General features: G+C 34.5%; 6 protein-coding genes across 15 annotated transcripts; 3 read left to right on the top strand and 3 right to left on the bottom strand.

The window, feature by feature from the left end:
- Positions 1-5,497: 5,497 nt before the first annotated feature.
- On the bottom strand, positions 5,498-15,027 carry LOC123551085 (baculoviral IAP repeat-containing protein 2-like). Of its 2 annotated transcripts, none has more exons than XM_045339771.2 (6): positions 14,867-15,027; positions 9,332-9,554; positions 8,345-8,538; positions 6,548-6,665; positions 6,232-6,354; positions 5,498-6,052 (listed from the first exon to the last, which is right to left on the bottom strand). In XM_045339771.2, the coding sequence occupies exons 2-6, from the start codon at positions 9,528-9,530 to the stop codon at positions 5,826-5,828; spliced, it is 861 nt and encodes a 286-aa protein (XP_045195706.2). In that variant the 5' UTR covers positions 9,531-9,554; positions 14,867-15,027; the 3' UTR covers positions 5,498-5,825. The 2 variants fall into 2 exon arrangements, with proteins under 2 accessions (XP_045195706.2, XP_045195708.2); XM_045339773.2 differs by having other exon boundaries at positions 6,548-6,662.
- Positions 15,028-24,452: 9,425 nt separating this feature from the next.
- On the bottom strand, positions 24,453-37,175 carry LOC128556230 (baculoviral IAP repeat-containing protein 2-like). 4 transcript variants are annotated; one of them, XM_053540574.1, is made up of 6 exons: positions 37,138-37,175; positions 29,414-29,636; positions 28,812-29,005; positions 26,938-27,055; positions 26,629-26,751; positions 24,453-26,447 (listed from the first exon to the last, which is right to left on the bottom strand). In XM_053540574.1, exons 2-6 carry the CDS (start codon positions 29,610-29,612, stop codon positions 26,221-26,223), a joined length of 861 nt encoding a protein of 286 aa, XP_053396549.1. In that variant the 5' UTR covers positions 29,613-29,636; positions 37,138-37,175; the 3' UTR covers positions 24,453-26,220. The 4 variants fall into 4 exon arrangements, with proteins under 4 accessions (XP_053396549.1, XP_053396548.1, XP_053396546.1 ...); XM_053540573.1 differs by lacking the exon at positions 37,138-37,175 and adding an exon at positions 35,175-35,303; XM_053540571.1 differs by lacking the exon at positions 37,138-37,175 and adding an exon at positions 32,536-32,665.
- Positions 37,176-45,160: 7,985 nt separating this feature from the next.
- LOC123551083 (baculoviral IAP repeat-containing protein 3-like) lies at positions 45,161-63,066 on the bottom strand. 4 transcript variants are annotated; one of them, XM_045339765.2, is made up of 6 exons: positions 62,996-63,066; positions 52,320-52,542; positions 51,538-51,731; positions 50,535-50,652; positions 50,195-50,317; positions 45,161-47,982 (listed from the first exon to the last, which is right to left on the bottom strand). In XM_045339765.2, exons 2-6 carry the CDS (start codon positions 52,516-52,518, stop codon positions 47,756-47,758), a joined length of 861 nt encoding a protein of 286 aa, XP_045195700.2. In that variant the 5' UTR covers positions 52,519-52,542; positions 62,996-63,066; the 3' UTR covers positions 45,161-47,755. The 4 variants fall into 4 exon arrangements, with proteins under 4 accessions (XP_045195700.2, XP_045195701.2, XP_045195699.2 ...); XM_045339766.2 differs by lacking the exon at positions 62,996-63,066 and adding an exon at positions 58,935-59,026; XM_045339764.2 differs by lacking the exon at positions 62,996-63,066 and adding an exon at positions 58,807-58,946.
- Positions 63,067-69,019: 5,953 nt separating this feature from the next.
- LOC123551082 (uncharacterized) lies at positions 69,020-82,392 on the top strand. 3 transcript variants are annotated; one of them, XM_045339760.2, is made up of 4 exons: positions 69,020-69,444; positions 77,567-77,945; positions 80,358-80,495; positions 80,883-82,392. In XM_045339760.2, the coding sequence occupies exons 1-4, from the start codon at positions 69,328-69,330 to the stop codon at positions 81,866-81,868; spliced, it is 1,620 nt and encodes a 539-aa protein (XP_045195695.2). In that variant the 5' UTR covers positions 69,020-69,327; the 3' UTR covers positions 81,869-82,392. The 3 variants fall into 3 exon arrangements, with proteins under 3 accessions (XP_045195695.2, XP_045195697.2, XP_045195696.2); XM_045339762.2 differs by lacking the exon at positions 69,020-69,444 and adding an exon at positions 71,927-72,462; XM_045339761.2 differs by lacking the exon at positions 69,020-69,444 and adding an exon at positions 74,220-74,860.
- A 3,677-nt stretch (positions 82,393-86,069) lies between these two features.
- Positions 86,070-91,495, top strand: LOC128556729 (uncharacterized). The gene is made up of 6 exons (XM_053542388.1): positions 86,070-87,062; positions 88,120-88,331; positions 89,650-89,757; positions 90,588-90,681; positions 91,073-91,122; positions 91,322-91,495. The coding sequence occupies exons 1-6, from the start codon at positions 86,210-86,212 to the stop codon at positions 91,424-91,426; spliced, it is 1,422 nt and encodes a 473-aa protein (XP_053398363.1). The 5' UTR covers positions 86,070-86,209; the 3' UTR covers positions 91,427-91,495.
- A 739-nt stretch (positions 91,496-92,234) lies between these two features.
- LOC123552695 (leucine-rich repeat-containing protein 74A-like) lies at positions 92,235-98,824 on the top strand. Its single transcript, XM_045342434.2, has 8 exons — positions 92,235-92,352; positions 92,655-92,849; positions 93,454-93,546; positions 94,313-94,430; positions 95,337-95,473; positions 95,852-95,943; positions 96,789-96,949; positions 97,285-98,824. The coding sequence occupies exons 1-8, from the start codon at positions 92,296-92,298 to the stop codon at positions 97,497-97,499; spliced, it is 1,068 nt and encodes a 355-aa protein (XP_045198369.2). The 5' UTR covers positions 92,235-92,295; the 3' UTR covers positions 97,500-98,824.
- The last annotated feature ends 45,355 nt before the right edge of the window (positions 98,825-144,179 follow it).

The following is a 144,179-nucleotide window of genomic DNA, read 5'->3' as shown; positions in this document are numbered from 1 at the left end:
GAAAGGCTAGAGAACTAGTCTTAATACTTTCCAAGGAAACATCTACCAGGAATGTCACACAGGTGAACCTTATTTGCAGTATGCACATTAAACAGAATGAGGTCAAGCACATATACCAGAAAAAAATATCATGTAAAACAGAGCCTTTAGTACGCCCCTGGCCAGGTAGCAATGTTTCCCATAAGCTTTTTATTTAACTACTGAATACAAAAACTCAAATAAACACAGATGAACACTTTTTAAATCGTTTTCTTTTCTGCACTGGCTTATTTTACACAGCCAAATACAAGGAAGGCAGAACAAATATTCGAAGAGAGCTGCAATGGAACACCGTAAATGAAGTTGAAAAAAGTTGGTATATTTCAACAAGAGATTTGTGGATATATCAAGTAGTTTAAGTTACATTGTATGACACGGTATGATATATGCCAGCGCACGTGGACTGTGGCACAGGTGCGTAGCCAAAAATAAGGCGCATGTGTAGAATTTTAAATGATAAGAGACAATTTGGGAATTTTTAAACGTGAGATTTTTGGTCATTTCTGGAGTCTAGAGGTCCGGCACTTTTATGTACTGAAATATCATTGTATAAGGTATTTGCTTTTATAAGTTATGATTAGTTGTCATAATGTGCCGTTATTACGTTGTTTTTGTTGTGTGAGTAAATAAATATTATCTTATTTGAAAATCAGAAAGAACAAGAATCTGATAAAAGTATTCGATTACGGCGTACAAACTGCTATTTATTATTTATCGAATTTTGGATTGTATTAAAACAACGGGAAAAATACAATAGCAAACTTTAAAACATAGTCTCCGCTTTGTAAATACTGTTCTCAGTGTTTCATATTGATAACTGGACCTCTAGGTTGTCTAGTGGTCAAGTTACCTGACCCTTTGCCTATAAAAAAAATCACATATCCGTTTTAAGCGGTTTAAACAGTTATTAAACTAGCTATCGTGTTTCATATTTGAACTCAGAATTTGCTTCCAGGTAAATATATTTCTGTCTTCTAAATTCGTTACATTATTCATACACAAATTGATTACCAGTTGCCTTGAAAACAGCACCCTAGAGGATAGACTAGGCATCCAGTAGCTAGGCGGCTAGGACGCAGGCTAGGCGTCCAGTTAACGAACGGCTAGATACTTGCTTTACATATATAGGAAAGTCTCTCTTAGATGCTGGAATACCCGGACGAGTAAAGATACTGGCGGACAGGCTAAACGCATAAATGCATACTTTCTTTGGTGAACATATGCTTTTTGCTTATTGTTCATACGTTGTATAGCTTACCTTCATCTTCTTTTGAAAGAAACGTCACCAGTTTTTGCAATGCTTTTGGCCGAATCGAAGTTTATCCAATGAAAGCTTTGGATTTTTTCTGGCTCAGTACTAAGATCGTTGGCGGATGTATCTACAGTTGCTGAGCGGAAGCGAAAACCGACAAGGGCAATTTCGGTTTCTACACGCAACACGCATAAACCCGTAATTAATTAAGTATCTCCTCGTTTGAGGGTAGACAAAGATAAAGTCAAGCCTCTCGTAAAATATCAATAGCGGTATTTTCAGTCTTTCACCTTGTGTTTCTGCCATTCTCTAAAAGATGTTCCTAATCACCGTAGCGTGCCCGTACCGTACAGAACACTGATATTCAAAGAAAACTTGTCCTTTTCGCATTAGTTCACGAAACGGACTTCTATACGCTGGAAAAGAGTGATAAGTTCCAAATTCCTGAATACAAAGCATTTGTTTACAAAACAGAATCACATTTCTAAAGGTAAAAGAGTAAATGTCGATGTAAAAGGAACAAAATCTGTGCCACTTAATGTGACCTGAACAACTCGTTTTCGCATATATTGAAATTATTTAGAAAAGGGCGTGTATTTGCAAAATTATATCAAGTAAAACATTTTCCCACTATGGTAACATTATGATATACATGTTATCACATATCTTACATTCAAAAGTAATGATGTTAAAGCAAATAATTTTTGCCAGCTTTATATATCATGGTATGAAAATTTTCATTTTGCATGAGGACTTTCTTCACAAAAATTACTTACATTGTCCACATTTTATAACATAAAACATTCATTACGCTACTTTAGAATAGTTTGATGAAATCACACGCAAATATAAGTAAACAATAAATTTTGTTGTGTAAGGATTTATTCCCCAGTGTCTCTGAAAAACTTTATTTTGCACAGAAATTCTTCACGAAAAGAACTTACATTATACTGGGTAACATTGTTTCCATTCAGTATTAATTAATGAAAACTATTTTAGATTACATACCGAAATGAAAAGCATGTTGTTATGGGAGAAAATATTCTTGCCATTTGTTTTATTAGGAGATATGAACATCCTCTTTTCGCATATGAAATTTCTTCTTTAAGATTCATATCTTCCAAAAATTGAATCATATGAAACAATGTATAAATAACCGTATGAATATTTTGATTAAATCACGTTGATAAAAGAAATACCACATATCAAATTGATTCATTAAGAAAATATTTGCCTATATCTTAAACTGCTTTCCTACGGAAAAGGAGAAGTTCTGCACTGAAATGAACATAATTTTTTCCCATTTATATTTAATTAACACTTCTTTTAACTTTGATTTTATTTACATTTAATATTTCAAATACATTTTTACTTTTTTATCTCTGTAAGAAAATTATAACAAAAACTAAAGAATTAATGAAGACACCAGTCATATATATATATATATATATATATATATATATATATATATATATATATATATATATATATATATATATGTATATATATATATATATATATATATGACTTTAGTAATAAAAGTTTTTCATTGTACTTGCATTACACAGAATGGTAACTTATTATGCTTCCTTCGCAACATAAATGAACTTCCGATGATACAAACACAAATGCAGAAGATATGTTGCCTGATATTTAAATTTTCGACGTGATGATATGCGAGTTTTATTCAATGTTTCAGAACCAATGCAAATAAAGACCTAATGTAAGGGAGGCAACCCAAACAGGGATACTATTATTGTAACAAAGCGAGAATACTCGACATTTTTTATTAAATACATTTTATTACTGACTGAAGACGTATCTTTGATTTAATTTGTAACTGAAGTAGGAACAAACCGCAATCTACGAAACCTAGCTTGTGTTTGGTTGTTGGTTGGGTATTACCTATAGAGTGCAAAAACAATTGGAGTTTAGATGCAAGTTTGTATATACTATAGGATACGAAACACAATTTGTGCTTAATTGTGTGTTGGGTAGTAACTATAAAGTATAGAACGCAGTTTGTGTTTAGTTTGTTTTAGGTATTAACTACAGAGTTCTTAGTTTGTATTAAGATGTAAAATTGGTATTTACTATAGAGTATAGAACTTACTTTGTGTTCAGTTTTGTTTTGGGTATTAACTACAGTGTTCCTAGTTTGTGTTAAGTTGTATCTTTGGTATTAACTCTATAGATCGTATTTTGTGTTCAGTTTTGTTGTGTATAAAAGCCCTATAGACATTTAATTTCTGCACTTCCTACTTTTAATTTCTGATATCTGCACTTCAAACTTGCAAGCTTTCGACTTCTTACTTCCAACTTCTAACTTTCGCACTTCTGACTTCCTTACTTCCCACTTCCACCTTTACAACTTCTTACTTCCAACTTCCCCATTTCTAACTTCTAACTACCTCGCTTTCGACTACAGACTTCACAACAGCGGGTGTTAAGTACTGTGTGGCGGCCGTAAAACGTCGCCCTGATTTCATCTCAGTGTTGTTGTATTTTCTGGTCCTTCAGGATCATTGATTTCGTTTTCATTCATATTTGAAGATTGAATACTGGTTAAGCCGGTGCTAGGGAGCGTTGGCGGTGTTGCGTTTTCTATTGCTGCTCATGAACAGACTCAGTCAAACCAAGTTTGCAATTCTCACTGTTTGCCTTGTTCTCGGAGCTTCCGAGGGCTCTTTTTCCCAGATTTTATTTACTTCACAACAGCGGGTGTTAAGTGTTGTGTGACGGCCGTAAAAAGTTGCCCCGACTTCATCTCAGTGTTGTATTTTCTAGTCCTTCGGGATCATTAATTTCAATTCATTTAGATTTGAAGATTAAAAACTGCTTAAGCCGGTGCCCGGGGGTGGGTGGGGGTTGGGGGGGGGGGCGGTGTTGCGTTTTCCATTGCTGTTCATGAACAGAATCAAACCGAGTCTGCAATTTTCACTGTTTGCCTTGTTCTCGGTGCTTCCGAGGGCTAATTTTTCCAGATTTTATTTCCATTTCTTTAACTTGTACCAGTCCTTATAATTTGCGAATTTCTCATTATTTACTTACAGTTTCCACACTTCTTACTTCCAACTACCCCACTTCTAACTGCCACTCTTTTGGAATCCAACTTCATACTTAAAAGTTCTGACCATCTGACTACAGCCCGCCCGCTTAGCTCAATAGGTAGAACGTTGGTCTACAGATCGCGGGGTCGTGAGATCGATCCTCGGGCAGGGTGAATGTTCTTCGCGGCTATTTGATAAACGACATTGTGTCTGAAATCATTAGTCCTCCACCTCTGATTCATGTGGGGAAGTTGGCAGTTACTTGCAGAGACCAGGTTTGTACTGGTACAGAATCCAGGAACACTGGTTAGGTTTACTGTCCGCCGTCACCTGACTGAAATACTGTTGAAAAACGGCGTTAAATCCAAAACAAACAAACAAAGACTTCTGACTTCTGATTTCCAAGTTCCGCACTTCCGACTTCCAACTTCTTCGCTTCTGACTTGTAACTTCCTGACTTCCGACTTCCAACTTCAAAACTTCTGACTTCCAACATTCCCTTGTAAGAAGTGTAGAAATTGGAAATCAGGAGTCAAAAGTCAGGAAGTAAGAAGTCAAGAAGTCGGAAGTAAGAAGTGTAGAAGTTGGAAATCAGAAGTCGAAAGTATGTCAGGAAGTTGGAAGTCAGAAGTGTGGAAGTAGGAAGTAAGGTAGCTGGAAGTGAGAAGTACACAAGTGGGAAGTACGGAATTCAATTGTCCCTCCAGGGCTTCCATAGTTTTGGGTATAAGTTTGTATCAAGTTGTGTCATTGGTATTAGCTATAGAGTATAGAACGTAGTCTGTGTTCAGTTTTGTTTTGGGTATTAACTACCGAGTTCCTAGTTTGTATTAAATTAACGATAGAGTACAAAACCTAGTCTGTGTTTATTTACTATAGAGTATAGTATGGGCATGCTTTATCTGAAAATATTTTCAGCAAATCCTCTTTTAATCTTTTAGTGCGAGTACCTCTTGTGTACTTCCTTTAGTTAAACCCATTAAGTCGTAGGCTTAAATTATATCCACCAGCTATATGGACGTTGATTCAAAATCTAAATATGCACCAGGTCTGCGTAACATCACGGCGAAAAAAGGCATGCAGTAACGATGATATCTTAAAATATATTTTTACTATTACACTTAAAATGAAACTGAATCAATTACAAACACAATCGTTGCGATACACACATATGTATTTTATTCCTGACAACAACCCATGAAACGAAAGAATAATATTCATAGAATGAAAGAAATCACATTTTTGAACTTCACAAAGTTTAGGTCTGTTCTAATCAACTTTCTTGTAAGTTTTGAGAATGCGTGATATTTAGAAAATCTGTAACATCAGACACGCATATAGAACACACATTTACACAAAGAATTTGTATTTGTAATAATCAAAGCATCTTCAAATGAGTCTTGGAAAGCAATTTCTACGAGTCAGTAGGACCGAAATGCTGATCGTTCTCTTTACTACTATCAGAAAATAACTGAACATATGCCTCAGTCCTCCTGACTACTGCTACATGTGGTTGCAAAGAACGCTTTGATGTGTCCGTTTACAGTTTGCCTGCAAACTGGACATTTTGTGAGAGCCGGAGCACACTGTGGACAACAAACCATATGACCACACGGAAGGAAAATCACATCTGCGCGACTTTCCAGACATATCTTACACAATTGGTTCTCTTTAAGTCTGTGGTTTTCTTCAAGAAGCGTCTCAAGGGGCTCTGTAATGATAAAACTACAACGTTATGTCTATAAGACATATAAAAGACACGAAGCGCAAGCGAACTGAAACGAATCATGTTGAATTCATTCAATATGAAAATGTGTTTATGGGAGATGTAAGATAAAAAAAAATTGATAAAATTGATCAAGAAATATTTCAGTTGCAATTTCTCCTTACCTAGTTTGTCACTGTCATCTATGAAGCTTTCATCTAATTTATCAGTGAGAACTGTCACATCTTGATTTTCTTCGAGGTCAAACAGAATTTCACAAATGTCTGCTCCTTTGAAATCAGTATTGCCTGTAAGAAGAGGAGGAAGAAGATGTCGATACTGATGTAAACGGGAACCATTTACGAGTTTTTGCTGATTAAATAATATGCACAAACCCGATTTTCCCAACTTTCGTTATATTTAAATTTCTGTAAAATATGTTGTTTGTTTACTCTTCAAATGTAAACATGTATTATTAACAAAAAATCTTCTATCTCTTACCATGTTTTTCAATATAGATGTGGATCGCCTTTCTAACCATATCTTCCGCGAAACCCATTTCAATACAACTCCTTGCAGCAACACTTCCCAGATGGTTAGTCTCAATGGATGAAGGCTGCTGTAAAGAATATGTTTTACATTCTACTTTTTTCATGCAATTGAATATTTCATCAAAGAAAGGAGGTTTCATATATTGACGAGCTTAAAGTATATCGACAAGTTTTTGAAATGATAAATTTATAAAAATGGCGGTTATTTCTTTGGTTCGAAGAAATGTAGATAAAACCTTTATCAAGTGAAAACCGTCTGCATTATTTTTGTATTGCAGCCTCGAGTGAAATTATGGTGGTATTGTCCAAGAGAAAAAGATGTTGATAGGTAACAAAAAGAATTTATTTATTTTGTTTGGTATTTTGGTTGTTTCAGTAAATAAAGTTAACCACATAGGGAACCGTAAATATTTTACATTTTATCACACGCAGCACAATATCACGTGCATAACAGAAGACAAATTTATAGTCACTGTTAAATCAAAATTAAGCATAAAATTCATTTCAGGGGACAAATACAAACAGCACACACAGAAATGTAAAGAAAAATTTGCCGCCCAATGGCAGTTATATTAAAATTTTGATGATCATTTTTTACAGATCTAGAACACCAGTTAAACACATACCTACCCATACCACTTCATTTTAATGGAAAGGTTAATTGATATGCATTATCTGGTCATAGCACAGAGGCATGTGCTTAACGATACATGAACAAAACAGTTTAAACTATACCGTGTTTGTGATGCAAGTAATATAATTGAAAATAACCAACATTATAGAAGAAGTTATATGCAACAAGGACTAGCCAACACAATTTAAACAACAGCTGTCTGTAAAACACATATGCCAATTTTGTAACTAGGTATGTCGTATGTTTCGGTATTTGGTATGCTGTCACCTTGGCCTTGACCTTATTATTATATACTGACTACAGGCAATCACTGTGTGAAGTCTGAAGACTATAGAATCCAGTTATTGACGAGAAACAATTTTTCAGTATCATGGTCACCGGACTTTTATCTTGACTTTGACATAATCATTACAATACAATATATTAAGAGGTAATCCTATTGACCATAGACAATCATACTATTAAGTTAAACCTTGAATGCTGTCGGTCTAATCGTGCTCCAGTAAGTGACCAGAAACAGTTTTCATTCCCAAGGAAACCGTGACTTCAACTGTCTATATACAAGTCTCACCAATAAAAGGGTTCATCAACTGCCAACAAGGATTGAATGGCGAAATAATGCTCAAGATATTGATCGGAAATAGGGTAAATGTGATATTGACCTTTGATATATGTTCCTTACTGATCATAAAAATATGGAAGTTCTAGGAACAAGAATTCTCAAGATAATAATCGGAGACCATTTGTAGTCTAAAAGTTAATGTGACCTCTATCTTTGACCTACTGACCCAAAAAGCAGTATAGGGTATAGCTGCTGACATCAGGTGATAACAGACAGTAAATCTATGAGTCTGAAGGCAGTAGACGAATGTGTTATTTAGTTATTCACCTGCTATACCTTTCACTTTTCACTTTCAAGGTCACTGTGCCCATCACCTTTGACCAACTGACCTCTATAGCAATATGAGTCAGCTAGTTACCTAAACAATCATCCTATAAAGTTTGACAGCTGTAGGTCCAAGACAGTATAGGTCATCGCCTGATCATAGTCAGACAGACAGGCAAGACAACATCAATATATTCCATCACCCCTATATTGAGAGACGTAATTACCTTGGTATTATCAACTTCTTCTACGTCCGGCTTTTCACCACGACTTAGTTTATCAACATATGCTTGTCCCTTAACAAGTAATATATGGGGACACTTTGGATACCACTTGGCGTGCTCTTCCAGCGGAATATCGCCACGTTCCCAGTTTCTTAAACCTCCACCACAGAAATAACATCTCACACTGTCTCCAACACCTGGAGCGAGAGTAACAATAGAAACTGATTTGAAATCAATTTAACGAATTTCAAGCAAATAGAAGCCTTACTAAAAATTTTGCACATTTTTGCAGATTTCTGAAATCAAATCGCATAGTTTATAGTTGAGATTTGTTAAAAAGTTAAAGAGACAAAATACAATACTATAAAACATAAAATGCATCACTAAAGATCAAACAAAAGCCTGAGAATTCGTCTTTTTCAAGACCAAATGTACCTACACAAACCGTTTGTTCGATCCTCCTGTTTAATGCGAACTCATAATTCAACGTTTTCAAACGACGTTTAAAAATGTGTTGAAACTCTGCTTGAAGCAATTTCATGACCTAATCAAATTTAGAAAATAAGACAGAAATAAATATACATCCATTCTAACAAGTTAGGAGTACCAATCTTTGCCAAAAAAAACAACAGAATAGTACTTAGCGTTAACATTGTGAATGCAGCTGATTAGGAATACACATCCTCATGATTTCCGTGTCACAGGAGGCATTTAAGCGATAAAGCGTTTGAGCCGCGCCATGAGAAAACCAACACAGTGGCTTTGTGACCAGCATGGATCCAGACCAGCCTGCGCATCAGCGCAGTCTGGTCAGGATCCATGCTGTTCACTAACGGTTTCTCTAATTGCAGTAGGCTTTAAAAGCGAACAGCATGGATCCTTACCAGACTGCGCGGAAGCGCAGGCTGGTCTGGATCCATGCTGGTCGCAAACCCACTATGTTGGTTTTCTCATGGCACGGCTCATTTATTAACAATGTATGTATTTTACCTGTGTACACTAATCCGGCTTCTACCAGGTCCTCTTTGCCTACTGGTATGTACTCTGGCCATTCTTTGTAAGATTCAAAACGTTTAGAAACCAAGGCATATTGAGGGAACTTGGGTTTTTCCACGTTTATTCCAAGCGCTATTGGTGGTGGACGTGCGGCATTTTGTGGCGTGACTTTAACATCACTGCATTCAGACATTATAGATAAAGTCTATGACATGAACTGTAAACATAAACAAAAACATATAAGTTCAAACATTTTTTCTCTAAATTCCTCGATACTCAGAGAGTAAAGCGTCTGGTAAGTTTCGCCGACTTACACTGAATTCTACACAATCTTTTCTTTTCAATTGCATCATCTACTATCAAAAGTTGACAAAGGACGAGATTTTATAAGATATACGAAATGGCCCCTAAATAATTAGAATATGAAAACTCCATAATTGAAAGTTTAATTGTCTAAAACAAAAACGACGATCATAACCGATAAACCTATGACTTTAAAAACTTCATAACCAAGTTATTTATACGACTCAGACCTTTAAAATTCTCGAGGTCCGTGCCATTTACCGATTGTACCGCGATTTACACACAACATTTTACAAGAACAAATAACAAATTCCTTATCATTGTCTTCATACCATCAGTTGAAAGGAAAATGTTAAATATTGTTGACATATAAATTTAAAATCGCTTGTCCGGCTGCTATATGGTACACATCACCTTTTGTACGTGACAGTTGTATAATGTCAGTGTTTTGCTGACTATGTCAAATCCTACTTCTTGAGTTTGATAGGATTCCATGTAAATGCCACCGAGTACGTTACTAAGTGCTGTGCTTTTGACACTAATTTCGTGCATATGTTTTAGACGTAGATTGATACAAAATCATGAAGAGAGGTTCTAAAGTTGCGGAGTTGAACAGAAGACATATTTTAAAAACACAAATCTTAAAGATAGGTGACAGGAGCAGCAACAAAAACCTAATAACTTCAGACCTAGACTTCCTCCAAACCCTCTCCTCCCCCCACCCCCTGAAAGAATAGTAATCTACTAACCACGGTTTTTCATCTTCTGGTCCTATGTTTGAGGGTCATAGCTCAAGGCGTTCTTAAAATATTAATCAGAAATCGTTTGGAAGCTCACGACCACTGTAACATTGATATACTGAACTCCAAAACAACAGCGGCGAATTACTGACCATAGGCAATCGTCTTATGTTTGTTTAGCGACATTAGTCCCCATTTATTAATGAGAAGAAGCTTACTGTGTCAGGGTTCGATGTCTTGGAGAGTTAGTTTAGCAAAACAAAGTCAAGCATGCCACATGACCGTGCCCAGGACGACAAAGCATCCATCTATTTTAACCTTTCTGAGTTAATTTAAAAGTATTTTATACTTCGGCGCCTGTGTTAACGCGTAGACATATCACTTTATACATAAATTAGTCACTGGTTTAAATCAAATATGACTTTGATACAAGTATGTTACTGTTATCATCATTCATATGACCAAACAGTCATATCAAAAACCCTCACACTTTTTTATCTTTAATGTTTAAAATATCACCTCTTGATATATTTAGACTTAAATCACTTCCTTATTGTACAATACAAATGTATACCATTACATCACATGCCGATCAATCAATTTCGTGACCAAAAATAATTTCAATAGATTTTTACTGAAATGAATAATGAAGCAATGTGATTTATTCTGAAAATATATAGTTGAAGATCTTTCATGATCAAGACTTGAGATATTGTTAAAATGGTGAAAACGTGGGTGTCTAATGTCATAGCACGCCTGAGAGTATATTCTCATAGACTCATAGATAACATATTAAAACTGGTAGAGAGATTAAACCAAAACAAACTGTTAGTACATATATAAATGAAAGAAATTGTTAGGCAGGTGGTATTATAGATGATGAATTCGATTTTATATTAGAGTGCAATGTCATGCGCAGATTGAGAGATGGGGTCCGGGTATATGGACCCTCCCCGCATCTCCTGAAAAATCCTTAAAAAAGGAGAGAAGAAACGAATGAAAGAAAATAGTCTTTCCAAAAGACAACATTAGGATCGCATTCGAAGTGTATGTGGAAGCTTGTACATACGACCCCGATGTAATTCATATTTGTGTTAATTTAATTTGTCAAAGAAACAAAGAAGTTTACCTTTAAATAAACATTATTTTATCAATTCCCCAATTTTAACAGGTGAGTTAAAAAAAAAGTGAAAATAAGAGGTATATTGTGTATAAAATTTCAGTGGAAAAGATGTTTTAAATGCTCCTAAAATACCCCAGAATGCAGGAAATGCAGCGTTGAATTTCAAAAATTTTCGGAGCGGCATGCCTCCGGAACCCCCTAGCTGGTCGGATACTTTTCTATTTTAGGTAGCAGGATACACTTCGAATTTTGGCCCCCGTCAATATTTTTTTTGTAATTAAAACTTCGTGATTTTGGATGTCTGTAAATTAAGATGAGAGATGATGATTGTTAATTCTTTAGAAAATTTAGACAGCCGATACATGTAAAATTCTGATGTAAGTTGTAAAACTACAAATGTAACTGCTGCTAGCTTTGTATGAATCGGTGAGTCACGTTGGCCCGGGAAATTCAAATCGCGGAAGGGATCCGTGATTATTGATTGATACTCAGGAACTTTTTCGCTATTTTGTGAAAAAACGAGCTTGATGGGCCCCCATTCCGTTTATATCCTGTAGTTCAGTAGGGACTATTTAATCGAGAAATGTAATAAAATTGGGCATTGTTCCTGCAGCGGGATCATTGCAGGCTGTTCAAAAAGTGCAAAATTGATGACTTTGGCATGCTATTTCTAATGGAATATGTAAAACTTTCGTTTTGATAGATAACTTTCTGTTTCCTTGTATGAGAGTCCTGATCTTGCCATTGATTAAAAACACAAAACATGCACGCAATTTATAAAATGGCCACCCTGAATCTGCTCATTAGGGAAGTGCAATATAGCAACTCGCTACATGTAAGCCTGGCCATGCCCAAAATTTTCGAATCTAAGTGTACCCTGCTACCTTTAGCCTGTTCAACAAAGGAGAGATCGCCTTGACGTCACGCATTAACATCTGTTTACCTTGTGGTGGGTAAAACAAATGTTTTTACATTGTTTGTGTATGGGATCGGAATTTTAAATTTTTGATAACTTTTTCGCTCATTTATTTATGGATTTTCAAAATTCGAAAAGTTTTGAAATACTTCAAACATTGAAATTTTATGCACACATTTTTATTTTCTATCGTTTTAGTACTATGTTATTGTGTTATATATTTGTATGGTATTTCTGACGCTAAATAAAACTAACTGTCTATTTATCTACTTACAATTTTCATATTTTTGTATTCAAGTATCTTTTTTATAAGAATAACCGTTTTAAATGACATATAATTTTAATAGCGGCGTAATGATATTCAAAACTTTTAGAAAAACACAGTAAATTAAGCGTTCATAATTAATCCATTTTATTTCGTAATAACAATTAAAAGTTTAGATTGCTTGTTTTATAGTCTTTCCATTGATAAAAAGATATTGATATAATTTGTGTTTTTACAAAAAAAGACAAGAAAAAACATGGACGTTCGGCTTCTGACCACCCGATCACTGTCTTATCTGGTCTGAAAATAGAAAATACAACGGATTTGTATACAAATTTGATCACTCCTATTGGCAACCCTGTTTATTTAGTGTTTCAAGACACGTGTTTCTCATAGTAAGTGTCTGGACCCCCCCCCCCCCCTCCCCAGCCATCTCCACACACACACACACACACACACAACGGCACACACACACATCCTGAAAAAAATCGCAGGATCCGCGCATGTTTGTGTATGCTGATTCAAGAAAACTTTTCACTCCATCTTGACGATCAAACATGCCACAGTCAGTACAGAAACAAAATTCTTGCACACTTTTAATAGTGTGCTTTTCAACTTAGAAGACACAGCGTGTATGTAGTTTGTACTTGGATTCAAGTAGAAATAGTATAAAGGAATTATTTGTGTATGTATATCATGTTACACTGTGGTATATATGTAAATGCAGGTCGATTTAACAGAAAAACATTAGATTAAGTTATAAAAGTATTAATGCTTTCACGAACATTTTTTCAAGGATCCATCTGTTGGCCTTGCTTCGACAAGGTTAAATCAGCATAGGCAATAGATAAGACATAAGATAATCATAATGTTCAGCGTTGTTGTATGTTTTTTAATAATTACGCTAAGTGCTTCGCATTCTTCTTCTTGTTTTTGGATTTCAAGATGTACCAATACGCCTTAAACAGAAATTGCACCTGCATAGATGTAAAGAATATTCAATATTTTGTTATATGTTTATAATATAATAGTAATTATTATTATTATTATTGTTGTTATTATATGTATGGCTATCTCTTGTTGTATTCATGTGTAAAAATTGTTTGTTAACAGCATTCCCCGTTCACCATTTCCATGCATGTTAACCTCATGGACCATTTATATAAACCATGATCAGCCAACATGCGAAGTTGATTTAAACTAACTAATATCATAGTGTATAAGACAAATGTGATAAGATAAAAGACTTCAAAACAATTTTTGCTTACCTTTTATTTTTTAAGGAAAACAACTGTTATTACTTAATTTCACTGTATTAATTTTTTTTCGTTTTGATTTATGTCCGAACACATGCACCTTTTATTATTGTTTTCTTGTGAATTTTCGATTATATAGGAAGTGCATAATTGACTACATAATATCAAACAGACTATTATTTGCCACATGCACTAGGATATCATTTATGGTAGAATAATTTCGTAACAAGGAAGTTTACAAGTAAATTTCTTTACAGTATGAATCAACAATAATCAAACGTTTATGCTGAAAATATATAAAGCAAGTCCTGTACCTAAAGAGCACAGCAATAGTACTAAACTTAAGTTCGAGGACGCGGACAACTGATATGTCCTAGATATATTTTTGATATCAGACGCAGCCATTCATATTAATATGAATGAGAGTGCATTTGCTAAAACAGTTGAATAGGGTTTAGACTACCTTTAACGATTCTCTTATTATTTTTGTGCAATAATTCTAAAAGGTAAGAGCATTTGTAAGCTTTAGAGCTCAAAGTTCCCATTATCGATTTTAATACCTCACACAATTACATTTGTTAAAGTTTCTATAAGTAATTATTGTTTAACAAGTTTTACCTTGAATATTTGAACTAGTTTTAAGAAAGGTAGTTATGACAATAATAATAATGATATAATAGTAGTTATGATGATGACGATGATGATGATGATGATGATAGTAATAATAATAATAATGATAATAATAATAATAATTATAATAAGTACAATCGGAAAAGTTAATACGGAAACATAAAACGGTACACTATATTATATAATGTTTCGTGTTTATGCCTAAAGTAAATTATTTATACGTGATTACGCTGACTAAACTCGTGTTTAAATATAATTACAGATTAATCAGGACATACTAAAATCACTTTGCTTACCTTATGGTGAAATTATCAATCCCAATTGTCTAATTTTTTCGTAAACAAACATATATTTATAGGTTTTACTTATGTTTCCCTAGATAACAAACTTTAAGTCAAAATTAGATAAACTTAACCACATATGCCTCTATCTAATGTCTTATTTCAACTTGGTGGTGTAATCTATAATGCAATGTGTATAATTATATAATTTACCTTTGTGTGCATATCAGATCAATTTGTAGTGATCAAAAATATCATATTACGCATTAATAAGTAAACTTTGCATGCAAATAAAACTCAATTCAAGGGAGGCAACCAGATTATTCATTCACCTACAGATTTTTTTTCTTTGAAATTTAGAGACAGTCATGATATGATACTTAAACTGCTTGAAAGGCAAAGTTATGTAACAGTATTATATTGTCCATGGACATCATATCCCAAAAATTGAGCGGAGCAAGTTTTATATTAATTAAAATAGAAATACTATCATGTATTATGAAAAATCCTGAATTCTTACATCTTTACGTGTTTTTGTTGTTGTTGTTGTTGTTGTTTTACACGAAGTATCATTGTAATAATTTCTTTTAAACTAGATGTACGACAACCCATGACTAAACTGACTTTCAAGTCGATAATATGTTGGATGATGTCACCTATTGATGATTCTGACCTAGTTTGGTGAGCATTCTTTAAGCAGTTCATTAAAAAAAAGTTATTATCTAAAGGTACTTTTTTCTATATTTTGCTGAAACGACCGAAAAATGCGTGATTTTTTGAACAAATTCGTGATAAGAAGTTGTCATATTTTACTCAACTGGCTCCTATAAGGGATCATTCCAATCAAGTAAAAGAACAAGTTTGATGAAGATCTATCAAGCGGTTGATAAGATGAAGGAATATGAAGGTTTTTCGAATTTTTTAACTCTAACAGCTTCTAAAAGGGGCAAAGCATTGCCGTTTGAACAAAATTAGGAGGGGACCTTACAAATAACCTACAGACGTAAGTGTGATCCATCCAATGATAATTGAGAAGACATTGCTTAAATTTATATCTATTTTGTAGCTATATGGCCTCTAACGGGGGCCAAGTGTCCCCATTTTTAACAAATTTGGGTGAGAACCTCATACTATTGCTCAAACCGTGTTAATTAATAAAGACCTATATAGTCATTTAAAGGTATTTCTATTTTCAGCTCAAGCAGCCGTTAAAAGGGTGCAAGTGTCCCTGACCTCATTAGCAGAATAGCTTATAATGATGCTACACTGCAAGTTTGAAGTTCCATCAAGCGGTTAATGGGAAGAAGTCGTTTAAATGTTATTTTTTTATACGAAAATAGGATATAAAAGTCCGTGACTCGCATGTAAAGGACTTAACTTTAAAAAAGCATGTGTAAAATACATGTAATTGAAAAGCGGCTAGAAAGTACACTTTAACGTTACAGGAGTAATGTCTCAAATATTTCTTGGAGAATCAAAAAATTGTTCATCATCTTTATTTTTTTACATTTATTTTTTTTTTTAAATGACTGTTCTTCGATTTATTTCTATACACTCATAATAGTATATTATCAACACACGAACAATGTACAGAAAAATAAAATGAAAATGGTTAAAGGAAATCAAATGCTTTTAGGAAACTGATGAGTGTTCCCCGAATATATCCTAGCATGATCGACCATCGAACTACCCTGTTTCATCATCTTGCCATCGCGCAATCGCGTTTTCATCATCGTACCATTGTGCATCGCGGTTTAGAATATAATAAAAAGTCTCGATTGTCCAGACGAAACACCGTACTTAAAAGTAATGCACTTCATGTTTATTCACTTTAGTTAGTTTGGCCAACGATTTGAAATCCGTTTTGGGGGAGGGTGCGATTTAACTTGGAGACAAGAAACTTTTTCAGACAAAAACAGAAGTTTTTTTTCAGGAACCAAAGTTGTTTGGTGTTTTTTTTCCAAATATTTTTAAGCACGTTAAAGCAATACATTCTGTATCGGATAATTTGCTTTAAAAAGTAGGCATAACATAGCTTCTTAAATAAGAAACAGTCTGTTTTAAATTAAAGTGTCTAATTTCAAGCACAATCATACTACTTCTATATATCTACAGGCACAATGTTTAAAATGAGGGAAATGAGGGCTAAATCAGGAGAGTAACGAGGGAATGCTCCACCGGAAAAAGAAAAAAAAATATGAATTGTACATGTAAGAAGAAAATATATATACACACAAAATATTGATGCTCCCCGGTCCATTGCCTATGTATACAGTAGAGGTCACTATTCAGGCACTGAAATAATGCAGCCAACACTACATCTTACAACTTTAATACTTTCAATTAATCTTTATCTCAGCAGTGTTTGATATCTAAACGTTGACCGAAATGCTGTTCAGGCAAAAGTGTTATATTATGATCTACACATAAAATATTAAAACTAAATGCAGTTCAAAGCAAAGAACATGGCTTTCAGAGTAATGGAAATATTCTTTTAAATCTGACCTGGAGCCAGATTATTTTCAGTGATTTGGGAGTCAGATTTGTTTTTTATTATCTTGAAGCCAGAATATCTTTTTCAGGCAAATCCGATGGCCAGGTCCCTAATGCAATAACGAGTATTTCCACCCACACTTGTATGCAAAAATTGCTTTTTGTGGTTATAAATAAATGCCGGATAACGATTACAAACAGTCATATTATACGATACTCAGTACTGATTAAGGACATTCTAAGCAGTGACAGGGTGCTTTCCTGTGCTCACCTCAATTATCTACGACTGAAACAATGATACGCATCTGACGTGCATTTATTTAATGATTAAGTACAAATACAATTTCATCAAAAAGCTGAAACATAAATAACTGCTTAATAATGGGGAAAATTTTAATTGATGGCCGTTCGTGCATTTTACTTTTATTTCAAAAATATTTATAAAACATGCCTAGAGATATTAACATTCTGGTATTAAAGATGCCATTTTTTGACAATTTTACTTGCAGTATAAATAAATTATCGGTGGTCCAAAATTAGATGAGACGGAGTTTAGTTACTTTTCTTTAAAATAAGTTGTTCTTTAAAAATCATAATGTGAGCTTATGTTACGAGGTTTTAAGTCATATGGACACAATTATAGGTCAAAAGAGGACTTTCAGCTTTTGATCTCAGGTGACCCTCCCTGGGTTGTTTCACGCACTGAAGGGCACCAGGTAGATCAGCCGACCTTCCGCAAACAAACTGAATTTCTTCTTCAAGCGATCACGAAGCGGAAATGTGGCAAGTGATCCAAAGTCTGCGCCCTCAACCACTCGGCCACAGGGAAATTAGAACAAATTCAGAAATTACGACAATCATTAGATGGTGCATGGCATAACATGTTCTAGCAATATTTGCTTCTCTGATCACAATTGAATAGCTGACAAAACAAGTAAGATTACGAGGTTAAGTCTGCTAGTCGGGAAACCTTAATACTAGTTCTAAATTTAGCAGCTCGTCATTAAGAAAAGCATTATTTTAAAAGATGCGAAAAGTGAACTAAATTATTTATACATGTAAGCTTTTGTAATTCATGTTATGTCACTACTACATATTTAGTAACATGATACTAGTAAAACATGAAAACAAAATTAGAAACATGCAAATTATTAGATTCTAAACATGATCGTAAACTATTTATTGAATTTTAAACAATTCCATTCAGCTAACATTTGGTGGTAAAAAGAGTACTTAAAAAAACTTTCCAAACTAAACCTATTTCTATGGTGGCATATTTCTGTTACATGTATATTAAAGAAAAACGAAAATAATTTTACCTACGCATGAACGTCCTCTGTTTCACGGTTTCATCAAATCTAAAAATATCTTTTTTCAGGGAGACCAAGACATAATCAGGGTCAAAAAAGAATGCCGTTAGGGTCAAAACCATGTCTAAAACATAGGGAGACACATGTGTTCAAAATGGATATGTAGAATTATGGGTCAGACAGAAGATATGGCTTTGTGATGTTACAGGATGTGATGAAAAAGATTTTAGATGTGCTTGATTGCGTTCAGACAACATTCTTAAAGGCGCCGTTTGCGGTGTTTTTTTTTTTTTGTTTTTTTTTTTTTTTTCTTTTTGGGACGGGCCGATATTTACCCAAACACCGTGCCAATTTGGATGTTCCTAACCCCGTACATTTCAAATCATTGACGTTTAAACACTGACAAGAGTTTCCGCAGCATTTGTTGGGATGCCTTTAACCTTCACCCTTCAAACTTGGTGGGGTGATTTGCCAAATGGAGTAGATAACCCCTATTGATTTTAAGATAAATACGTCAAAGGTTAAGGAGACAGCAGCCGGTATGATTCCTCGCTGTTTCTTCCTTTAATAATACAGAAAAAACAGTTTCTTCAGAGTTTATTCTAGATGTTCCTCAGGTGAGCGACTTAGGGCCATTTGATACTCTTGTTAACTATCTTTGCCTTAAGCTGTGGACAAAACAGAATACTGTCAAAAATTTTGGCTGAATATATGCCATTGTTTGAAATAAAAATTGATTACGTATTTCGTACTAACTTGCGTGCTATAAATGCACGCCACACCCCACCTCGTTGTAATTTAACTTAAGACAAAGGGGGGGGGGGGTCCCAGTTAGGTGTCTGCGCAAAATGTTTTTTGATTTTATTTATATTTTGTGGTAATATACCTACATGTATTAAGTTTCATTAACAAGTGTTACTGTTACCAGTTTTGACTTACTTTTATAGATATTCACATTTAAAGTGGGTGGGGTAATCTGACATGTGACCAGCCAGGAACACAATTTCTGTTATTTTTTTAAAAATGGTTCAAACTTTTTACCTGAAACTTTCACGATAAAATAACTAAGCAATGGACATTCACACAACATGTTGCATTTTAAATTGTACTGAATACTTTTTTCATCACAGAGCCACAAAGTGGTCTAATCAAATTTACTGATTTTCAATGGACGAACTTTACCAAAAAGCTAAAACATTTTTCATTAGTTCAGATATTAAGGTGTTATTTTCAGCAGATATTGTAAACTAAATAAACATTAAAATGACAGTATATCAGTACACTCTGATTAATATTGGAAGAGTGATACACTCTCAAACTGGGAAAAAGTGGGTGGGGTAAATAAATATTCGAAGCAACACTACAAAAATTGTGCAGTTGTTAAGCAATGGCCTCAGATTGTCTATTACTATCTTAATTTTATTAAATACCACATTGATTGATAAATTTTAACAAAAAATTTCTCACTTTATACATGTGTGTCATGGAAAAAGCATGGACCTTGAACATGACATGTAGACAAACCAAATTAACCCTGAAAGCTCAAAGTATTTAACAAAAGGTTTTGCCTGAGGCAGTATATTTTGAGGAAAGCTATTGTTCAAATTAACATTAAATTTTCTGCATTGATTTTTCCATGGCACACATATATAAAGTCTTATTAAAGAGAAAAAATTTTTGTTAAAATTTATCAACCAAGTCTGTATTTAATAAAACTAGAATGTGTCTGTAGGACACAGGGTGTGCATTTTTTTACTATTTCAGGGGCCATAACTCTGGAAATAGGGGGCAGACCCAGATAAAAAACAGTAGGTGCGCAAGTTCATATCATGATAAACACTCATCAATTTATATCAAATACTTTTGGAGCTAGGCGTGTCACAAGGTGAAAATGTGCATTTTTGACTATTTCTGGGGCCATAACTCTAGAAATAGGACGCGGACCCAGATTAAAAACAGGAGATGCGCAAATTCATATCATGATTAAGACTAAGGCAAGGTTTCATGAATCTATATCAAGTACTTTTTGAGCTAGGCGTGTCACAAGGTGAAAATGTGCAATTTTTACTATTTCAGGGGCCATAACTCTAGAAAAAGCCAGACGAAATAGAAGTGTGCAAGTTCATATCATTATAAAGACTCATGCAAGATTTCATCAATTTATATCAAATACTTTTTGAGCTAGGAGTATCACAAGGTGAAAATGTGCATTTTTACTATTTCAGGGGCAGTAACTCTAAAATTAGGGGGCGGAGCCAGACGAAAAATAGAAGGTGCGCAAGTTCATATCATGATAAAGACTCTTGCAAGGTTTCATCAATTTATATCAAATACTTTTTGAGCTAGGCGCGTCACAAACTTCGGACGGACGCACGGACGGATGGACGGACGGACGCACGGACAAGAGCAAGTCTATATACCCCCACCACTCATGGGGGCACAATTACGTTAGTAATAGACAATCTGAGGCCATTTCGTAACAACTGCACAATTTTTGTAGTGTTGCTTCGAATATTTATTTACCCCACCCACTTTTACCCATTTTGAGAGTGTACCACTCTTCCAATATTAATCAGAGTATACTGATATACTGTCATTTTTATGTTTATGTAGTTTACAATATCTGCTGAAAATAACATCTTAATATCTCAACTAATAAAAAATGTTTTAGCTTTTGGGTGAAGTTCGTCCATTGAAAATCAGTAAATTTGATTAGACCACTTTGTGGCTCTGTGCTGAAAAAAGTATTCAGTACAATTTAAAATGCAACATGTTGTGTGAATGCCCATTGCATAGTTATTTTATCGTGAAAGTTTCAGGTAAAAAGTTTGAACCATTTTCAAAAAAATAACAGAAATTGTGTTCCTGGCTAGTCACATGTCGGATTACCCCACCCACTTTAAATGTGAATATCTATAAAAGTAAGTCAAAACTGGTAACAGTAACACTTGTTAATGAAACTTAATACATGTAGGTATATTACCACAAAATATAAATAAAATTAAAAAACATTTTGCGCAGACAGCTAACTGGGCCCCCCCCCCCCCCCCCCCTTTAATATGGTGACCTGCAAATTTTCTTTTTGTTTTAGATTAGGTAGACATAAGCAAATACATGTGCAGAGTTTGATTTAGTTCTATTATGTGAAACTCGATAAAATAGCAGTAATACCAACTTAAGATTGACAAAAATATAAACAAAAATAACCATCTGTCTGCTGAACAACTTTTGTTTTGTTTTTTTTACAAAATCAATTTTTTTTATTTCCCTGTGCATGTCTCCACTCGAAATATTGTTTTCTGTTATAAAAATGCTTAGATTTCAAATTTATACTAGTTATTGTACTTAACGGAAACACATGGTAGGAGTATGGGAATTTTGAAAAAGGTTCAAAATAGCAACATATCTGAGGACAAATAAAACTGAAACAGTACTGGTGACCTAGTATTTTTATTTCATTTTTCAATACATCATAACATCAGAACATTTCATCAAAATCTATTATTGCGAAAAAAATGACGGAACTGCCGCAAGCGTCTTTAAAATTCTGTTGTTAGAAATTGACTATTGCAACATAGATGTATTTCTAACAAAAATATATTGTTTTCTTCTATATTTTTTATGTTTAAAGATATCCATATGGGCATCTTTCACGAAAGTGTCTTTTCTTTAGACATTTAATTCAAATGCATAAAAACCTCATCTGTTGTATTTAGCTATACTAAATACGTAAATTTAGTGTGCATATATACGGTGTTCCGTTAGGGCCAGCGCTTGCTCCCTGCGAACGCAAAGCGCGAAGGTACGACAGTACGATGGCGAAGCGCGACAGTACGATGGTGACAGCACGATAGTGCGATGGCGAACCGCGACAGTACGATGGCGAAGCGCGACAATACGATGGTGACAGTCCGTCGTACTGTCGCACTTCGACATCGTACTGTAGCGCTTCACCATCGTACATTGTAGTGTCGCCATCGTACTGTAGCACTTCACCATCGTATTATCACCATCGTACTGTCGCGCTTCTTTTCTATGTTTACTTACAGGCGGACTTTAATTAAACTCTGTATTGTATAGTAATAGGAACGCTTTTCGGCACGGGTAATATTGAGATGAATGTCACCAGACCTGATGTTATTCAAAAGAAAAAATCCCGGCAGGGTGTCACTCAAATGAATACCATCTGGCATGATGTTATTAAAAAATATCATCCCTTAATATTGTTTGAAAAGTGTTATTCTAAAATAGACTCCGTTGGTCTATGGCTATTTCACTTTGTTTACTTGAGGGATAATTAAAACAAATACCACCCGCAGAAAAAATAAATGATGATGTATTTACATGTAATTAATTGTTTTGTGACAAAATATTGTTTAATCAACTCATATATTTCTCCAAGCCATGAAACGTTAAAAGTATATACTGTGAGCTAAAAATAATAAAGAACACTGTTGTATAAATTTTGCGTATAAAGCTTTTGAGTATATTTAATGCAAAAGTGTTAATTAGATCTGGAATACAGTTGTTGTTTCCGCTTACCCGACCAACCCTGCCTTTTTACCACTGACCCTAAAGTTTTAATTGAAGAAAGGTATTGGATACAAGTACTGGATTTATGTTAAACAAGATTATAAGTAAGTAAATCCAAAGCACGTTCCTCTGCATGACCGTACAATTCTATGTATATTAATGTCGGCCCTTATGTAAACAAAGAAAAGTTGGCGAAGCGCGTCAGTACGATGGCGAAGCGTGACAGTACAATGGTGACACTACGATGTTGAAGTGCGACAGTGCGATGGTGAAGCGCGACAGTACGATGGCGAAGCGCGACATTACGATGGTGACACTACGATGGTGAAGCGCGACACTACGATAGTGAAGTGCGATAGTACGATGGCGAAGCTCGACAGTACGACGGACTGTCCTCAACATACTGTCGCGCTTCGCCACCGTACTGTCGCGCTTCGTGAGCGCACTGTCGTGTTTTCACCATCGTACTGTCGCGCCACGCCATATCGAACTGTCGCGCTTCGCCATCGTACCGTCGTACCTTCGCGCCTCGCGTTCACAGGGTGCAGGCGGTGGCCCTAATGGAACACCGTACATATAGCACTACAGTCATAGTTAAATGTCATGCAGTAACAGTTGTTTTAAAATTTAGCCAGTTTTTTTAGTGATAGTACACATTTACTCTGTGTGTATCCAGTCAGTACTAGTCTGTTTAAAACATAATGCCTAGATCTGTAAATACATATAAACTTGTTAATTTTATGTTTACATAAACTATATGAAGTCATTGTTTATGGTTTGAAATATGAAATTTGTATGTAATATACCTTTAATTTTATCGCCCCTCCTTTTCAACAAACGTAAACAATAAATGTTGATGTTTAAGGATTTTTCCACAGTGTCTCTTATTTTTTTTTTGCATAGAAATTCTTCACGAAGAGAACTTATATTTTCCAAATTATACAGGGTAATATTTTTTTCAATCGGTATCAATTAATCAACATTATTTTAGATCACATACCGAAAAGAAAAACATGTTGTTATAGGAGAACATATTTTTGCCATTTTTATTATGAGATATGAAAATCCTCTTTTTTCATACGAAATTTCTTCATGAAGTATCATATCTTCCAAATTGAATAATATAAATTATTACATACTCGTTTCTATTCCCCGTTAAGTTACACTGGTACCGGAAACGTCAATATTTTTCTATACACTGACGCCTGAATTTCATATTGGGTGCGTGACGTGTTATTGCACTATTTTTTTTTTATCTAGTTCAGTATTGTCAATCCTATTCAGGCTATTGAACTAATTCATAATATTTACATTATATTCATGCGTGTAGATGAGTATGTAATAAAAAGGTTATTATCTTTGCATCGGAAAATATGCACTCGCTCTTCAGCGGAACAATATTGCGCTCCTGAAGTCGCGCAATATTCCCGCTGAAGAACTCGTGCATATTTCCCGATACAAAGCTAATAACCTATAGTATAAACATTCACTGTGTATAAATAACCGTATGAATATTTAGATAAAACAAAGACCACATATCAAATTGATACTTTACGAAAATATTTGCCTTAATGAAGAAATGTCATGAACTGCTTTTCTACGGAAAAGGAGATGTTCTGCACTGAAAATAACTTACATTTTCTAATATTAGTTATATAACACTTCAATATTTAAGGAATAAACGACGACTTGAGTCATTTTGTATGTATTGTTCATAACTGTTATTTATGGTAAGCAGGTGGGTCGGAGCAAACTACGAGGTGTACCATCATGCCAGCTGCATACTTCGTTTTGCCTGCAAACCTCTTTTACCAAAGTTTGATAATTTGTTACATTAATTGACTGTTATGAAAAATTCATATTAAGGCCCGTCGCCGGCGAGGTTGAAAAAATAACTTAAATATGTTTTATTTGCATGAAACAGATTGATTACTAAATATAAACATAAATAAACCTCCTCTGCTACAAACTGAAATGTTTGGCCTGATATTCAGATTATCGACGGGGTGATATGCGAGTTCCGTTTTTTCATGTACTCCTATTTTAAACAATATCAAGAAATTATATTGCAAATTCAGAGCTACATGTAATGTAAGGGAGACAATCTAAACAGGAATTATATTAATGTAACTAGACATTTATTTCACTGTACATTATTTACTTTTACAAACATGCCTTTGATTATCAAGGACAAACTGCATTCTACGAAACGTAGCTTGTGTTTGGTTATGTGTTGGGTATCAACTATAGAGTACAAAACACATCTGGTTTTCAAATGTACGTTTCGTATTAACTATAGGGTATAAAACGTAGTTTGTGTTCAGTTTGATTAGGGTATAATAGCAATAATTAGTTTGTGTTGAGTTGTATCACTGGTATTAACTATAGAATACAGACCTAGTTTGTGTTTATTAACTATAGAGTACAGTATTTAGGTTGTGAGTATTGAAGAAAAAGAAACAATCGTCTGAAATAGACATATTTGAAGGAATAAGCGATTAAAAAAGATGTGGAATGACTGTAAAATGATATTTTTTGTCGAGTAGTAAGAGTACAAATTATATGCAGCAGCTATACGCACGTTAATCAAAAATCTAAATATGCCCCAGATCTGCGTTATATCACGACGAAAAGGCAATGCAGTAACGATAATATCTAAAAAGATATTTTCACTGTTACAGTTAAAATGAAAGTGAACCAATTTCAAACACTATCGTCTAGACACACACACATATTCTAGACAACAATTCATGACATGAAATGATAATGTTCATAGGATGAATGTAAATCGAATTACTGAACTTCTCAAAGTTTAGGTCTGTTCTAATCAACGTTCTTGAATATTTTTAAAATGTGTGGTATCTGTTGCATCAAACGTGCATAAGAAACACATTTACACAAAGAATGTGTATTTGTACGTAGTAATCAAAGTTTCTTCAAATCCGTCTTAGCTAACAATTGTTACGAGTCAGCATAGAAGCGAAATGCTAACCGTCCACTTTACTACTACCAGAAAGTAACTGACCATATGCCTCAACCCTCTTGACAACTGCTACATGTGGTTGCAAAGAACGCTTTGATGTGTCCGTTTACAGTTTTTCTGCAAACTGGACATTTTGTGAGAGCTGGAGCACACTGTGGACAACAAACCATATGACCACACGGAAGGAAAATCACATCTGCGCGACTTTCCAGACATATCTTACACAACTGGTTCTCTTTAAGTCTGTGGTTTTCTTCAAGAAGCGTCTCAAGGGGCTCTGTAATGATAAAACAACAACGTTATGTCTATAAGACATAAAAAGACACGAAGCGCAAGCGAAATGAAAAGAATCATGTTGACTTCATTAAATATGAAAATATGATTATGGCAGATGTAAGATAAAAAGATAATTTTGATAAAATTGATCAGGAAATATTTCAGTTGCAATTTCTTCTTACCTAGTTTGTCATTGTCATCTATGAAGCTGTCATCTAATTTATTAGTAAGAACTGTCACATCTTGATTTTCTTCGAGGTCAAACAGAATTTTGCAAAGTTCTGCTCCTTTGAAATCAGTACTGCCTGTAATAAGAGGAAGATGTCAGTATTAATGTATAAGGGAATCATTAACAAAGTTTTGCCGATTAAATGATATGCACATACCAGATTTTCTCATCTTTAGTTATATTTAAATTTCTGTAAAATATGTTGTGTGTTTACTCTTCCAACGTAAACATGTATTAATAACAAAATAACTCTATCTCTTACCATGTTTTTCAATATAAATGTGGATCGCCTTTTTAACCATATCTTCTGCGAAACCCATTTCAATACAGCTCCTTGCAGCAGCACTTCCCAGATGGTTAGTCTCAATGGCTGAAGGCTGCTGTAATGAAAATGTTTTACATTCTCTATTTTTCATGAAATTGAAATTTCATCAAAGAAAGGGGGTTTCATACTTTGACGAGCTTAAAGTATACCGACACATGTTTGAAATGATAAACTTATAAAAATGGCGGTTATTTCTTTGTTTCAAACAAATGTAGATAAAACATTGTTTTTGCAGAGCAGCCTCGAGTTAAATTATGGTGGCATTGTCCAAGAGAAAAAGATGTTGATATGTAACAAAAAAGATTTTTTATCTGTTTGGTAATTTGGTTCTTTCAGTAAATAAAGTTAACCACATAGGGAACCGTAAATATTTGACATTTTATCACACGTAGCGCAATATCACGTGCTGAACAGAAGATAAATTTATAGTCACTGGTAAATCAAAATTAAGAATAAAATTCATTTCAGGGGACAAATACAAACAGTACATGCAGCTATGTTTATAAGAATTTTGCCACCCAATGGCAGTTATATCAAAATTTTGATGATCACTTTTTACAGATCTAGAAAACCAGTTAAACACTTATCTCCCCATACCACTTCATGAATTTATATACATTATCTGGCCATAGCACAGAGGCATGTGCTTAACGATACATTAACAGAACAGCATTATATAAGAAGTAGTATGCAACAATGACTAACCAACACAATTTAAACAACAGCTGTATCGGTTTGTAAAACACATATGCCCATTTCGTAACTAGGTATGTCGTATTTTTCGGCATTTGGTATGCTGCCACCTTGGCCATGACCTTATTATTATATACTGACTACAGCCAATCACTATGTGAAGCCTGAAGACTATAGAATCCAGTTATTGACGTGAAAAAAAATCAGTATCATGGTCACCGGACTTTCATCTTGACTTTGACATAATCATTACAATACAATACATTAAGAGGTAATCTTATTGACCACAGACAATCATGCTATTAACCTTGAATGCTGTCCGTCTTATCGTGCTCCTCTTAGTGACCAGAAACAGTTTTCAATCCCAAGGTCACCGTGACTTCAACCTTTGATGTACAAGCCTCAACAATAAAAGGGTTCATCAACTGCCAACAAAGATTGAATGGCGAAACAATGCTCAAGGTATTGATCGGAAATAGGATACATGTGACATTGACCTTTGATATATGTTCCTTACTGATCACAAAAATATGGCAGTTGTAGGAACAAGAATTCTCAAGTTAATAATCCGAGACTATCTACTGACCCTAAACGCAGTATAGGGTTAAACTACTGACATCAGTGATAACAGACAGTTAATTTATGCGTCTGAAGGCAGTAGACGAATGTGTTATTTATTAATTCACCATCTTTACCTTTCATTTTGCCAGTCATATTTGACAAACTGACCTCTATAGCAATATGAGTCAACTAGTAAACCAAACAAGCATCCTATAAAGTTTGTCAGTTGTTGGTCCAAAACAGTATAGGCCATCGCCTAACCACAGTCAATCATTTTAAGTTTAACGGCTTAGAAGACTCCTTACAGGTTATTTTTGGATAAGTTTCTTCAGGAAGTAAGGGACCCACATGCTAGTAGTATAGTGTATAGTATACATGCTTTCTATAATTATGATATCTAAGGAAACATGTCTCTATTTAAATACATTCAACGAGGAATTACTGACTGATAAAGTTAAGTTAAAATCCAACAGGTAGTTTTAAAAATATACGTTGCAGACAGACAGGCAAGACAAAATAAATAAATTCCCCCATCCTATATTGTGAGACGTAATTACCTTGGTATTATCAACTTCTTCCACGTCCGGCTTTTCACCACGGCTTAGTTTATCAACATATGCTTGTCCCTTAACAAGTAATATATGGGGACACTTCGGATACCACTTGGCGTGCTCTTCCATGGGAATATCGCCACGTTCCCAGTTTCTTAACCCTCCACCACAGAAGTAACACCTCACACTGTCTCCAACACCTGGAGCGAAAGTAACGAAAAAACTGATTTGAAATCAATTTAATGCGTTTCAAGCAAATAGAGGCTTTACTAAAATGCCACATTTTTTCAGATTTCTGAAATAAAATCGAATAGTTTATAGCTGAGACTTGTTAAAAAGTTATAGAGACAAAACACAATAATATAAAACATAAAATGCATCATTTAAGGTCAAACAAAAGCCTGAGATGTCGCCAATTGTTCGATCCTCTTGTTTAAAACAGAAAAATACGAAGCGCAAATATAACTATACATCCGTTCTACCAATCTTCTTCAAATAAACAGAATGGTAGAATTCAGGTGATTAAAAATACACATGCACATGTTTGCAGTGTAACGTGAGACATTTAAGTCCGTAAAGCATTTATCAATAGTGTGTGTATACTTTACCTGTGTATACTAATCCAGCTTCTACCAAGGCCATTTTGTCTATTGGTATGTACTCTGGCCATTCTTTATAAGATTCAAGACGTTTGGGAACAAATGCATACTGAGGGAACTTTGGTTTTTCCACGTTTATTCCAAGGGCTATTGGTGGTGGGCGTGCGGCATTCTGTGGCGTGGCTTTAACATCACTGCATTCAGACATTATAGATATACTTCATAGCATGAGCTGTAAAGATAAACAAAAACATGTAAATAGATGCACACATTGTGGATATCCTCGAAAAGCATCTGTTACTTTTGTTTGTTGTTATTGTCTATAGAAATTGTTTATAAATAAGTCGTTTTATTAATATATAACATGGGAGAAGAATATTTCCGCTGCTTGAGGTTAAAACCAGTCAATGTCTGTTGCATTTCATCTGCGTTACGTAATCTAATCACTGGATTATACATACTGTATTACTTTCACCTTGATCGTCCTTAAAACTGCCGATATGAAGACATTGATTGATATTTGCCTTCTTGTAAAACAATTGTGTCAGCTTTTAAATTAAAACAAATTGCGTAGAATTCCGTGTAAGTCAGTGAAACTAACTAAAAGACTTTGTCTCTGAGCGTTTAAAGAGGAGAAAATATTTGAAATTGCATTATGTCCATTTATGAATATGCGTTTAGTATGACTTGAACAGATTTTTGTTAGTTATACTGTTCCTATAATATATCAATTAGAACCGTTTGTTCGCCTGTAAATGTCATTCAGTATGTTACTAAGTGCAGCGTTTCTGGCACTTTTTCCGAACGCATTTCAGAATGGTCAATGAGCAAGAATCAAGACAATTCCTTAAAAATGTTTTTGTTATTTTCAGTGCTGATGCAGTGTTATGGAAAATTAAATGCTTCATGAAGAACTGAAGTAGCGAAGAGATGTAAATTGCTGGTTTTAATATGTGCCTTAATGACCTGTGACGTTAGAATCTCTAACCCAAAAAGATTGTCTACTGATCACGGCCATTTACCTATGGCTATATGTTTGACGGTCATAGGCAAAACTGTTCGTCACTTACTTTCAGAAACCGTTTGGGGCTAACGACCTCTGTAACTTTGACATCATATGTACTGGACGTCCACACAATAATTGACATTTACTGACCACCGACAATCATCCAATGCTATGTTTGGCAAAAGCGGTCTCCATTTATTAATAGAAGACTGTTTCTTTGACAGTGATACTTCTTTTAAGCGAAACACGAGTTTTAGTCAAACAACATCCTTAATATCAAAAACAAGCCATGTCAGTAAAACGTTTCGTATAAAAAGTTGTTTACGTCTGTAACTATGGTCACTGGCACTAGACCAGAAAGACAATACCTCTGTACATGTTATATCCTATCCCTAGGTATTCTACTAGAACCATGGTCATGAACGGGAAAATATACTAAGTAACCCATTTCAATCGCGCATTTCATACCTAAAACGCACAGTTCGGTAAATACATACTATGGATATTGAACAAGTGGTAATTTATCTTCCATTGTGTACCGCTCACATTTCTTTAATATTTCTTATTTGAGAGAAACAACGCGTAGTTTATAGTTTTTTCAACGTTACCCACAAAACTTCGTTGAACTTCCCTAGTGAAGTTCCGGTCAAGATTACAAAATAATTCTGATTGGCTGATGTGAAAATGTATGCCAGTCGTCATTTAACTACACACGTGTACGCTAATATCTGTATATGCAGAAAAATGTGCAATATGAATTAAATAAACAGTAAAGATGACTTTTTAAATTTAAAATGATATAAAATGTTAATTTCATTCATCATTTCGAGTTTAACTGCAAAACTGTTAATATTTTGCATTCTGTTTTTTGTTTGTTTGTTTGTTTGTTTACATTTCGCCTGACATGTGCACACTACTGTGACCTCTAGACCGGATGTTCATTAGGGAAGTTTAAGCAAGTTTTTTTTCTGTAATGTTAAAGAAAGCTTAAAATATGTGGAGTATCTCTGCAATATGAAATATTGAGATAATATGACAGGTGCACGATGGAAGATAAATTACCGCTTATTCAACATGCTGGGAACCCATTCACCTGTCTGCACGTTTTAGGCGAGAAATGCACGACTGAAGTGGGTAAGTGCACTTTCCCGTTCATGACCATGGTTCTTATATAATACCTAGGGATAGGGTATAAAATGTACAAACTTTTTTTAAGGCATTTTCTTTCTGGTCTAGTGCCAGTGACTATGGTGACTGTTTTATGCCATGGATAGTAACAGTCTGAACAGACTTGACAGATATTAAGTTACAAACCAAGTTTAGCAAAATTCAGGAAAGCATTCACCTGAAAAAGTCAATGAAACCGCTCGTCAGACTATGAAGATTCCCCTGGGTCAATAAATGTGTGCTATACTCCACTGTTACTGACCGAAATAGATCTAGATTCCGTATTTGCAATATAAATAGAATACAATTATATTTATCTAAAAAGTTCAAAATGTTATTCAGTGACTTTCTGTGATAGGCAGGCGTCATAACCTTAAGAACTCCTCTTTAAGTTTGTTTAGTTCTGCCCATTGTCTTCTCGTTTAAGACAAATCCATTATTTTAACTGGTTTTCATATAAATAAACAATAATCACGTCTGCGGTGATCTTTTCATTAGTATAGTTTCTACCTGTAACAAGTGCAATCTTTTTTCTTTTTTTTTTTTTTTTTTTTTTTTTTTTTTTTTTCTTTTAATAATGTGAAAAGTTTATTTTACTATATATCAAAACATTGTTTTGCTAATAGTAATCCGGCAGTGGATTTTGGACAGAACCATGCATTGCAGCTGATTTCAATAATTTTGTAATAATCCGACCAAATAGAAGGATTAAAACTTATCTAATTCTAGCCCGTTTCCTGAAAAAAAACATAATGTTCTACAGCTACACTGCTGCAGCCTTGCCTTCATTGTTACAAACTCAACCTGAAACAAATAATTTCAGGATCCCTGAAATCGCAGTTTGGCCTACAGGATGAAAAAAATGTAAGCTGATTTAAATGGCATAATAACAAGTATATACGTCGTTTCTTCGATGAAAAATGTGATCAGATAAAAGTTTTCAAATCATTTTGCTTACCTGTTATTTTGTAGGTTTCACTTAAAAAAAATACTTATTTAACTTTTCATTATTTATTCTTAAACACACGCAACCACTTTTATTGTCGATTGTTTTCTCTGTCGTCCTTCATTAGCTCATATAACTGCCGCATTTATTTTTAGAAGTAAACAAATAAACAGATCAATACTTGGGTTGATGAATGAACTTGTGGTAATCATTGTGAAGATTAGCTTCACAGATCCCGTACCTCTGTTAATGTATGCATTGACTTACTAGTTTAAAAAATAACAGCTACATTTAAGTTTTTCTGTTTAATAAATAACGTTAGCAATTCCTTGCACTATATATGTTAATTCTTTATCATGTTGAATAGACAATGATTTGATTTGATGTGCAGTACAGTACTGTTCAAAGAAAAGTTTAACTTATAAGATAGTGGAAACCCACAGGTCGCCTAACACGAAAACAGTCTCGGTGTGATTCAACCTATTCTTTGGCATGCTACCATCCACGCCCTCTAGACTCGGGTTGAGCAGAATACAAAATTTACACATGTCACAAGCACACAAATATAAATTGAGATATGTCTGCAAATATGTTCATTCGGCGTTGTACATGGAACTTGCAATATCACACTGGAGTGCAATTCCATAAAAAGCGTTGTACAGTACTCAGTTATGTCTAGGCTAGAAAACATTGTTGAACTGAGTGTCATATAAGGAGGAAACATGTGTGCTACTTACAGAGCAGTATAGATTGATTCCATTTAATCAAACGTAAATAAGAGAAGACTGTAACAGTATTTATATCAAGGATATTTCTGAGTTCATTTGATACATTTAAAATCATAGTCAACTTTACTTTGTTTGTGAAACAATGGTTTTGTATCATTTACATGCATATAAAAATCAGACTTAAGGTATTGGACCCCTAATAGTTATGTTTAAAAAATGGCATTTGCTTGGTATATTCTTAAAGTTGACCATGTTTCACACTGTGTTGCAAATTTTAAACAACTTTTACCGTGCCGTTTTTTGTAAATTTTGTGTAATTTATGGTATTTCCTCACGCTCAAGAAGAGACAAAATTCAATGTGATGGCCACTATCTAAAACGTTTGCAGAGAATTCATTACAGTATTAATTTTGATAAAAGAAACATCAAACTATTGTTAAACAATTATAAAACACAAAATAAAACTGTAAAAATCATTTTTATCTAGGGTGCCTCAAGTAAACAGATTTAATGAGACAGAATTCTAACTCCAACATTGAAAAATTAAGGTCGAATCCTGTGGGTCTGTTTTGATTTTTGCTCACTTCATTCATAAATAACCTTGGGGCAATAGTAAAACCTACCTGCATTTCTTCCACAATATGTAATCTAAAGAATGAAGTCAAAATAGAGAACTTTTACCGCACGTAACTCAGTATTTTTAAAGATGTCTAACTCTACCCCTCCTGATTCAGAGGTAAATTCACATTGAACAGCAAAAAATCGTTTATAAAATGAAAATTTTCCACTTTTGTACAATTCATCCATTATTAGTCTTGAAAGAAGTAAAAACTTACTAGAAAAAAAGGAAAACATGAAAAAAAAAATTTGGTCCCAGTGGGGTTTGAACCTATGCCCCGCTGAAAATTGCAGTCAAAGTAGGTTTATGGTAGGAATTGAATACTCTTCAGAAAGGAGATACTCTATTACGGGTCCAATACCTTAAGGTAATAGATCCGTAGTGAACATAATAACTAAAACAATACTAATACTTCTATTAATATACACAATCGGCAAATCTACATTATACATATGCGATTCTTTAACAGAAAGCTATTCATTTACGTCTTCGAGGAATGCCGAAATGCCTAAGGAAAATACGTAAACACATGGGAAATACTGAGTGTAATAACCTGTCTGCTACCTTAAGGGAAAAAACGACCGATTTTGTCACTTTAACCTTTAATTGAATTATAGAAGTAAATTTGCAAACAATTCAAAAGGTAGCAGAACTGCAGAGACGGACTGCCTTTAGTGTGTGTGTGTGTGTGTGTGTGTGCGTGTGTGTGTGTGTTCGGGTTTAACGTCTTTTTCAACAATTTTTCAGTCATATAAACGACGGACCCTAGTGGTTGCCGTATAAAATCTTAGTCTTTAGAAAGATATACTTGTTGAAGTTTCTACAAAGAACAAACATTATTTAGTTATTATACTGCCGAACACGGTTTTAATAAAATAAAACGAACTGTATACTAAGTTAACTTATAGCTTGTGAAAAATCAGATGCATAATAACAATCATACTTATATGTTAATTTAAGTGGGTATAAATTATTATTGATTCAAAGTAGAAAAAAACAACATTTAAATCTAATTTAGGCAAATTCAGTTTTTCTCAAGAAGTATGTTCCTTATGAACATGAGTCTAACAACTGTGCGGTAGTGGGTATGTACCCTTGAAACACTGGACAACAAAAGAAACACAAACCTATTGTTTGATATTCTAATTTCATAGCACTATGATTAACTGTAACAGTGAGAACTAATATTTAGATACACGTATATAATGTATGTGTCAAAAGTGAAGAATTCATACAAATAAAAGTCATGGTTATGCCAAATAGGTACAAATTGATATAGAACAGATCGAATTCACTTTGCTTACCTTATATATATGTGAAATTATCACAATAAAGTTTCCGAATTGTGAAATATTTTATTTAACAAAAATGTTTGTACACTTTAGATTCTTTGTTAGATATTTGTATGCTTACTAGGTCAAAGTTAGTTAACCTTATCGACATAATTAAGCGTTGATCAAAGTTACTATATGTACTGTCATATTTTATTATTTGAGCCGCGCCATGAGAAAATCAACATAGTGCGTTAGCGACCAGCATGGATCCAGACCAGCCTGCGCATCCGAGCAGTCTAGGAATCCATGCTGGTCGCAGAGCCACTATGTTGATTTTCTCATGGCGCGGCTCATTTGGTGTTGTTATCTAGTATATTATATTGCAATATGTAAATATACTATTGTATACACATAATGATGATAAATTTGTGATGATAAAGAATAATAAGATATACGCAATTTATTGAAACAAAATATTTATTACGTTATCTTTGCTTACAGTTCGGCATTCTCCGTTAATACGTAAACACGCGTTGAGTAGATTTCTATCCGAAGCTGCTTTGCACCCGTTTGCAATTTGAAAAAAAAAACTTATGACAGCGGAACAGACATTTTTGTGATGGTCTGCCAAAGAAAAATGCACTTTTGTACAAAGATTTCAAACGCTGTGAAATGTGTGTGAAGTACCTAGCTATAAAAAGGCATGTTAGGACCTGTAACTGAAAAGGTGGCAAGAAATGCACTTCAACGTTGCAGAAGTAATATTTCAAAAATACAGCTGTGAAAATTTTTTCATGCATAAAATTATCTAAACTCAAAGATTGTGAAAGTTTTAAAATGTGTAGAACTAGAAAATCAATGAATAATTACGTAAAATATATAGAACTGTGTAACAATATGTCTCTTCGTCTCATTGCGGATATTTTCTTTATGCAAATAGGAGGGTTCGTGTTTATTTGGGGAACGTTTAAACAGTGCGTTTACACTAGGATATACAGAACAACTTCTATTCAAAGACGCTTCTTCTTATTCTGAACAGTTTTGCACACATTTTATGAAACACTATGGACTATGAGACGTTAAAACATAAAACAAAAATTCACCCGTGGGGCAGTTTCAGAAAACTTTACATGGACTTTAAGCCCACTAGTTGGGAAACCTTAATACTGCTTCTAAATTTAGCAACTTGTCATTAAAACAAGCATATTGTAAAATATACAAAAGGTATACTAAATAATTTATGTCTAAAGCTTTTGTAATTTATGTTATGTCACTTTTCAGCGACACAGTGACATGTTTCATCAATGCAATGTAAAAGTAGGCAGTCTATGTAACCTGCTATACAGGATAACACATGTATCTAACAGTCCCGAAACTGTTTTCTTTGATTTTCTTATATTTCTAAATATATTCCCATACTTTAACGCATATAGAGATTTTCGTTTTTCCAGTAATAGTTATCACTTGTGAGATCCTGTGCGTTTCAGCTTTAGAAACAGCTTTAGAAACAAACACATCGTCTGCTTGTAGACACACGTCACCGCATGGAATGTCACACTTTGACCATGCAAACTGTTGACCTAATAGTAATTACGCATGTTTTTGCCATGCCTAGAGATAAAAAAAAATGCACGGTTTGCATGAATTACTAGGCAATTAAGTTATAACCGAGTTGTCTGTCTAATAACTGTCTTTTCAAAAAATGATAGTTTATCATTCTTTTGACTGTGTACTTTGATATAGTAAACTACACACATATATAACAGGTAGTGCAGACTTGACGTTTGTAATAATGGTTCCACGGCCCACACTAACATGACAAAACGAAATTAGAAATATTGCAATTTGCATTGCAAATTATCATATTCCATACTTGACTTGAATTTTGAGTAATGACATTCAGCTTACAACTTGAAGCATGACAATATTTGAAAACGTGCTAATCTAACCCTATTTGTGTTATTAAAAACACAGAACTATATAAAAATTATACCTGGATATGAACGTCCTCTGTGTATATGTCCAGTTTCATCAAAGCTAAAAATATCTTTTTCGGGAGACCAAGATATACTATAGTAATCTGGATCGAGAAAAAAGGGTCTGTAGTAATTAGGCACCAGAAGGTATCCGAATACGACCGGTACAATGGATAAAACATATTTTAAAGAGACACATAGTTTGATGAGCTGAAACTGTGTGTCAGATTGAACAAATGACTTTGTCATGTTACAAAAAGTGATGATGCGTTGAGACAGCATTCTTAGAATTCTATTCTTGTATCAAAATGGCCATTCCAACAAAGCTGTATTTCTAATAAAAAGTTGTTGTTTTTTTTTATATGTTTTGCATAGTTTTATGATCAACCCCTCCCCAAACCCTTTTGCAAAAAAAAATAATATGTAGGCTAATATTTCCATGATCTGCATTTGTTCGAAATACCGTTAACTGCTTTTAAAAATCACATTTTTCCACGAGACTACACATTAATGGCTCATATGACTAGATCAGACGGACTGCAAGTCAAAAACAGGAAATCAATCGCCGGTTGGATATGGAATACCGTGAAATCTTTTAAAGGACGGGATATGATTATAAGATATGCGAAATGGCCCCCTAAATAATTTGAATATAAAAACTCCATAATTGTAATTTTTACTGTCTAAAACAAAAACAAAAAAGATCATAATCGTTAAAACTATGACTTTTAAAAACTTCAAAACCAAGTTATTTGTACGACTCAAACCATTAAAAATACTCGAGGTCCGTGACTTTTTCCGTTTATATAGGCGATTTACACACTACATGCTCAATTTACATTGTGAGCCGGATCTGGTGTTGACTCAAGCTGAAGTTTTGCTGAGAAAATAAGATTATTAAAATATACATTTTCAGAAAAAATCAGTTGACACCCGGTCCGGCTCATATTGAATTTCCATTTTTTTCGCAATTTTTAGCCTCACTTTTCTTTAAGGGAAACAGGATAACGTGCTCATCTCTAAGCTCATCTCTAAGCAACCGAGTATCAAATCAAATAGATACGCGGGAGTTTGTTCTAATCATGAAACTGATAACCAAAAGTTGTTTTTATTTGAAAAAAAAAAGTGTTTAGAGCAGAGTTTAATACAAAGGTGAAACTGAAAGTAGACTCTAGACATTTTAATGATCAGTTACGTGTTTCAGATCTATGTGAATCCATCATCAGGATAGGAGCAGAGAAACCAGTTTCCCTTTTAATGACAAGCATCCAAGCAACTACTGGTAATATTTCTCACGTCTTTGGTATGACGGGGCTGGAGATCAAACCCAATACCACCCGCCCCCGGAGTCGAAGCGGGGTTGGACTAGCTAGGCTCTCTGCACTCTTAACGAATACGCTTTTGAAATGAAGGCACGTATACAGGTGTTATATTTTATCTCTCTCTTCTAGAATAACTGTAATGATTTTTAAAAAACAGAGGAATGTATATACATGTAGTTAAGGTATTACAGAGGGGGATGGATGTTTTTGTCATACTAAAACGTGCGCACGTATTAGTTACTTCGTGCTCACGTAATATCTATTACTTCCGCACGTAAAAAGAATTACGTTACGTGTTACGTGCGCACGCAATAGTATTAAACATCTGCGCACGTATTAGTATAAACAAGAGGGCCATGATGGCCCTATATCGCTCACCTGTTATCATTGCACTTGAGGACAAAGGACAAGAGGGTCCTCAGAAAAAATATCTTAGTCCAAAGAACAGGAACAACAAAGGGAAGAAATTTAACCAAAAAGAAAAAAAATTCTTACAAGGTACAGATATGTCAAAATACATCTAAAAATTGGAGGTACCATCCATGTTGTACCACAGAAAAGTGGTCTCGGGTTTTCCCTACGGCCAATAATAAAAAAGTTACTAAAAATAAGCTATTTTTAATAACGTAAAAGGGAAGTAATTAAAAAAAAATATTGTAAGTGAACAAAAGAAGGATCTGCCAAATAAATCTGTTGATATAAATGAAATTTCAGATCAGTATCTTCATTAGTTATGGAGATATACCCATTTTAATTTGAAATAAAGGGAGGTAATTTGACATAAAATCAGTCCATAGTTATTTACCCTGATTGTCTCAGTCCAACTAATAACAATAATGAAATTTCAAAAAAGTCCTATAAGTACTTACTGATATAAATCCATTTTGATTACAATCAGGGGAGGTAATCAGATATAAAATAACTCTGGAACCTACGACTGGATCTGATTTGTCATGGAATCCAAGATTTATTGTTGTTGAAGATATTTTGGAAGTTTGTATCAAATAAAACCATAAATCAAGTCTCTATATGGCTGCCAAAGCCAAAATAGCCAATTTTAGACCTTTAAGGGGCCATAACTCTGGAACCCATGATGGAATCTGGCCAGTTGAAGAAAGGGAGCAAGATCTTGTGGTGATACAAGTTGTGTGCAAGTTTGGTTAAAATCAGATCATAAATGAAGCTGCTATTGTGCAGACAAGGTCAAAACAGCTAATTTTGGCCCTTTCAGGGGCCATAACTCTGGAACCCATTATGGGATCTGGCCGGTTCAGAAAAGGAACCGAGATCTGATGGTGACACAAGTTTTGTGCAAGTTTGATTAAATTCAAATCATAAAAGAAGCTGCTATTGTGCAGACAAGGTCAAAATAGCTAATTCTGGCCCTTTCAGGGGCCATAACTCTGGAGCCCATGAAGGAATCTCGCCAGTTCAAGAAAGGAACCAAGATCTTATGGTGATACAAGTTGTGTGCAAGTTTGGTTAAAATAAAATCATAAATGAAGCTGCTATTGTGCAGACAAGGTCAAAACAGCTAATTTTGGCCCTTGCAGGGGCCATAACTCTGGAACCCATTAAGGGATCTGGCCGGTTCAGAAAAGGAACTGAGATCTTATGGTGACACAAGTTTTGTGCAAGTTTGATTAAATTCAAATCATAAAAGAAGCTGCTATTGTGCAGAAAAGGTCAAAATAGCTAATTCTGGCCCTTTCAGGGGCCATAACTCTGGAGCCCATGAAGGAATCTCGCCAGTTCAAGAAAGGAACCAAGATCTTATGGTGATACAAGTTGTGTGCAAGTTTGGTTAAAATAAAATCATAAATGAAGCTGCTATTGTGCAGACAAGGTCAAAATAGCTAATTCTGGCCCTTTCAGGGGCCATAACTCTATAACCCATAAAGGAATCTGGCCAGTTCAAGAAAGGAACCAATATCTTATGGTGATACAAGTTGTGTGCCAGTTTGTTAAAAATCAAATCATAAATAAAGCTGCTATTGTGCAGACAAGGTCAAAATAGCTAATTTTGGCCCTTTCAGGGGCCATAACTCTGGAACCCATAATGGGATCTGGCCAGTTCAAGAAAGGAACCGTGATCTTATGGTGATACAAGTTGTGATCAAGTTTGGTTAAAATAAAAGCATAAATGAAACCACTATCGTGCAGACACGAAATTGTTGACGCACGCACGCACGGACGGACTGACGACGGACGACGGGTGATCACAAAAGCTCACCTTGTCACTATGTGACAGGTGAGCTAAAAATACCTCTGCGCGCATATCACTCGGCATGATGGAAAACTTACTATAGAGATCACTTATTAGCTATTACGTGGGCACGTAAGCCCGCCCGCTTAGCTCAGTAGGTAAGAGCGTTGGTCTACGGATCGCGGGGTCGCGAGTTCGATCCTCGGGCGGGGCGTATGTTCTCCGTGACTATTTGATAAACGACATTGTGTCTGAAATCATTAGTCCTCCACCTCTGATAATTCATGTGGGGAAGTTGGCAGTTACTTGCGGAGAACAGGTTTGTACCGGTACAGAACCCAGGAACACTGGTTAGGTTAACTGACTGAAATACTGTTGAAAAACGGCGTTAAACCCAAAACAAACAAACAAAACGTGAGCACGTGCATAGATGTTTCTTAGACTAACACGTGCGTACTGAGCAACTATACATGTTCTTTATCGCTGCAGCCCTGTCTGTCTTTCTATCTGAGGAAAGGAAAAGCGGTAATCCAGAGGAAAGTCGGGTCATCTGCTTCTCACTGTGCAACCATGACCTATTGTTATTTTGTAAACGATTACTACCTACCGCTCTAATGAACTCAGTGTTTAATACCATTAGAATAAAATCAAATGTCTTCATGCGCGCATACAATGTTACTACTTGGGTATATCCCAGATCGTCTTGTAAACTGATTTTGCTATAAACGCAATATATAATTTAAATGCAATAATTGTAATTGGAATATAACATAATGGAGTAATTTTCTTTCATCTGTAACCCAAAATCTTTTGCAGGAAATCGGAAGCATTTTACGTTACATAGGTAAGGGCATTTTGGCGGGAAACTGCACGTACTTTTCATGTCACTCCTTCCGTAATGATCTTACATACGCTAATGTATATTTCGTGCTTCTCATATCGATACTATAGTTTCGTGACAAAGGAAACGTTTTTGATTTAATCACAGAAATTAAGTTGAATAAACTACATAAATATGCTTCCATAGTTGTAATACCGATCTAACTCGGTTCCGGCGATGTTTCTGCGGGTACGTGCTTTAATTATGTGGTAAGGATTTAACAATATTCAACTCGTATATTATTTATTTAAGTAAAATGGACACTGTCGTTTTTTTTTCAACTTTCATTACACATTTAAATAAAAAATCACCGAAAATATGAAAAAATGGAAACTTGTAAAACAACATGCCTCCAGATTTATTCGACGAAGGTTTTGTTTTATACGAATGTCACACAAGAAGAAGAACATACTGTTTACGAAACAAAAAAAAATGATAAAAAACAACTACATATGTAAAGAGATATAGAAGCAATTTTTTGAAATAACTCGCTAAATTACTATAAATCCAAAAAATGCAAAACTGTTCCTATGTTGCTATGATAACGCATATGAAATGACAGTTTTGAATTTTAGTTTTAGAAATTTTCTTGATACGAAATAAAACGAAACAGACATAATAGTTAGAGAATAGATGTATAAAATAAAATTTAAAAAAATCTTATTTCTCAAAAGAGTTTTCGGTCGTCCTTACATGAAAGAGTTATGTCCCTTGTTTTTGCACGATCATTCTGTCTTAGAATACAAAATAAAAATTCGTTTCAAGAAGTTGGATCACTGTGTATTGTGACGGCATACAATTTATAGGGTTCAGCAATATAAACTAAAATATATTGCAAAATAGTTTTCGATACTCCCATTCTAAATTATCAAATATTTTTTCAGCGTAAGTCTTAGATAAATGTTAATAATCGATTATTTTTGGTTCATAACCGACGTCTGGTCATTATATCTTGGTGGATTTTGAAAAATATAGTTAATTACCAATGGAATGGTGTTGTTTTACATGCAAATTTAGTCGGGGCCATTTTTGGTCCTTATCATACTCTGTCCTTTAAAAAAATTGTAGATCACAAAAATTATCTTTCGAAAAACTATTCGCAGCTTACATATAATTAATCATACAGTAGATTCCAAACAGTTCGACCTATACGTATATTGTTTCATACAAATTACCTCTCGCATACATCTGATCACTGTATAAATGTACTTAAATATCAGAACAAATTTTCCAAAATACTTGATAGTTGTGCTTGCCCAGTATTCTCAGAAATGGACACTGGCTCGAATGCCTAACATGTTCTTATTAAGGATATAATCATTTTCAGAAAAGTCTTTAGGCCAATTCCACACTGGAAACATCGAACCAAGTCACCTGGATTTACAACAGAACAATAAAATTGGGTTGTAATGTGTAAGCACTGTCGAATATTTTCTTTAGGAAAGGTATGTTAAACACAAGAAACTCTATTGCGAGAAAAGCTAATAAGCACTTGTTTCATAATTTGAAAGAAATAGTTGTAACAGAAAAAAAAAAAGATCGCAGTCGATCTTTTCAAATGCATTTCGTTTTGTTTTTGTACTGCACGTCATGAATATTGTTTTGACTTTAATATGTCCTTAGTCTCTCGTTAAGGCCTGAATAAGCAGGATGCCTTGCATGACTGCTTGACGTGTCAAATACTGCCGGATATATTGGTGTTTGGTTCGAACTTGACCAAACACCGTATAAATTACTATTAAAAGGCAGAAATGAGGCAACATTGAAAACGCTAATTCACTGCGTCCATCGTTCTCTTGCGTGAAACTTGCTGGATCCAGGTGTGTGGAATAACGTTCAGTAGAACTTCATCATATGGAGGTATAATTATCGTTGACTATTTGGAAGGGAAATAAATTTCCTCTCAGAGCCTTTACAGCAGTGCCGACGTCTTCTGTAAATGCGTTTATTGCTATCGTAAATATAGTTTTCATAATGTATTCAGTTTACAAAATTCACCTCATATACTTGTTCTGCCCATATCGTCTGTAAATTTGGTTCATTTTTAAAATTCTCACGAATCAAACAGTCAAAATAAACAAGTACCACTGCTGTACTTACTTCTTGAATCTTATTTGAGACGCAATGTTTCCAAACACTGGTAACGCCCTAGCATTTCATTGGGTTTCTGAAACACGGAAAATGTATGGTTTATATCCATTAGATCTTTATCTATATATCTTCTGCAAGATTGTTCCCGCAGTGTTGCAAAAAAAACCCCAACTGATGTAAGCGCAAAAACTTCTTCGTTTTGCAGCTAAATCAGGCAGTCATTGAAAACATTTGCCATTAATCTTCCAGTTCTGCACGTAGATCTAATGCTTTTATTTTAACCCAGTGAAATCCTATTTTGTGTTTAATAATCTTTTAGACCTTTTCATTGTTACACAACCATTTGCAACACTTTACCATGGTGAATCACCCAGTTTCGTCACGTAGGCATAGTAGGCCTATAAGTGTTGTTGAAGAAAATTAATGATATATCCAAACAGTGATATGAGCCCCGCCACGAGAAAACCAACGTAGTGGCTTTGTGACCAGCATGGAACCGGACCAGCCTGCGCATCCGCGCAGTCTGGTCAGGATCCATGCTGTTCACTAACAGTGTCTCTAATTGCAATAGGCTTTGAAAGCGAACAGCATGGATCCTGACCAGACTGCGCGGATGCGCAGGCTGGTCTGGATCCATGCTAGTCGCAAAGCCACTATGTTGGTTTTCTCATGGCACGGCTCATATGTCGTTTAACAAAATCATTGTTGCAGTTTAGATGCGATAAACAAAGAATTCATTCAAGAGAAAATTACTGTTTGCCATATACTATTTCGATTTTAACACGGTATCAAGAATTGTTATTTATATCTTTGACGACATTCACTAAATATTTGCCTGACTTGCGTGCTTATCTCTTCTAACCCACCGCAATGATGTAAGGCGATGACGTAATTAATGTGACATATAAACAGTGACTTTGTTACACAGTTACATAAAGTTTCGGCCTTTTTTTTAAAGAAAAATGTAAAATGAAGTTAAAACTCAAATTTTTATGTTTTTTGCCCATAAACTTGCGTTGTAAAATGAAGTGACCTCCATTCCAAGATTAACAAGATGGCGGCGTTCACGAGAATACAAACGTCATTTTGGGGTTTGCTTGAACAGTTCGCGACGTCTGATCTATTGATTGTTGAATTGCAGACATGGAAAATTAAAACAAACTTTGTTAAAAACTTGTAGGATTTACTTGCACGGAAGGCCCTGGAATAAAATTTCACTTCAAATTAAGCAGATATTTCCGTTTCAGGTGTTCAGCTTTTTTCTGAAAATGTGTTTGAACTTACTTATTAGCATTGACGTAAAATAAGTACAGGTTAAGTGCGTATCATTTGTTCAGCCATTAATGATAGGTGGGGACAGCAGTGATGCGCACAACCCATTCAGCTTATTTTCATTGTGGGTTACTGTTGTTTACAATCGTATTAAAGGTTCGGATGATAACTCACTGTTTTTCAGCATGTGACTGTTGCTTTCTGCTATATGTGCTCATTATTTTTATGGACCGTTCGATATAGGTAAAATATTACAACATAAGAACAGCAAATTATAAACGTATAATAAACACAGTCATATGTTTTCTACATATAAAACATTCTAAATATTATTACAAAATGAAAGTAGCAAATATTTATACATAGAATAACCAAAATCATACCAAACATCCAATTTTCTACATATAGTAAATTCTAATATTATACCATTAGAATTGCAAATATTTTAACATAGAATAACCATAACCATACCAAAACATTCAGTTTTCTACATATAGTACATTCTAAAATTACAACATTAGAATTGCAAATCTTTATACCTAGAATAACCATAACCTTACTGGTATAGACATGCGACAAAATTATATATCGTTTTACCGGTGCAAATGTGTATAATCACATATTTTAAGCTAAGAAAAATAAATGTCGATGTTAAAGGAAAAATCTTTAAACACATGGTAAGAAAATCTTCATTTTGCATGAGCAGTTGTCTCATCAAAAATGACTCGCATTAAGATAAAACATTACAATACCGTAGTGTGAAATCATACACGTAATACTTTATAGTTACACAATAAAATTTTACGTTAAGTGTTTTTTCCTACTTCCTCCGAAAAACTTCTTTTCCCATTTGGAAATTTCTCACAAAAAGAACCCAGAGGCCTATATTTTTCAAGTCATATAGGTTCCTCCGCCGGATAAACTCCTTTTCGCATTTGGAAATTTCTCACAAAAAGAACTCAGAGGCTATATTTTTCAAATCATATATGTTAACTTTTTTACCCTGTATAAAGAAATTACTACTATTTTAAATTATATACAGAAAAAAGAAAAAAAAATGCCAGATAAAGGAAAATATAATTTTGCGAGATATGAACATCCAATCTCTTCGCATATATGAATTTTCCTCATAAACAATCATATTTTCCAAATTTAATGATATTTAACATTGTATAAATAACTGTATGAATATGTTGCTCAAATTGTTTTGATAAAAGAAATACCTCATATCAAACTGATACTATACTGAAAATATATGCGTAATGAAGAAATGTCATGAACTGCTTTGTACGGAAAAGAAAAAGTTCTTCGCTGAAATAAACACACATTTTCCAAGTTGAATTATATAACACTTCTTTTAAAATGATTTTTAACAATAACTATTTGATAAAACATTTTTACATTTTCATTTCTGCAAGAAAAGTATAACAAAAACTAAGGAATAAATGAAGATTTCATTCACCGTGTAAGTCAGATAATTAATATTGTTTATTATTGTTATTATGATGCGCGAGAGTCAGAGTAAACTAAAGTTAGCTTTTAGTTTTATGAGTAAATGTACCACCATGCGTCAGCTGCATACTTCTTTTTGATCTTAATTGAGTTTTAATTAAAGATTCACATCACTTGGCCCGTCCCTGCCGAGGTGGAAAGAATGCCTTTAGTAACAAATGTTTTACATTGTACTTGTGCATTACATCATTAAATTTTGGGGTCAGTAACAAACCCAATAACTGATTTGTTTTATCGACAACTTTATTACTTCTCCCGGGCAAATAGGATAGCTCCCTCATTCACTGAATAGTCAACCTAAAAATGAAACTTTAAATCATAATTAAAGAATAAACAAATGCAATTTTCCGCCATTTTGAATTGCAGTTCACATGTAGGGTCACCCACTATCCCTCTATAGAAATATAGAGGGCAACCACGTGACACTACTCAACCAATGAAAGGTGATAGAATCTGGTGGGAGGTAAAACAAAGAATGGTTGCTAAATAGTCTTCCTTCACAACATAAATAAACCTCCGCTGGTACAAACACGAACGCAAAAGGGTTTGTTGTCTGACATTCAAATGATTATGGAAGTTTTTTTTTAATGTACTCCTAATTTAAGCCATATAAAGTCCAGTGCAAATTCAGAGCTAATGTAAGGGAGGCAATCCAAACAGGGATCATATTGCTTTGACGAAGCGAGAATACTCGACATTTTTTATTCAATGCATTTTATTACTGAACAGTATTTACTACTGGAGATGTGTCTTTGATTTAATGTGTAACTTAGGTAGAAACAAAGAGCATTCTACGAAAATCGTCAATCCTCTTTTTTTGTCTTTTAGTATGAGTACCTCTTGAATCTGTTAAGTTAGAGGTATAAATTATACTCACCTACTATACGAACATTAATTCAAAATTTAAATATGCACCAGATCTGCGTAACATCACGACGAAAAAGGACCTGCAGTAACAATGATATCTAAAAGATAATTTTCACTGTTTCCTTTAAAATGAAATTGAACCAATAACAAACACAATCGTTGAGAAACACACACATGTACCTTATTCTAGACAGCAACCAATGAAATCAAATAACAATTTTTATAGAATGAAAGTTAATCGAATTTTTGATCTTTCAAAAGTTTAGTTCTGTTCTAATCAACCTTCTTGTGGGTTCTGAGTATGCGTGATATTTAGAACATCTGTAGCATCAAACACGCATAACACACACATTTACACAACAAAATGTGTATTTGTAGTAATCAAAGCTTCTTCAAATAAGTCTTGGCTTGCAATTTCTACGAGTTAGTAGGAGAAAAATATTAACCGTCCTCTTCTACCACCAGAAAGTAGCTGACCATATGTCTCAATTCTCTTGACTACTACTAAATGTGGTTGCAAAGAACGCCTTGATTTGTCCGTTCACAGTTTGCCTGCAAACTGGACATTTTGTGAGAGCTGGAGCACACTGTGGACAACAAACCCTATGACCACATGGAAGAAAAATCACATCCGCGCGGCTATCCAGACATATCTTGCACAACTGGTTCTCTTTAAGTCTGTGGTTTTCTTCAAGAAGCGTCTCAAGAGGCTCTGAAATGATAAAACTAAATCATCATGTCTATAAGACATATAAAAGAGGAAACTAAAAAGAATAATGCAGTTTATACATTTATCATTTTACTACAATGCTATGTCTATAAGACATATAAAACACCAAGAAGAGCCAGCGAATGGACTGTTTTACATTCGGCGAATTTAGCATTCTAGAGATTTGTCACCAAATCCTGAATGCGAAGACTGCCGGGCCGAAACTAATTGATAATGAAGATAGGGGATTGTTTGACAAAATGATTTACCACTCCTACAGAAAAAATAAATACAAGTAAAATATAACCAAGAAATAATAATTTCATTATATCTAACGATGATTTATTTTCCGCCCTTCATGGTCTTTTTAGTAGCTAAAAAATTAGTGTTTATCAATAATAGTTATTTATATATAGCATCTTTGTGCAACGCATTTGTCGTTATATTTTTTATTCGTTTGCGATACATAAATTATATTCTGTCTCATTTATTTTGTTTATGCAAAATTTCATAGTAAATTCTATTGTTTTAGTAATTCTCGATTTTTTTGGTACTGCATTACGAGATCTTGATTTTAACAATGTCAGAGTTAAAAGTTGAAATATCATCGTTAAATAAATGCAAAGACCTCGGAATCATAAATAGCATATTCAAGATTTCTTATGCTGCAAGTAAGAACAATATGACATTGTGCTTATTCTCACCTCATCATGATACTTAAGCCGGCATAATGTGGGAAATTGTGTGACTTTTATTTACAACAATGTAAATGCGTGCTTTTGTGTTTCTCGCCAATCTAAACTTTTTTTTTTAATTAACTTGAGATTTTTACGATAATATCTCAAGTGTTCTTCAGCTAGAGTATTGCCTAGATTCGCTCAGTCGCTTAGGTTTATTGGCTTTTACTGTTCAGTTAAATATATTTACTTACAAATGAAAGTTCTTTAAAAAAGAAGCATACATTTTGTAGTGTAATAACAAGACTCTTTGTATTCTGTATTTTAATTTGGATATTTCTTTCAGAGATTTAGGATTTAAAAATTATTCAAAACTTTCAATTTCATGAATAACAGTCAGTCAGTCAAAACTTGTCAAAGCTTCAGTACCTTAAGGCTTGTTGAACTTGTACACATCAGTGAATTCTTTTCTACGCATCCTTAAGTGGTCAGGAAGTTAGATAATGTGTCTGCTGTGTTTTCCTGTATAATCCCATATAAACTTAATATACTCTAAGATCGGGGGCAACCCAGCTGACGGGCAAGGGACATGGTCGTCCCGCTCCCGCTAAATCTCACTTGTCATTGTTAAAAGCTAGGCTGAAGTACATTTATAATTAATAACTTGTGTTTATAGAGTTGCTAAAAGAACTGTTTTAAAAGGCTAACTGAACATTGATTATAGCTTTGAATTCGACTAAACATTTATAAGTAACTGTGCATTGCTCTCCGTAAGAAATAAAAATGTTCGAAATGTCATAATCGTGTTGTGTTATAAAGAAGCTTTGACAGGTGCAGGCCACTATGTTACAAATTGAAGACATTTTCCTGCTTTAAATAAAATACTAGCAAACTGGTATGAGGAATCAGAAAGCCAAGCTGATGTCAATCAAAGACTGTCCCACATGCTGTCAAGACCTTTATCATATTCGAGCATTAAAGCCGAATTAATTAAATCATTATGTTCATAAAACCAAAAAACGTAACAGATCAAGAGCGCAGGATGTCTTTTCATCCAATTTATTAAACTAGATCTTGTCATTGTATGTACATGCATTTGCAACTCAGTGCGAGCTTTAGTCTTTTACTTGTATCGTAACAAGAGTAATTATGAATATGTATAGAAATGAAGTTTACATTATGCAACCAACCAACAGGAAATATGTGAAGAACGGTCGTAAAAAAAATAATTTTGTCAGATGTCTTATAAGAACGAACGATTATCACGATATATTAAATTGTAATAAAAATATATTTTATACTTCTTTGGATATATTAATGTGACAACCCAGCAGTCTGCGTCGCGTTTTGGTTCACAGTGTGCAGATAACTCAGCATGTAACCAGGGAATGGGTAAAGGGTCTTAGACTATTGAAAAGAATCATGTTGTTTATACATTCTCCACTTCTTTCAATATGAAAATGTGTTTTTGTTAGGTAAAAAGAAAGATTAATTGGTAAAATTGATCAAGAAATATTTCAGTTGCAATTTCTCCTTACCTATTTTGTCATTATCATCTACGACGCAGTCCTCTAATTTATCAGTGAGAACTGTCACATCTTGACTTTCTTCGAGGTCAAACAGAATTTCGCAAAGGTCTGCTCCTTTGAAATCAGTATTGCCTGTAAGAAGAGGAAGAATATTGATATATAAAGAGAAAATTAATGATGTTTTGCTGATCATCATTTAGTAAATGATGTACACAAACACGATTTTCCTTTATCGAAATCGAGTGCTCGTAAAATTAATTCAATTTATGTTTAAATTTCTGTAAAATATGTTGTTTTACTCTTCAAGCGCAAACATGCTTGAATACCAAAAAAGGCATCTATCTCTTACCCTGTTTCTCAATAAAGATGTTGATTGCTTCTTTAACCAATTCTTCCGCGAAACCCATTTCAATACAACTCCTTGCAGCAACACTACCCAAAAGGTTAGTCTCTGACGCTGAAGACTTCTGCAATGAATATGCAAATACTACTCATTTTGCATCCGCTATTTTTCATGAAATTGAATATTTCGTCAAAGAAAGGAAGTTGCATGTGCCGACGAGCTCAGATTATACCGACATTATTATGAAAAACTGAAGGTTATTTCATTGTTTTGATGAAAGACAGAAAACGAATTTATCGAATGAAAACCGTATGCATTAGCTGAAGTGAAAATATAATAGGCATTCTCCGTGAGAAAAAGATTTGATATTTAACAGAAAGAAAACAACCTTCTATTTCGCTGGTATTATGGTTGTTTCAGTGACTAAAGGGAGCCCCATAGGGAACCGTAAATATCTTCGAAGATAAATTTATTGTAACTGGCATATCAAAGTCAAACAAAAATAATTTAGTGGAACAAATCTACAATATTGATCAGTAGCATAAATTTTATAAGACTGGAACTCATTTGCAGTTTCAAAGTCAATGTGACCTGGACTATGAGCTTGAAGACGGTAGACAAATATCTGCTATACCTTTCACTTTCAAGGGCACTGTTCCCTGCATCTTTTACTAACTGACCTGTATAGCAATACGATACGAGACAACAAACAACCCAAACAATCACTCTATTAAGTTAGACAACTCTTGGCCCAAAGCAGCATATATCATCGTCTGGCCAGAAGTTAAACGGCTTTAAGAACCCTTACAGGCTTTTTTTCGGATAAGTTTCTTAAAGTTAACAATTTAACAAGGAAATAATGACATTGTGCAAATCTAGCCTTCACACAATGTTTTGTTGGAATCTTACATATAGTTTCTGAGAAGAAATATTTGTGACAGATGGACAGACATACTAACAGGCAGGCCCAAATCAATACATTTCCCCCTATATTGGGATACATAATTACCTTAGTATTATCAACTTCTTCCGCGTCCGGCTTTTCACCACGAATTAGCTTATCAACATATTCTTGGCCCTTAACAAGTAGTATATGAGGACACTTCGGATACCACTTGGCGTGCTCTTCCATGGGTACATCGCCACATTCCCAGTTCCTCAAACCTCCACCACAGAAAAAACACCTCACACTGTCTCCAACACCTACAGCGAGAGTATCAATAGAAACTGATTCGAAATTAACTAAACGAAAGCAAATAAAAAATCTGCCACTTTTTGTGCAGATTTCTGAAATAAAAACACTCAGTTTGTAGTTTAGATTTGTTAATAAGACAAATTACAATACTATATCACAGACACAAAAAATGCTTTTTTGTAACACAGGGGCCGAGGAAAGTGGAATGGATGTTTTGGTGAGGATCCTGGCCCCACGTGTCTGTGCACTATAAAACATGAAATGCAAACCAAAGCCTAAGAAATCGTCTTTTCTAAGACTAAGTGTACTTAAGTCGTTCATTCGAGCCCTATGATTGAATGTTTTAAACGTATAAAACATGTATTGAAACTCTACTACATGCAACTTCATGAACTTATGAAAATTGCAAAATGAAACATTAAGAGCCTATTCAATCGAGTAATATTATCAATCATTGCAGCTGATTATTGCCAAGTAAACATCACAGTTACTTTAATTTTCATAATACACCGATTAACAATATACATATTGATAAATGCAGTGTGACGAGTCATCTAAGCGGTAAAGCATTTATGAAAAGTGTATGTATACTATACCTGTGTACACTAATCCAGCTTCTACCAGGGCCTCTTTGTCTACTGGTATGTGTTCTGGCCATTCTTTGAAAGATTCAAAACGTTTGGGAACCAAGGCATATTGAGGGAACTTAGGTTTCTCAACGTTGATTCCAAGCGCTATTGGTGGTGGGCGTACGGCATTCTGTGGCGTGACTTTAACATCACTGCATTCAGACATTATAGATATACTTTATAGCATGAGCTGTAAACAAAAACAATAACATAAATAAACATTGTGAATAATTCATATCTATAAATGGATATAGTCCAAATTCAATCATTTTTCTTTAAATTCTACGACACTTAGTGAGAAAAATCGTTTGGTAAGTTTCACCCACTTATCGTGAATTCTGCGCAGCTATTATTCAATAGACAAACTACCTAGAAAAAATTAAAAATCTTTTTTCCAAGAAGCCCATATAGAAAATTTTAAACACCTCTTCCTACCGGTAATTCGAAGGGATAATGTAGCATTTGGTATGCCTGACATAGAAATGTAATGTTATACTGATGGCATATCAATATGAAATCACTTGTCCGGTTGCCTTCATACAAGATACATCTCACCTTCCGCATGTTGTTAGTAAGTAAGTAAGTAAGTAAGTAATGACTTTATTTGTAGTGGATTACATATTTGGCAGAGCCAATTTACAATATGGTCCACTGTATAAATATGTACAAGTACAATAAACCTAATTATATTTACAATAATGAGAGAAAAATTTACCAAACATGACAGGAACCGTTATGATATAACTCATACCTACAATTACAACAAAATTATATACATGAGAGGGGATTGTATAAACAAACAAAAATATTCTGACTTACATTAAAAGTCTGTACATCTAGGAACTTAAAGAATTTGGTAGGCAGTATTTTCTGATAGAAATTTTGGTTGAGAAAAGTGCCACTGACGATAGGATTGTTTGAATTTTGCAAGAGTATTAGATGATCGTATATGATTGGGAATGTTATTCCAGATTGTAAGTCAAGAGTAGCTCAAAGATTTATGGATTTTTTTTTCTATTCTTGGTTTTGGTACCTTTAGTTCATTGTTTTGATTTGATCTCAGTTCACGATCCGCTGTTTCGCTGTGGTTAAATTTTGAAGTAAGATAGTCAGGCGATTGCATATTTATTGATTTATATATTAAGATAGCTTTTTTTGTATTTTATTCTGTCAGGAAATGTCATCCATTTCAGTTCAAGAAATAATTCTGATGATGGAGCATTGAAATCTTTCTCGAAAATTGTAATTGCACAATATTGTTTCTCCAACACAACAATGGTCAATTACTGACCATAGGCTATCATCTTATCTTTAAACAAATCGGTCTCTATTTATTAATTTGAACAAGCTCACTTTAAGTCATTGATCTTGATGCTGGTGAAGCAAAGAAGATACCACAAACCAGTCGTTGTGAACATCCTTTAGATAAAAAATATTATTTAGTGATGGATGTCACTGAGATGGAAATTTAGAAAAATTCTACAGACCAACGTTTAAATTAACATTAGCAAACCTCAGTCCACCATGTAACAAGCCCGTACTCTGGCCGACAAAGGACCCGCCTGAACTAATGTGTATAATACTTCACCACCGAGGTCGCAGTTCCTGAGTTAACACGTATAGTAAGAAAAGAACTTTATCCAGCTGGCTTACGTATGGTCGGTGGTTCTACCCGGGTGCTCGCCCGTAACGAAATAATGCACGGAGGAGCAACTTGAGTCTTTCTCCACCATCAAAGCTGGAAAATTGTCATATGACCTATATTTGTCTCGGTGCGACGTTAAACCCAACAGAGAAGTAAAGAACTTAAATCAGTCACGTGTTTAGACATAAATTACATAAATTATGTAAATCATTAGTTTAATTTAAATCTGATTAAAATACAAGTATGTTACTGTTATCAAAACAGCATTATCTTCATTGTTTACATATAAAACCCACTTGTTTTTCATATCATTTCGTGATATATATATATACTTGAAAACGTGGGTGTCAAATGTAAAAATTGTATAATGTAATTATGAATTTGCTAAAATGTGAACGAATTTATTAGACTTCATTTTTAAACAGCATGTTATGGACTATTGTATTCATGTTTAAAGATTGTATGTTAACAACCTTTGTCTCCCCAAATATAAATATAACCCTTCATGAACCAATACGCGAAGTTCATTTAAACGTACTAATAATACATGTGGTCAGATAAAACATTTCAAAACCATTTTTGCTTACCTTTTATTTTTAGGGAAAACAATTATAATCACTTATTCACAGTATTAAACTTTTTACTTTGATTTATTTTTAAACACATGCGCCCTTTATTAACGTTTTCTTTTTGTGACTAGATTATTGATTATATAAGGAATGCGCAAATGACTGCATGTAGATTTATATCAAACAGTACTATTTTTAGTAGCAGACACCAGGTATTCATTCATGTAACAAGAAAGTTAACAAGTTTAAATCATTAAAATACGAGTCAACACTAGTTAAACATTTTTCGCTGAAACTATATAGAGCAAGTCAAGTATTTAAAATCCACAGTAATAGTTTAGCTTATAAAGACGTAAACAACTATTGTGTCCTTGATTCCTTTCGAATATCGGACTTTATTTTTGGTTTAACGTAACAACGACACAGTTATAGATCATATGGCAACTTTCCAGCTTTGATTGTAGAGGAAGACCCCAGGTGCCCCTCCGTGCATTATTTCATCATGAGCAGGCGGGCACCTGGGTAGAACCACAGTCCTTCCGTAAACCACCTGGATGGCTTCCTCATATAATAAGAATTCAAGGCCTCGATGAGGGGCAAGTGATTCGAAGTCGTTGACCTTAACAACTCGGCCGTGGAGGCTCCGAATATTAGACTTAGCCATTCAAGTTATGCATCAGACTGAACAACACCCCTAAAGTATGTGCTATTTTATCTAGTCGCCTACACAGTCTGTGGCAAAAATAGGGAATATATCCTTTTGAACCACTTTTACCCCAAAGAAATATAAAGGTAAATCTCAGAATGTTGGTCATCACTGCTATAGAAGTCTAACTTGAGTTGAACTAATATTTCATTGAAAAACTTGTTTTAAGACAAGTCTAACTTGAGTTGGACTTATATTGCACTGATAAAATTGTTTGACTTTATCAATATGTTTTAGTTGAATCTATCAATGAATTGAAATGTTGTAATTTCTTACCAGTTATGTATTGCATACGTAAGTTGTGTGTGTGTGTGTGTGTGTGTGTGTGCGCGCGCGTGTGTTCGGGTTTAACGTCTTTTTCAACAATTTTTCAGTCATATAAACGACGGTGTCTACTTGTAGCAGTGAGCACAATGCCCAACTTTATAGTGCTGCTGTAAGTTATGTAATAAGAGCAAAGAAACTCGATCATCTTGATCAAGAATTACAACCAAAACTTCTAATACTTGTGTACAAGGCAAAGTTTCTGCCAAGTCTATCTAAGATTTCTTTTTAACACTCTAATAAAACTTTACAGAAGCTTGGCCTAATGGCAGACGTGAGTCCACTGCCAATTTATCGATTCCTTGAGGCATGAAAGTGTCAAAAACGAACAGATATGATGTGATAGAAGAAGATCCCATAAGTTTTTTGTGTAGTTTTTTACGCTACTAAAGCTGGAAATTCAAACCGACACTGTTTATCCTTGTTATGATTTGTTATTCCAAATTAAAACATGATGTGCAATTTGTTTTGTGCTATAGCAAAATTTGAGTTTGTAGTAAATAATTGAGTAACATTTACTTTTTAACAAATATTTCCAATAAATGGATTTCATGGAGAATGTAGTGATGTATTACTTTGATTCCATTGTTGAAATAGCTAATATTGCTAAGAATATTATTCCTGGCATGTACGTTTGACTGTTTCAATTAAATCAAAACTATTTTGATTCGCTGCATTATTGTTTTCAAAGTATCTCCTAACAGACTTCCAGGGGTCATGGGTTCGAACCCCACTGGGGTCACGACCATGACTTCTCATATGACACCAGTACTGGTTTTTCCAGGAAGCGGACTCGAGAGTGGTTCCAATAAGCTTGAAGCTTTCATCACAATCGAGCTAAAACAAATTAGTATAAACTAAACTAACAGACTTATTTATTACATTAGATCAAGATTGTGATTTGTAAACATTTAGCTGCACGATGATTTTCTTCCTAGCAAAAAAAATTGGACGTATTATTACAGGTATAAACAGTCGTTAAAAAGAATTATGCAAAATATAATGTAACTTGAGGCACAGCATTATCAAGACTACTGCTATGATGCAGTGCCATTTTTGGCTCGTCACTTGATTACTGGCGTAGGCGTTGCTTAAAGTTTTTGTATAGGTCCACCTTTTCTTAAATACCATAAGAGATAAAGCTATGAAACTTTGTTTGACATCATTAGGTGCCTTAGTAGCTAGGCCAAGAACTATAACTCTGATATGCATTTTGTCAAAATTATGACCCTTTATTACTTAGAAAATTTAGTTTCTTTGTAAAATATTTTGTTTGGGTCCACTTGTCTTTCACAATCTGTAATATATATAAGAGCTACAGCTTTGAAACTTGGCACACTTGTTTATCATAATTACATGACTATGTAGCCCAAGAACCATAACTCCGATATGCAGTTTGTCAGAATTACCAGTATCTACAAATGATCCTAAATAATTTCAGCTAAGGCATGTTTTTACAATTCGTTTTTACACTATTTTTGCATGCCTTAACAACCCATTCCTAAAAGTTTAAATAATCTGCAAAAAACAAAAAACATGTGCAGGAGGCCAAGTACTTTGGTCAGCATTCAAAAACCCGGGTCTGGGTCCAAAACCTTCTGCATATTTATCTGACCCTGTAACATATGGTATCAAACATGACTCCGACTTGGTTACAACACCTGTAATAAATTCAGAGTGAAATTTGAGGAAGAATTTCAATGTAGTTGAGAAACATGTAATGTAAATCTGGAAGAACATTGGTAAACAGCCTTGTAGCTCAGTCTGTAGAGCATAGGAACAGTATTCCAAGGCCACAAGTTAAAGCTTCTGTCTGGTTGCATATTTTTCTCATATAATTAACATTTTGCACCACAGAAGCGGTGACAGCTCCATTTTTCCTAATGGTTTTAAGTAGCTATGAACAATTTGCTAAATTTGCAAATTTAGTTTTATATGTTATTAGGTTTTATTGCTGTTATGGAATTCCATGTCCAAGGATTGGAAGTGAACTACTAGTATTGTAGGATATATATGTTCATACAAGTCGAAATATTCTGTTACCTACTCTGAAATACAGTAATGATATTTGGGTCTTCGTCTGTATATTAAATGTGCAACACACATTTCCCCTATTTTAGTTTTACTGAGGTACCTATATCCCCTATTTCAGTTGTAATGAGATGCCTATTTTCCCCAATACATTTTTACTCTATTTCAGTTGTACAAAGGTGGCTTTTTTCCCTATGTTATTTGTACTGAGGTACCTATTTTCCCTATTCCAGTTATACAGAGGTGCATTTCACCCTATTTCAGTTGTACCTAGGTGCCTATTTCCCTGTTTTAGTTGTACTGAGGTTTCCAGGTTTACTGCGGTGCCTATTTCAAGTGGACAGAGTCTGAGATGCCCATTTTCACTATTTCAGTATTTCTGAGGTAATCTATCAACATATTCCCTGTTTTTTTCTGGATTGTTACAATTACTTTCTTTATTCTTTGTCTGAAGGGATATCACAGTTTTGCCACTTGAAAAATAGCTGCAATAAAAATGGCCAGTTGAAAACTAGTTGTTTTTTGTCTAAAATGTTTTAGGATGGGCAAGACAGAAAACTGTTTATCTTCATCTGTCTTAAAATACATCTATTAATTATCTATAATTACTAAAATGTTTCTTTTCAGTGTAATAGAATATAATCTGAAAAGTAGATCCATCGGAAGCACCGAGAACAATCCAAACAGTGAAAATTGCAGACTCGGTTTGATTGAGTCTGTTCATGAGCAGTAATGGAAAATGCAACACTGCCCACGCCCCTAGCACCGGCTTAATCAGTCTTCAATCTTCAAATCTAAATGAGTTGAAACCAATGATCCTGAAGGACCAGAAAATATAACAATACTGAGATGAAGTCTAACTGCAGTTTTCTTACTTCTGAACAGCAAATATACAACGTGAAAATTGTCTAACTCAAGTTATTCTTGTAGTGCAATGAAAAACAGAATGCAATATCAGCCCATATTTTAATTTGTTTTGCCGATAATAATTTCCTAAGGCATTTTATGTCAACATGTTAATTTATATTTTTCCAATCCAGTTGGAACAGTATTGCGCTAAGCCATCGATATGTTGTAATAATGTTCCGGGTGTAAGTGAATAATTTATACGTACTTACGCTGACTAAACTGTTTAAAAATAACAGACTGATCAGCTGATACCAAAATCACTTTGCTTACCTTTTTTAAGAACTTGTGAACATTTAATCTATCCAAATTGTCCAGTATGTTCATAAAAACAACAACATATATTTATAGGTTTTAGTTATGTTTGCTTGAATAACTAAGTTAACTTTAGATAAACTTACATATGCCTATACGTAAGGTTGGCGTTGTAATCTATAACACAGTAGTTTATGCACTATTGTGTGTATGTCAGCTGATAAATATAATGATAAAATAGACATAAGTAGTTCGTTTAATACATTTTGCGTACAGTTAAAATTCAATTAAAGGGAAATAACCACCTTATATACACAATGATCTTATGAAATTCTGAGAAAGTGATTACTAGTTTATGATTTTTGATCGCTTTAAAGGCAAGGTGATGTAACAGTTTATACATTTATTCATAGTATATATTTATGGACAAAAATCCAAATAATCGATCGAAACAACTTTCATATAAATTAGAAATACTATTTAATTAATTTATTATGAAAACTTCTAAATAATATTTTTTACACTTTACGTAAATTTTGCTGTTGTACATGAAGTACTTTTGCAATAATCTTATTAAAACTAGATTTTCGACAATCCTCATCTGGAGGATTAGTCCTAATTCAAAATGCAACATTGCACCAGTTTGCAGTGATAAAGCAATGCAAGACAACGGAGCTATTGTTTCTTGTAACGGTCTAGCTGAGAAAAAAAAACAACAAGAAACTACTTTTGAAAAAAGTGCATGCATCCACCATTCCCATCCCCATCTCCACACAGCTTCATTTGAACCGCTCACACAAAGGCAATAGAACACGTATCACAGCTCATTCGCATTATTGCTATAACATTATCACCATCCTGCATGTGAAATTGAAAGATTATTAAATGCAGAGGCGATCTCACACGCAGGGTAGTAAACCTCTCTATTACTTTGGATGGGTTGTGATCTAACTTGATCAGATTGTTATCATGACAAGCCTTCGATCATGGAAGTTTGCAAGCGTCTGATTATGACATTGTTTTCTTAAAATGTGTTGCACAGAAAATTACATGTACAAAACAGTAAAATCAAAAATTAAGTACTGTAATGATTTTTTAGGGGTTAAACGGGATGAATGTTTATCATCTTTTATTAGTGTTTATTAATGAAAGTGAAGACATGCATGATAAAAAAATCATGTAATTTTGTTCAAAATGCTTATGATATTATATGCATATGATATCGGTTAAAGGTCACCGATTTTGAATCACTTGCCCCTCACCAATGTGGGTTCGAGCCTCGCTCTATGCGTTAAATTCTTCATGCCATCCAGCCTTCTAACGGAAGATCGGAGCTTCTATCCAGGTATCCGCCTGTGATGAAATAATGCACGGAGGGACACCTGTGGTCTTCCTCGACCTTCAAAGCTGGAATGTCGCCAAATGACATATAATTGTGTCGGTGCGACCTTAACAGTACCTCTCCCCACCCCCAGGAAATTTTGTGTAGTATATTCGGTAATATACGCATGAAGTGTTAATAAAATAGAAAATGACTCGAAATAACGTAGACATTAGAAATAAATTCGTTTCATGTTAATATTACTTGAACATATGTCACGATAAATTGTCTATTTGTTGTTTTTCTACATGTGTCTTAGTTAAAATAAAACAAACTTGTACTCTTGTAATCTTTACAAATCTTAACCGGAACAAAAACAATATATATATATATATATATCTTAAGAATCGTTTGTCAAACTGTCTTTGATGTGCAACCAAAATTGAGAAAGGAATATATTTATAATCTTTTAAAACTGTATTGTTTATAAACTGTATATATTTTGCTTTTATCTCATATGCCAAGTAGGCTTATCAAGTTTTCACCTTTATCTCGGGCGGAAAACCCACATTTTAGAAATAATTTTATTCAATTCTAACATCTATCTGTTGTTTAGTGAATAAATGTAACTGAGCTTGGTCAAATGTTTAAAGGCACATAACGCCGTTGTTTATCGTGTAGTTGCAAAATGTTTTTGTGACACTAAAACGTGTTAATTCCTTGTTAAATCCTATTTCAGTAATATGCCACACAGGTTCGAATAGCGGTTAAAAACACGGTTAAAAGTTCTGTCGAAATCACTTTTTATTAACTCCCTTAATGGATCTAACTTTATAAGTTCATGAGTAATGAAAGAAGTGTTTTTCTAACCATTCAATCTTATATGCACAGCATCTGTTTATCTGGTTTTAACTTTAAAAAAATCTAAAACCTTACAGGACTTTAATGAAAACTGACTGAAATATACATTTCCAGTGCACGATACTAGACAGATTTTCCGCTTGGTTTAATGCCACATCGACACAATTATTATAGGTTATTAGCTTTGTATCGGGAAATATTGCACGAGTTCCTCAGTGGAAATTTTGCGCGACTTTAGGAGCACAATATTTTTCCGCCGAAGAACGCGTGCATATTTCCCGATGCAAAGATAATAACCTTTTATTACATACGCATCTACACGTATAAATATTATGTAAGTACCATAAATATGTTCAATATCGAATAGGATTGACCATACTGAACTACATAGAAAATAAAGTGCAACGACATACCCTGAATTTTATCACGCATCCGATATGAAATTCAGGCGTCAATATATGAATGGAAATTCTAGCATAAAACTGCTGTTATTGTCACATTTCTGGGGTGTTTTAACAGGAGAGAAAACGTGTGTTAACAGAGAGATTCTCACGCTCACGTGCTGTTCTTACACCTTTTTATATATGCGAGTTCCGTGGCAAGGCGTAAACGTCATTCGGTCCCCAAACGGATAATTCAAAACGAAATGACGTCAACGTTAAAACAGCTCAGATATTCCCGCGCATGTCATTGAAATTTAATGACGTTGGGGTAGGCTGTATTCATTTATTAGTATTTGTTCTGCGTTTTATGCTAGAACAGCGTTAGCGCATGTTCATTTCGTGTTATAACATCTGCAGAATCCCTCGGGATACGTTGGTAATCTCGCTCTACGGGCTCGGGCACCAACCAACCCCTCGGGATTCTGCAGACGTTATAGGTCAGAGACCACCAATTCAAAAAAGTACAGGGAACTTACTGGGAATGAGGTAAGTGTATACCTGGGAATAAGGTAACGTCTGTGCGTTCTGATTGGTCAGTCATGTAAACAAACCCAGGAAGTGATTATTTTTTCAAAATTGATATTTTTTCACTACATTTACAGTATTTTATTATACATTTTGACAAAATTTGCTACATTTTATGTGTGATGAAAAAAAGTTGTATCAAATGAATTTCTCCCCCCACGTCAATGATGTAAACTGGGGGTCATCTCATTCACACGAAAATTACTTAAATAAAGTATCACTATTCATATGTTTTTCTTCCGATATTTTGGTAGAACTAAGATAGTTCTTGAAAAACTTGTAATTAGATATACATGTTTCGATGTATGGAAGGCTGTACACGCCATAATGTTACAATGTGAGTCTATGGGAAAACAATTGGTGGTCTCTAACCTATAACACGAAAAAACATGCTTTATCCCTACAATATTGACGTTTCCGGTACCGGTGTAACGTAACGGGGAATAGAAACGAGTATGTAATAATACTGAGGTTATATGGCGACTACCAGCATTTTATAGTGGAGGAAGATCATTTATGCCCCTTCTGCCTCAGGCATGGTCGGGCACCTGGGTAGAACAACAGGCATTCAGATAACCAACACTGGCTTTCTCACATGAAAATTTCTACCTCCAAACCCAAAGAAGTGATCTTAATCCCTCGGCAACCCAGACCCAGACGATACAATATTTATTAGGTAGTGCATCTTGTAAATATTGGATTAATGGGAAACCTTTCTACTAGTACATGTACTTCTAAATATAGAGTTTTGGCATCAAGCTGGCCTATATTTTTGCACTATGAATAAGGAAAACAAATCATTAAAAATGAAAAGGTCAACTTATTTGGTTATATCTGTAATTTCTCGTTATTCAAGCTATACTACAACTTAATATTCCTTATTTAACACAAGGAAGCAAATTTGAAAATTAACATATTCCAAGTTTGTTGATAAAATATTTCATATACTTTGAACAAAGACTTTCAACTTACATCTGGTAGTTCAACTGTATTTAGCAACGTTTTAAACTAAACAATTTGCGTTTTGTTGAATAATTAAAACAATAGAAAACATTACCTGCATTATCAAAATGTTTGTGTATGTATCCAATTTCAACAAATCTAAAAATACCTTTTACGGGAAACCACATACCATATCCGTTGATAGTGAGGGTCAAGTACACGCTTGAAGCGTATTTTAAAGTGCCACATATCATTAATTGACGACAAATGGGGAAAATGTTGCGATCTGTTTGATTGAGAGTGTTCATTGACGGTAGTGGAAATGCATGCTACCGTCCACACCCTCTAGAGCCTCTGGGTTCAGCAAAATTCCACATTACACATGTTAAAAATACTGAACAGACATCCGTAGATAAAAACAAAGTTTAATTAGAGTCGAGCTTATGAAGTCTATATAATATCACCGAAACTGTCATAAAACAAAATTAATAAGCGAATACAATATCTAAAGGGTGATTAAACAATACCGACTATAAAAGTGGCAGAATTGCAACCAACATTACTCAGTCCGAAACAGTACATCTAACACACCGTAAATATCGTGCTGAACAGAAATATAACCGCTCTGGCGACTTTTACGGAATGCATCTCTTGCCTTGATGGCATCATTATTTTAAAAATACCATGCAGTTCACACAGATAATTTCATGAGAATTTGCACGATTTAAGGTATGTGTTCTGAATACAGTTCAAGGTAGAGTAGATACTACCCTAAACTATATCTATGCTAGCCTGGTAATCTCCCTTAATATCAAATAGAATAGATTGAAATTTTGAGACCTGGAAAACAGTTTCTCCTAATTATGTGTACTGTGCGATAGAATTCATTGCATACGAGTTGAATTTAATAATGAAGTGACATTAAAGCAGTCTATTTTTTCAATGTAGGAAGACACAAATGCAGCATTCTTTTTATCACAAATAAGCAGTTTTCGCTGAAAAGATAAGAAAACTTCCTTCTTTTCCCTGTTAATTAAAGACAAATCAAGTTCGGCACCGTCCTGTATATCTAAAACAACGGTGAAGTTTTAGTCGTATCAGAGTTTCACGGTATATACCCATATAGGATCCCTCTCTGTGGAAAATGAGAAAACAAATCCCTCTCTGTTCGCGCACAAGACACTCCCTGTGCTAAACAATGAACTCCAACGTCAGTCAGCTCGGAAAATCAAATTTTTCGTCCTAAACACATTTTTGTGCATAAAAACATATGGCACAAGGAATGAACGTAGCTATATACCATTTTTTATCGTTACATTTGTTTTATCAGTTCACACAAGTCCAAACGAAGATGTAATATAGGCTTGGGTGAACATCGTACGATGTTTATGAAACTGAAATACGACTTTTCTTAAATAGAGCAAATATCTAGTACCTTAGATGTGAAGTCATTGATCCCATCTTACTTGGAAACACACTTTATGTTGATATTTTCATTATGTTTCCTTAAAACGCCCTACTTTCGGTTTCGTTGATGCACGGGATCCCTCGTCAGCCGGTGCAATTTTGCCTCACAGGATCCCTCTTGAATCTCTGCACCCGGCACGGAAACCCTATTCGACAAAATTTTCTTTCGGCACCGGCACCCTCAATTTAACTTCAGTGTTAGAATTTTGAAATAGTATTCTTATTGAAAACAACATCTGTTTCTAAGGGTATAGATCATGGTGTTTCTACTTCCCTTAATATGCTTTTAAATTGAAAATAAATCAGTAATTTCACAAAACATTCATATTTAAATTTATTTTATTCAAATTTACTGATACCTACGGAAGAGCATTAATTTTTTTTTTTTTTTTTTTTTTTTTTTTTTTTTTGATAGGTCATATGGCGACTTGAAGAAGAGCATTAGTGCCAGGTGTTACTAAGCCGAAATTTCAAGTTACTTGTCTGGTCCTGGCCAAGATTAGGTACCTTGTATAGTCATTGGGTAGCCCTACAGGGTCATATGGCAGCGTTTACTTATTGAAAATATCTCTATTTAAACATGTTTCTTTATTTATTGATTTTGTTGGGTGTAACGTCGGACCGACACAGGCGACTTTTCAGTTTTTATGTTGGAGGAAGACCTCAGGTGCCAAAACCATGCTTAAGTCTTAAAGGTTTCCGACCTAGTTTGAGCCCATATGTCAATGTCATATAGACATACCTGAATGAAAGTGTAATTATGAGTCTAACCAAGACTGGGTACCTTGACAGACCTTGATTTTGAGGAGAGGTCATAGAAGGTGACGGAGAAGTATTCAAACTTTCAAAGACTATTTCTCTATTTTGACCATGTCTGGCAGGGTTTCGACCTAGTTCGAGCCCCTAACACATGAATATATTATACATGTAAATAAGGGTATATATCCTGGATATATTTTGAAATCTGGAGTAGCTTAAAGAAGCTATAGTAGGTCAAACATTGATGTATTGTAGATATGTTCAAGTCCCTACATTTTCGGTACAATATATGGATGTGTATATAGATGATTCCACTTTAATGAGTCCAAAGTCGTCTATTACATTTTTGGCTTTTGACTGACGGACATTCAAAGTTTGCTGATAAAAGGGCAAGACAGTAACTCGAATTTCGAATTACTAGCTCGAAATTTCGAGTTAATAAAAAGCGAATTTGTATAATTGGATTTGATACAAGGAGGAACCATTCATGCATAACTGGTCTGAAAAGGTTCAGCGACACATCTGTACTTATCATAACAAACCCCCGCCCGCCCGGACACACAAGTCACTGACGCCTGACTTTCATATCGGATGCGTGGCGTAAGTGAATGTGTGTCGTGGCATTAATTTCTTTTTATTTAGTTCAGTATTGCCAATCTTATTCAGACTATCGATAAAAATTATAGTGCAGTTACATTACATTGTATGCGTATGTAATAAAAAAGGTTATCATCTTTGCATCGGTAAATATGCGCTTAGCGGAGGAATATTGTGCTCCTAATGTCGTACTACCTATTTCCGCTGCAAAACTTGTGCATAGCTAATAACCTATAATTATTGTTTTGCTTTTAAATACAAACACCATTTCATGGCTCTAACATTAAAGATAAATTGAGAGGGCACCTATGCCGATAGAAAAATGAATGTGTCCGAGAGGGTTCCCGTACCGTGAGTAGAGTCAAGAAGGGTCCTGTGAGGTAAAATTGTGCCGATTGAGATTTATGAAATCGAAAGTAGAGCGCTGTTAAAGAAATATGATGAAGATATCCACGTATTGTGTACTTTCAAATACTATAGGATCTAAGGTACTAGTTATTTGCCATATTCAAGGAAAGTCGTATATAAGTTTCATAAATACCGCACGATGTTCATCCAAGCAAGTAGCTCCGGCTATATTCCATCTTCGTTTGGACTCGTGGCAACTTATAAAACAAATGTAACAATAAAAACAATGTTATGTAGCTATGTCATTCTGTGTGCCATATGTATTTATGCGCAAAAATGTATTTTTGACAAAAAAAAAAAATGATTTTCCGAGCTGACAGACGTTGGAGTTCATTGTTTAGCACAGAGTGTCCTGTGCGCGAACAGAGAGGGATCCGTTTTCTAATTTTTTACAGAGAGGGATCCGATATGGATAAAGACCGTGAATTTTTGTAACAGGATAGTATAGCGTATTAACAGGACAATTCCAGCGCTCGTATGCTGTTAACACACCTTTTTCACTTTTGCGCGTTCCGTGGTAAACGTTTTTCGGCTTTATAACGGATATTTAATATGTATAAGTTTCACGTTCAGTCTGTAGGTCTACGATTTCTTCATATTTCTAGAGTCAATAGTTTTTTTGTTGGATCTGTGTGGTCGAGTTTTGAGCCGATCAGATTACAAAATTCATACTGATTTATGGTATAAAACGATATCATTGACCTTGGAAAAAGGAGCTGACGCAGTGATCCAATGGTATACCGTCTGGCTATGAAACCATAAGTTCAAACTGAGAAATTATAGAAGAACCGTGTATGGGTGCTTTAGACATGACACGCTTGACAACCACTACCGTTTCCTATATCTTGCACTTCTCCCAACTACAACGTTAACGTCTTCTGGAAAAATCCTCCGATATATAGGTGACGTCATCAAATAACGTCACATAGACACACGCACGCATACACATGCACACTAGGGGTAAACCCCTAGGATAAGTGTTACCAAACGCTGACTGCGTTCAACTTGAGATGACTATCACTTTTCCAAGGCAAGTTGACCAGACAGAAAAGTAAATCAGTTTGGCGGAATTTTCTTCTTCTTTTTTCTTTCATAATCGCCACCGTACGCTATACAACGCTAATAACGATTTCTTTGCTTACTGAATGAGATGCAATAAATCAGCCCAAATTACAATGTAATGAGTGGAACATCAGTCTTTTTCAATTGTCAAATCTGATACTCAGCTTGTGAAAATAAAAACAAAAGGAATTGATTTGTTTTGCCTGTGTCAATTAAGAAACGGACTTAAAACAGTACAACTTAAAATCTGCTAAAAATCCAAAAGTCTCCAAAGATAAGGCAAATACTTGGTTAATACGTCTGAAAGTCAAAGAAGCTTAAAAAGTTAATCCGCTTAACTGAAAATTGAAATGTTGGTCCGAATTATTTAATATTCTACTGATGCAACATTATGATTAGACGTAATGGGGAAACTATAATACCTTCCAGTAATTAAGCCCTTTGTGGTTACTCATTAATCCCAATCAATTGAAAAAATATAGGTGATATCACTGCGTTTAATATTTTATTCTTTATACACAAAACAGTATATCATTTATTTGTTGTAAAAATATTGAGCATGCCGTCATGGTTTTAGTGCAAAATAGTCAACACGTAACAATTTTATCTCATTCCACTAAATTACACTTCACATCAGCATACGCTTTTTAAAACCAAGTCATTATCTGACACCATGGGCCAGTTTCCTCACACGTTGGAGTATATTAAGTTTGAATTGTACCGCTGCTCCGGGAAAATGCTTGTCTTTCACGATGATTTCACGAGACACGGGCGGAGTCAGCTGTCCTTTAGGTCAAGTCACTTCCCGTTGATACAGGAAATGACACGTTGATTGGCCACCGTTACAAAACAGACGTACAAAATGTTCAATACAACTAAAATCCATCATTGTTCTTGAGTCGACAATATATATTGCACATGTGTACGTGTGTTAATGTAAAAAGTTAGATGCATAAATCTACTTCTTTAGTTTACTTATTTATTTTTTTTCTTGATTACACGCATAACTAGTTTAAGTATATTCTTCAACCGAACTATGATTTCATGCTGTTGTGAAACTGTAGTTGTAAAAATAGCCTAATGTTTAATAAAGTATTCTAAAATAGTATATTTTGTTTAGTGTCTGCACTGATTAAAATGTAGCTTTGTTAATACAATGCTGATTCAAATTTGGTTAATTACCTAGTTTATCAAATATTTTATTTAAGGTAGCGGACCCGAAATAATACTCGGCAATTTCCGTGTTATTACGTATTATTGTTAAGCAATTCGGCATCCTTCAGATATAAAGTAGCCGAACACGCAAGAAGAATTTGCCAATTGTAATACGGATGCGCTACCTTAAGTATCAAAGTTTTATCTTACCATTGACGTGGTCAAAATATGATCAAAAACGTATGAGTTAAAGACAAACCAAACTTCGAGATGACAACAGGCCTTTACTATGACTGGTAACAAAAAGCATAGAGAAAATTAAAAATCTTTAATCTAGATAATATTTCAACTGAAAGAAAAGTATTCATGATTAATACAATTATGTGGCTTATTTGTGTAATATACATGTAAGAAAACATTACAAATAGGTAATCTACAGTATTAAGTTATATCAAGCATTGGTAATCAGTTAATCCGCAACGATTTGGGATCGACTTATATCAGGACATATCAAGGGATTATTTACTTACAAGTATTTCAAGATTTTCAGGTCTACACACACATTGCTATCGCATTATCATTGCTATACTTTTTGTATCAACATTAAGATAAACAGTAACTGATATGTTTGCAAACAATTTTATCTTGTATATCTGTAAACTATAATAAAATACAATACAATATTAATTGGGAATTTGTGACTTGCAGCATGCGATAACATTGTATCGAGGAAATATGTTAGAATAGGAACCAAAAAACCAGACCTTATGTCGTTAAATGACATGCGGTACATGTATAATTCTGCTGTTTGATTTGTGAAGGTTATTTCTGAATGTTAAAAGTCTACAGACAGACCAAGTCGCTGTTTAAAATGTGTTGAATATACAAAAAAAAATTGAAGACTTAAATACTAGTAGATAATTATACAGAATAATAGAATTGGATATAAAGAAGGCGTAAGCCCACTTCGTTTGTCAAGGAATTAAGAAGTGTTCGAAAATGCTGCTGGTGGAATATACAACCTCTTGTATTGCCAACTACAGGCCGGCAACAGCAGTCGGCGACAGACACAAGAAACCAAGGACAAAGTCTAGTTTGGCAAGGCAGAGGAGAGAGGTAAAACAGGTTTTGTTCGCATTTTTTAAAATATGACATTTTATATTTCAAATGAACAGTTTTTACCATTAATCAAAATAACAATGTACAATTTTGATTATCATGAAAAATGAAGCTATATTTAAATCACAAAATACACCATGTAAATATGAAAACGATATAATGTCAAGCGCTCGTGCGCTCGAGATACTAAGTCAAGCACTCGTGCTAATTTACTCCAAAAAATAAGTGAGTGTCCTAAACGTATGCATGTTTGCTGTAACTGGGCCACATTTAATTGAGAAAAATATTTGTTATTATGTTCAGATGTGCTTAGTCAACTCATGCGAAAAAACCTTAAAACTACCACATGCTATTAAAAAGAGGTTATTTATAATACTACCGACAAGAAACATTTCACCTTTAGACGGTTTTTATACAAACTCACTAACACAAAGTTAATATGAAAGTTATTTATCAAAAGAACGTCGTACTTTCATCGAATTGACATAATTTATCAGTCGGCAGGACTTCAAATACATTCTTTAAAATTGTGCGGAAAATTATGATAATATTTTACCCATCAGGTAAATCATTATTTTGCACAGTGGGATTTTAACCATGTCATTGACTTTGGACTGACACGGGGTGAGTTTCAGACATTGATTCTAGTAGACAAATTATTTGTAAGATTTGGCAGTAAAACAATATCATGACAGAAGAATAGAACCAAATGTAGGACACCAGACAAAATGTATTGTCAGAGTTATGTAAAGAAAAAAGAATATTGAGGTTGCACCTAACGGTCAGACAAGGACACAAGCATGTACTATTGGCACTACATTCTTACTGATTTAATGATAATAAGGTACAGTGTGTTAATTACTTTAACAAATAGACGTATTACTTCATTACACGAACGAAATTGTGCAGTTGGACAGTTTGTAATTCTGGCAAGACTATCGGTGGTAAAACTAGCATATGCAAAAATGGTTTAATACTGGAGGTTGTCATTTGGAATGGACTTAAACTGAAGAAAAACATACAAATGCACAAGATTTCACATAGCAATAACATTCTTAATTCATATATACCTATAAATGAAGCATAGGCAAACTTATCATCCTCACCCCCAAGCCCCCCTCCCTCCGTTTCCCCGTTCCTCCACCCAACACACCAACAAGAAAACGAAAAATACCCGAAGAAAACACACGAGTTAGGTTAGCCAAATAGGTCGACCACAAACGTCGTCAGTGAGACATTCATACGAGGCAATTTACGCAGTGCCGATATAACAGAAGGCAGTCTGTTCATGTTATTGCCATCCAACTGATACTACTGGATATAAAAGTTGTCCGATACTCACACATAACAGGGTCTTTGACAAAAAGAGTTTTGATAAGGTTATTAAACCAATATAAAACATAATATAAGGTAAGGATAAAAATTATGATAATTATTATAATCATGACGATTTTTGAGACAGACCTATCTTCTGGAAGATATTTTGCAAGTGTGGTCTATATATTATATATAAGTTTGGTGTCGTCCACTTTAAGTCATTTGTTAACTTTTAGCCTGCTAAAAGTCTAAAATGGACTGGTCCATCATTCAATCTAGGCAGTACCCTTTATTATTCAAAGGGGTGTTCACTGAAAATTTATTGACTAAATAGCGTACTGTGCAGACCATGATTAACCTGCATGGATGTGCAGACACTGGTCGCAAAGGCAGAATCATATGCCGCCAGCAGGCTAAAGGTTAAAGCAGCATTCATACAAAAGTTGTCTACAGTTTATTTAATGGATGAAGCTAGGACGCGATACTACGATGACAAAATATATAGTGATGGAGAGGTGCTTCGACAGCACGATGACAAATACCCGATATGATTTCAGGTCTTTTTCATCCTGGTATTGCATCTTCGTTGTCGTGCTATCGTAATGTCGTGATATCACGTGTGCTGTTCCGTTTCAAAATTTAACTACATAGAGATTTGTCGCATACCTCTATGATCAAATTGAAGGGCATATATCATCTTTGTAAAAGACACACTTTTAAAAATGACTGTACTAATCAGCTCCTAAGACTCTGATGTGATTTATTTTAATTATCTTTGTTTTTTTCTCGTTGCATGTTTTGTTATAAAAGTAGTAGGGGATTAAAAGCCCATACACTGGAATGTTTCATCTGCAGTTTTCTTTTTATTGAAGATCTTCAGATCCAACCAACCGTTCTCTTCCGTAACACTAATCTATCTTACATTGACCCAAAACGTTTCGAATGACAAGTACACACTTAAACTATACCAAAAGGAATTAAACGACATTGAATGTCGTTTTAACGCCAAACGGGTTAATCAATTTTATAAGTGGGTATGGACAAGTTTTGTAAGGGTAGTATTACCGACATGTCCATGTGAAGATATTCTATCTCCTATGCATTGTTAACAATCAAAATAAATTACAGACCCTTTGTAAACGAACTAAAGACTTATTAAACCATAGAGGCAGCTAAAATGTATTTATCATGGTTGAGAACAGAGGAGACTTTGAAAAGATATTGTGATTTAACAACCTGTAAAGCGATCAAATATATAAGACAGATGGAAGGGGATATCAAAGAAAATATGTGAAGGAAATATTTAATACATCTATTGATTTATATAATAAATCTTCTGTTTACATTTGTTCATTTCTCTTTATCAACAATTGATTAACTATTAAACCTGGATTGATGAAAGATTGATTTCGGATTTCTGTAAATTCCATGTTGAGGGAGTATCACTATAACCACATAGATCTCGATCAATAGAAAGTTGATACCCGATGGTTCCGTTAATACCTTATCCATATGGTAGATTTTAATACGAGTGATGTTGTCATGGTAAAGCTTGCTAAGTATAGCGGCAGGATTAAATGATTTAGAAACAGTGATTTTGAGTTATTATCACGGACACAGTGCAAATACAAGGTGTAAATAATAAATACAATGAGGATACAAAGCAGATCTGGATACGACATGAGCATAATGCGGAAGGTGAGTCTCTGTGTCAGTCTCGGGTTTTCAAGTGGTCAAAATTGTAGGGCTTGAACAGACATATGATGGAAAAGCGGAGCTGGAGTAGATGATTTCTGTTGAATAACTGTTATCTAAGTATATGCACAAAATAATCATTGGCATTTGCAGGTCGAGTGTATACGTGTACAAATATCTGTAACTATGCAGGTTTATATCATCTCAGTTTGAATACCAGTCACAAAACACCCGAAGCTGATTGGCTATTTCTTGGTACAGCTGGAAACTGACCAATGGCAAGATTGTATTCTGAGACTGGTCTTCAAACTGAAAAGACCTTGTATACGTTACTCAGTATGTTAAAAGTAACTATCATACCCGAGTTACCAGTACTTTGAATTTCAAAATATTGTAGTGTAAAATATGTCTGCAGCGTGATTTCTATATGTAGTGAGTTTTATTGCACATGTTCGGCACCTGATTTGACTGACATTGTAAAATCTTAATATTTACTTGCTGCATGTACATACATTTGAAATGCAACATTCTAGATGTGCATTATCACCCGAGATATTTAGAATGGTCTGGAAGCTTACTTTGATAGTTTTCACCTTACCTCTTCCTGTCAAAGTAAAGTTGAAAAGTCTTCACATAACCGGATGTATGTCGGGATGCCTTTAAACCCTAGGTCAGACAAAATAAACTTTTGGAGCTATATGATATCTTAGATACAGATTATTGGAATGTGAGTGGAGTTTTTACTTCGTGTCAAACGTATCCAATATCTAGAGTTTATGGTTTTCAATGGTACTTATGTGTTCCGTGTATAGAAGTATATCTATATTTCTCTCCTTCTTTCGGACTCGAGGGCCCTTGTAAATGCCCATATATAATGTTATCTATGACAATAAGGGACAAGAAACAGCGTTGTTTGATCGCCATAAATCGTTAGCTCAATACATAATACAAATATTTGCATTTCACCAGATCTTGCCGGTAGCGTGTGATACATCGATTTACTGCTTAATTACTTATACTGACGACTGAAAATTGTCAGAGACCATAAAAAGCTCGATAGAAAATACACATTATTTTTTTATAACGGTATATAATGGTATAAAACATCTATACAATGTAATAAAGACCATTTATTTACTTGATCATATAGAAAAAAGCTTGAATCTCGCAGTCATGTTATCGTCTGCTAGGGAAGGCCCATTTTCTAATACACTCGCATTAGTTTTATTTTCATTGCACCGACACTCTTTCAATAACAATAAAATCACCTTTTAAAATTTCAAAATTGCGAAAGTCCATTATAGTTTTCGTGAAATAAGATTTCAGATAAATAGAACCATACAACAATAACTAGGTAATTTAAGAATAAATTTAACTTTAATCGTTAAACTTTAAAGAGGCCAATAGCAAAAATTTCTTAATTTAATCGATTTATAAGTTGTGTCTAAAAAAGAGGAACATAGGGGCATTCAATTTGTATCGCAAAAGTTAAAGGTGATTTAAAATGTTAGACGTATAGTACGACTTTTAAAGTTTCTTTCTAACGAAAACTAACGAGACTGAAGGATGAAAAACGTACAAAAAATATATTTGCCCTTCCGAAAAAAGTGTCTTAAATTACGTTGGATTTAAATGTTAAGTTTCTCGTTGTAGCCTTTGTTTGCATTTCTATACATTGGGGTTGATATATGAAGGGGAAAAAAACGCATAAAGGATATCTTGTTTTCAAGTGTCTCAAACAGTAGAACGGTATTCTTCATTAAAAATTATCTGATACATGTCTGTATTTCATATTGTACCGTTACTTAAAAAGGAAACTTAATTTCGATAAAACTGATCTTTTACAAATATTGGAAGCCGCATGAAAGCCCACTCATTATAAAATCCATTAACATACCACATTTTAGAAAGGATAAATTAAATAAACTTTGTTAGTTCCATTGTGTACCTGAAAAAAGGCGCTGTTGATTTAATAGATTTTTGTTCAAAGTATAAGCCAGTGGGATAAAGGGTGTTAATGGGTCTTACTGAATGGAATATTAAAAACAAAAAAAAATGATGTATATACTTTCGAAATTTATTCAATAGCTAGACTGTTCATGCAGTAGTTATGAAATATTGTAAAAAATGTTTTAACCGGTATATAACAGTTTGAACTGATATAATAAAACAAATATACTCGAGTTAACACTTAAAGAGATATGTGGAGTTTTTTTATCTCTACAATTCATTGAAAACAGATATCTCGTATCACTTGTGTAAGTGGTCTAATCACAATGACATTACTCTAATGATGGTGTTAAGAAAGGAAGTACGCTTCGAAGGGGAAAATAAAAGTGATGCTAATGTTAAAAAACAAAGAAAACGTGAAAATAATAAGACAGTGGATGGAAAAACAGAGGTATTTTTCTCATTTTATTTTCATTTCAAATAAAGATTTATATAGCTCCATTAAAGACGCTTTACATTTTTCCTCTTTTTAGAGCAGTTATGATGCATTTTATTATAAAGTTTTTTGGAAATCGTTAAACATTTATTGGTATACAAGACGACGAGTTGTACAGTTGCAACGGTTCATGTTTGTATGTAAATCTAAATGTAGCGGGTGCGATCCCCGCTGGAAGTGAGAGACAAACCTCACTGTAGTACATGTAGTTGTTTTTCCCGTGAGGCGGATCCGAGAGTGATTAAAAAAAGTTTAAAGGGTCATAATGACTTTGGTTAAAATGTGGTTGCCACACTTTTTTTTTTGTTATGAACATAAAATATACATTTATTTCTCGTTAATACCTATATTCGGTTATTGTTATCTCCTTTTGTCTTTTTGTAAAAGGTTTGAACATTTGATCATCATTGTGGACAGTAATATTGAATCTGTTCTCTTCTGTAATTTTCCTTTATGTCACTGACAGTTTAAGTTCATCTGCAGCATTGAAAGTAGTGCTTTTGTAATTATGTTTTAGATTCTGTATTTGAAAAGTTTTTATTCGAACAGCTGCATTATTTATCTTAGATATAAAAATAGTATGGAATTTAAAAGCTTACTACACAAGGTTACTTGGCCCGTTAACACACTACTAAAGTACTTTTCTCTGGTAGTAATTGACAAGCTCACCGATGAAGCAACTTAAGAATGACTTTAGACTTAATGTATCTAGTCAAACGTCACGTAGGTCATACCTTACTCGCTTGTGATTCCGGAATTTGCGACCTACCTTCAGACTGGAAGTGTTGTGTTCCGCCTACTAATATGGCTCGTTTTGATGGCCAGTTAATTAAACAAAGAAGAACATAGGTTGAAGCGCGGACCGGTAAGATAACACTATGACGTCAATTATGACGTCAAATATTGACGTTCTGTTCATTACTACTTGGATAAGTCAAGTCCGGCATAATGTTAACGAGCATGTAAGAAAGAAAACAAACAATGCCTTCTTGTGGTTGACCATCTATTTACAGTGGTTCATCGTTCAGTTGCGAAGATATCTAACCACTCGTGGTTCAGTTCCTACGTATCTAAAATCTGAACCTTTATAAATCAGGCCAGGCCTTTATAACTTCAAAATTAACTAACTGATGAATTAACTAATAATACTCATTTATTGCAGGTTTAATACAGAATCCTTACATAGTAGCAAATACAGGTTGTATTCGTGCACATCGTGTATATGCACATTGCGTGTCAAAACTGCACGTTTTATAGTGTGTGGTAGGGGAATGGGCAGCTTATATAATTCTCTACCCAAATTATTCAGTTACATATTATGTGGTACACTATTGTTAGAGCTTTAAAAAATTCCCACAAAACATTTCACTGAGAAGTATTTTATGTCTCAATTACTTGCACACTTCAAAAAATCTTAATAACGAAAACATCAGGCAGTTTGCATATATATCTTTAAAATTCTTTAATGTACATTTTGGAAATTTTGCTTACGTTTAGAAAAGAAGTGTGTCTTGTAATTGTTCGTAATTCCATGATAGCTAGACAATGTTTCCATTTAAATTTATTTAATTTACGACATAATCCTATTTAGAAAAAGTCATAGATATGCACTGACAAGTTTAAGATTTATTAACGTTCGAATTTCAATCTGAGATAAAACAATTTTAACCTTTAGCCTGTTGGTGGCAAGTGATTTTGCCTTTGCGACCAGTGCAGACCAAGCTCAGCCTGCACATCCGTGCAGTCTGAATATGGTCTGCGCTGTTCACCATTCTGTCAGTATCTTTTTGGTAAGCACCCTTTTTAACAGTTAATGATTTGAAAGATGGACAAGTTCAGTATAGAAAAGCAGGGTAAGGGTTATAGACAGCATATGCCCATCTTTCATTTATTCATTTATTTAGAATATTTACTTCAAACCTAGAAAATCCTGATTATATACATTGAACTTTCTCTAAACTATATAAATTAATTGTGTATGTAGAGCTACATTTATACATACATGCCTTGCAGTAACAGTCAATTATTAAAAAAATAAACTTGTAACGGTTATTGTAGGTTTTCTATATACATGCTAATTATGTTTATTGACCTTATATTTAAAGCATATTCCATCACAGAATATATCTCTCGTTCATTGATTACAAAATATTTATGAGTATTTTGTGGCAGTTTGTCCTTGGGGTAAGATCAAAGATTAAAAATGAAATGCCATTCTTGCAGAATTTGATTTGTTCGAAATATCTGTATAATTGACAATGCATTATACAAATCAAAAAATACTTTCGTACTATTGAAGATATTTAGAAAAAGAGTTTAAATCAATTTATTAAATATATGATTCATTTTGCCAGGTTAAGACACGATAAGTCACTTTACGTTTTTAGAATTTCAAAGCTTTTTACATCAGAGGAACCAAAGATAAAACACTGAATTATTGAGACATTCAAAATGAATAATTTAAAGACTTTCAGTTAGGTTTCACACATGTATATATTGAGAATCGAATGATCAGAAAGCTGCTGGTCTAAGTTTGCACAGAAGTCGGTCTAAGAACTGTCAGCATTTAAGGCTGATAACATTTGCACGTGGTTACGGGGATAATGTGTGTAGTGGCTTTGGTATAGTGTTTTTTTTTTAAGAATTTATTTCACTTTTCAGATGACGAAATCTGCACCACCGCAACGCACGCACTCTTCTGCACGCAACACACACGGCCCTGGAACAGGGAGAAAAACTTCAACTGCACATGCACATAAATCAAAGTCGTCTGCCGATTTATTTGCAATAAGTCTTGAAGACATTTACCAGTCCGCTGAAAGGGAAAGGTTAAACTATAGCTCGGCTATCAGACGACAAAATCTTGCACATGCACAAAGCCAGACGCAATTTTTCCGACAAGGTCAGAGCAGTCCAGTTTCCCGCCCGAATACAAGTGCCAGTCGGCATATCAACGCTTTTCGGCGGGAAGCGAACACGCCAGTGAGTGCTTGGAGTGAACCAAATATTTCTCGTCCAAACTCAATCGTACCGCATCCAGGTATAGAATGAAGTTGTCTTTTAAAATTTAAAATATAATATATGTTTGTGTGGAATGGTAATGAATAAAAGCGTGTGAATGTTTAACTCGAAATGTTAACTTTGTAACTCGAAATTTCGACATAGTAAGTTGGACTTTCGAGTTTGATTTAGTATGTTTTATTTTTTATCCGCAAAATTGGAACGTCTGTCCGTCTGTCAAAAGCCAGAAATGTTAATGGGCTACTTTTATTGACTCTTTTATATGTAAAGTGAATACAGCTACCTACATCCCATTATACTGTATCAAGCAAATAGCGACTGAACATACACTATCGTATGTAGATGTATGACCTACCTTAGCCTCTAGAGCTACTCAAGATTTTAAATTGTATCCATATACCTTCATTCACATATATATTACACCCTTGTGGAAGAGGCTCGAACTAGGTCGAAAACCGTCTAGGTATGGTGGAAATAGTGAAATATAAGTTCAAACAGTACCCAGATTATCTTCTTTGACCTCTCTTCAATATCCACAGCTACCCAGGTACCCAATCTTGGTCGGACTCATAACTACATGTTCATGTAAGGTTTGTCCATTTTTCCTTGCCCTGTGGACTTATCCTGGGTGGTAAACCTACCTGAGTTAAACATGGCTGAAATAATGATATCCTAGCAGGGAATGCTATCCAGTCCTTTTACATGATCCTCTAGGGTTGCCGGGGGGCTACACAAGGTGCCTAATATTGACCAGGATCTATACATTTAGTATATGTATACTATGACAGCTATTAACTCAAAATTTCAAATAACTGTGTAGAAATTTCGAGATATATAACGCGAAATTTCAATTTAGTAATTCGAAATTGACTAATTCAAAAATTTGACTTAATAACTCGAGATTTCGAGTACTTAGTACCTCGAGAAAATAAATGAGATGCATTTGGAAGAAATGCTCTGCCGTACCAATTGGTAAAATAATCCGTGCATGCAAATGTAATTGAATATTAAAAACAAAACTTTTTTTCATTGAAAACTCAAATTTAAAAAATGTTTACTTTTTTTTTCATTGAAAACTCAAATTTAAAAAATGTTTACTTTTTATTAAGATTAAATAATAAAACTGTTAAACATATTTAGTGTTACATCGTTAACATGATATAGCACACTGGTTCTCATTGCGGATAGATGTAGTTGCTCTGTCTGGAGGTCAGAACTTTATTATCTACTACAAATAGTTTGAATTGAACATAATTAACACAAGTTATTTTTTTTCAAAAGTTGTTTGTATTGAATACTGTGACCAATATGTCACTCTAACCAGAGTGTCTTATAGACGATCAGTCAATGGAAGTAACGGCATTGGAAGTCAGCGTAAAATACTTCAGAATTATCGTGAAACTCTGCCTCCGCTATACTTGTCAATGTTCATGTTTTGTTCTAAAGTGAACTTAAACTTCTAGGTTTTGTAGGAATTGTTTTCCTCGCGACCTTTTAAGCTGTCGTTTACTTTTTCATGTTGTTTAACCTAAAAAAAAAATCCTTATCAGACCAAAATTATTTCGTGAATGTACCGTTGTTGGCAACAAGTATTGACGTAGAAACTCCTCACCGCACCAAAACAGAGACATATCAAATTCATATAAGGTTTTGTTTGAAAGGAAAAATATACTTAAAATATATCCGAAGTGTTAGATGAAACGCCAGATACAACAAATGCATGGTTATTTCTGCAGTAATTTGAAGTGGGTGATTGATCAATACCCGCTGTGGTTTTTATACTAATCAAAATGTGATATGTATATCTGGTTAATACGTCTTCTATGTAAGAACTTGTGTTTGCCTTACAATGATTCGACCGATACGAACATTCATAGTACAGCCGTACGATCATAACTGAAGCAAAAACGTTGTATATTGTACGCTCATAGACATTTATAATCGGTTACCTATGATTTTCATAAATTTCGTTAAGACTACGCTGATAATAAAACAATAAAGTATACCAAACATGGTTGATTTAATTCATTTTAATGGAAAATATTATCCAAGTTACCGCAATTTCAACCGTGACCGATTATTATAGGCCCAAATAAGCACATGTATTAATATTTCAAATGTCTGCTACGCTAAGTTACGGAATATTTCGCACGTTTCAGCATAAATGTTCGATGCAGATAAGAAAACGTTCTCTTTACGTACTGGTTGAAACGTTAAATTCTGAAAAGTTGCCATGGTGGAAATAATAAATTGCCTGAGAAAGTCTCATGTCAGATAGTTGTATCAGGGAGAAAAACTCTAATAGTTTAACTTGCCGAAGGCTATGCAGACTTACCTCCCTTGCTTAGACTTAGATTGAGACTCCATTATTTATATGAAGAATAAACTTAATGACTCACATTAAGAGCTTTTAGTTATTTTGATATTACAGAGTTGCGGCTGTTAGTGGAGAACGAGGACGAGGATTCGAATGCAGACGAGGAGGAGGAAGATTTCGACATGACACACCATACCCCTCTGACAGTAACGTTCTCTCCTGTAAGCCGCGGGGAATGTTGCGAAATCTTAGGTATGCAAAATAAAAAAAAATGGCGATTGATTAATAAATTCTTTTCTGTCTAATAGAATAATAATGTATATTTTGCTTTAACAAAATAGGTAAAACAAAATTTTTATCATTAGAATAATTTAGAACAATATCGTCGGCTTGAATTATATGTAGAAATGTAATTTAGATAAAGTTGTTAAGCATAATAGATGTCATTTCGAAGTTGCAACATTCAATTTAGTCACATGGAAAGTAGAAGTTGTCTTCGAGTTGTCTGGAAAGTGTAATTACTAATTTGAAATATGTAATTTAGCAGTTAATTTTGTGGCGGATAATACCTTCCATAGCTGTATGCATGTTATTTGAATGTTCAGGGGTATTTGAATTGGTACATTTAATTTTTTTCAGGCCCGCAGTTATGCTACGAATGTCGAAAAAACAGAATAAGACAGGTAAATAGAGAAAGATCGGATATGTTCTTTCCGACCCTAGAGCCGTCCGAAGAGAACCTTACCACCGCGGCAATTGTTCGCAAGTACCTGCCAGGATTATCTGAACAGGAAGTTGAGGACAAATTAGCCCGCGGAGAAATTGCACGGCCGTCATTCAAGAAACATAACAAACACATAGAATTCTCCGATGAAGAAGACGAAGCCAAACCAAAGTTCACAAATAAAAAAGTGACAATTGCTGACACTGAAAAAGACAAGAAAGCTAAAGCAGTAGTGCCACCAAAACCGAACGAATTATTTTTTACCAATATAAGAGACCTTAACAGTAAAATTATTACAGGGAATGTTGACAGGAATGTTGGCTTTTCCAGTGTTGCACGCAAAGTGATAAAGAAGGACAAGCAATTATCGTCTAAGAATTATTTTCCAACATTCGTAAGTCCACGTAAAGTAGTCATGGTGCAAGAGACAAATTATAAAACTTATTTTGACCCACCACTTATTGAAAAATCAAAACAAGACGTTGAACCCGCCTTTTTCGCAGGATCAGCCGGTGAATATACATTACCAGAAAAACTTCCCGACGAACTCGTTTTTGTTGACAAAGACGGTAATGAAGTTAAAGCAAGTAGTTCACAAGGATTTACTTCTAAAACACCAGCTTCAGCTGAGACAAAAGATAACAGTTCTAGTAAATCGGTTACAAGTAAACCTGAGCCAAAGTCATCAGGAATGGATATACTAAAAGAGGATGAGGAAGAAGAAAATGATGAAGAGGATGAGGAAGTTCATGAACTGTTGAGTACCGGAGAAAGTGAAATAAATGAAAAGACAGAAGAGCTAAATGAAAAAGAAAGTGATAGCATACAAACTTCTACGGAAACGGGTAATGCTCCAGAAGGCAATCAAATGCCAAATGTTAAAGAGACAGGTGCCTCTTAAAATCGCAGGGTGTTAAATAGTTAATTCTTATGTAAATTTGGTGTTGGTAAAATGTCATTCAAATTTAGCAATAGAAATGCATCACTCCCATTTTGATTGAAGGATATTTTCAAAATGACGTTAAACATTATGAAATCGAATTTGGTTAAGACATTGCTTTAGATATAATTTGAAGAGCTTTATTTATACCCTCTTAATTCACATTTTACGTAGAGAGCTTAGTATCTGGTAGCATCTGTCCACGTGTCGAATAACAGTTTTTATCTTCAATATTTTAGTAAATATCTGTAACGAAAATACCTTTACCATCTACCAATGGCATGGACTTTACATATTTTATTCTAAACATCATCTATTCATAATATTTTGCTTTGCCAGATTTTTCAACTTTGCTAGTACATGTATCGAACATTTATTTCTATCTCGAACAAGTGGTGTTTAGCGTTCAGCTGGAGAAAAAGACAACGCATTCTATAAGCAGCTATGATATATAATGTTTTAAATAAAATGTTATAGAAAACTTCGATTTTTGCTACTAATTATACCAACCAGTAAAATGGTCAGTTAATCGAGTTGCCTCAGCCTTACTTATCTGAACACAGCTCTTTTAAGAAATAAAAACACCACAATTTACGGTAAATATATATTCAATACGTGTTGGACTATCCCAAATTATTTAAGAGCACGAGTATGCTTTATTTCACCACGAAGTAATACTTAAGAAGATAAAACAATAGCAATATTTCCGAAAAATGTCATAAGATATTCCGCACGCATCTACAAGTTTCACGGAAAGCTCTGTTCGAAGCGTTGACTATGTAGTTACTATTTGATGTAACACAGCAGGAATTAAATTACATTTCATATTTATATTTTAATGAAATATCACTAAATAATATTGACTTACGCCTGTGAAGATCCCCTAGACGTTTTCATATGTTTTGAAAATTGCGAGAGTCTGACATTCTTATGCAGGCCAGTCCTTTTTAAACAAGAACTTAATATGGCGTCTACAATAAATGATATACAGCCCATTTGTTCAGAGAAAGATGAACGATAGTGCCACACTGTATATATCTCCTTGGGTGAGGTTTATGCAGATAGAAGAGTTGTATACACATTCAGTTAATTTTGCAATCTTCCCGATAAAATTAATGCAGTCAAATGCTATAATAGTAATGTTAGAGTGATACAAAATACACGCCAATATAAAGTATGAGCATAGAAGCCATTTAACCCTTAGCCTGCTGCAGGCGAATTTAACAGCCTTTGCAAACAGCTTGGAACCAGATCAGACGCCGATTAAATCGGCGTCTGATCAGGTTCCAAGCTGTTTGCTACTCTGACAATATTTCTTCCAATTTTGGAGCAAATTGAATGAACTTTACAATTTTAGCAGACGACATTTCCAGCAGATGACAATTTATCTAGCATGCTAAAGGTTAAGGAAGCAGCATGGTTGTCTGGTAACAAAGAAATCGTAGGCTATCGAGTGCCGACGCATTTGAGAACAATATGTCTCATGTATGCTGGTCGATACCTCCAGGTCGTCTGTTAAAAATTGTATAAGAGGGATAAAGTAAGTAGCAAAAAAATTAATAAAAAAATATAAATTTGCTTTTTGGTGATATTATGGCCGGAGACATTTTCTGTTGATATCAAATAGCTTAGAGCCCGACTAAATACCACCAAGCAAGCGCATTAGATTCAAAGTCAAGAGCTCGAGTCCGTAAGACGAACATTTTCAAATTATGAAATGTATAGTTATCATACACAACTCTTGTCAGGGCACAAATAAATCAAGCAGCTACGGTTTTCTTTAACACGAAATATATGCCAGAGTATGGATAGCGGCGTGAAGATATAATTTACATAATTTTGATGTGGTACCTAAAGTAGGAAAGAAGGGTTGCAATGTCAGGTTTATGAATTTATATGTGTGAGAGTAAAATTGGAACGATACATTTACTCTCATTCTGAAACCACATCATGTTACCACTGTCCTATTTTGTTGCCATCCTGCCACCGGCAGCATCCAATAAAAGAAGATTTATTTGAAGGAAGTCTGTTGCCTTTCATATTGGATGCTGTTTAGGGGTTTAAATCTGTACATACTTTTCTTTGCATTTGAGGACAGCAGATGCACGGCAAACTATCTTACATAGCATTTACATATAGTTTCAAACTGCACTTTCACAGCGATACATTTGATTATTTAACAGTCAAGTTTATTAGACAAACTTTTAGAACGATTGTTAGGCATGCGTTTTCCTAAAAATATTCGAAATTCTTCCTTAAGGTCATTGTGTGACATTATAAAAAAAAAATAGTAAACACATTTCTCATTTACAACATCAAATTTAGAAAGAAGTAGAATCTCATTTATGTTAAATGAAGCATCTAAAACTTTTCCTATCAGATGTTGAAATATTCGGCAGTAAATCAAAATAATTAAAGACAAAGATCGAAACATTCATAAATAATTCTCGCTCATGTAATGATAATGGGTAATTAAACTCAACTTTAATGACCATGAACAATAGGATAAAACATGGTTTTTACATGGAAAGTCAATATATCGCTCAGTAGTTGTAAAGTCAATGTGCGATACTAGTAGGTTGAGGTGAAATATGGAATTGTAGACAATTGTAGTCCAGGTAACATCATTTCGAAATCATATAAACAAAATGTAAGTGACCGGAGGAAAAAAATCGCAGGGAATAACTGACTATTAACGAGAATGAGGTAATTTTTACTTAAACTGTAGATTTTTTTTTCATCAAAAATACAGTTGGTAATGGTGTTAGTAATAAACAGTCGTTCCGGTTAAGCCAAAGAACTATATTATTTTACTGAAACGTAAAAGACAATAAAAAACTGAAACAAACCAACCTATATAATTGAGCCGTGCCATGGGAAAACCAACATAGTGGCTTTGCGACCAGCATGGATCCAGACCAGCCTGCGCATCCGCGCAGTCTGGTCAGGATCCATGCTGTTCGCTAATGATTTCTCTAATTCAATAGACAATAAAAGTGAACAGCATGGATCCTGACCAGACTGCGCGGATGCGCAGGCTGGTCTGTATCCATGCTGGTCACAAAGCCACTATGTTGGTTTTCCCATGGCACGGCTCATATGATTATGTTTTAGTTCTATTTATCATTTACAGGATAAGATCAGATTAATATATGACATTTAATGAACGCTTGCACTTCCTTCATACAACGTTGCCGAAAAAAGCATTATTTACTACATTTCAAGGGTACGTTGCAATATCTTTAGTAGTCATTTGGTTTGTTTTACATTACAGCAACCAATTTTCTCTTGTACGAACAATAATTAAAGATCTGCCTTGAACGTTGGCCATGGAATCAATTAAAAAGTAACATTTATTTCTTTTCAAAAGTTTTTTTTTTCTGAATTTAGTGAATACAGTGAATTTTGTTTTCTTCAACTGAAAATATGATTTACCAAACTTTCTGTAGCAGCAATAAATCAGCATAATTAAATTATCAGCATTGAATGATGACCTTTCCAAATGGAAGGAACTTTCCTTAAACCCATGCATGGCTGTTATTACCTAGAAAAATGAACACAGTATTAATTCTTATTTGCCATTTTTACTTGTAATTAAGTTGTAATTTAATAATTCATAAACGACGATTGGCAAACACGGATGCGCATTTAATCTGACTCTAATCTTTTATCTCTCTTAATGTAATTTCAGTAAATATATTCCGAAACAGTGATCAAAGCTTTTTTCCTTGATTAATGAAAACATATACATTTGTTCAAACGTAGAAACTAGAGAGATAAACAAAGAAACAGAAAACTGTGAATATATTCAGTCAACCGATTTGAAATATAAAAGAATATTATACTTTCCCCTAGAGACAATATCATTGATTATTTCTTGTCAGAATATCGCCTATTCATAATAACTAATAATCTGTTTAGAGGTGTATATGCATAATTTAGTAGAATATGATCGCAATGTTGGTGCGCTACCAGCACGCTATATGTTAATTCTATTATACAAAACTAGTGAAAGACTAAAGTCTAATCCTTATTCATTTACATATTAACCTACGTGACACTCATCAGCCTAACACCCTTTTTATTAAATATATTAAATGGAGAAGACTATATAAATTATTCACGCTTTATCACGGAAGCGCAAAGCCATTTGCAATATGCGTTGTTGAATTAATGCATTTATACATTTATTAAAATCGAACTGTTTTTAAAAGCTTTTAACTCTGATCAACTACATAGAAGAACATTTTGGATACAAGTTTAGTACGTATAATCCACCACAGAAAGAGACTGAAAATAAATATGGACGAGCCGACGAGTATTGTTAGAGAAAATTGTGTGTCATTAAAGACAAAAGACGACACTAGTGGAACAAATCGTTACAGAACTTATATATGCAGTACGAAACAAACCTTCGATACAAACGAAAATAGTTCACACAAAGGACATGCGTATAAAGTTAAATGGAATGGCCAACGTCGGGAGAATTACAGCGATACGGTAGGACTAACTGACAAGGAACTTGTATTTAAGGATATGAACACCCGTCCAACTCATAAGTATATTTCAAAGTCGGGCGATGCTCGAACGAACAGGGGTATCTTAAAGAACGCTGATGAGAATAATCAATATAGACCAACAACTGTTGGATCTAGCAGAGAAACCAACATCATCGTTCCTAGATGGCAGTCCATGGAAAGTCAGAAATATAACTTAAAGATAAATGGATTTGTTCCTTCAGATGCCACCAAAGTCGGTATCAGCAGGAAAGATGTCACAGAACAAAGAAGTATACAGCTGCCTGGAACACAGTTACCGTCATTAAGTCTAGAAGGCGATGAGCGCCGAATAAAGAGCCACTGGGCAGGAATAAAAACAGTGATGAAGGATAAAATTCCAGAAACTGGAGACGTATATACTTATTTTAATCGTATGAACGTGAAAAGGAGAAGTAAAACAGATTCATCTTCGTCTATAGACAGTGATAAACTCGAAGTAGGAACGTCACTTGGGAGAAGTTTGTCTCCGAAGAATGCGATATATGATGAATTCCATTCAGACTCGAGCGAGGATACACCCAGTCCAAAACATCTCTCCATCTCCGACAGCGAAGAGTGTGATACTGACCTGGAAATCGATAAGAACTTCGGTAAAGGTACGTTTATTTTTCATTTTCAGAATTTGTACTTCCGCCCTTTCGGGTACAACGTAGTTAGTTGCTATAAAGTAGATAGTCCTATATAACTGTTTTTAAATCAGGGTAGATCATATACAGTCTGGTGTGATTGGGTGAAACAATATAATCAAACATATCAAAGTTACATTTTCAAATAAGGACATGTTGGTGAGAAAATATATATAGTATCATGTGTAGTGTTAAAAAATTCGCTTGCTCTTCACTACGAAACTTAGGTATGGTACTTAAAATAGATATAGTACACATTTGAGCCGTGTCATGAGAAAACCAACATAATGGCTTTGAGACCAGCATGGATCCAGACCAGCCAGCGCATCCGCGCAGTCTGGTCAGGATCCATGCTGTTCACTAACAGTTTCTCTAATTGCAATAGACTTTGAAAGCGAACAGCATGGATCCTGACCAGACTGCGCGGATGCGCAGGCTGGTCTGGACCCATGCTGGTCGCAAAGCCACTATGATCCGAAGGACTGAGGGCCAATAGTATACACTTATTAAATGGCTTGCTGATCAATAGTTAAAATTAATGCCAGAGGTCCGACGTTTTCACTATTGACCGACAAGACATTCTATAAGTGTTTTATTACTAGATATCAGAAATAAATTTCAGTTATTTATTCTTTTAAGTTTTTACGCCGTTCATATAACAATGGAATTGTGATTTATAGAAGGAATCATGTAATAATTGTAATAATTGACTGGCAGGCAATTCAATGGATGTTTCTTACATGACGTTAAGAAATAAATAAGTTTTGACTTTAGTCCAGCAAAATTTAGTGTCAACTGTAGTCCAGTCAATAGCATAAACTAGAGATCTATTGCCATCCGAAACATGACGTCGGTGATATTTCGGAAAAGAGAGATTTTATATTATTTCAAAAGACTGTTTCTTTGCTAATGTGTAGAGTAATGGTATATCCTAGCCAAATAGTTTATTCGACCAGCGATGGTCAATATCACATATGCCAACACCAGTTTACAATATTTAAAAAAATGAATTTACTTGTACAAACAGGGTCTTCGAGAAAAGACATACCTCCATATCTTCCAGATATCATACCATCGTCAGATATTAACATTGGTAAAACAGTATATATTAGAGAGTGTGAGAAATGGAATACTTCTCCACAAAGGCACGTGCTTAATAGTTTGCCGGAGCGATCGCTGACCTTGAGGAACAGATCTCTAGGAACCAATGCCGTACCACCCATATGCTCTGCACTAAGGGTAATTAATTGAGAAGTTGAATGAAATAAAAGACTAAATATTTATACATGTACACAGATCCACATATCCCCCATCGTTAACTAAAAGTAAGACTATAGGATAGCCGTTAAGGATATGTTTGTATGTTTCCACCAATCTGTTGCCAATGCCTATGAAATATAAATATATATTATTTATAACAAGTACCACTGTATTTGCGCATTATGATGATCTGTATTTGTATTTAGAAGTCGAGATGAAACGCCTGAGTAATGATTTAAAGTAATTTAAAAGATAAAAGGTAAGGGTAGATTTCACAGAAGCACAGAGGCCCTCAATCACAGCCATAGAACCATGCATCGCAAAGTAGGCCCACAACAAAAAGAAGCTGTAGCTGAAAAAAATATTGTAGACGGGTTGCTTCAAAAATCCATCAAAGCGTTATTTGAAAGAAAATTGTCATAATTTGGTTAATCTAGGTGAATTATGGATAACATTGATCAGTCCTGTTCTATCAAGAATGTATAGGAACAAAGGAAAACAGCTTTTCAAACATTTCATGATCTCAGAGGGAAGTTAGTCTTCTTGAATACAGATAGAACAGAAACGCTCTATTATTTCCCATTGATTTGTGCTAAAAATATAAGTGAATTGTATCTTATAAATCTGACGTACACTGTCATGTAACTTTGGAACATAGCAGGGGATCAGACCGAGGTTTTGTGCGCTGGTTAAGACTTCCAAGTGTTAGTTTTGCCACTGACTGTTCCAAGTTCCTGTGTTCCTCTTTGTTTTTTGCTTTGTCTTTGTCTAGTCCTTAAACTATATATTTTTGTGTGCATCTTGATATGAATTCAACCCTTACCTTGCTAAATTTCTATAATGAACTTGTCCATCTTTCAGTTTGGACAGTGCTATTAACTGTTAAAAGGGGTGCTTACCAAAAATATACTGACTGAATGACGAACAGTGCAGATCTTGGTTAGACTGCACGGATGTACAGGCTGATCATGATCTACACTGGTCGCAAAGCAGAATCAATCGTGTCCAGCATGATAAGGCTTAAAATGTGTTGCATTTTTTTTTTGTTAAGCAATATTGCTATGAATAGATTAAGTAGTTTGGGAATCATGAATGATATATCTATAGATATCAAACCACACGGGCATCAGACAAAATGCCTACGATTTGTTTCCAATGCGAATAATTGTTTGATATTTTTAGAGTAATGATTCATGTTTCAAATATTTGTGTTACATTTGAGAGGTAGACTGCTTTTTAATTTCAGTCTATAACTAGTTTATTTCTAGCTCAAGCTTTGCTTTCTGTTTCCATTTAGGATAATTTACGTGTTGAGAAGTTAAATCTGGACGGTGTTGATATCACAGACGATGGCATACAACATTTAGCAGAAATGTTAATAGATAACATTACAATAACACATCTTGTAAGTTGATGTGATTTCGCCGGTTTAATTACTTTTAATATAAAAATATAATAAAACAAATCGCTGCCAAAGGTTAATGTCTAAATCATAATTATTAAATTGTTTTGCTACATTATCATAAAAGCAAACATCTAAAGCTGAAATCTTCTGTAACAACGCATTCGAATATAATATTTAATTTCTTAGATACATTATAGTAGAGCAAAAAACAAAAATATTGAGGTATTCCGTGATATTGGTTTTCGACGACTAAGAGAATAAAATGATCGCCAAAGATAAGGAAGGAGAATAATTACAATGCTTACGACAACGCAATTTCAGACCTACCTTTTGTACATAATTTTCTAGAATCTGATATACGCAAGTTCGTTTCAGATAAAAAAAGAAGTTAGGTGAAAGCACCTGCTCGCGCATACCGTCATAGATATTCGCGCCCGTCACGCTAAATCTGTACGGTAAACCGTACATTGAGGTTTGCACAAATCTCCATATATAACGCGAAATAGTGATTGTTTAGCATTTTAGCAACATTTAAACCTTAGTTCATAGTTCTTTTGGAAATTCTATTCAGATTTGCGTTTATCAAATATCATTGATTGTTAAAACTAAGGCACTTGATACAAGTCACCCATGCTTAGTGCAAGTCCTGACGAAAATCGGACTCAGTCATGACATTTATCAACTAACACACATTTAACTTTGTAGGAAGTTTACTTTTAAAAATATGTGCTTGAGTTCTCCGAATTGGCATGAGCAATATTTGTACGTAATAAAGGATGCAATAAACATTTTAAATATATTCAGTAATAGGAAAACCATATGTATTTCAGAATGTAGCCAACAACAATCTTGGAGTACGTGGTGCACAAGTACTGGGCCATGTCCTAGTTGTTACAGGAAACATTACCCATCTTAATATATCGGGTAAAATTTTGTAAGATCGTTACTGGATACAGAATTTGTAATGATACATGTAAAGACAGAAATTACATTTTTGTAACGATCAAATACTGTATCTGTACGATATGTTAAACTTATACATTCGCTTAATGATCAAATCAATGAGGCTGAGATATCTATCATTGTTAAACTTTGTGTTTACAGAAGTTTATAGCTATGATACATAATAAGCGTCTACTGAAAACTGTTTTCCTCTTTAAACTAAAGCCTTGGGATTAACAAGTGAGCTATGGACGCGCTCGTCTTCATTCATTAATATGCTATACACTTTAATACAAATGATAGACATTGCTGTATTAGTAATTATATCCATTTGATTGCTCAGCTGCGTAACCTATTATTATTTGTTTAACAGGTAATAAATTAGATGAGAATGCTTCGTGGTATTTGACTTCAGGAATTGGTGTAAGTTATATAAATGAATTATACCTTAAGATAACCCGCTTTAATTACCGCATAATAAATGTGTTTATGAAGTGCTACACTTGTTAATTTTATTATCCATATCTGAGTTAACTGAAGACAGTCTAATTCATAACTTTAAGCGTTAATCTAATTGACACTCATGTTCTAAGAAATTATTGATGGGGATTGTCTCTTCCAGAGCAACGAAAGTATAACACATTTAGACATAAGTTACAACGACTTAGGAGAGCAAGCAGGAGTACTTCTGGGAGCAGCCTTAGGTACTGTACATTTATTGATTTAAATTCTAATTATATTAGATTTGATCAATTTAGAGAATAATATGTCTGTTTAAGATAGACCCAGATGTTCTTGTAGACATATTGCAAGGCATGGATAAAATGATTAGGTACTACTGTCAGTCAATATATACTAGAAAGCGTGATAAGGTATGGAAATGGACCATACAAAGTAAACTTCTGACAGCAAGTTTTAGTGAAAATAATGTATCGTAGTGATTCTTTTGTTTATAATTAAATATTGTGAACTGTTATTTTAAAACTGTGGTTATTCAAATGGATGGAAAAACAGCAAGTGCTATGATGATTTTTGAACAGCTTCTGCAAAATGTATGATGTACTTGATTAATGTGTAAATGCTTTATGCTTTTCATTAGAAAAATGGTTTACAGTATCATCATTTTAACATAAACACAGGTCCGGAAATTACAAATAGGTCTCACCAAATATAAGTCGTGTTCATCGGACTTTGTGAGTACAAATAAAGCAGAGCGCGAAAATATTTTAAATATTTTTTTTTTTTTTTCGTTTTGCAGAAAGAAAGGAGCAAGTGAAGTGCAGGGAAAATTATGTCTTTCTGGTTTGGGTTCTCATGTTCTCAGTTAACTAAGCAAAAACGTAAAACAAAATTTAGAAACACATGCCCTGTTCTTCAAAAGTGATTAATCAAGAATTTAGAATACAAGAAAAGCAGACAGAGCGAGTTAGAAAACTAATTATACCAAAATACGAAAAACGTATTTTGATGAGGACTTATTTGAATTTTTAAAACAAATCACTTAAATGCAGTTTGAACCAATATGGCAAGTAGCATTCTAGCTTATCACTTCTTGTTTATATCTTAGGTAGGAACAACAAACTTATCAGTCTGAACATGGCTTGGAACAAAGTGTGCGGAAAAGGCGCAGTTGCAATATTTAGAGCGCTCATGGTAAGAAGTCAAAATAGGTCAGAGGTCTGCCTTAATAATGAGTAAATTAGGTTTAATTTGTAGGTGATGGCGAAGTTATTCCTGGATTTTGACTTTTATACACAATAACGGTAATTCTACTGTGCTGCTTGGTAGACTAAAATGCAGAAAAGCTCACGGACCGCATTGAACTGTCTGGCGATAATTGATAATTGTTGATTATTTGATTCAGTTAACGTAGAATGTCTGAGTAAAATGCAATTGTCAGGACGGTCTCCATAATAACCAGAACTAATATTCTTCAAATGCATTTTTTTTGTCAGATAAATTCTATCCTGGAAGTGCTGAATATTTCTTGGAATGGTTTAGGGTATGAGGGTGCCGTGGCTCTAAGTAAATGTGTAAAGCGCAATGTTGGACTGCGTGACCTTGACGTGTCTAACAATAGGCTTAACTGGAGATGTGCCTTCCTTATGGCTGAGGGACTTAGGTCAAACTTTACACTCGTTAAACTCAGGGTAACACTTTATTCTTGTATATTTTATTGCATATATTGTGTATTGGTAAATACAATTTAGGCAAATGGTCGGTAAGCATGCCTTTTTATGCTATGTTAACTGACAAATTAATTTAAAGCGACAATATGTGACGTAATTCACCTCACAGGAATCAAGAAAGTAAAAATAACGAAAATATGTTCGAACGGACGGTTGGGACATAAATTCATATTCTTTAGCCAATACCTAAAAACCGTTTTAATATAAGTATATATATATTTTATTAAACGATATAAAAAATACTTCAATTTTATTATTTCGCTTTGATCATTATTAAACAGCTGCTCCATGCTGATCTGTCTGTCTCAGATACCTAGAACATGCGATCAAAATTGCTTTTTCCATCGGCATGGTGAATGTTTCCGTGACGACCTGACAATATGTTAGTAAGATTTATTTCTGATTTACGAGAACAAAATGCCAGTCACTTGCAGGGCAACAATCAAATTTATATTTTCAGGGTTCAAGAACATTTTAAAATAAATTTCTTATTTTGTCACCGCTACATAAGCTCATAGCATCATATTGATATGTATATAAAATTAAAAGAAACTACCTCTTTCAGATCGGGCATAACCCTCTAACTACTACAGGTTGTATGGATATACTGGAAGCCGTTGCTACTAAAGAAAGTGCGATAACTTTGTTAGACTTTACTGTAAGTTGCTCAGTGACTGCTTGTCAGTTCGTTACACACCTAATTTATACTGTAGTTCAAGTTTCGCTTGTTTTGTTTTCCGCAAACATTTCGCTAGTATGCCTGTATCTTTTGGACTTAAATGTATATATAAATGGTAAAATTTTTACTTACCGTAACTCTTTAGTCCGTAATATTTTCTCTACAGTAACTGTGTTGATAAAAATTGCTAGGTAATACATAACGTTTTGAATTATTTTGTAATTTTCTTTGTTATATTTTCTTGTATGTAACGAGGTATGACAATTTCACATTGTAAAATATCATGCAATTCAAGTTGTATATCTATCTGAAAAGTAATTTGCCACTGACACCAGCTGTTTTCGATGAATTTTTATCCTAAGTTTGGGTGAGTGTAGTGCTTTGAGCCCTGGACCCCCGACTAAGGACAAGATCAGTATTGCGTCTACTTAAACACGCCAGTCTACATTTTTATTTATGTCTCTCAATGAATGATTTGTCCTTCTCATGTGAAGCGGCTACATGCCTGGCTGTTTTATTTTTGTAATCAATATCATATCAATTAGCATGTATGAATAATTTGTGCATTACAGATTTTATTCCAGTGTTGGAAGCGGCAATATCCTGACTGTTTAATATTATCGGCATCACTGAATATAATTATGAATAACTGTAACAAACGGTGCACAGCGCTTTTGAACGTTTATTTTATAGATGAAAAGAGCGCTATAAAATCTGGTAAATAATGATAATAATAATATTTCAGGAGATACCTGTGTTAGGAGCGGCTGATCTCCTAGCTGCAACCATCAGTAGAAGGAGGACATTCCAGTTCTTCCACGGAGGAATCGTCCCAACCCATGATAAATTAGGACAACGACTTGGTAATAAATGTGTTGCATTTTTATGTCCCTGTTGGCTGTATTAATTGCTAAGGAACATTGCTGACCAAATGATAGATGCTACTGGCTTTTAATCTCTTGTATGATAATTAATTATACTGGACCACTGTGACTTTGAGATTTGGGTTAAGCTGACGTTTGGAAGAGTCGATAGTTCCCCAGGGTGAAATATTTTTACTCGGGACCTTCCTTCTGCACGGCAGTTAGAAATTCACAACATGACCTAAGTTGTTGAATCCTATGTATTTAAAACAAACAAAATAAAAAAAATCATAATGTTTTCACTTTTTATCGAAATATTTTAATATATCAGTCTTAGTTAAAAGCAGGAGCATAACACATTTATGATCATCATAAAATCAACACTTTGAATGAAAGTTGTAATAATACCTGACAGATCTGTCGAAAGGGAAAACAGGAAAATGTAGCCTTGCTCTCAATATTCAAAGAAAGGTACAAAACATTCATTTTCGTATGATTTCATGTTATCGTTGAGCTATAAATAAATATATAAAAGACACAGAAATGATAACACAATATGAGTAGCCATGTTAAAAGAGCGAAACCCCTTCAGAACAAAAAGCTACAGTAGTGCACGTTTGATCGTGAAAATTGACCATTTACACTGGAATACAGAAACAACACAAGTACACAAAGCAATGATGTCTTCATTTTGTGATATATCAAAATTTTACGCCTTTAAAGTTAACAGCAAATTTAATAACCTTACCCATTAAAATAGTTTATCATTGGAATTTTACATCATTAAAAGACAAAAGCATAATTAGGAATTTAAATCGACATCGCACTGAAACCAAACAATGTCCCTCATTTCTCTTGAAATAAACTGCCGATGGAAAACTAATGATCGTTTTATTTCTTATACAGGCAGAGAATTGAATCCGATGTTACGAATCATTGAGTACCTTCGTTTATTGGGACTGCGGCCATTAGAGCTTATGAAGTCATTTGACAAAACATCTTCGTTTGAATTACCACGGGAAGAATTCATCGATCAAATTAAGGCAAGTCGGCAGTAGTCTTGGCTAGTTTTATTTCATTTGGCGAACTGGAATAGACAGAATTTACAGTTTACGTAATTTTCAGCTACGATTTTAGGCTTTATATACTTTTATTTCTATATTGTCATAGTTAGGTTTGTGAAATAGGAAGTCAAAGCAAAATGCAGCTTCCCAGAAAGCATTGATGCAATCTTATTTAATTATTTGTCTTTATTTCTTCTGTTTATTTAATCCAGATATTACATATTAATTACGTACGAATTTGTAATCATTTTATGCAGCTGCTAGCTGCTCTAAGGAAAAGGCTTTCTAAATATTTGTTTCAACGAGGTGTAGTTCAGAAAGACCATACGTAAGTGTTCGTTGTTGTTTCCATTACAGAGGATTGGCGTGAAGTTGCACCCCTACGAGATAGACGCATTAGCAAATTCCATTTCCGGAAAAGGATACAATAAAAATGTGATAAATTACAGGTAGTCAGTTAGGATGCTTATGGTCTTAAAATACCTAGAGGAGCAGTGTGGTGAAACCTCTCTAGCTACACTAAAAGCAAACTTTCATTTCTTTTTAAATCACTGTTCATTCGCGTTAGGACTTAGGGAAGGTCTGCGATTTTAACAAATTTTCTGCCGAGGTTTTCATCTTCCAAATAAAGCATGGATGACTTCTCAGTTTACATATTTAAGTGTATTCATTTGATATAACAAATATGCCTTTAAAGACTGTACTTTAATGCAATCATAAAACATACGTTTCTATATAGCATTACAATTATGTACAGTATATTGAGTCCACTCACATGCACATGTATCTGTATCTCATTCCTGATTGTTTTACCCACAAGTCCCAACAAGGAATAATATACATAAAATACTGCGACGTTTGTTGCTTCTGGAAAATAATAGTTAAGTCCAAGAATGTAATACAAATGATGTATGTAAAATGTAATAGCTAATGACATAAAGCCTTGACACAGTAACATCACCCTTTGATACGAGTTATACAAGAAATTTATTGTTGTTGGCATTGTGCAGTAGGGGCTGAAAATGTTATACGTTTAAAGTATCTTGACCTCTTAGCTGTGTTTGATATTATGACTATACATGTAATATTTAGGATAATTATTAGACATATCGACAGCTGCATATGCACACACTGTGTTATGACTACAAGGCTTTAAACAGAAAGAAGAAAATGTTTTGCAGTCGTTCTCATCCTTTTTTTTTGTTTTCTTATTTGTAATTGCTTAGAATATTTAAATTTTCTCGATGTTACATATTCATAATGTTTAGCAAAATGAATTACTGTACAACGACAGGAAGCTTTCCTTAGCTGTACGCGAAGTTGTAATGGCAGAACGAGAACGAAAGATACGGGAGCGGGAAGAATGGCTACAGATTAAAACATATCACGAGAGTATACTAAAGAAAGGAACGCTGGATGAATATATCAGTCATTCCGGAAGTACAAGGCTAATAGGTTTGTTTTGTTCATTTCAGTCTTTTAAGCACATTTACATAACGCAACTTGAGTTTAAACCCGGCAGCAGCGATTTCATTGAAATACTCGCATAATGACATTACCTTTGTCACAGATATTGGTCAAACAACATATATCAGAAGAACTTCTTGAATAAAAAGGTCGCATTTATCATAAGTTGCATGGTTATTGCTTTTTCTGCTTATACAATTTACATAACCTGTTTATTTATTAGCAAATTCGAACACACTGTCTGACTTCTATAAACATTTGACTGACAAATTAGAATACGATGACTAATATAAGTGTCAGATCTCTCTGAGTTTGTTTTTCAGATCCAAAGGACTCATTGAAAATGAAAAGTTTCCAAACTATCGCACCAAGTGGGACATCACGAAACAGTACTGGCTCAAAACCTGGTTCACCGGACTCGAATAAAGTATTGCAGCTGTCTCTGTGCTCACCACTGGCCCTTTCCAAGTCAGTCTTAGAGCCTGATAAACAGAAAAGTAAAAGACGAAACAGAAGGAAAGAGATCCATAACGTTTAAATATTTCAAAAAATATTGAGGAATATTCGAAACGATATTTTATTGAATCTCAAGAGCTAAATGTATTTACAAGATTGTCCACCAGAAGACATATTTCCTAAGCTCAGTGCAAAACTATTGTATATTGTTCTTTATTTCTATATACAGTTACAATACTTTTGCGTTGATCTCGTGATTTTCCTTTTCAGTGTATGGATAACTGGCGACATGTTTTGTTAGTAAGACCCTTGTTCAATTGCTTTTAGACGAATAGTAACATTTAAATTAGAGAAAAGTATTATTTCAGTGTAAATTTAATTTAGGAAGCTTACTAGTACTTGACAATATCACAACATATGTTGAACATCTAGACCTAAACTACATTACAGTACATGGCCGACATTCACTCTCGCAAGTTCCCATCCTGTAGATTATATCAAAATGATACAACAACAGTTCTCTAAGAGTTTGAGTGCCTTGCCCATTGACTGATGGCAAAACTTTCACGTTCAGTTTTAAGAAACAATAAAAAAAACAAAACAATACATAATCACAGAACGACCATATTTTTTTTCTTATCGTGATGTAGCTCTTAATGAAAAGTTTTATTACGTCTGTCTATGGTCTATTTTGGACATTTAATCTGTCTGCAGATCTATGTTGTATAAAAGTACAGTCTAAATAATGAACAGAAATCAGACGCACCTCAATGAACAATTTAAAACAATTTTGAAAAGTGTCTAAGATTTTTACGCCAATAATGTTGTATGAGTTAAAAGATAAAAAATAAATATTGGTTTTCTTTGAATGACCTGGTTCTTTGTTTCGAAGTTATACAGAACGTAAAGGCTAGCAATAGAGTCGAAAGTAATTTGTTCAGTAGTAAGTAGATTAAAAGTGACCAATCATTGTACTGTCAACGTACATGCACATAAAAATTGAATAAATCATGACTCGTAGTTTACATCCACAAATTCTCAGAATAAGACAAACAATATTACAGTCTGCGGACCTAATCATGTTACATAACAATCTGCACAAGACCAACTTTTATCATGATTCATTCAGTCTTGTGTGTCAAAAATAAAGTGAATATTACATTTAATAGATGAGATAGCACATTTTATTCAAATGTATATTTGCTTTTGTACATTATTAATTCACATTCATCTGTCATATGTTTAGTATAAAGGTAAGAAATCCCAGCAGGCCACACTCATTTAATGTACCTCCTGTCAGGCGGATGTCTAGAGAAGAATGTTAAAACTATTGACAAGCATATTGTGTTAACATTACAGATGTTTTTCAGTTTTATGTTATTTGTATTGCCATTAATTTAATAAACTGCACTCTAATGCTGGTTTTGTTAAATCCGAGAACAGAAATTAATCAGTTTTGTTTTTCTTTTTCTGGTTGTCAGTTATCTATGAATAATACCTATCTGATGTAGTCCGTGGTATTCGCGAAGAATAATCGAGACTTTTGAATATACTAAATGGTCTGTTGTAATTCTTATTCGCTGAGGTGCCCCTATAGTGTCACTGAACAAAACAAAAATATGGGAAGTAGGTAGGAGCGTTGCGAAATATAACACATATTTAGTGATTTGATGCTGATAGTGTCACTGAACCAAACACAAATATGGGAAGTAGGTAGGAGCGTTGCGAAATATAACACATATTTAGTGATTTGATGCTGACATATAACCTTTACTAATTCGATAAAGATCGACAACTGGCTTGCGTAAGCTATGTTACTGTTTGAAGTATCTTACCAAACAAATGATGATAAAAATTCATGAAAATCAATAAAAGTAATTTATCAATATATAAATCAATGCAAAATTAATTGACTTTTATTTTCTCCAACATTATAAATGGAAGGATAGTGTTTGAAGACCCATAAAACATAACGAATACACTAACATAAGTGTTATACATATTCAATAACACATTTATGACATTTTCCATTTTACTGAAATATGATATAGCAAATAATGTCAAATATTATTGATGACAAGCAGTACAATATAATTTCTCAAGTGGAAAGTTGTGATATATAGCAATAACTCTATCCGTGAGACTTACATGCAATTGAATTAATTTCACAGAGGTAGCATATGTTATTTACAAATGTAGTATGATAATTGGAATTTAATCAGACAATGATGTATGTTTTCATTTGACTGAGAAAGTGAAGTAATTATACTAAAATTGTCGTGGTTAACAAATAATAGCACATCAAAGCAATTTGAAAGATAATGATGCTGGAAAGAAATTGTCCAGGTGTGATAAATTATAGCAGACGAACGGCTGTTTGAGGGAAACGATTTATTTTTTCATCAAGATTTATTTGCAGTGCATTTACCTTTAAAGCCCCAATTAAGCATTGAACTGTATCTCGTAAAATGCAGATAAGCATTCTTAAGAAAAAAGGCTATAGTTCCGAGATACTGTTTCCTGTATAATATCGCAAATAGTATTAAAGAATAGGTTAATATGAAGTTTAACGGGTGTATAGCACCATAGATCTCGGCAAAGATTGAGAAAATGTACTATTTGTAGGCGGGAGTTTAAGGAGTGGGTTCAACGTAACACCGGCTCAATAAGTCACATAGCGACTTTTCAGGTTTTCATGGTGGAGGAAGACTCCGTGTGCTCTTCCTAGCATTATTTCAAACACGTACTTGTTTAGAACCACCGACCTTCCGGAAGCCAGCTGGATAGCTTAATCATAGGGAAATGAATTATGAAAGTAGTATAAGAGGAGATTGATTGATTGATGCCTTGTTCCTTCCAGAAGACATTGCATGTTGTTTTGCTCACGTCGGTCGGTTATGTAGGTCATCCGATTCGTCTGTGGATCACTTTGTTTCGGATCATCATTACGCTTATGTACATTAAACCTCATAGAATGACTCCTATTGATTTTTGTTGAGTCAGTAGTCCCGGCGAGCTCGGGACCTGACACATTTTTCGTATAATAAGAGAACTCGTATCTTTAATAAGAGAACTCATAATCTTTGCTGCTGGTCAGAAGTTTATCCATTATGTTTTGGTTTCGAGAGTGGGTGGGCAGGAGGTGAATGTCAACATGGTATACAGACTTAAACCGGTATCGTGCAATAATGGAAAAAAAGCTTAAGCATATTGGCGTCAAATATCCTAGAATTATTTCCTCTGTTGTTTTAAGGTTCGGAAACTAAAAGGCCGATATCACAGTGATGATTAAGCTAGAACAATTTCCTTACACTTCATTCTGTCTATGCTGAAAAGATTGTTTTGAGGGTCACATGCTGACAGGACAAAGTCGAGCGAAAAAGAGTAATGTTATGTTTCTGAAGAACGCCTGTGTCTATAGACCTCGAACATAATATGAATGATAATTCCTTGTTTTCAAAAGTTATCCTACTGTTAAAGGGTGATTTGAGGAAAAGTCAAGGATTGTTTGACCTCCAAACTGAAAACGATTTCCGAATCTGGAACAAGCTTTGAGATGTGGACGTCTTATTGCAAAGAAATATTGCATTTGATTAGACAGTCACTATCATTGCTTAGTCAGTACTTTAATGGAAAAGGTCACAGTACCTTTAAATATTTCGAATAATATCTGAGGACTGTTTTATCAGTAAACATCATTGGCTGTGATAAGTCAATGACAGTGTCACTTTTCCTTTAATCTGAAAATGGGGCTTCCGTGGCCTAGAGGTTATATCGCTGATTTCAAATCACTTGCCCCTCACAGATGTTGTTGCCAGCCGCACCCGGGGCCTTGAATTCTTCATGTGAGGAAGTTGTCCAGCTGACTTACGGAAGGTCGAAGGTTCTACCCAGGTGTCTGCCCGTAATGGAATAATGCCCGAAGAGTACTTGGGTTTGTCCTCCACCATGAAAAGGTGGAATGTCACCATATGACCTATGAAGGTGCCGGTGTGACAAAACCTTAATCTGAAAAGGATTTCAAATCTGTCCCTGGAAAACGCTTGATCTACAGCCGATAAACTACAGAAGAGAAGTCCTCTTTGTCAATACATGGCCTTTATAGTGTAGAGGATCGGTTGATAATAGGTAACGATAATGGTAGCTGATACACGTCAACAGAATATTACCTGCGGTTGGTAGATAAACCAGTTATTTTGGAAATGAGTATGTCGGTTACAATGACCTTACAACTGAAAACCGTTAATTTCTCACCGTTATGGGTTTCTAATCCCTTCAAAGTACAGCAGTATTTCAAGTTTAGAAACTGTCTGGAATGCGTTTGAAAATGTCGATGGTTCTTCCCAGGTAGTGTTTGCAATAATGTCTGGAGCTGTAGATAGCATTTGTCACAATTATTTAACTTGGGAAGTCGGCATAGGGTCTACTGTGTAACGGTATGACCGAAAAACAACAAACAGACTCTTAAACAGATCAGATTGTCGCTTTTCATATGATGCATTTTGGCAGATGTCTGTAGAAACTACAGTCGCATGCCCCTTTGTCCTGTGCAATTAAATGTTCGTTATCTTTGAAGAATCGTTCCCAAATTAAGATCCATCATCTGCATTAAAAGAATACAAATGTATCAAACTACAAGGTATTAAAAGAAATCACTCATCGATCGTGACAACCGTAAATATTCCCCGGGACATTTTTTTTTTGTTCTTGTTTGGGTTAACGTCACTCCGACACATTTATAGGCTATATGGCGACTTTCCAGCTTTTGATGGTGGAGGAAGACCCCAGGTGCCCCTCCGGATATTATTTCATCACGGGCGGGCACCTGGGTAGAACGATCGAAATTCCGTAGCCAACTGAAAGGCTTCCTCACATAAAGAATTCAGCGCCCAAAGCGGGGCTCGATCCCACATCTGAGAGAAGCAATCGTTTTCTTGGACAGCTTTTCCGAAACATTTCAGATGTAGCTACATAACTTTTTAATGAACTACCTCTGTCTTTATTACTCTAGACAATAAGTTTATCTGTTTATTATATGCACGCATATTCATGTTTAATTTTGCGACGGTAATGAGTAAACTTTCAGGGATAAATATGCACTTTGTGTTCGACAATATTTTATGACATTATCTCTGTAATTGAAATCGAGTACAGAAAAACACCTAGTCTAGAAAAAACATACATAAATATCAGACCCGGAGCTCTAGGAAACATATATATGAATGTTATAATTTCAGTTGTTCTTTTGTTCAACTATATGAAGTAAGAAAAGAACATACGACTTTAATGTTTTGTAGATGTACAGTTATTTTTAGTGTAAAATTCGGCAAGATACCAGAACAGAACTAGAAAACTGCTTCTAAAGTATCTGCTTGATATTTTGCAAGAGAAAAATGTTACTATTATTCAGAGGTTAAGAAAGCATTTTGCATCAAAATGACAATAATGAATAGAAATACAGTGACCCTCCAGCTTTTAGTGCGACGTTAAGAAGTACATGTTTGGCAGAAAAAGACATTACTTATTAAAAAGCTAATTGTAATCGATCAATCATATTTAAAGCCCTCCTCCGCGGCTATTCAAATTCTATTGTGTTTATGCAACCCATGAACACAATAGGTAACAGTTAACGGCCACGCGCCACACTTTAGCACGCAAAACAAAAGGTATTTTATATAGAATTTTATATAAAATAGACATTATTTTGACAGGCGTCACTGTTCATAGGCAGGATTTTCAAGCTTTTTCAGTGACAATTTAAGGTTAAAAGGTAGGACTGGAGCAGGTCTTTAAATGTTTGGTAAGAGCTTATTTTTATGACGTCTAAGAAATAACAGTTATATCAAACAACTGTCATTTTGGTCAAACTAGACTGTCGTGGTTCATGCAAATACACTGTATTGTTATACAATGAATATCTTGAGAACACTTGGATCAAATTCTTAAAACATAGTTATTATTATACTATACTGTACAGTCTGCTACATGTAGAAATAAAAATAAGGCTGTTAGGTAAATGATAAGAAAATTCAAATTTACCCTAAAAAGGTTGATAAAAAATACAAAAAATAAGGATGAATAATCACAGTCCAACTTATGACCAGCTTATGTCCAAAATTGGGTACTTTTCCATGATTGGGATACCACTGCCTACAGTTCATTACAACGTAAGCTCTCGTCAGTGCCATGTTCTGGCACTTTGTCTCACAAATTAGGACCGAGCATGTTATGAGCCGATCGAAATAGAGACATATGTTTGTGCATCTACTGGAATTCGAAACCTCACTCTTGAGGTGCAATCATTTAGCACTGAAACAATTGTGAAGCCACGCATGCTATGCTATATACCCCATCCCCCTAAAAGGGTTGCGCATACTACTGTTACTCCGGCAACCGTTACTTGCACGGTCATTTCTGTGAGGGGGTTGGAGTTGCCATTGTACAGTTGGTACCGCGACAGTAACTTCGATGCTAACCAAAATATATCAAAATAGTATTATTAATGCCATTTATCTAATACATCTGGTTTCATGAATATATTTCAGGTATTCTTCTTATTGTTGCAGAAGCCATACGTTTGTGCTGTTTTGCTGTGTCCGTTCAATGACTGTCCTGTCAATGAAATCAAATGAACGTCTTATCTGCTTATGTCCTTTGAGCTTCATACAAAATTTTGTGAAAATAACTTGAATGTTTTTGTTGTCGCAAGATCAAGATTTTCTAAACGGAAGTACAGACGGGATGTAGCTCTAAAGGTCAATCTGTAAATTAGAATTAGAAATTTAAAAATTAAAGATACTTTGAAACATTGTTCATTAGTTAACTTAAATACAAAATTATGAACTATTAAATAACTACTTTTCAACACCATCTCACTCCCGCAACCTTCGCATGTAAATGTAGCCAATTGCAACACAGGCCTTTCTAAACAACATTCCCTTTGTCTATGCAGAATACAAACACCATTCCAGTACCCAAGTACACAACAGTGTATCAAATTCTGCACGACCTGCGTACGTTTATACTGATCATCCCAGAACTTCTCAAAAGTCTACTGTAAATTACATGAAACAATCCATCTCCATCACATGCCACATCTACTGCGTTGAACAATAATCCGTCTTCGACCTTTACCTTCGTTTGCAGACTTGAGTCTAACATCCCATACACTCAGTCCAACATCTGCCAAGAACTGTCAATATGACGCTAAAACGCAAGATTGTTGGTTACACAATCATTCAATGAATAACAGAAGTCTAAGTACACAGCAGTCTTCGGCAAAGCATGACGTCCTCGAAATGCTACTACAACGTCAAAGTCAGAAAGGTACGGAATTCCGTTAGGGCCATCGCCTTTGAATTTATTGATCTGAAACGCGATACTCGATAGTACGATGATGAAAATGCGAAGTCACGAAACTACGATAACGAAAACGCAATACTACGATGATGAAAACGCGATACTACGATAACGAAAACGCGATAATACGATAGTACGATGATGATAATGCGATATACCATCGTGTTTTCACCATCGTACTGTTGCGTTTTCACCATCGTACATTTTGTAATATCGTGATATCGCGCGTTTGTTATCATACATATAGTATGTTGATTTCGCAATTTTATTATCGTACTATCGCGTTATCATCATCGTACTGTCGCGTGATCATCAAAGTACTGTCGCGTGATCATCAAAGTACTGTCGCGTTATCACCATCGTACTGTCACGTTATCACCATCGTATCATCGCGTAATCATCATCGTACTATCTGGTAGCAGATATTGATGAAGATCAACAGCTGATTTATTGATAACGCCCGGGTAAAAATACGACTGAATATTCGAAATGATAAATGAAGCATGGACTTTGAAAACCTGAAAAATGTTTTATATATATGGATAAATCTTTCATATAAAATGCATAGATGCGTCCAAAATATAATACCTTTAAAGGTCTCACCTGGCAGATTGAACCAAAAATAGTGATCTGTTATTTATGAAAATAATAGGCTGATATGATCATTAGTTAAATTATGAAGTATAAGTACTAATATCATATGAAAGTGTTGTTGTGTTTTTAATATAAAAATGGTTCAGATTTGAAAATTTTGTAGTTATTATTATAGTAACATGCTTAGTAACTGTAAATATTTTGGGGTGGAAAAAGTACGTTTTAATGTCGTTTTATAGGAAGCATCTAAATTTTACCAGCTCAAGGCCACAAGTCAAGGTCAAAGGTTAGGACATTTGATTTCATGTCTCTGCTCCATCAATGAACGTGAATGACTATTCCCCTTCCCAAGACAAAGTGCAGAACTTGTGCGCCGACTACGAGCACTCAGGGTCAAGGTCATCAGTGAAGGTCAAATGTTTAAATCTTTGGATTTCATGTCTGCTCTACTTCTTATAAACCCTTGGAAGGATTACCATGAAGCTTGGGAGATATGCTCCCATGCTGAAGGCTATATGCAGAACCCACAAGCAAACCATGCTTGTTGAAAGCCAAAGCCACTAATGTCAAATGTCCTTTTATGACAGCTGCTTGAATGCAGGCGACACAAGTGTCCCAAGTGTCCCGAGGAACACGTCTCTAGTTGCTAAGATCTATGGTGTTCAGGTATATAGATAAGTGGCAGACAAGTGGGTCTTTAACCACAAAGTTGCCACATGAGAATGGTGGTAACGCGACAGTACGATGATGATAACGCGACAGAACGATGGTGATAACGCGACAGTACGATGGTGATAACGCGACAGTACGATAATTATAACGCAATAGTACGATAATGAAATTGCAAAATCACGATACTACGATGACGAAAATCCGATATCATGATATTACGATGGTGATAACAGGATGATATATCGCATTATCATCATCGTATCTTATCCTATTATTGCATTTTCGTTATCGTTGTATCGCGCTATCACCATCGTAGTATTGCGTTTTCGTTATCGTAGTTTCGATGTTTCGCTTTACATCATCGTACTATCGAGTATCGCGGTTTCAACACATTCAGAGACGATGACCCTGACGGAATTCCGTGGAAAGGAGGTCAAGCTCCCCTATACCATGTAAGGGTTATCAGATATAAGTGACAACTAAAGGCCAACCGACAGTTAATGGTTTTCCCCAATTGAACAATGTAGGAATTAAACTACATTGTGCACTGTTAAATACCCAAGGCCTTAAAACGAGACGAACTGATAAATATATTTTCTAAAGAAGTGAAAGAAATATTTGAAATTATGACATTTTATTATCTATGGAAATTTGACGACTGAAGTATCGGATCTTTACGTGTAAACCTTTGAATATATTGTACCAAATAGGGCTTCGTTTAGCGTGATGTTATTGTGTATTTTACATGTACATACTTTAAATGTTTTTATTTCTACAAACAGCATTCGTGAATTACAGGATAGTTCAAATGCATTGTATGATTATTATAATATGTTAAAACTAGTTGTAAATATAAAAAAAAATAATTTGACTCATCGATTTTCGGGTTTCCGTTTGTTTTTCAATTTTATGTAAAGGAAAAGAAAATTGAAAGGAATCGATATAAACACGAGGGCCATGATGGTCCTATACCGCTCACCAGAGTTGATCTAGCCTACTGACCTAGTTTTTTTACCCCACATGACGCAGTTTCACACTTGACCTAGAGTTCATCAAGGCAAACATTCTGACAAAGTTTCATAAATATTGGATCACAACTGTGACCTATAGGGTGTTTAAAATTTTCTCATTTGATCTGGCATACTGACCTAGTTTTTGACCCCACATGACCCAGATTCCAATTTGCCTAGAGATCATCAAAAGAAACATTTTGATTATATTTCATAAAGATTGGGTCACAACTGTGGCCTGTAGAGTGTTTACAAGCTTTTCCTTTGATCTGACCTACTGACCTAGATTTCTAGATTTTGACCCCGTATAACCCAGATTCAAACTTGACCTAGAGATCATCAAGACAAACATTCTGAGAAAATTTTATAAAGACTGAGTCACAAGTGTGGCCTCTTTAGTGTTCACCAGCTTTTCCTTAGACCTAGTGTTTGACCCCACATTATCTAGTTTCAAAATTTACCTAGAATTCATCAAGATAAACATTCTGGCTAAGTTTCATAAAGACTGAGTCACAACTGTGGCCTCTAGAGTGTTCACAAGTTTTTCTTTTGCTTCGACCGGATGACCTAGTTTTTAACCCAACATAACCCAGATTCAAACATAAACTAGAGATCATCAAGACAAACATTCTGAATAATTCTCATGAGTATCTAACTTAAATTGCGGTCTCTAGAGTGTTGACAATGTTTTCCAATGATCTGGTCTACTGTCCCATTTTTGACCCCATATAACCCAGTTTCGAACGTAACCTAAACATTATCAAGACAGACATTTTGACCAAATTTCATAAAGATTGAGTCAAAATTGTGGCCTCTAAAGTGTTCACAAGTTTTTCTTTTGATTTGATCGGATGATCTAGTTTTTGATCTCACATAACCCAGATTCAAACTTGACCTAGAAATCACTAAGACAAACATTCTGATTAAGTTTCATATAAATTAGGTCACAACTGTAGCCTCTAGAGTCCTCTGATCTGGTCTACAGACCTAGTTTTTGACCCCACACAACCCTATTTCAAAATGGACCTAAAGATCATAAAGACTAACATTTTGACCAAGTTTCATAAAGATTGGATTACAAATGTGGCCTGTAGAGTGTTCACAAGGCAAATGTTGACGAGCGACGGACGATGGACGCCGACGGACGCCGGACAATGACCGGCCACAAAAGCTCACCTTGTGCACTTTGTGCTCTGGTGAGCTAGAGACGTAAAAGTTTGCAAAATCAGTCATTCCACGGAATATTGAGATAGCCGTATCATGTCATACCGTCTTGATTATACAAGAATGTATTAAAATATGTACGGGTAGCTTAAACACTGTGATTTATATTGTACAGGATAGACTGGGTTTATTTGATTGTATCTCCGATTTGAAGTCTTCCTTTATTCAAGCTAACGCTATTGAAAAGAGTAAATATGTGGTTTTGTGAAAAATGTATTAGATGTAAAGAAAAATATCTATGGTGAGCTGGACCGGAAATCTTATCAACCTGTAACATTTTCAATATTATAAATTCAACAAATAATAAGTATAATTGGAAAATGTACCTTTGAAACATACAGAAGTAACCCTAATCGTAAAACAATGGTGGTCATTCGTGAAATATTTGCTTCGTACCCTAAATCGTAGAAAATACAATGATAAAATCTATCTGAAGATCATCTGGAAGCATAGAATGCAACCAAGCCAAATGATATCAGTCTCGGTTTGATTCTGCTCATGAGAGGTAATAGAAAGTGCATCACCCTTCATGACTCCTAGCACCGGCTTAAGCAGAATTCTATTAACCAGATATTGCATAGACTCTAGGATCACTGAATCAGAGTACGTGGATACCTTTTACGACCGCCACACTGCAGTTAAAGATTGATGTTCTGATAGTTAATAAAATTCATATGAAGATCCTTTGGAAGCATAGTATGCAATCAAGCAAAATAATAGAAATATGGAATTTGCAAACACATTCCATGTACCATAGCACCGGCTTAAGCGGAACTCTATAACATAGATATTGTGTGGACTTCAGTATATTCTTAGGAATAATAAAACGAAGAACTAAAAGTGTCTTCGTGGTTGGGTGGTTAAGGTCGAGGACTTCAAATTACTAGACCCTCGGCAATGTTTGCGCAAGCCTCAATAGGGGCATTGAATTCTTCATGTGAGGAAGCCAACCAACTGTCTAATGGAATGTCGGTAGTTCTACCCAGGTGCCCGCCCATATTGAAATAATGCAAAGAAGGGCACCTGGGGGTTTTCTCCACCATCAAAGCTGGATTGTCGCTATATGACCTATAATTGTGTTGGTGCGACGTTAAACCTAACAAAACCAATAAACAATCGAAGAATTAAACATCAGTTGGTCTAGAAGGCTTTATGAATCTTGTAAAGTCTCTTTTTATTAAAGCATTTCAAATTTTGATTAGAAAACTTCGCATATGTGTGTATCTTCCCATAGATTAAATGTTGAAACAGTGAAACAGGAGAATGGCCGAAACCTGAAATAATTCCATTAAATGAAAGAATATGTAACTATTGTAGTGTTTTAGAAATTAAAATTATCTTGTGTTGGAATGGAATATGTGTAAATACCATATCGTGTTACTATTGGAGATGCCCAAATAAGTGGAAGCTTATAGAACTATTTAATACAGATAATGTTATATTAGTTAGGAACTTTGGTAAACTTGTAAATAAGCTTTTGAAGCTAGATCCGAAAGATAGACTTTATAGCAATTCTGACATATAATAATGTTAGCATTTATCTATAATAACTGTAAGTGTTTGTTAAGTACTATAATATTGATCTTTATGAGTGTACAGCATTTCATATCCACAAGTTTCGAATTCGGTAAGGCCAAAACATATAGATACTATAAATTATCTTAATATTATTCACAAACATAAAACTGTAGTTACTGCATTATGTAGCTGTTTATCCATACGTATTTTTTTCTGAGTCTTATCTTGCTACTTTCGACTCAATACAAGATAAGCCGAAGCTGGTGAGTGGTGGCCCATGTATGTAACATTTATTACTGAGACTTGTGTAGAATTGATATAATGAAAAGTAATAAACAAATATCATTGTCAGCAGCCATTGTTAGCCATTGTCACTGTCAAAGTTCTGTATATATATAATTACATATGACTATATATTTCGCTATACTTTGTATCATAATGACCGTCCTCTTGGATTAGAATCCTTCTGGAACTTTTATGAATAAACTTATCAAAGCTGTATGACTACTTGGAGTATGTTTTAGCTTTTCGTTCCTAATATTTCAATAAAAGTATCAGTTTGGATACTACAACTATATCCGCCTTTTGAATGTCAGTGTACCAAAGGCAACATCTTATGAGATATACATTTCTCAACTAATTTAGTTCGTCAGAACGTGTAGTCACGTTGAGGATTTCAATGAACGTAATCAATATATTTCAAATATACTTCTTCAGCATGGCTATAAATTTCGCAAAGAGAGTAATTTAAGAGCACTTCTGTGATAATGTACATGTATATCAAAAATTGATTTTGATCGTAATATCTTTTTAACATTCCAATTTAAGAACTGTATTTGGTAAAGTTATAAACCTTTTTCTTAGAAGTGGTTATGGTCCAACTGTTTTGAGATACACTGCATGTTTAGTGTTTAATCTTGTATCGTCCAGCCCATAAGGTGTTTTTATCCTCCGTCTTCTGCAAAAGCATCGTGCATGGGCGTTTTGGATACTAAAGTGTGGCTTTTTATATAAACTTAAAAGAGCATATCTGTATTTTACATGTCCTTATGCCTCTTGTTGCCATTGAGAGTGTTATGCACTCACCGAGTTGGAATATTTGTTTACACTGTCCTTTAACTTTGAAACATGGCGGAGGTTAAGAGTGGTTTAAGCTCCCTAGCGGTGTTTTTACCATTAATCGTTTTAGGACTGTTCACATGTGTTCGGCTTAATTAGTTAATTTTGTTCTGAAAGTGCGTTTGCTTTGCTTGTATACCTTTGCGTTCGGATGTGCGTATACGTGTTTGTGATGTTAGGTGTTTGTGCCGTTCGGTGTTCGTCCACGTGTTATTGCGTTAGTTCCGGTTTAAAGTGGTTGCATTTTTGGAATGTGGCTATTCATCGGTGAGAAAATCGCAAAGAAAATCGTTAAACCAAGGAACAGTACTGAACACAGTATAATGTTATACAGCCATACACTATAAACACGGAGGAAGTCTTATCCTGTTGACCTTTTCATTTATATATTTTTACCGAAGGGAAAATTACAGTTTTGTCATGATATTCTTTGTTTTCTATGAGAGCTTTAGCTTGATTGAAAACTTCGGTTTTTGGCTCTGCTAAACGAATCAGCTTTTTCGCGTTTCTCAGTAAAGAAATCCATGAATTCTTTCGCTTATGCATTTTCATATACTGTTTTAACAGGTAAAAGTGAGCGCTCAATGCCGAAGAACATCTATTGCAACCGATAGCAATTGAGCTTAATTCGTTTATTGTGAAGGCCATGTAATGCGAAATATCTGAATTGGATAGACATTCTTTGTTTTGTGGCTCAGTTCTTCTGGCCCAAAGAAATACTTTACATGCTTCCACAACTTCTTGCTTCAATATTGACCTTAGTTTCCATGTAAGTAGTCTCCTTGTTTCACCATCCATGTCGACCAGGAGGTTTCTTTCAGGAAGCATATAGCAAGGCATATGACCCTCTTTTACACATGAAAGCAGCCAAGTAAGCGACGTTTCTAGATTATCAAGGAGGTTCCTATTTTCGATGTCTACATTTTCAGACAACCAAAATGTGAGATTTTTCATAACATAAGACGTCATCTCTTGATAAATAGGTTTCAAGCAGTTTTTCGCCATCCACTTCAACATAACCAAAATTTTGATCTGCATATCAGAAAACTGCTGCACTAAATAAATCTCGGTCAGAATATAGCTAATTCGCCACTGCATATCTGCATCTTTCGTTCCTTTTTCGCCCACTGGAACAAGGAATACTGGTAGGGATGCTGCATGATCAACCATTGATTTTGTAGGCCAATTGAAAAGTCTCTCCCTGCTAGTCCATTCAGGGAGACAGGTATTAGGTTCATACGTTAATGCTGGAGTACAATCTTTTGCACAACTAAACGTTTGCCCACCAAACAGCCATTCCAAAAATGTGTCGTACCGGTCAGCTGTTCTTAGAGTCTCTGGTAACGATGGTCCGCTCCTTTGTAAATATACAGCTGCATTTCTAACCCAACCGGTTTTTATTTGCATGCATTTTCCATTTTGTGCAAGAAACTTGGTGCTAGATAGAAATGTTTTGTCTCCTCTTGTAACATAGGAATCTTCTATGAAATTCTTCTGAGTTTGATGGCTTCCGAGCCGTAGGTAGGTATAACCAGGTGGGCAATCGTGTGTATCGAGGTAAAGTACCAACTTGTCTGAACACGCTCCCAACACCACCTCATTATCTACACACAAGATGTTTTCAAATATAAACATTAAATCTGTATCGCTTTCTCTCAGAAGAGAAATACCTTCTCGTTTGCTGCCGACTAAAATTTTCCTTATAAACGTGTACTGAGACAGAGCACGAAAGGTCTTTGTCATAGACTCTGATATATTGTTAAAAACTTTAATCCGTTCTGCTGAAAATTCCTTCGAATATCCCAGTACATTCAGAAGATCGACGCATTTTTCGGAAACACCAGGCTTGGAGCTACGATTACCCAAGTAGTACTCAAATTCATGCATCTCATATTGAAACCGATCATGTTCTTTTATTTCCTCATATGTCACATATTTATTATGATCAAAGTATCTTTCACGGATATCAGCAATATATCTGCGTCTCTCATACAAGGTGATTTCCATTATATAATCACGAAATATGCATAAATATGTCCACACAAAGCAAATCTGTGAATAAAGAATTTCACATCAATTTTTATCAGTTGTTGAATGTGTAAACTTCCCTGTTATCTAAGTTGATTAAACGTGTAACTTTACAGCACGATATCCTGTCGTAAATTTCTGTTATAGATAAATGAAATTGCTTATCATTAAACGTACTGTAAATTTAAGAGGAGCGGTAAAACAAAACTGGAAAAAAATCTCTGTATGTTTTGTATCTTATTTAAGAGTTAACTGTAAATAAATTGTATACAAAAAAGTCTACTGCTTGAGAAATAAACTGGCTTAAATATTAATGAACTTAAGCATGTCCAGTAATAGTGAGGCTATTTGATGCCCGTACCTTTATAAAACACATCGTGATCACTCATCGTCCATCGTGCACACCTTTCTTAAATATTGCTCGGCTTATAAATGTAAACAAAACTTATTCTTTAAGTCCTTATACAGTATTCCATTTTTTAGGTTTTGAATCATTCTGGGATCTGAAGCAGTCCCCTCATGTTATGCACCAAGAAGTATAAATAAACAAATAAATTAATAAATCAGATGATTTCAAAACATTTCTATTTCGACACGAGTTTACAAATACTGGTGAAGAGAAATACAAGGGAATGACAAAACTCAATGTTTTTTAGGCTAGATGACAAAATCAATCCTGCTGAATAATCAGTCAATCATTCACCGCGTTGTTCTGGAATAAAAAAAAACCGGGAGTAATATAGTGGGTAGCGGGGTCAGTTACTGGAGTATAAATACTCTTATGGATGTTAAATCTCATAGTATGATTTCCTGTGACAAAATGTGACTGCTATTGATTTTGTCGATTAAGTGGTGGTTTTTAATCTCTTTGGGGTGGGGGTGGGGGTGGGGGTACTGCGGTATTCCAAGTACGGAAACTATATGGAAAGCGTGTGAAATGTCAATGCTCTTCCCAGGTCGGACACCTTTCCTATGGGGGATAGAAAATGCTAGCTGTATCTCCATGCTGAGGTGTACAACTCCCTTGAAAACGGAGTCAATTGTTTGCTGTTAGTGGCATCCATTGAGCCGTAGAGGTATGTCCTGGCTGTTGAGGTGCCTAGAAAGCACCTTAGGAGGAGGTGATTCAGATTTGTATTCGGGGTATTAGTGCCAATACAATCGTAAAAAATACTACATACAATTGTTTGAAGTTTGGGCGCAACGAGAATTGGACATTAGTACATTTGCTCAAAGTGCGGCGTAAATGGCCATTCTCACGATGCGACACCTGTAGTCGTCCATTGCGTTGTGCAGATTGCAGCGAGCCACAATTAGCCCAAACTGATTAAAGTCATCTCCAATTAACGCTACGCACTGGATCTGAATACAAACTATTGAGACTCATGTTAACCAATCAGATCCTTGCTTTCAAGTTTAAAAAAGCTATATTCAACCTGGGATTCCAGTTTTCGATATATGTAATAATCACGTACGTTTTATAAAATCTAATGAGGAAGCTTATAGAAACACATGAAAATTAGTTGTTTTTGTGGTGTATTGTTGAATATTTTAAATTCACTTTTCAAAGATAGTTTAGAAACAAAATCTCATGTTCTTAAGTTCATGATATAATGAAACTTTTATTCTAAAGAAAAATTATTTTAGTCAAAATACGAGTCCAGTCCTTTTCAGCCTTATTGAAACGTGTCGTCTGATTGGTTGAAAAAAAAAAGATTGGTGGGAATAAAAATTTAATAGCAATATTGAAAATCCGATTATAGAGAAGATGAATTTTAAGTGGGCTTTCATCACATTTACCTTTTAGGAAAATTTAGTCAGATTGCATTTAGTCAAGCCTCGTGGCAAATATAGAAAAGCAGGTTCTTCACGTCAGATTCACACAGGAGCACCGCAAATTACCAATGCCAAATTTGCACCTCCAGCTCTCACACAAACTTATTCATCAGTAACCTAATCTGCCCCAAGTAAAACAATACACTGTAGTAACTCTAACAGATTCAGTGCCTGTTCCAAACGTTTCTACTCCAACTATGGTACATGTAACCAGTAAATAATCAACAAATAAAATCTTCCAGCCAATGCACCATCTGTCATATATAACATACCTAATTACAAACCACAAATTTCAACTCAACAAGCAATTCATGTAACAATTCAGCAAGCAACTCATCAGCGACAAAGTGAATGAAAAAAACTGAACCGAATTCCTTTGGTGAAGAGAAAGGATCTAGTGATCAAATTAATCACTAGAACCGGTTTGTGCATCTACCAATTGAAGTACATATGGGAGTGGAGGAGGATTGGACTTTGTCAAAGATGAAAAGGTAAGGGTAGATCTCCCGGAAGCACAGAACACCCCAAACACAGCCACATAGCCATGCATCGCAAAGTAGGGCAACAAAGAAAAGAAGCTGTAACGGAAACATATAGTAGAAGGGTTGCTAAAAAAATCCAACAAAAAGTACATTATAAATATATGCAAAATACGGAAAACATGGGGCTGGGTGGAAAAGGGTAGATAAAAGTGTCGGATGATTGAGGAAGGTGGAGCAAGGGTGAATATTCAACAGGGACAGCTACAACGTCACAGACACGCATGCACGTACAACAGACAAACACATACATATCTCACCAGCACGGAAGCACGCCTACACTCATGCCTACACACACACACACGCACACACACTCGCAGGCACGCATGCACACACACCTACATACAAGTAATCAAAAACACAGACACATGAACAGGAAAGAATAACAGTCGGGCACCGACTAAGGACGGCCGGTGGACAAAATTGTAGTTGGCATGATTACTTACTCATGGTAAAAAGAGAGAGGCAGCATAAATGAAGGGAAAGGGATGGGGTGGGGCGATGGGGATAATAGGGGTAGTGAGGAAAACAGGAAAGAAACGCTAACAACAAATAACAGACAGAAAAAAAGTTGAAAATAGGGGCATCGTATTGCAACCACCGAGGCAAATTGTGGAACATCAAGTTCAATAGATAATGCATATCCACATACAGAAATGGTTTTGGATACTACTATTCAGTCAGTTGAATTAGATGTTATATGTGCTATGCATCAACCTATCAAATTCTGTTAAATAAATATACCTTCTAAAGTTCACATTATCTAGAAGACTTTGACCATCGTAGCATAAAACGTCAAAAAATGATAAGAAATAGATATGTTTGCAGGGAGGAAGTAGTTCTTTCTCGTTGTCGAATAAGTATTACACGTTTTATTCATTCTATCTTCTGAACAAGGGAGATCAACCTGAATGTGTACCATGTCAAGTACCGCGCGCTTTCTTTTAAACATGTCATCTCAACAAAATTTAATTACATTATGTGTGGTGGGAAAACATGCGTAAAACGCATTATGCTACCACTATGCGGTGTTGGATATTGGACAAAGTGCTCAAAATAATGTATTGTGGTAGCACTGTGTCTGTCATCCGTCACTGTTAACGCTCTAGAGATTTCGATTTTAGGCTTAATGTAATAAAACTTAGTCAGAACGTTTGGTTAGTGACATTTTGGCAGATTTCGAGCCCTGGTTATCTTGGCTTATACACGAACTATATTTCAATTATTTACTGTGTTGTAAGACAGTCTAGAGAAAGAAGCATCATTGCAACATTCACTATATAAAAATGTCTATTATTATTTCGATCGTAGAATTAAATATCGTCATATCTCTCCCAGAATTGCTTTTCAATAGGTTAGCCGTAAAGACATAGAAAAGATTATAGCTTATGAAATAGATAAGAATTAAATGTTAGGTGCAGCTGCATGCAGTTTGAAGGCTGGAAAGATAACATAACAATATCAGACCACTGTTTCTTAAGTACCTATATAACATATATGCAGCATACTGTAATCTTTGCATACATTTGTTATTGAGGACGCATGTACCGATGTTGCCAATAAATGTTAATGACGAGAAGGAAATACAGTGATCCTTGAGATGTACATCACTAGTTGAAAGTCCCCTTGCTTACTTAAAATGTACCTATCCACCTTGTTTAAGATAACGATTCTTTGAAAGCAGGACATTTGTACTTTGTTTCCGCAATAGTTTTCGCCAACGTTCAAGTAGAAATGTTTAAATTACAAATAATGGTATTAATTCGACCATACTAAAATGTATCTTTTTGATATATTTCTAACGTCTCTTGATGTTCCAATGAAAACTAGAAAATCCACATTATTCTCATAAATTTCGCGGAAAAAAATAAATATTCAAGGTTCTTTTTTGGATGACAGTCGTTCCAATCCATGTTGTTTCAGTTATGTTATTGTTTCAAATAGTTAAATATGTTCGAGCTAACATGTTAAATATTATCAGTACTATTATTAAGCTTAATAATACTACTTCGCATAGGCAGGTTCGACGGGAGCGGGGCGAGTTGCTACCAGTTAAAACATACCACGAGAGTGTACTCAAGAAAAGAAACATTTGACGAATATATCAGTCATTTTGGAAGATTTATTTTTATCTTAGCCTTTATGCCACCTTTACGTAAACAAATAGTGTTCGACTGGTAGCAGCAATTTGTTACTTTAACATTGTTTTGCATCATTGAAATATTCACATATCGGCGTTACCTTTACCTCAGATATCGGTCAAACAAAATGTGTCTATAGAAATTCTCAGTCAACACGATCCTATTCATTCCATGTCACGTTGTATGACTTCGGCTTTTATTGCTACTTTAATAAACAGAACGCAAACAGTAATGTAAATTAAGAACGATGAATAGTTAGCAATTGTTGAGTACTATTATGAATCAGGATGATTAAGCCTAGTTTGAAATCTTTCATAATTATCTTAGTTCTTTAAATGTTTCAAACATTATGGAGGGATGTTAAAATCGGCATTAAATGTATCAACCCTCGAATGTTAAATAATTTTTACGTCAACCAGAAGCCGCATTTTCCTTTTCATTTGCCTTGCAACCTTTCTTCATTAATATGACCACTGTGCAATACTTTTACTTTAAAAACAACTTTGTTTTTAAAGAAAAGGTGTTCTAGTGTTAATCAAATGAGAAAGTTTAACATGTGTTACTTTACAGTAGAACTTGTAACATGCACTGATAAACACTTATTCCCAAACAACTTGGTCGTCACGCATGTACAATAATTCATATCAAAATAGTATAACAGTTCATTCAAATAACAATATCTTGCCCTCTTAATTAATAATGGCAAAAGTTACATGTTTAATTAATAAAGACTATAATAAAGACTATGAATATTACTTACTTATAAAATTCCGCAACTACAATATAATTATTTCACATCGTTATGTGGTTCATGGGAATAATCATTTATTATGTCCATTTCTGAACATGTTGATAGTCTATTTTGGGCATTTAATCTGTCTACAGATCTAATGTCATACGAAAGTACATACCAATGAGCGAACAGAAATCAGACGTACTTCATTGAATATAATGAACAATCTAAAGCTATTTTGTTACGCCTTTAAGGAGTGATTTGTGTTATTACGTATAAAAAGCAATCTTCAGCAGGAACAAAGAGGGAAATAATTAAAGAAAATAAATATTAGTTTTCTTTGTATAGAAGATCAAAGTCCTTTTGTCTGCAGAACGATTGATTCTGTTAGCATTTGAACGACGGAAAAATCAACACAACACACGAATATCTATACGTTTAGTTCTAGGAAATATTATAGTATTTCATAGAGTATTCGTAGGATATCTTAAATCAAACATTCTGAAACAATGTTTTAAGTGACCTATGAACATGAATTGCCTGCTATAGTTTAAACAAATTAACGCAACTAATAAATCATAAATAAAAGAAAAAAAAATACAATTCCAAGAATCAGATTTAATAACAATACTTCAAAGAATAGTCCAATACGTTTTTATAATGTTTTTTTTTTGTTTCAAGGTTTTAGAAACAGCTACATGACGCCTTTTATCTGCACAGAATCTCCTATGAAGGTTTCTGCTTCTAACGTGTCTATTTATCAGCCTTACTTTGTCTTAAGGCTTAATAAAAGAAATTCATTAAACGCGCGCATTCCGAAAGACTTTTCCGCGTCGCATGATTTTGTTTTTGAAGATTGTAATAGAAATATAAAGCCCTTTTTATAGTATTGTTTGATAATCATATGTCCAGCAGCCATATAATTATTGAGAAAACCGCGTTTCAATGACACTCTGAATGATATTATTAACATCTCAATTCTACTTGGTACAAAAATGTCACAAGGAAGCGTATTTCAGAGTATCTATTGAAACAGTTAAATGGTACGGTACTGGCTTTTATAAATGAACACTCGTTTAAACTGGTTTATCTCCTGGCGAAAAATAGCGTTATACCAACAGCAAATACGGTTTCCTCTGAACAAAAGACAAATGTAGTCGTAGACAAAATATGTAAATTATTGTTTTGATTATAATAAAACACAGGTTTTAGTTTGCAGTCGTGAATTAACAGTAACATTGGCAAGAAATCGCAAACAAATCTTGTCAATAAATAAACCGCTAATATGTCTGATATGACCTACAAATAGATCCTTTGGATGCAGATTATTTAACTAAGCAAAGGACCAGAAAATACAGCAAACATTAAGTCCAAGTACGGGAAGACTTTGTAAAGTTATACCTCGTACATACGGTGACTTTAGTGTAGACCGGCTCCCGTCCCTATGTTTGTTCTTCTTTATACATATATAAGTTTATTCATTAAGAGGGAAGTAACTCCAGCAGGTTGTTTCTACATTTTTTTATTGCCCCTGTCTCCGAACATATGTATGGTTCAGCCATCAGATAAAATGTGCTATTTTAGAGGCTTAAGATTTTCTTATTTTGCTTGCAGTGTTTATAATAAAAAAAATAATCATCCAGCCTGGGAGCCAGGCTAGCTTTAGTGTTTTTGAAGTTATGAACAGAGTTAATACGTACATGTGGTCATATCTGTAATTAGAAGGTCTCAGATCTGCTACATTTTCATCATTATTAAAAGGTTCAAATATATAAAACACTTCTCTTGTGTTTTTTTTTTTGAGTTTCAGATTTCGTCATTTCTGTCATTGTAATACTTTCAGTTAGCCGTATGTACAATGAAAAGTAAATACAGGAAGAAGGGATTTTAGATGAAGATACCGGACAAGATAACAGAATAGTACCAGATAACGTACATGACAACAAAATTCTTAATTTGCTTACAAATGTTGTTGATATTCAGAGATTAAGCTCGCAAGTGCCAGTATTGAATCTAAATGTCAATACCTAATGAAAATACCATGATCTTCGAGCATTTGGAGAAGCGTTATTATAATAAGAAGAACAAATTAGCTTGACAAAAGATAGATTTATTTACTTATTCCAAAGCCAATTATTATCTATCGTTCATATTTTCAAGTTGAGCGAGTTTGGTAACAGCTAAGGTTTATCACGCCAAAGAAATGACATTATTGTCTCCGAGAAAAGAAAAAGAAATATAATTCTGATCAAATTAAAGTGTTATGAGTCATGGAGAAAAAGTGGGTTGTTCGGTTACACTGTATAGTTTTAGCGGTTTAATATGCAAGAATTTAACTTCATATTACATGCCAGGAATTTTATGAATAGGGCATAGTTCTTCTAAAATGTACATAATTTTGAGTTTTGCAAGTACCACTTGTAAATAATAAATACTCTGTGTATAGATGTACTGGTATTGACTCCTATTATTACCATTATACGAGCTTGCCTCAGCGAGACAGTATTACGATGGGACATTGCTATGACAATTAGCTAAAACTCCGAACATTTCCAAAAGCAGGAAGTATATGGCTTCCATTTTTATTTTTTTTTTCTTTACAAGTATGAAATCGGGGAGGAAATAAAACGAAAAACAGAAGGCGATCGGTTTATGAAAATTGACCATTAGAAATGGGTCTTTCAAAGCAAATATTTTTCTCTATAATCCACGAAAACATTAATGAACACAAATTTTGAAATGACACAGAAAGGAACAGATGAAGAAAAGGTGTTCAATGATGTTGAATGGAACAATGGTTCTTCAATTTTTGTCTTTTATCTTACACAAAAACCATGCAAGTGACATTCCAGCCTTTTAAAAAAGAAAACCTGTACGATGTACTGGTAACTGGTTGCAAGACGTACACACGATACACAACTGAAACCTTCAAGGAAAATGCCGACTATTCTCTGTCTTGATTATCGATTCTGATTGGATTGTCTCCCTAACATTAAGTAAGGTCGTTCCATTTACAGCTAAATCCATAGATTGATCAATGCAGTGAAATAATGGTCGCAAATATTTCTGAAAAAAAAAGGAACATAACCTTCTGCATACGAGTTATTTGAAAATATTGTCTACTTGACGTTTTCGCGTTAAATCATTTTGTTTTGTAAATTCATGTAGAAATATTATCTTTATTTATAGAAAATAATGTTAGTTAATGATTTTCATCAAATAAAAAATCTCAACATTTAGATAAATATATTTTTTTTTGTTCCAACACAACCCTCAATAAAACGACGCCTAATTATTGAGAGCATTTAAAAGACCTTTTTCGAAAAATTGTAAGGTAATTTTCCTTGAGAAAAACAAAACTAATATGAAGATATTCCTATGTTGCTTAATTTTTTTTGTCCATATTAACAGTACGTTTGGGTCATTTTACATGTCAAAGCTCAGATGTATAGATGGTTTTGCTCTTTAAAAAGTAATAAGTAAGCAATACAATCTTTGGCGCAAGGGCTTGTACCAACTTAATAAAAAGAGCCAAGCACGCATAAAAATTTGTCTGATTACAAAATTGTATCTGACCATCTTTATTATTATCAGATAACTGAAGACGGCAAGGTTCTTCCGTAAGAAAGTTTTGTTTTAGTTTTCGTTGGGATTAACGTCGCACCGACACAATTATAGGTCATATGGCGACTTTCCAGCTTTGATGATGGAAGAAGAGCCCAGATTCCCCTCCGTGCGTTATTAAAACCATCGACCTTCCGTAAGCCAGCTGGATGGCTTCCTCACATGAGGAATTCAACGCACCGAGTGAGGCTCGAACCCACATCGATGAGGAGCAAGTGATTTGAAGTAAGCGACCTTAACCACTCGGCCACGGAGGCCCCCATAAGAAAATCAATAAATATTTAGAGGGGTTAGTGTCATAGCATAGTAAGTGCCTTCTTAATAAGTAATTATGACCTTCTGGCTCTAGTCCCAGAATCTATTGAAATATCTGAAATTATTAAATCAAGCTTCTGATATGTGTATCATAAACGTGCAGAAAATTTCATCCAAACATTTGTGTTTAAAATTGTTGTGATTAATTAAGGTTTTGAAGCCCAAAACACCACTAATTATTTTATAAATGAATTAATGAATTGAGAGTGTAAAAGTTTGAAAAAAAAAACAAACAATCATTTCAGTCCCAAGAAATCGTACTGTACCCACAACGATATACATTACGTCTAAAAAGTCATTAATATATTATATAGTACAATACTGGAATAAGATATCTACCTGTGAAATGTCACCAAACCTAATTACGTAAGCATTTTGCATGCTTTCCTCAAACAAAACTGTTAGAAAGTAATAGTTCGCACCAAGGTGCAGATAATCCTACTGTACGAACGCACAAAAGTAATGATAATTAAACGTGTTTTGTTTGTAAAATGAAGCTTAGTATTTCTTGCTTAAATAGACATTATAAGCATCACTATTTTATTTTCCTGGATATAATTGCCAATTGTTGGTATATATAGTGCTGCAAAGTAACTGTTGGGGGCAACTTGTATAGTGCGCTAATTCAAATATAAAAGAAGTGGGGATGATTACAGTTGTTCTCGATCTTTTTCATCATAGCAACATTTTGTCCGCAATCAAATAATTAAATACTTCATCCGTTCCATACTGGTTGAGAACATAACATTTTTTGACTATAGGTTAACATAGACTGGCCCACTTCACACGCATGCGCACCCGCCCGCACGCACGCGCACACGCACTCATACTCTAAAAATAGGCCAAAGATTTTGAATAATGTATTACTCTAAATATTCAAAACAAATTATACTGCCTTACAGTGAAATCTGAGCAGGAGTCGAAAAAAAGTACGTTTACAAAATTGAGATATTATATTTCGATTCCTTTTGGTAAGAAATCAAATCTAAACACGAGTCTGTTACAACGTATGCCGTTTTGATGGTGCGTATTCCATTCACAGATGGCGTTGAATTTTAATGCTTTCATAGAGAGTTCATTCCCATACAACAGAATTGTAATTCTATTATACTGAACACGGTCAATCGCTTTGTCTCATAAGTACGTAAGAACTCTAAGACTGCAGTGTACTTTCTAGTGATTATTGAGTCAATGTTGACAATTTGGTTCAATTTACTAAGAATGTCAGAAGCCAGTGCAGTTACCACACTGTCAACCCATTTATCAGAACAGGTTATTTTCTTCAGATTCCATTGTTTTCAGATGAATTCTACACTATAATTCCTGGAATAGTTTAGGTACGTTAAAAGCAAAATGTCGGACTGCATGACCTCGACATTTATCCATCATTAGGTTTACAGAAAGTGCAAAACAGGTTTCTTACAATTTAGTCTTTCATGCTCAACAGGTGTTTAACCTATAACAGCAGTTTACACCCGTAATGGCATTTGCATCATTCAAATGGTTACCTTTCTACAGATTTCGGTCTATCAACACTTGTAAGTAAAACTTCTCGATCAGCACAGTCCTATTTATCAAATTTTGTATGGTATTGGCTTTTATTCTACATGTTATATAATAAACAGAACACATTTGTTTATTGACAAAATTGAATAGCGTTTTGATTACAGACATGTGTGAAGACATTAAACTGCCAATGACTTGTGTATCGATCCGGCTAATTTTGTACGATAGTGTCCAATCCTTTGATTACGTTTTGTAGCTCCTATTGAAAAAACATCTTGCAAATCTGTAATACTAACAGGGTCATCACGGAACAGTTTTTGTTCAAAACCTGGTTTAGCAGACTCGAATAAAGTATTACAGCTGTGCGCAACGCTGGTCGCTACCAAGTCAGTTTTACGTATTCATTAACAGAATAGTAGAAGAAACTGAATTATTCATTGACTGTTACGTAACACTTATACAACATCAGATATTCTAGACCCAGTCTACTTGTTCGACATTGATTCATACCACTGCCTGTCCCCAAAGTTGTACATGTAATGACAAAAATAAGTAAAAAAAAAGACTCTGAAAATTTAGTATCTTGGCTATTGATTGTTGGCATGTTCAGACGGTTTTCCGACAACTATCCCTTTAATTTGCTTAAATTAGACTGTCGTATAAACGTTGTCTTTACGCGGCACTCTGCCTTTACACGCTTTTGTTGATGGACTACATTTTGGTACATATGCAGCAGGCATTAAAAACTGGGTCAGTATTTCAGAAGATAGGATGATCGTTCAAATATATCATCATGCCTCCCTCCGTAAACTTAAAAATGATCTAATTCTATTCTGTTCCACCTCCGTATTCAACGGTACTCAGTCTGATAGTCTAAGAGCTTTTTAAGTCTTACTTAATCGACTTTGACTTTATTGAAGTTTGTAATTTGAAGTTCAGGGTAGACACTGAGACTTAAGCCTGTTTTATCGTTATCGTTGGATCTAAACCATTCTTTGCGGAATAATTGTCACTGAATACTCGTTTTCATGTCGAAAATTAAGTAGATTAAGATAAAGACTTTGGTCATTTGATTTCATTTCAAGAACCGTTTTCGGCTGTATTTTGTCGAAGTCGAAACATCATTACTTGCTATGTACATGAATACCCGGTTAGCATCAATTCTATGACTTATATATCACAGATGTCAAACTGTACATTGCAATATGTAAGCAACCATGTTTAACTGAAGCAAGCAATAGGTGAAGTACTTTAAAATGTGTAAAATATGAACTGATTATTTTATGTTTTATGAAACATTTAGCTCTTAACATTTTCAGGGGTTGCGGGATAAATAAAATATTAGGTTACTGTCTTGATAACCTTCATCCGACATTTGATGAATTTAGCTTCAGAAAGCTATTAACATCCTATTCTCTATATATTTTAAGAGATTAGGAACAATGATACACTATACAATTTGCCCCTAACTGATGTGAGCTCGATCAATCTATGGAACACAAATAACAAGCAACTGTTTTTTTTCGTGATGTGATTCTTAGAAAAGTAAAATTATGGATGTCTCTGACAGTCATCCTTGGGCATCCAGTCTATCACAGAACTTAATTTAATTTGTACCTTACAGTATAGATCTGATGTCACACAAATGTACAGACCAGTGAGTGAACGGTAAAGAGACATACCTCATGAAATATAATGAAAAATTTAAAGCATTTTGTGAGAAGTCTTTGTGGCGTGACTTTTATTGTTATGTGCTGAAAGCAGTACGAAGAAAATAATGAAAGAAAATGTTTTTTCTTGAAGTATATTATTTTTTCCGTTGGGTACATTAAGGCAGGTCTGTCTCTTCTGTGAATACTTAAACGACGGATATATCAACACAACCCACATATATTGAAAAGTTTCGTGTTAGAAGGTATCACAGCTCTCGTACAGCAATTTCATCAAGTACAATTAAAGAGGTAACTTATGCCTTGTACGGCGGGATAACAATTTATTCGAGTATTTTTAACCCAGTTTTGAACCGGGACCTTTTCGTGCTGTCCATCTTAGTGCTATAATTGATAGTCCTTGGTAGTGATCAATTTTGCGGAGACTTAACTTCTGACAGGATGGCCTTATCTTTGTCAATCAAACGTGAAAATAGATAATGTCGATATATATTACTTTGTTCATTACAGTATATATTTAATATAACTGGTATAGATAAAATTAAACCTCATGTTTTCTGATTGTTCAAGGAATAATACAGTAGAAAGAAGAAACAACCAATGTGCAGTACGTACCATAACACAATGGCGTGCACAAATATCGGTATCAGTATAATGTTGCTTTATTAATACGTTTGCCTTAGAGAGATGCAGTAAAGGATACCTTCCATATAATCTGTTCACGTAATTTGAACAAGTAATTGCAAAACACCAATTTTACAAAATCATATAAAATGCTGTTCATATAATTATACATTCTTCGAAATCAATCATTTATAACTACTAGTACAAGCTTTCGTAATTCTATTTGATATTATATTTATAACCCACTTACTCTATACTAAGTAACCGGATACATTAGCAGATATTTAGTATTCTACTAAGCTCCGACATAAATGTAGTTAGTTCAGGTTCCCGATTGTACATTTACTGATCAAAAGAGCCAACCCGTAAAATATATCATTTTGGTCGAGTTTGAAATATCAATTATGACGTAAAGTTCTGTACTTGATATTGTGCTCGCAACATTATAGGTCACATACAATTAGTTTACAGGGAAAAAGCATAATAATGTCTTATTCTTAGATAAAATATTACAAATACATGTATTAGAATGGTGAATATCTGTCAAATCTTAACGAAAATCTGTCAATAACCTAGTCCTTCTTTTGCAGAGCCTCAGATTTAAACTGAAATTTACTTTTGGATACCTAAAACTTCGGTGACCGTTACATTGTTATTACACCAAAACAACTGCTCTAGATAACACAGATAACACGAGTATTAAACTATTAATTTAAAACTAACATGTTATAGATATAATAAGGTTTGGATATTTCAAAGACATGTGTCATGATGTGAAGAAATCCTTCTGCTTTATTTTTCCGCTAAAGTTTCTATTTGTGGTTGGCATTTTGAAGGTCATTCAGTCACTATTATCACGGGTTGAAACAATAATAGGAGAACGCTTCGGCTATTGATGATCAAGTGTTATCAGATGTTTGCCACTATCATTTTGTGGGTCAGACGCTAAGACGTCAAGATCACAGTGACTGTTAGACCAAAACGAATTCCTAAAACTTCAAAGTGCATATGCGGATAATATGACACCTACTGTTTGTAAGGGTCCGACGCTCAATGTTCACAATTACAATGTCAAAGCAGTTTAAGGGTAATATCTAAAGTACGTTTAACCTTTAGCCTACTGGCGGCAAGTAATTTTACATTTGCGACCAGTGTAGCCTAAGATCTGCCTGCATGTCCGTGCAGGCTGATTATGGTCTGCACTGTTCAGTCAACACCCTTTCGAATAATAAATAGTATTGCCTAAATTAAAAACCAGGAGTCCATTTTAGAAATTTAGCAAGGTAAAGGTTTAGCAGGCAGACGCCAAGCTTAATAGGATGAGTGTTTTTTGTACAATAGATAATATATATTTGCTTTCATATTATCTGCTATTCAAATCAAATTTATTGTCGGATTTTACTCCGAAAATATCATGTTTCGATATACCGGTATAGAAACAAGAGCTGTCCGTAAGACAGAGCGCTCGACTTTTCTCAGTGCTTGACTCTGAATTTGAGCTTTGCCAGTAAAAAAAAAATCGAAGTTAAAAAGGGGCATAACCCTGTTAAAATTCAAATTATAGTTATGAGAATTGTGTCTCCTGGTGTAGACTTTGATAGTAAATAACTATTTTGAGTTTCAAGTCAAAAGCTTTAATAGTAACAGAGATATTTGACTTTATCAAAACATTTAACAAAAAAAATCTATGTTAAAAGGGGCATAATTCTGTCAAAATTCAAATCAGAGTTATGGGGATTGTTTCTCCTGGTGTAGACTTTGATGGTAAATAAGTATTTTAAGTTTCAAGTCAAAAGCTTTGATAGTAACAGAGATATTTGACTTCATCAAAAACTTTAACTAAAAATTCTAAGTTAAAAAGGGACGTAATTCTGTCAAAATTCAAACCAGAGTTATAGGAATTGTGGCTCCTGGTGTAGACTTTGATAGTAAATAAGTATTTAGAGTTTCAAGTCAAAAGCTTTAATAGTAACAGAGATATTTGACTTTATCAAAAAAATTTAAAAACTTTCTAAGTTAAAAAAGGGCATAATTCTGTCAAAATTCAATTCAGTGTTATGGGGATTGTTTCTCCTGGTGTAGACTTTGATAGTGAATAAGTATTTTAAGTTTCAAGTCAATAGCTTTGATAGCAACAGAGATATTTGACTTTATCAAAAACTTTAACCAAAAATTCTAAGTTAAAAATGGGCATAATTCTGTCAAAATTCAAATCAGTGTTATGGGGATTATTTCTCCTGGTGTAGACTTTGACAGTAAATAACTATTTTAAGTTTCAAGTCAATAGCTTTGATAGTAACAGAGATATTTGACTTTATCAAAAACTTTAACCAACGCAGACGCCGACGCCGGCGCCGACACCGACGCCGACGCCGGGGCGGGTGCAATAGCTCTACATTTTCTTCGAAAAGTCGAGCTAAAAACCAAAAGTCGGGACATTAGTTTCACATTATATTTAATGTAATTTTATACCATATTAAATACGTAATCTCAATGTTTTGCAATTTACTTTGTTTAAGAAGAGTATCATGTGTTATTGTAACCTTTTCCAGGCACGTTATAATAAAATGCACTGCTAATCAAGTCTATTTCAATTCCCTTTCAGTACAAAATACCATTCATTATGCTTCATCGATGGTATTTATAGTTTCGCCAGCTATGTCAGTGGATATCTGGAGTGTCAGAGTTCTCCGTTACAATGGAAAGCACATATTTTCCAAGCCAAGTATTAGATAAAAGTATTATTTATTTTACTTGCATGTTCATACGTTAGCGACCCTAACCACTCGGCCACGGATGCCCCTTCACGGCCATACAGAGGATAATTTTTGTGCTGCTTTTAAACTTAATATTTATCACACATGAATGCTATTAAATTATACTGATTTGTAAACAATACCTAAATAAGGCATCATCCATTATTATAACAAATAGAAAAAATCGCACACCTCGAACCTAAAACAATCCACGACCACAAATAATGAATTTAGATATTGATGACATGATGGAATGTGTTATGTTTTATCAATAGAAAACATTTGGCTGTCAATTGAAAGTGTATACCAACCATTAGCTATCCAAGCATATAATGCTGCCTAAAATATCTGTATTATTTGATACATAGTTTGACATGAGTAATCGTCTGTCTGAATCTGCAAAATTGATTATTTTAAAATAGCATAAAAATCTTTAAGGTTATAATGCAGTAATTCGGTCAAAAATGTGCTTCCATGGTGTAATCGAAAGAAGTCCCTAATAAATAGATCCTAATTTTTCCATTTTTCGCGCATTTGCGCGTAAATCGGGGGCCAAATGGGCATTATTTCACTCGTGGAATGACTTTTACATAAAATAGGACACTTTTCATGCTAAAATTCGCATGTTTTCGAGTTGTTTACTTGAAAACGAAAGTAGGGTGTTTATTCTGCGGACCGCTTTCTGAAATGCGGCAATATGAGGGTACCTGACTTTAGCTGACTTGCATTTCACTGCATACTATTCAACACCCCTTTTTCTTTTCGTTTTCTTGAAGCAAATGTAAGGATATCTTGTGGAAAATAGGTCTACGACGGAGTGAAAATCTAGAAACTGTAACAAAAGTTCTGAAGTAGCTGAATTTTATATGAAACAAAGAACAATTTCTTTTATTGGTATATATAGGCTATATTAGGGACTTCTTTCGACTACACCACGGAAGCACATTCTTGACCGAATTATTGCATTATAACCTATAAGAAATATCTTTTATCAAATTTCATAACATTTTCATCCCTATTTTCAAGAAAGATGTAATACCGAACATGTTAACAAGTTTCATTATGAAAATTCGAGATTTTAGAGAAATATAGATATTTAAGTGAGGCCACACCCTGCCCATTTTCTGGGCTAAATTTAGGCTCTATGGTCGCTTTATTGTAAATTTTGGTAAAAGTTTCACCTTTATGCATTATTTGTCACTTTGATTCTGAAATATCATTCATTCCGTGATGAATATGACTCAAATGGATGCATTTTGTGCATTTTCACACATTCTGGAGACAAAATATTGGCCTTTCTTTTGCACAAATTGCTGCAGAAATAGGCGCATCTACTCAAAATATGGTCAAAATTCAATTTTTTTCAAATTTAATGATTATTTTGCATTGAAAACATCATTTGATAACAAATACAATCGATTTATAACTATTAAGACTAATTGTGATGTGTTTCGAGAAAAGTCTTATTTCAGCTCTTATAAGAACATTTTCACATTTCACATTAACAACATAGCTTCTGTTAATCTAAACTTTTATATGATCTTGAAAAAAAAGTCACTTTGTACTAATCATGTCTTAGGCCACAAAAAGTATATCTCCTCAATCATGAACTATATAAGAATGAGTTTGTTTTCCGTAAGTTAATTGGACAAGTGCGGATAAAAGTAACGACAATGTCAAAGCAGATACATTAAACAGAAGAAGGTCATAAAAGGTCAATGACAAGCCAATCATTCATACCGTCCCTAGCAAACAAATATAAGACAAATGTCGAATGCACTATAGTCAAAGAAAAAATAAAAGTTGCTGACTGATATAAAATCTTACTGCTGAAACCAAAACAGATGTAGCTTAGACATTATTGTACGCATCGTCTTCTGATGGACCAATATCAATCATGGCCTTGGGTCTATACAGGAACTAAATATATGATGATAAAGACCAGTTAAGACATCACTGTCAGTAGAATGACAGGCCTTTCTGTGTGCCTTGTTTGTAACTATTGTTGTTTTTCTATCTTTAATGTTTCTACCAGCACGAGAAAAAAATAAGAGTTCATTTTTTTTAATCAGGCGGTGTGTACTTTTATATCGTGTTTGTTTCAATCTGCAGTTAACTTAAGAAACACTAAACATCAGTCAACAACAGTTTAGGTTCATCAACTGTTCTCTCTAGCACTGCACGTATTGATAATGATGTAAAAGGCAAGAGACATGTGTTCTTGGGTCTTCTGTTATTATTAAATATAAAGCTCTATTGGATAAAGAATATTCGATAACCTTATTAGCCTTTACTAAAACAGTAGACCTATGTATTGTTTCATTGTGGTTTTGTAAAACGTACCTTCAGTTCAGCTTCCAACTGAAGAGTCATTACCGCACAACAGAATCAACCGCTTAATGCTACAACTAGTCGCAACTGTAATGTACTGACATACAGCGATTCGAAGAAGTGTTTCTCCTACTTTATTACGCATGCCTAGTATTGTACATTTATCTTTCAATGAATAGTCTGGTTAACAAAGAAGATGAGCTCGATACTCGGGGGTAGTTTTTATCACCAGTACCACTCAATATTTTTTCTTATATTCTATTCCTATGGAAAGAGCGAATATTCTGTCAACTGTTTAATCATCATTAATATCATTTAATATTTCAGCTCAGTCTTGCTTATTACTGGGGATATTATTGGTTGGAACTGTTATCTCATATGCAGCAAATCGGATTAAGAATTGATGGATTATCTCAATCTAAAATAGAATTTTCGTTTTACTAGAAGGGTTTCTTTTGCTTCGGTGAATTAAAATTGGTTCAGATATAAATGACAATTCACCAGAATAATATTGGAATTTATGTAACGTTTGTGCACAATACACCCGGTTATTTTAATAACCTGGTTTGTTTGGGAAGGTCGTGAAAACAACGATGTATATTTGTATTATTCGTTTGATGTGAGATTGTTTTCGATTTGCATTTTTGTTGTGTCTTGAAATAAAAGTTGATTTGGCACGTTTTTGCTATCTTTCTAGCAATGGATCGAATTTATACCACATTGACAGGTATTGTATGCAAGACTTTTATTAATAAAAAATATTTGCTGCTTCTGTTTGTATGTTTTGTCAAGCTCCAGCATGATAGAAATAGAATAGAATTTTGTATCCTCTGAATGACAAATGTGGCTAAATAACGACTGCTCGTAATAGGATTCTTTCTAAGCAAACGTGTAGAATGCAGACAACCAAAATAATGGCAGATAATCTGTATGATTACTGCGGAAATGAAACGAAATATCGCTTTTTGAATTTCAGAGGGGAGAGAGATGAAAGATGTTGGGAGTAGATGGTGAGGTAGTATTGGCAAGGAGTTTAAGTGTTAGCTTTATTAGTAATCGTTCTGATGAACTGAAAGAAATCGAAACTGGTGGAAAATGATACCTTTACCTTGATTTATGTTGCAACTATAAGATGTTTTCATACAACTATAATTTTCATTTGAAATTACAATTCAGAAGTTTCGGAGTATGAAAAGTATAATGTGTGCAAGCAATAGCATTCTACTCAACGTAGTATTTATAAATATCAAGCAATCTGAATTTTTGTGTTTGTATAAATATTCAATGTAATAAACAGTATTCTAGCCATAGTTTTAGTTCGTCCGGCTGATAACAACGGCCGTAATTTTATATGTTTTAGGGACGTTATGAGCCTTTTGTAGTGTTGGAGAAAGCCTTTAGCTATAAATTAAGTGAGTTCTTAATTGAGCGTTTCAAAACGTAGCCATTATACCACAGCTGGGAGTTTTTCCCCCTCATTATTCTATGTCATTATCTGACGTCCTTGGTTGACTTCAATTTATGTCATTATAAAAGTACACCCTGTCAAACATTCCAGATTGTGAGCCATGCAGTTGACGGTTAAAGCACACATCTCAATCAGATAACCAGGCTTGCCTCTCTAAAGCCTAAAATAACTGGCTTTCAAGAGACAGCATTAGTGACATCTTGCATAATTTATCATCTCTTTGTCTGAACTTTTATATTGTCTTTTAGAATGTCCTTTAGTACGAAATATGTCTGAGGTCAAAAATAGTATATGCTGTCAAGACTCGTTTATATCCAATAAACAGTAGTCTTTATCCTTAACTTAATGTGATGAAAAGTTGGCAAGGAGAAATTGCGACGAATTAAATGCAGACATAAAGTGCGTATCAACTGAATTATGGCGATGAGACAAACTGAACAATACCAAATAAAATTCTTCCGATTATCATCTGATGTGCTATGTAAACTGTCAATAATTGCCTATATTTTGTATTCGAGAAAATTACAGAAATTCTTGCTACTGTTCTGTAAAATCCTGAAATTGCTGTGTACATAAAACTGCTGTATTACGTCAAATTTAAAAAAGAAGAAGTCAATAACATTTTCTGGCAAATCTGCTTCTAAGAATTTATCCATTCACTGTAAAAATTAAGTATGTCAATTTAAAGATATATTCAATCTAAATTTCATATTCGAAAATGTAAACATTTATTACATATAGTTTATGTAAAGATAAAATTAACAGATTTATGTGTATTAACAGTTGTATTAGCCTAAGATGTAAAATAAAACACACCTAATGTGTGTATAGTTCAACACAGTTTAAATGTGTCCTACCGCTATTAAACTAGGCTTGTTCCTGCATGAAATATAATAATAATGAAAACTGTTTAGCTCTACACGAAAAGTTAAATACATTTGAATAGGTTTTCTTTATTTGAAATGAATATCTATATATGAAATGTTTTACTGAATGATAGACGTTCGATATCTTAATTAGAGTTAGAAAGCTTTATGAAGGTGTTATAAGTCTGTTTATATTAAAGAACGAGCCAAAAATGTAACTGAAAAGTTTAGAAATTAATTAATGTTCAACTGTTGGGCCGTTGACAATCTTATTTCATAAATACGTTTAAAATATGTCGATCGCTACATATTCACAAACGGTGGTGTGCCACCAAATTCATAACATATTATTATTTTAGTTTTCTCATATGTAATATTATAAACCATTAAAAATCTTTTCAAAGTAAACATATTTGATTAAATAGGAAACATCTTGACAATCTAAATATACTAGATATAATATATTGGCATAAAACTATCCATTGTAATTCCTGACGTTATAGAAGCAGACAGAGAAAGCATGATTCGGAATCAAAACAAACAAATAAGTATGTTTATGAAAGGAAAACTACATCTATATCTAAGTCATTCTGAAAGTGCAAGACGGACTGTTTTATTTTAAGTAAAACAAAACAGAGGCTATCGGCAGTAACATAGATTTTTGCATCATTCTAAAATTTTCAAATATCGGCCTAACTGTCATCAGGCATCGGGCAAAGTGATGTTGCCGGTCAGATGTGGAAACGAAAACCATGTCGAATGACGAGGTCTTCTATCATATTTGCATGGGTTTTTACTGTTTATTCATCATCCCCTTTCATCATATGATGACTATAATAATAGAAATCATTGCTTGATATTTGCCGTAGACAGTTAAATGAAAGTTTGAATACAGACTTCAAAATGCGTTAGGACGTTTGACTTTGACCAGTTGTGAGCTGAATCCAAGGTGACTCAGACTAGTGTCAACCCTGTTAGGGTTATTTGATAAATCGAAATTTAATGGAAATACTCTATAGGTTAACAGACTTAAAGTAGTAGCCATTTCATACATGAATCGGCCAACTCCAATATAGTCTTTATTTTCAAATTAGCCTTAGGACCTGACAAACAGATAAATACAAGAAGAAATGGAGGGAAAGTTATCCAAAATGTCAAAGTAACAATAGTAGTCTGTTTCGTTTGTTTAATCTGTTTTCTATTTTATCGAACATCAAGATCTTGTTAATTGTTTTAGTCTAACCAATTTTCATTTTAGTGTACTCTATAGCAGTTGGGCAATTACTGTCGAGCGAGTAGTACTTTTTGAGGTAATTATCATTGAAATATTTATAGAAAGGCCAACGACTTACTCATACTTAATAATATAATAAATACGTGGAATATCTGGATCTACCCTAGTTTTACTCTTGCTGCTACCATTGCAGTAAGCTATACCATTAAAAATAATACAACTCATTTATATTTTCATGTCTGTCGACTGATATCAAGTTTTGCGCATCAAATAACTTAAAACTATAAGAAATGTCAAATACCCAATTTCAAAAGTGAACAAATTACTTTTAACCGTGATGTGATTTAGTAATGTGAACAGAATTTACATAGCGAATGCTTTATTATGTCTGTCTTATAGGCTGTTTTTCACTGAAAAAAGACGTACCGCTATAAATTTAAGGAATTATTTCGATTTTGTTCTTGTTTTAGTTTTTGAGATGAATGGTACGTTATTAAATGTACGATACAGTCACCTGAATGCAATTGGAGGAAATTGATGAAACAGATAAGGTGATGAAAAAAGCTTTAGTGGAGAGTGATTAATCGGGTCTGTCTGCATTTAAAAAATGGATAAATCAACACTTCTCACGTTTATTGAAATGTCTCGTGCTTGAAAATATCACTGTCCTCTAATATCAATTTCCTCGAGTACAAATAAATCGAGGCTGTTTTGTTTCACAGATTCGGCCGTTCGCCCACGAGCTGACGTCAGGACCACAGCATGAAAACTGGAAAGCTGACAAGTCTCAAATGCTTAGCGTCTGATTTTTGTCTTCGACGATGTAGTTATGTATTTGCATGAATTGTCAGCAAACTTGTCGTATCATGATAATGTAAGAGGTATTAACACAATACAAGCAAGATATGTTTTTATTTTTTATAACCTGTTTGAATGCACATAGGTTTAATAATTGACACATTTTACTGTCACAGTAGTAGTAGTAAGTACCAAACGAAAGACATTTCACGACAGTCATATTACATCATGACTGATCACAAACAGACGTTCAAAAATCTTTAGGTAACTTTCTTGTGTGTACATATTTCGTATCAATTATGAAGACATCAATGGTAATAATATCGCCGTTTTCTTTTAAACTATATTCGAACAAAATATTTAAAACATAATTATATACTAGAACGATAATTTTTATTTAAATGTAGACATGTGAGGTCCGTACAATCGTCTTAATATTTAATACACATTTTATTTCTTTGTTTTGAATAAAGAGAATAATACCAGTATTACACTGCAAGTATATTCCAAGGCATTTAGTTATGCAATTAATTTTACCCATGCAACACTCTCGTATGACCAACTCTTAAGAAAGGACTCCTTCTTCGAAAACTTGTTTTCTCCATCAGAATAGTAAATGCATGGAATGAATTGCCCGAAAGGGTTGTAAGTGCTCAGACAGTTGAAACATTCAAAAAAGGATTAGACCACCACTGGAATGTACTAAGAGACATGGGACACAAGAGGCTGTGCCTAAACCTTAGACTCCCATAAAAACTGTAAATGTAAATGACGAAAAATGCATTGCTTCTTTGATTTTAATGTTATCATTCCTGTATTTGTTGCATTCAATCCTTAAAACATTAAAAAGGTTACATTCTCCATTAAGTATTTTGCATATCAGTCATACCTTTTACAAGCCAGCCAGTGATTTAATGTAAAACATGTTATAATACGACTGCTTATATAAATCACCGGTCGATAGTCAGTATTATAAGACCGGTCTATATTCAACACATGTAGACTTATTCAGTGTTGTTATGTTTTCTGGTCCTTTGGGATGATGGAGTCCATTTAATAGATGTGTAATAGAGTTCCGCTTAAGCCAGTGCTAGGAGGCGTGAGTGGTGTTGCACGTTTTATTACCTCTCATGAACAGACTAAATTAAACCGAGTCTGCTATTATTCTTTTTTGATTGCATTCTATGCTTCCGAGGGATCTTTTTACAGACTTTATTAACTATCACAACAGCAATCTCTAAAGTCTCCCCATACTTGGATTCAGTGTTGTTATATTTTCTTGTCCTTTGGAATTATGGAATCCAATAGAGTTCCGCTTAAGCCGGTGCTAGGGGGCGTGAGAGGTGTTGCACATTTTATTACCTCTCATGAACAGACTATATCAAACCGAGTCTGTTATTATTCTTTTTTTGGTTGCATTCTATGCATCCAAGGGATCTTTTTACAGATTTTATTATAAGTCAACAAATAAAAATAGAAACAGTGAAAATCAAGTTCATATGCCAGGTAATAAAACAGTAACTGAATTGCCTGTCGGTCAATAGACAAAACATTAGGCCCTATTTTTGACCGGGCAGCTATGGTTAAATGTACACTGTATATTTAAACAAAGCAAATGAAGCAGCATGATCATGGCTTCAACCAGTCTGTACTTTGTATCATAAATTGAAAATAAATCTTTCAGCATCCCATTACATATCCTCGATTTTCACCGTCATATGCATTTTAAATATTCTTTGCACATTTATCTGTCCTACTGGTAGTGTGAAAGGAACTTCATTTCCCGATAGACTTCACTCCATTACTTCATTTCCTGTCATGCCGATGCCTACATTAGAATGCTAAAAGGATTGTTTGACATATTGTACTTACCGTATTGACATTTCGCGCAAGAAGGCATATACAAACAATCTTAAGTTCCTGTGTGCCAGATGTTTGCTTTTAGTTGCTACTTTTTATAAATGTGAGGTCAGACGCTAATCAGTAAGCCTTTATGTTCGTCTAATACTATTACAAATAATACTATCAGAAACGTTTGTACATCGTGGTATTTCTTACTTTAACATGCGTTTAACTATATGTACAGCGTTCTTTTACGTCGGGAAGAAAATTAAGAGGTTTAAACAAACTGAATGCTTTGCTGAAATGCTTTATTTTCTGTGGCTTCCTTATAACGTCACTGAGACGGACAAAAGCTGAAAAGACTGTTGAAGAAAGCAAAGTTAACTTTAAGAAAGTATTGTAGTGGTGTCATCATCCTACCGTTCCATACCTGAAACAATGCTTGGATGGGCACCTGGGGTCTTCCTCCACAAACAAAAGTTACACACAAAGTATCGAAGCATATTGTGGTTCTCTAAATTCCAGTTCGTTTAGTTCTGCCCATTATTTTCGCATTAAGGGCAAAGCCATTATTTTATCTGGGGACCATACTCCGCTTTTTATGGAATTGCACACTGTGCATCATTGAAGATTCCACGTGCACCGCCGTATGAATACATCTACGGATGCCTCTAAACTATATTCTAGTACTTATAACATGTGTAAATGTTGAGTTCTGCTCAACCCGGGTTACGGGGCGTGGACGGTAGCTTGCATTTCCACTTACGTCCATGAACAGGCTCAATCAAACCGAGCCTGCAACATTTTCGTTAATGTCGTGTTGGGCAACCTGTGGGTTTTCCACTGTTTTATTTTAGTTTTCCGTGCCCTGCCCTTCAAGTGGCAGAAACGATTCACATGTGGCCAAGAATCGCTCAAAGGCAGTGCAAGTGGAAGAAAAAAATGCAACGACATGACCTTGATGTAAAGGATGGAGTTAGACCTGTTCTGTGATGCCTTGAATAGAGACTAATGACTCTCGGTGGGTACCATGTTTAAGATGTTAAGAATAAGTTTTCATACTGTTCAGAGTATTCTAACTGGACAAATTATGAGTATTATCCATCAAAATTACTAATTAAGAAAAAAGGATGTATTTATGTGAAAATATCATAAATACCATTCATTGTAATACTATTTCAAAAAGGCGTAAACACAATGCCTTTGCAGAAAGCGGCGCAACAAGACAAATACTATCAAGGGCCTGACGAAACAGCTCAGAAAACAAATATCAAACAACTCAGTCCCAATAATCTTCTGAAAATGTAAGCCACTTTCAATCAATGATTTCTCAGTTGCCTTCGTTGTCTCGGTTGTCTCTCACTGAATATAGCAAATGATTTATTTTCTTGTGTTTCATGATTTACTTTCGTGCGATACTTTCATAAATATATTATGACTTCTTCCATTTTATTGTTTTATCAAAAAACAAAAATGATACCTAGTTTTATATTTTCCTCAATGTAAAATTCTTACAAATACGTGCAAGTAAACGACTGGCACGCTATTTGGAAATAAACAAAGACAAACATGTGGCAGTGATACCAACAATGTCGTAAATGTTAATATTTTGTATAACTTGAATACTGAGCCTAAAAAATTCAGAGTAAGATATCAAACAGAACAAAAACAAGGATAATTCGGATTTACTCTTAAAATAAGATAAAGGTTTACTTTTTTTGTCTCAAAGTAAGAGTATAATCCTTTGAAGCATGGACAACAGCAAACCAACATATCACTTAGATTTAGTACGTTACAATTCAAATGACTTTTCATCATGTCTTGAAGTATGAAAGCGTTGTAATTACCTGCTAAAACATTTAATGATCAATCCAAGTTTCATATCTGTTTCGAATTTTATGCAAGGTTTGGGAATGGGAGAAAATAAAACCGTTTTCATTATGAAAATATTGAAATTGCATTTATATCCTGATATGTGTCTTCCAGTAGCCATGAAAAGATACCAGTGTCTCATTAAAATGACTGTTTTCAAAATCTTGTAATATCTAGGATTGATCACCGAATTTATCTGCTATATGCAGCGTATTCACAAACGATTACGAAGAAGGATAATGAACATTCGAATAATTTCTTTCCCCTTTTTGTATTCAAAATAAGCCATTGAAGTAGCTTAGCTGCAGGGTATATCGAGACATGTATTCTCAATCATTCTGAAGATTACTCGTAATAAAATAAATTATCTTTTTAAGTATTTGTTCAATTTCTTTTCGTGTTTATATTTTGTATTATTTATTTTTTTACTAAATAAATATGAACAGAAATGGTAAAACATCTGCATCATTCCTTAACTATAATTTAGGAGACCTCAGATCTGCTTCATTTCCATAACATTATTTGTGATAAATTAATTTGTTATTATAAATGTACAACATTATTGCGTCTTCATACACTTTTGTACTCTGTCTCCTTATACCATCAATACTTGTCAGTGAACTGATATTTTGGCGAGCTTATCTCTCCGAGCTACGTTTTAATTTGTTTATATGTCCTATAGACAATGATTCTATTCCCACAAGCTCGCAGACATGGTCTTAGTATTAAATTCATGACCGAGAGTAAATCCCTAAAGAATTAACTCATTCATATCAGGTCTTCATAGTATGTCAAGTTAATATGATTTAGGGATCTATGACGCACTGTACAAGGTCTATGCATTTTGTTCACGGCTGAGGCTGACAGAGGAATTGCTACTTCATTGTTTGACACTGATGTCTTAAAAGACGGATCTTTCAATGGACTCTTACTGTTTAAAATAAGTCGTACATTATTTTTCATAATATCAACAACACTTTTCAGGTGAATCTTTGATCATTTTTATATAAGAAATACATACGAGGGATGTTCCAAAAATAATGTCATTTGTGTTTTATTTCGCGGAAATCGTGTCATGTGTACACAAAACCGCCTCGTGTCGATAGAATGATCACTGAATCGTAACATAGGTAAATATCGCGCTCACACGTTCACTGACCTTGGTACAGTGTACATTGCTTTATAGCGTATTCATTACACTTTACACAAAATGACTGGGAAAAGAGCTGAAAATGTGCTTGAAATTAGGGCCTACATAAAAGGTAGGTCGCTACTCGGCATAAAGCTTGTAGATATTCACCGTGAGGTGTGTGACATTTATGGGGAGGGTCAAATGTCTCATAGGACTATTTGTAGGTGTGTAGCTAAACTTAGGACCGCACAGCAGCAACTCAAAGATGCTGCTCGCACAGATCGTCCTACAACAACTACATCGAAAGGTAACATCGAAAAAATCCTCAATTTGCTAAAAAAGGATGCCCGATTCACCTTAAGGCAGCTGACCCAAATGACAAACTTGTCGTTAGCACGAGTTCATGGAATTTTGAAGAAACACCTAAAACTTAGAAAAATAAATGCAAGATGGATACCCCATTTGTTAAAAGATGAACAAAAGAGGACCCGTGTAACAATGGCAAAAAAACTTCTGAACTGGTACCTAAAATACAGCAAAAAGGTTTTTGATAATATAGTTACTGGTAATGAAACCTGAGTTTATTATTTTGAACCAAAGCGGAAGTATTCCAACCGAATTTGGGTCACCAAAAATGCGAGACGCCCAAGTATTGCCAAACGAATACGAACGGTGAAGAAGGTTTTGTATGTACTTTTTTCACTCATAAGGGTCCAATCATTCAAATTCCGGTACCAAAAGGCAGTACGGTCATAGGAAAATTCTATAAAAAAAAGTTGTTCTAAGAAAATTGAAGAACTACTACAAAAGTCGCCGCCCCAAAACAGGACTTAAGTACCTCCGACTTTTGCATGATAATGCACCCGCTCACAAGGCACGCATTGTGACCGAGTTTTTGGAGTTAGAGAAGGTTACCGTCCTTCCACACCCTCCGTTTTCGCCAGACCTGGTCCCCTGCGACTATTTTCTGTTTCCCAAACTTAAATATCATCTGTCTGGAAAGAGATACAAATCGAGAAATGCCCTTGGATCTGCTGTTTATCAGTATCTGATGGGTGTTCCCATAGAAGAGTATGAACAATGTTTCCAAAAGAGGACTGACCGGTTCAAAAGGTGTATTCAGGCTGACGGATAGTATTTTGAAGGGCAGAGCAAGTTAAAATGATCAGAACATTTGCAGTATAGGAGAACCGATGCAAGTGACATTACTTTTGGAACACCCCTCGTAATTGCACCCTGTAAATGCTGCAATGGAAGCGTTTACTTTTGCAAAATAAGTTTAAGACGTAATTGAAAATATCATACGGCCACCTTTTACTAAAATATTTTATCTTTAAATATTTACTTCAAATGTATAAAATCCCATAAAATGTATTTAAACTTTACTAGATATATAAATTAAGTTAGCATATATAGCTACATTCATTACTAAATGTCATATAGTAACAGCTGATTGTTAAAAACAGCCAGTGTTTTAGAAACTTTGTTTATCTATGCATGTATATACAGTGTACTATGTTAAACCTAATGGATAGTTCTGTTAATACACATACATTTGTTAATTTTATGCTTACATAAACTATATGAAGTAATTGGTCATGATTTTGAATATGAAATCTGGATAAATATACATTTAAATGTATGCTACATGTATGTACGTTTAATTAGTTAAAGAAAGTGTCCAGACAACTTTTTGTATTTTTTTTATTGTTAAACATACAGAATTCTAATCTTTAAGTTGTGGAAAAAAGTAAACATGCGGTGGACGTTGTTTAAAAAAAACAAAACAAGTCATTGACTTTTGAATACTATCAGCAGTCAACCATATAATTTAAAAAATAAGGCCTTGTGTTGAAAACAAAAGAGAAAAAATCCAGTAGAAACAGCCGCTTTAAAGAACGTAGCCTCCTCACACTGAAGTATATACGCGTGCATCAGCTCCTGAGAAATACATGTATATACAAAATACATAAAAAAGCAGATGTTGACAGCAATCACGAGGAAAGTGTGTGTGTATGTGTGTTGTGATGGGGCGGTTTTCTCTTGTTGCTCTGTCTTCTGAAAAGGCATTGAGTACATACGTTTTTGGTTCTAAAGGTTTGCTTTTTATATATTTATACACGAGCATTTTTGTGTTTTACATGCCATGCCTTTTTGTTTTCATAACGTGTGTTAGAGATTCAGCTGGAGGGGATTACTTTTATTTACACTGTCCCGTGTCTTTGGAACATGGTGGGGGTAAAAGTGAGGTTGGGTGCGCACCATAAGCCGGTTTAAGCTCACCAGAGGTGTTTTTGCCACTGACCGTTCCAAGGCGGCGCCCCACTGTGTTCCTTTGTTTGTTCGTTTTGTCCTCATGTGTTGGCTTTGTGTGTGCGTGTGTGCGTTTATGTGTATGTGTGTGTGTGTTTGTGGTGTGCACGTCTGCGTGCTGTAGGTTTCGTTTTGGGGAGGCTGCATTTTTGGTACGTGGCATTCCCTGTTTGATATTTGTCTTTGTTTTTATGGCACTGCCTTGGAAATGGCCAGTATGCAATCGGAGCTTTTGAACTGGGTAATATTTATGCACCAAACCTCACTCTCCTAAGTTATAAGACAATGTGAATAAAAGTTGTCATCGCAAGGCGAATCCCTTTACCCGAGTAATGGTAACAGCAGACCATGTAAAACACAACAATGCCCGTGTAAATATAAGGAACGAGCTGTATGAACCTCGCATACGCATGTGGTGTCTTTGCACAAGAGAAACACAATTAAGAGCCAAAAGACAGATGTCAAAGCGGCTCAGACCCAGCGCACTATCAGAGCTGTCTAACATCGAGTCGTTGTTGGTGACGTTTAACGTAATGTTTTCTACCTAATCAATGAACCGTTTAACACGAAAGTGGAATGACACACAAACTCTGTGATTGTCAAATAACAATTTGTAGATTATTATGTAGATGATTAATTTGTTATTAATAGCTTTCATCATACAATTTTCTCAAGTCAGCATCGTTCCTTCCTTTTTTTCAGTTATAGACTAAGCCCACTAGCTAGTCAAATCTAAATTACAATAATATATATGGTCATAACTGACATGTAAGTTAGGGTTTCGTTTAGATGCCTACGTATATTTTGGAACTTACAGACAAGGTGGGGTGCGGGGGGGGGGGGGGGGGGGGGGGGGGGGGGGCGTGGTTACTAGTTGGACTATGGAATAAAAAAGTGGAAAACCGCAGTTCGCCCAACACCACATAAACGAAAATATTGCAGGCTTGAAAAGGCGTTCTCTATTTCTCACAGTCACTTTCAGGGCGGTTTTGTGTATATATTGTAAAACATGCGTGTTACAAAAGAACCAAATGATACATGCTGCGACCGTCTTGACGCTTTTCTTTTTACGATAAATACATTTTTGTCTAGATAATTGAATATCAAATTACACTGAAATTTGAATCGGTATAGATCTACAGGATTTCACAATTATATTCACGGTACATATTTTCAGATATTTGGAAACTTACTTGCCATGCTAGTAATAAATAATATTAATGTCTCATATTTAAAACCATATTTATATTCGACTGCCTCGGTAGCCTAGTGGTAGAGCGTCCGCTTCGAGTGCGGGAGGTCGTGGGTTCGATCCCAGGCCGCGTCATACCAAAGACGTAAAAAATGGTACTAGCAGCTTCCTCGCTTGGCGCTCAGCATTAAGACGGTAGTGCTAGGACTGGTCAACCCGGTGTCAGTATAATGTGACTGGGTTGGGTATCATGTCACGTGTCTACGGTGTGATATTCCAGTGAGGCAGCGCTATAAAGTTGGGCATTGTGCTCACTGCTAAGTAGACACCGCCGTTTATATGACTGAAGAATTGTTGAAAAAGACGTTAAACTCGAACACACACACACACTCGAGCATACAAGTAACTGACAGCGTATAGTAAATTCCAAGAACACATAGCATGCA

Source organism: Mercenaria mercenaria, chromosome 4 (genome assembly GCF_021730395.1).
Source record: "Mercenaria mercenaria strain notata chromosome 4, MADL_Memer_1, whole genome shotgun sequence".
Taxonomy (NCBI): domain Eukaryota; kingdom Metazoa; phylum Mollusca; class Bivalvia; order Venerida; family Veneridae; genus Mercenaria; species Mercenaria mercenaria.
The sequence above is the reverse complement of the archived record's forward strand: the minus strand, read 5'-3'. Positions and strand labels throughout refer to the sequence as shown.

Excerpts from the sequence above, each read along its gene's own strand:
- LOC123551085 (XM_045339771.2), bottom strand. The coding sequence starts at position 9,530 with ATGTCTGAATGCAGTGATGTTAAAGTCACGCCACAAAATGCCGCACGT. Across the intron at positions 6,666-8,344 it reads AAGAAGTTGATAATACCAAG|CAGCCTTCATCCATTGAGAC; the intron begins GTAATTACGTCT and ends TATTCTTTACAG. Across the intron at positions 6,355-6,547 it reads CATCTATATTGAAAAACATG|GCAATACTGATTTCAAAGGA; the intron begins GTAAGAGATAGA and ends CTCTTCTTACAG.
- LOC128556230 (XM_053540574.1), bottom strand. The coding sequence starts at position 29,612 with ATGTCTGAATGCAGTGATGTTAAAGCCACGCCACAGAATGCCGCACGC. Across the intron at positions 27,056-28,811 it reads AAGAAGTTGATAATACCAAG|CAGCCTTCAGCCATTGAGAC; the intron begins GTAATTACGTCT and ends TTTTCATTACAG. Across the intron at positions 26,752-26,937 it reads CATTTATATTGAAAAACATG|GCAGTACTGATTTCAAAGGA; the intron begins GTAAGAGATAGA and ends CTCTTATTACAG.
- LOC123551083 (XM_045339765.2), bottom strand. The coding sequence starts at position 52,518 with ATGTCTGAATGCAGTGATGTTAAAGTCACGCCACAGAATGCCGTACGC. Across the intron at positions 51,732-52,319 it reads AGCTGGATTAGTGTACACAG|GTGTTGGAGACAGTGTGAGG; the intron begins GTATAGTATACA and ends CTCTCGCTGTAG. Across the intron at positions 50,318-50,534 it reads CATCTTTATTGAGAAACAGG|GCAATACTGATTTCAAAGGA; the intron begins GTAAGAGATAGA and ends CTCTTCTTACAG.
- LOC123551082 (XM_045339760.2), top strand. The coding sequence starts at position 69,328 with ATGCTGCTGGTGGAATATACAACCTCTTGTATTGCCAACTACAGGCCG. Across the intron at positions 69,445-77,566 it reads TGGCAAGGCAGAGGAGAGAG|ATGACGAAATCTGCACCACC; the intron begins GTAAAACAGGTT and ends TTCACTTTTCAG. Across the intron at positions 77,946-80,357 it reads CTCAATCGTACCGCATCCAG|AGTTGCGGCTGTTAGTGGAG; the intron begins GTATAGAATGAA and ends TTGATATTACAG.
- LOC128556729 (XM_053542388.1), top strand. The coding sequence starts at position 86,210 with ATGGACGAGCCGACGAGTATTGTTAGAGAAAATTGTGTGTCATTAAAG. Across the intron at positions 87,063-88,119 it reads CGATAAGAACTTCGGTAAAG|GGTCTTCGAGAAAAGACATA; the intron begins GTACGTTTATTT and ends TTGTACAAACAG. Across the intron at positions 88,332-89,649 it reads CCATATGCTCTGCACTAAGG|GATAATTTACGTGTTGAGAA; the intron begins GTAATTAATTGA and ends GTTTCCATTTAG.
- LOC123552695 (XM_045342434.2), top strand. The coding sequence starts at position 92,296 with ATGGCTTGGAACAAAGTGTGCGGAAAAGGCGCAGTTGCAATATTTAGA. Across the intron at positions 94,431-95,336 it reads TAAATTAGGACAACGACTTG|GCAGAGAATTGAATCCGATG; the intron begins GTAATAAATGTG and ends TTTCTTATACAG. Across the intron at positions 95,944-96,788 it reads AAAAATGTGATAAATTACAG|GAAGCTTTCCTTAGCTGTAC; the intron begins GTAGTCAGTTAG and ends GTACAACGACAG.